The sequence below is a fragment of the Oryctolagus cuniculus genome, chromosome 15 (genome assembly GCF_051225735.1).
Source record: "Oryctolagus cuniculus isolate XC-2025 breed Fujian yellow rabbit chromosome 15, ASM5122573v1, whole genome shotgun sequence".
NCBI classification, from domain to species: Eukaryota; Metazoa; Chordata; class Mammalia; order Lagomorpha; family Leporidae; genus Oryctolagus; species Oryctolagus cuniculus.
Window position 1 is genome coordinate 8,164,825 of NC_142881.1, and position 132,525 is coordinate 8,297,349.

At 52.7% G+C, this 132,525-nt stretch overlaps 2 protein-coding genes across 3 annotated transcripts in view; one reads left to right on the plus strand and one right to left on the minus strand.

Annotated features, from left to right (window-relative positions):
- The window catches only part of CUZD1 (CUB and zona pellucida like domains 1), a 15,092-nt gene extending 5,490 nt beyond the window's left edge, over window positions 1-9,602 (plus strand). For both annotated transcript variants that reach the window (XM_017338544.4, XM_089313875.1), the window contains 7 exons: window positions 1-72; window positions 1,429-1,579; window positions 2,067-2,284; window positions 3,144-3,316; window positions 4,302-4,693; window positions 6,685-6,953; window positions 9,198-9,602. The exon at window positions 1-72 is cut by the window's left edge and continues 143 nt beyond it. In XM_017338544.4, the coding sequence (XP_017194033.3) occupies window positions 1-72; window positions 1,429-1,579; window positions 2,067-2,284; window positions 3,144-3,316; window positions 4,302-4,693; window positions 6,685-6,953; window positions 9,198-9,373 (1,451 nt within the window). In that variant the 3' untranslated portion in view covers window positions 9,374-9,602. The remainder of the gene's footprint in view (window positions 73-1,428; window positions 1,580-2,066; window positions 2,285-3,143; window positions 3,317-4,301; window positions 4,694-6,684; window positions 6,954-9,197) is intronic.
- A 5,001-nt stretch (window positions 9,603-14,603) lies between these two features.
- On the minus strand, window positions 14,604-79,485 carry LOC100352879 (scavenger receptor cysteine-rich domain-containing protein DMBT1). Its single transcript, XM_089314200.1, is given in 34 exon segments — window positions 14,604-15,056; window positions 18,848-19,230; window positions 20,870-21,045; window positions 21,455-21,487; window positions 23,237-23,548; window positions 37,572-37,886; window positions 38,152-38,285; window positions 39,343-39,403; window positions 39,892-40,203; window positions 41,136-41,392; window positions 41,822-41,870; window positions 42,015-42,065; window positions 43,260-43,571; window positions 44,082-44,299; window positions 45,295-45,448; window positions 46,690-46,722; window positions 47,375-47,686; window positions 48,293-48,510; window positions 53,550-53,703; window positions 57,331-57,372; window positions 57,831-58,148; window positions 59,734-59,951; window positions 62,286-62,439; window positions 64,202-64,234; window positions 65,495-65,527; window positions 66,095-66,412; window positions 67,071-67,100; window positions 68,441-68,808; window positions 70,210-70,255; window positions 70,859-70,888; window positions 71,961-72,151; window positions 74,895-75,111; window positions 76,950-77,267; window positions 79,479-79,485. Coding segments are annotated over 34 exon segments (6,099 nt in total). The 3' UTR covers window positions 14,604-14,764.
- Window positions 79,486-132,525: the final 53,040 nt, after the last annotated feature.

Below are 132,525 nucleotides of genomic sequence, written 5' to 3' on the forward strand. Positions count from 1 at the left end.
AGATAGTCACCGACTCCACAACACTTCCAAGAACTGTCTTTGTCTCCTACTACTTCTTCTCTCCTGACACCTGTAAGTCCTTCTTTACACACCCTTGGCCCTGACCTCCTGCAAGCACAGGTGGCTCGCACCCCTGGGGTGGTGGGGGAGGTCGTGATCCCAAGGCTGCCTCTGCTCCCTCGGGGGTTCCTCCTCTCTAACTGGAGTGTGCTGAGTCATGGGAGAGCTCATTACATCACAGACCTGACCTGCTCCCCCAGAGACTCCAGTCCACTGGGAGTCCTGGGAGAGGCCCATGAATGTGCTCTTCTGACCAGCTCCCAGGCGAGAGAGAGAGGGATGGGGCTGGTCAGATGGCCACAGGTGAGGGCCACTGTGTTAGCGCCCAGAGCAGAACCTCCTCATTAAAGGCTGCTTCTTTGTAAGCCTGAGATCTTCTGCACAAACCTCTGGCTCACAGAGCTGGGATGGGGCTGCGGTGTTTAACCTTCATGTTTAACAAGTCCCTGGGTGACGCTGGCAGGCACTGGGAGCACACGATGAGAAATGTTGACCTGATTTGTCAGATGTGACACGGTCTGCACTCACAGCACCTGCAGCCCCTTGTGACCTAAGCAGGATGTCAAGGACTTCTGGGAAAGCTCCAGCCCGGTTTGCCTTCCAAGGTCAAGAGCCGAACATGTTGCTCTTGCTTGAAGCCCTGATTTCTTGGTGCCAACAAATCGACAGACTAGAGCGGTCAAGGTTTTCCCACACCAGCCCCTGAACAGGCCACCTGTTCAAACTTGATCTCTAGCCACTGCCCAGCACCCATCCTGTGCCCCAGCCTGTCCAAACCATTCCACAGTTCCGAGAAAGAGACTTCAGTGTTGCTCTCCACATTCCGTTTCCCCTCTGCTGGTTTGTGTACTTACTGGGGGACGGGAGAGACCATGAAGATTCTTGAAGCTTCACTCACCTGCCTTGCGCTTTGAGTGGTAGCAGGAGGAAGGCAGGCAGAGGGGGTGTCAGGGGAGGCAGACCCATTTCTGCAGGGCCAACAGCCTGAGGAAAAGAAAGGCGGCTGGAGCCGCAGGTCCTGGGTAGTGGCCCAGGAGACTGGGAAGCTTGGCGGGAGCTGAGTGAGGAGGAGCCTGCAGCGCTGGTCCTGGGAGTGGACGTCACTCTCCGGAGCCCAGTCCAGGTAACAGGCTCCCCACAGCCAGGACAGCTCTTAGGCTGCCGCTTTAGTATGGCTCATTGAGCAGCAAAAAGATTCACTCTCTGTCCTGCTCCAACAGGCAGAAAGCCCAGTCTAAAAGAGGATGAAAGGGGAAGAGAGAGGCAGAATGATGTGCACGGGGGACTTCGGGCTCCAGGCACAACTCAGGAACTCAACCAAGTCTCCAATCTGATGCACACTCTTGGTCATCTTCTCATTCCCTCCAGCTATTCCGGACTGTGGCGGGTACCTGGATGCGTTGGAAGGTTCCTTCACCAGCCCCAATTACCCAAAGCCCCATCCTGAGCTGGCTTACTGTGTGTGGCACATACAAGTGGAGAAAGGTTACAAGATCAAACTGACCTTCAAAGATATTTTGTAAGTACTGCTGTCGGCTGCTGTGGGAGTAACGGCATCTGTGAGCCCACCTGGCACCTGGGGTACCTGGGGAAGAAGTTACAACGTGGAATCCAGCATCAGTAGGCACTTCCCAAATAATTATGTAGAAAGAGAAACAGTGGTACTATGGCACTGAACTTGACTTTTTCGGAAGATTCCAAGGTTCTGTTGGGGACTGACAAAGCCTCAGGTTGATCACCAAAAACCTGCGATGCAGGGGTCATCTAAAAGTTCACAAAAAATGTGTATTAAGAAAAAACTAGGCACAGATTTCAACATTGTTTTTGCATTAAGACAGACACCCAACATTTTAATTCCATTTTCCATCAACTTTTTGAAGTACCTTTGTGCCACTGAAGGACCAATCCACGCGTGCTTGAGTGGGGTTGTGGGATGACAGATGGGGTGATGGCGGATAGCCCCGGATCGGTGTGAAGGCGTGCTCACCCAGCTCCCTCCTTCTCAGCCTGGAAGTAGACGACAACTGCAGGTTTGATTTCGTCGCCGTCTATGACGGCTCCTCCACCAGCTCTGGCCTGATCGAACAAGTCTGTGGCCGCAGGAAGCCCACCTTCGAATCTTCTTCAGACTCCTTGACTGTTGTGTTATCTACCGATTATGCCAACTCCTACTGGGGCTTTTCTGCTTCCTACACTTCAATTTATACCGAAAACGTCAACACCAGTAAGTCATAGTTGATGTTGCTTGGCTGTTTGGAGGTCGCTGAAGATCCCACATGTAGAAACTGCTGCTTAGTTTTCAGCCTACCTGTGGCTGCCGCTCTGCACACAGCTGTCACACACGCCAACAAATTCAGTCTGCAGCCGGAGACTCAGGTTGTCCCCCCACCCCACCCCGGACAGGCAGAGTTAGACAGTGTGAGAGAGAGAGAGACAGAGAGAAAGGTCTTTCTTCCGTTGGTTCACCCTCCTAATGGCTGCTACAGCCGGCGCTGCACTGATCCAAAGCCAGGAGCCAGGTGCTTCCTCCCAGTCTCCCATGTGGGTGCAGGACCCAAGCACTTGGGCCATCCTCCACTGCCCTCCCAGGCCACAGCAGAGAGCTGGACTGGAAGAGGGGCAACCGGGACTAGTACCCAGTGCCCCAACCGGGACTAGAACCCAGGGTGCCAGCGCCGCAGGCAGAAGATTAGCCAAGTGAGCCATGGCACCAGCCTGAGATTCATTTTTGTGGCTGTTCAACACAGGAGTAGATGAATGGCTTTGGTCAACTGAAAGAGATTTCTTCAGAAAATATGGACTGTTTAGTGCCTTCTACAGAGACACAATTAAAAATATTAGGTTTGAAGACTGTAGCACCAAACAAGGTGACAATGAACATTGTCAAAGGTGAATCAGTTTGTTGGCTCCCTCAGGCTTCTGATTATTGTCTAGGGAAAAATGAGTTTTGACATTTTACACTTGTCTGTTCACTTGCACACATAGCTCCCCATGATCCAAACTTCCTATGTGGCATAAATGTAATTATCTTTCTTTTTTTTTTTTTTTTTTTATTCTCTCCCACTTTTTTTTTTTTCTGACAGCGTCTTTAACTTGCTCTTCTGATAAGATGAGAGTCATCATAAACAAATCATACCTGGCATCATTCAACTATAATGAGAATAACTTACAACTAAATGACCCAACCTGTAGACCGAGGGTATCCAATGTTGTGGAATTTTCGAGCCCTCTGGATGGATGTGGCATGATCAAACAGGTGAAGTGAAAGGCTGGTCGCTGCCTTCTCCCGGTGGCAAATGTGTGCTGGGTGATGCAGTCTGGGTGGGGCTTGCCGGACGCTTTAACAAACTGCACACGTGACAGGCACAGGCAAGCATGTAGATGTACACGTTCACTCACACACAAGCCCCAGACCCCTGCTTTCGTGTTCAGGGTGACTGGCGGGCGGATATCTTTATTGGAAGACTCTCTGGGAAAGTTTGGACGTCCAGATGTTGAGGGTTTCCTAGTCTACCGCAGCATTTGTGCAGGAAGTGTCTGCTTGTCACGCTTGCTAGACATCTGGCCGGGTGTTTCTCCTCTGCCTTTGTAAAGAAAGAAGGTGGACCACGCTGCTTGCCTTCCGCGTGGAGGGCTGCAGGGTGGTATCTGAGTGGCAGACCTCACACGTTCCCAGCCCGTGGATCCTGTTAGGATACACACCACGGACTTCCGCCCAGGAGGTTAAACAGCACCCAATCGAAGAGAATGGAGGTTATTCTGGAGGACTTGATAGGACAGAGATGAATCTTTTTTTTTTTTTTTTGTCAAAAATGAACACGCAAGCTTTGTGACACTGTGAGCCTTTAGGGAACGTGACCCGGCCGCACCTGTTGCAGGCTCTTTGTCTCCAAACACCTTGGGAGATGCCCGCTAACTGCGCCTTAGAGTAGGACTACCAACAGTGTAGGACTACCGAGTCCTCATGGGGCTGGAGATTGGCATTCAAGCTGATCTTAGCGTCACTGAAACCAATTCTACCTGCAAGTCTTTCCCACGGAAGCTGCCTCTCTTATCTCCCACTTCCTTCCTTCCCCAGAACGTTTCCTCCAGAAAACCCACTGAAGGTGCAGTTTCCTGACACAGAAGCTGTTATCTCATGATCTACAAAACCGAAATCTCCACCCGCAACTGTTACTCACTTCCGTGGTCTAACATATTACTGGGAACATATGAAACTTGTACCCCATCTTCTTCTGCAGGTGGAAGACCACTCAATCACCTACACCAACGTCATCAGCTTCACCGTGTCCCCGACTTCTGAAATCATCACCCGCCAGAAGCACCTCCAGATCATCGTGAAGTGCGAAATGGAAAACAATTCCACCGTGGAGATCATGTACATAACGGAGGACGACGTCATACAAAGTCAGGTCACACTGGGCAAATACAACACAAGCATGGCTCTTTTTGAATCCAGTTCCTTCGAAAGGCCTGTACTCGAGTCACCGTATTATGTGGATTTGAATCAGACTCTTTATGTTCAAGTCAGTCTGCACGCCCCAGACCCAAATCTGGTGGTGTTTCTTGATACGTGCAGAGCCTCTTCCACGTCTGACTTTGGCTCTCCAACCTATGACTTAATCAAGAGCGGGTAGGTATCGATGCGCCCGATGCCGATGTTCCTCTGTGAGTAACAGTGGGTTTTTTTTTTTTTTTTGACAGGCAGAGTGGACAGCGAGAGAGAGAGACAGAGAGAAAGGTCTTCCTTTGCTGTTGGTTCACCCTCCAATGGCCGCCATGGCCGGCGCACTGCGCTGATCCGAAGGCAGGAGCCAGGTGCTTCTCCTGGTCTCCCATGGGGTGCAGGGCCCAAGCACTTGGGCCATCCTCCACTGCACTCCCTGGCCACAGCAGAGAGCTGGCCTGGAAGGGGCAACCCGGACAGAATCCGGCACCTCGACCGGGACTAGAACCCGGTGTGCCGGCACCGCTAGGTGGAGGATTAGCCTAGTGAGCCGCAGCGCCGGCCGAGTAACAGTGGTTTTAATACAGTGATGCTTTGTGCATGTGTGTATATGATACACTCTGCATGTATGTATACATTTGGTCTAGTGCTACTACCGTAGACTTTTATTAATCTTAATCATTTTATAAAGTACAATTACTCTGTACTGATCACAAATAGGCTAAAACATTCAGCTACACCCTCTAGAGTTTTGAGTGTTTTTACAGAATATTTACGAGTGGGAGAAAATGTATTTTTTGTCAAGAATGCTCTATTTGTGTGTTTTTTTTTTTTACATTATGGTTATTTCCAACAAAAACTCAGAAGGTTATTTTTTGTGTGCTAACTGAAGAACATATTGTTGTTGATAGTGTTCACATGACCTTCTTAAAAAGTATGAAATTCTTTTTTTAAATTTATTTATTTGAAAGGCAGAGTTACAGAGAGGTAGAGGCAAGAGTGAGTGTGAGAGAGAGAGAGAGAGGTCTTCCATCTGCTGGTTCACTCCCCAGATGGCCGGGGCTGAGCCAGAACCAAGCCAGGAGCCAGGAGCTTCATCCAGGTCTCACCTGGGTGCAGGGTCCAAGCACTCTGGCCATCTTCTACTGCTTTCCCAGCGGCATTAACAGAGAGCTGTATCGGAAGTGGAGCAGCTGGGACACGCATTGGTGCCCACATGGGCTGCTGGTGCTGCAGACGGCGGCCTAACCTGCTGCGCCAGAGATTCTTTTTTAAGAGAAAAAATTCTGGGCTGATGCTGCAGTGTAGCAGGTAAAGTGAGTGCCTGCAGTGCTGACATCCGACATAGACACCGGTTCCTGTCCCAGCTGCTCTCCATCCTGTCCAGCTCTCTGCCAATGGCCCTGCCACCCACACGGGAGACCTGAAAGATGCTCCTGGCTGTGGCCTAGCCCAGCGCCAGCTTTCAGCCATCAGGGGGGTGAGCCAGCAGATGGAAGACATTCTCTCTGTCTGTCTCTCCTCCTCTCTCTGAAACTCTACCTTTCAAATAAATAATCTTTAAAATAAAAGAGAAAAAATCACCCCCCCCAAAGCTGATGGATTATAACTAAAGCAGTGAGACGGTTCCATTTATAACAAGCATGGAAAGAAAGCTCTTTAGCTCTAGTGCACGGGCACCAAAGAGCCAGAAGGAACCTTGCTCTCTTACCCAGGAATCAGAGCTGCAGCCTTGGCTAGCTGTAGTCTGAATTAAAAACTTTGTCTTTCTAGAGAGATACCTTTTGGTATTGAGAAGACTGAACTGAGCGGCACATCGTGGTGCAGATTAAGCCGGCCCGTATCCGGGCTCCGGATTGAGTCCTGGCTGCTCTGCTCCTGACCCGCCTCTTGTTAACGCACCTGGGAAGGCAGCAGATGATGGCTCCAGGACTTGGGCACCTGCCGCCCATGCAGGGGAGCCAGATGGCGTTCCTGGCTTCTAGATTTGGCTTGGCCCCACCCTGGCTGTTGTGGCCATTTTTGGGGAGTGAACCAGTTTAGGCAAGATCTCTTTCTCCATCACTGTTTCTCCCCTTCTGTCGTTCTTTCTTTCAAATAAACAAATTTTGTTAAAAAAAAAAAAAAAGGACTGAATTCCTGTGCAGAGTCTAAACATGTCCTAAACCGTGTTCCAGGTGTAGTCGAGATGACACCTGTGAGCTGTATCCTTTGTCCAGACACCACGGGAGGTTCCAGTTTCGCGCCTTTAAGTTCTTGAGGAGTCTGAACTCCGTGTACCTGCAGTGTAAGGTTCTGATCTGCGACAGCGGCGACGAGCAGTCTCGCTGCCATCAAGGCTGTGCCGGCAGGAGGAAGCGCGAAGTCTCTTCCTACACGTGGAAGGCCGACTCTGTCATAGGCCCCATTCGTCTGAAAAGGGATCGGAGTGCGGGGGGAGACTCAGGTACGGAGAAGGCCGTCTCGTGCTCCAAGAACACCTCAACCCCTGAGATGCTGCTCGGCTCCAGCTGCTCCTGGGCACCCCCGGGACACCCATCCCGGAGGCTCTAGCACCTGAGCTATGTGTTTTAGGCACCCAGATTAACATGGATTTCCATCTGCTGGTAACACACTAGGAATTCACCTTTGAGTGTGAGCATATTCCCTCATTTGTTTTTTAAGATTTATTTATTTATTTGAGAGGCCGAGTTACAGAGAGAGAGAGAGGGAGAGGTCTCCCAAATGGCTGCAGTAGCCGGAGCCGGGCCAATCCAAAGCCAGAGGCTTCTTCCAGGTCTCCCACAAGGGTACAGAGGCCCAAACACGCGGGCCATCTTCCACTGCTTTCCCAGGTCATAGCAGAGAGCTGGACTGGAAGAGGAGCGGCTGGGACTTGAACCTGCTCCCATTCGGGATGCCAGGGCCGCATGTGGAAGCTTAGCCTACTAGGCCACAGTGACGGCCCCAGTGCCCTCATTTATTTTTTTCTTTCTTTTTTTTTCTTTTTTTTTTCCTGACAGGCAGAGTGGATAGTGAGAGAGAGAGACAGAGAGAAAGGTCTTCCTTTTGCCGTTGGTTCACCCTCCAATGGTCGCCACGGCTGGCGCGCTGTGGCCAGTGCACGGCGCTGATCCGAAAGCAGGAGCCAGGTGCTTCTCCTGGTCTCCCATGGGGTGCAGGGCCCAAGCACTTGGGCTATCCTCCACTGCACTCCCGGGCCACAGCAGAGAGCTGGCCTGGAAGAGGGGCAACCGGGACAGAATCCGGCGCCCCGACTGGGACTAGAACCTGCTGTGCCAGCGCTGCAAGGTGGAGAATTAGCCTAGTGAGCCGCGGCGCCGGCCCCCAGTGCCCTCATTTCTAAAAGCAACTCTCTTTAGCTTCCTGAATCCTTACTATGGATGCTAGAGCAGATAACTGAATAAGAAGCAATGCATTTTAACTCCCAAATGAGTAAGAAGCAAAACAACACACAACAATAGCCAGCATCCACAGAGCGCCTATTTGAAAAAAAAAAAAAAAGTTACGTTTTGAAAGCAGAAACTGTTATAGTTCTGTCCTGCTTCTTTTGAGAGGGTTGATATTGAGATCCGCCAGGTTGCATGGGAGAGAGGTGATGGCAAATACCCACTGACAGCACAAATTTGAATGGCTTAAGATGAGCCGCTATGAAATACAAACTCTTAGAATTGATCCAAGGTGCAGGTGGCATTAAAAAATCCCTGGCCTCTATCTCTATGTATTGGCATGGACCATAAAGCTATATGATTCTGGTCTGCAGTGAAATATTTCTATGGCAAAAACAAAAGAATCCAAATGAAAATGAAATACAGTAGTAGTCTCAACACACTCAGTAAAAGGCTTGCATGGTGTATCTCTAGATATTGATTTGAAATCAGTTAAAATCTGGTATGAAAGCCATTAGAGAAATATATGTATTAGGAAAGTATCCTTTTCCTGTTTCGAGGGAATAAGCAAACCTTTTATGCTGGCCACGTGCATTCTGACAACTGTGGGTGTCAAAAAGCCAGTTCTGAGGCTGCTGACAGGTGAACCTGCGTTCCATTTGACTTTTGTGCTTGAATTTCACACGTTTTTCATGTGACATCAAGGAACCAAATTACTTAAACCTTTTGAACCAAGTAAATGTAACCATTAGCTAATTAAAATATTTAACAGCGGCTCCTCTATGTTGTTTTAGAATTTCATATTCTGCAGTAATTCATAGAACAGATTTATAGGGTAGGTAGTGGTATTATAAATGCAACCAACGTTTTGCAATGCTAATTCTTTAGAAGAAATTATTTCTGAGGTGGGCATTTAGCCTCGCAGTTAAGATGCTAGGTCAGGTGGCCATGTCCCATGTCAGAGTGCCTGGGTTTGATACCCAGGGTTGTTTCTGACTGCAGCTTCCTGCAAATGCAAACTCTACAGGCAATGATGATAGCTCAGAAGTTGAGCCACCCATACGGGAGCCCTGAATGGAATTCCCTGCTCCCAGGTTTGGTGTTGGCCCAGCCCTGGCTGTTGTAAGCATTTAAGGAGTGAACTAGCAGATGGCAACTCCTATCTATTATCTATCTATCTATCTATCTATCTATCTATCTCTATCACTTATCTATATCTATCATCTATATAATCGATATCTTTCTCTCTGCCTCTCAAATACGATTTTAGAAAATGATTTTCACTTCTTTCCAATTAACAGGCCGTCCACACCAACCACAGGCAGAAGAAACGCGGAACCAGCCTTTTGATAGCCTGCACCTGGTTTCATTCACGGTCCTTGCCTTGAATGTGGTGGTTGTAGCCGCAGTCGTGGTGAGGCATTTTCTAAATCAGCGGGCGGACTACAAATACCACAAGCTGCCAGGCTCTAACTAGTGGGCTCGGCTCCGTGTGAGACACGTTTATCCTGGTTGCCAAAGCAAACGGAGTCTCGTGGCTACACACGTCGTGAACAACCAAGGCCTGCGAATGTGGCCCCGGGGCTTGGTGTCACTGTGCTGGTGTGTTTCATTGCAGGAGGATTGGAATAAATATGCATGATGTCAGCACTCTGCTTTTAGTACTAAAGGCACCAAAATATTACATGGCTTGGAAACATCTCTGGTCATTAGCATAAAATATTTTAACCAAATTGTAGGTGAAAAGAAAGATTATTTCTATTTAAGAAAAGCAATCTTCAGTTAGATGCTTTTATTTTAAAAATGTGAGCATGAAACACAAATAAACAACACCTCTGAAACCCCAAAGCCATCATTTCTGAAACTAAGGTGTGAGAGAACCTCGCTCCGCTGCTTTATGTACGTTATATTGCACGTCTTACCCGCACGTCTCAGAACAGGGCTTTGGGAAGAAGGACTGAGAGAGAGACACTTTGTACAGGTTCTGGGTTAATGAGATTAAAACAACATTTTCTTTTCCCGTTTACCATCCAACACCAAGGCTAAAGGTTAACCGGCCCAAGCAGGAGTAGCCAGTTCTGAGTTGCAATTTCTTGCCTGCTATGACCGAGCCGTGAGCAACCCCCAGTGTGAGCTGACCTGACACAGGCCAAACATGGAATCTTCTCGTCTCAGATAACAATACAGCTCTTTCTGGGCACTTCACAACCCACATGGGTTCAGGGTCTGCTGTGCATCCAAGCGGGTGACACATTCCTGCATGCCCAAAGCATTCTCTGTTCTTCTATAAACATGGAATGCATATATTAAATGATGGCAAAATGCTTATAGGAAAATGGAATTAAAAGGCAAGTTTATTTTGGTACAAAAATTTTCAAAATCTATACATAATTTTTTCATTATGGTCACTTCCCATGATTCCCATGAACTTTTTCTAAAAATGATTTATTTATTTACTTGAAAAGCAGAGTTAGAGTCACAGAGAGGCAGAGGTAGAGGCAGAGAGAAATCTTCCATCCGCTGGTTCACTCCCAGATGGCTGCAATGGCCTGAGCCGGGCTGATCCGAAACCAGGAGTGGGTGCAGGGGCCCAAGCACTTGGGCCATCTCCTACTGCTTTCCCAGGCCATACAGAGAGCTGGATCGGAAGTGGGGCAGCTGGGACTCGAACTGGCACTCATGTGGGATGGAGGCTCGCAGGGGATGCCTGTGTCACAGGTGGCAGCTTAATCCACTGAGCCACAAAGCTGGCCCCTCATTTTCTTTTCAATGTCCCCATGTAGATCTTCTAGATACTTCCACAGAAGTCACGTCATGAGCCTCCTTGATGTTCACCATGTAACCAAAGTTGACTATCGCAAAGTTCTTTTTAAACCTAGACATTTCATCAGAATGGCCACATCACAATAAATACTTGAACACGGTACAGCTGTCTGGGCGGGGCGCTGCCCGTCTCTCCTCTCCCCATCAGGAACCGACCAAACCTTGTCGGCCGGCCAGCAAGGCATTCAGGCACGGGCGTGTCACAACTAGGGAATTTCCGAACACCGTGATGCACTGGAGTAAAAACTTGTCACTGAGTCAGACCTCCCTCTGCAGCAGTGCTATGAGCCACGCCAAACACTCCCAGTGCCCACGCCGCCCCCGAAGGCCCCTCCTTTAGGAAGAGCCACAGTGGAGCCAGGAAGCTGTGGCCTGGCTCCACCTCCTTCCACTCAGCGGCCGGGTCACACCTTCAGCCTTGGACCCAAATGTAAAGTAGGGACTGGAGACAGCTGCCACGGCCATGGGAAGGTCAGGGGATTAAAGAGAACGCAACACAGCCAACCGCCATTCATGTTCCACGCGTCACCAGGGCCGGGCCCTCATTGCTCACTCCAGAGCTCCATCTTGGAATCTGCTGTCTTGAGCCACAGCTGGCACTGACTGTTATAGGTGGGGGTCCCGGGAAACTGACCCCAACCCAGAGGCTTGTGACAGGGTCCCGTGGGGAGTGTGTTCAGGATAAGCCCCTGGTAAGGGGCAGGCCATGAGCTCTGAGCTGTGACGCGGCCGCAGTAAAAGGGGCTCAGCCAGTTGCCCCGGGGCCTCCTGGGGCCTCCCGGGGCTGGGCTGGTCCTTCAGAGATGTCCCATGGAGGCGGGGTGCTCAGGCCTCCGTGCGTCTGTATTTCCCAGTTGTTGGATGAGGGGTGTTCAGGCAGGGGCTGTGAGTGTGGGCGAGACAGGTGTCGGGCCGAGAGAGATTTCTGGAGAGCGATGGTGTTGAGAGCCACCAGGAGCAACAGTCCCGGCAGCAGGAGAATGACCGCGAACCGGGAGGCGTCTGGGCGTCACCCTGGCGCAGCCACTGCACGCACACCTCCCAGAGAGCAGGGTTTTCAGTACCGATCACAAGGCCAAGTCCAACCCTGTGCTGGGTTCAAGGAACAAAGCGTCTCAGAAAAGCAAAAAGCAAAGAAATGGGCAATGGGACGCTGGTTTTGTGCAACACCAGATGGCCAGACAGGTGGAATTTGGCCCGTGGACGTGACCTCCAGGGGAGTGGGACCACCCTGGGCCTCCCTCACCAGTACAGCCTGAAAGTGGATTTTTGTCCCTGCCACGAGGGGCTGCAAGCGGAAGTCCAGGCTCCGCACCCGGCCTGCACCTGACATGGGGGTTCTGGCAGCAGTCTCACTCCTGCTGGGGGGTGACAAGCATCCCCGTGCCCACCCTGGCCCTCTGTCACCACCCTAGTGAGGCGCAGGGAGTAGGAAGGGGTGCTGGGAGAGGGTGGAGGTCTTGGTGCCTCGCTCAGCCTTTCCTGGCTGGGCGGAGGCAGGGCCAGGCTGTTTCCTGAGATGTTTGACTGAGGCAGGAGAGTTCTGCCCAGACGTTTTTGGTCTTGTTTGTCCGTGGCTAGAGAGAGAGGGCTTCTCCTGGGTTCTTTTCGGGTACACCCTTGGTGTTTTGCTGTGCCCAGCACGGCAGGGTGTCAGGTTAAGCCAAAAGAGGGCCGATGGCACATAGATTAAGGAAGACTCAGATTAAAGAGTTTAATGTGGGGAGGCCAGGGACACTCAGTCCACTGTCGAGGTATTTATTATCAATGCTGATGTGATCGGTTTTGCAAAAACAGGATTTCGTTTAAACAGTGAATCAGGGAACAATGGGGAGTTTTGTGTTTACAGGAAGGACTTGTTTGCTTGGAAGCTGGGATTAAGAGAACAATCCCAACAGGGAGGGGTCCTCCGGAGGACGAATCATGAACTGGGGGAGGGTGCTTGCTGTTTCCCGGAGCCCACGGCATCTCCCTAGCTGCTACAGCATCGTCTCAAATGACCTTGGCCACTGACATGACTCGACCGACTACCTTTGCAATCTGGCCAAGCAGGCCTTCGGCAGAGTTCGGGCCGTGCGGTGGTCCCCGAAATCTAGGCCTTTAACTGAATTCAGGCTGCGTCTGGTCCCCAACAGTGTTTTCCAATGTCAGGCTTGTCCTTGGTCAGTGCCTTTTGAAGCACAGGACATGGCTGTGGCCCCTGTGCCAGTGTCCCTGAGACCCCTCCAGACGGCCCCAGGAGAGGGCCACTTCCCGCCCCCGCTCCTCGAACCCCTCCAGGGGAAGTGATCTGGAAGCGCGTGTGGACTCTTCTTTATTACAGTGTCCGTCCATTCACACGCGGAACTTATTAAAGGCAGTAAAATGCTGGACTCTGCAAGGGGTCAGCCGCCACTTCCTCAATGCAGCTGCATAGCTACAGCTCATCAGCAGGATTTTGAGAGTGGACTCCAGCCGCCCACGACAACTACTTGGAAAAGCTCTATTACAAATCCGAAGCATTTGCATGTGACAGACGCCTGATGGTAAAATCCCCGTTTCATGTGACCGGAGACGAAGCTGTTGGGGACAAACAACTCACTTTGATTAAGGAACCCATTTCATCTACTTGCCCAGCAGTCGCATTGTGTGGGTTCCTACGAGGAGTAGGGAACCTGCACCGTGTTGTGCCGAGGCAGCTGCTGATGACGGGCGTGTTCATATAAAGCCGAGAGGCCACGCCTCTCCCAGGGCCGTCCGTCAGATTTTCATCGCTCAGGGTCAACTCCCAGCCCCACGCTGCCTTCTCCCCGCGGCACTGGCCAATCCTGCCATTGCACATGTCCATGCCCTTTCCCAAGGATGGGAACAAGGCCCTAGAGGTGGGAACTCAGTGCTTCTGGGTCCTTCTGTTCTGGCAAAAGCGAAACCACACACCTGACCCCACTCAAGTCTCTCTTCACAGACAGCTTGGAGGGTGGCCAGCCTAGCGCAGGTCTCTTGCGGCCACATGAACCGTGGCAGCCCAGAGAGCAGATACACCTGGGTCTAGTGAGTGTTTCCACCTCGCGCACCTGCGCGCTGTAGCCCAAACTCAGCAAAGCCGGGATCCCATTCATTCCCTGGGAAACGAAGCAGTCAAAGGTTGTTTTGATAAAAAACGACAATTTAATTCAAATGACCCATTGTAGAGGTAAAAAAATGTAATGTGTTCCTGACAGATGCTCAGCTTATCGCTTTTGCAAGACCCTTGACACGATCTGAAAGTAAATTTGCACCTTCCATCAAGGGGAGAGAAACAGATCTGCTCACCAGCGGCTGAACACTGAGTCAAATTTTACAAACAACCTCTGCACTGGCAGTGCGGTACAGAGCGATAGCCCCGCTTTCACGACATTTTGTACACTTTAAGACTTTTATGATGTTCTGGACAGTGAAGAATTAGAAAAATCAACATTTTTAGCCTATAAAGAAACTGCCTTAGGCCGGCGCCGCGGCTCACTAGGCTAATCCTCCGCCTTGCGGCGCCGGCACACCGGGTTCTAGTCCCGGTCGGGGCGCCGGATTCTGTCCCGGTTGCCCCTCTTCCAGGCCAGCCCTCTGCTGTGGCCCGGGAGTGCAGTGGAGGATGGCCCAGGTGCTTGGGCCCTGCACCCCATGGGAGACCAGGAAAAGCACCTGGCTCCTGGCTCCTGCCATCGGATCAGCGCGGTGCGCCGGCCGCAGCGCGCCGGCCGCGGCGGCCATTGGAGGGTGAACCAACGGCAAAGGAAGACCTTTCTCTCTGTCTCTCTCTCTCACCGTCCACTCTGCCTGTCAAAAAAATAAAAAAAATAAAAATAAAAAAAAAATAAAAAAAAATAAAAAAAAAAAAAGAAACTGCCTTAGAAGTTTAGCAATCAGGGAAGCTTTATTTAGTAAAAGTCAGACAAGCAATCCTCGCCAGCGGTTCTCGCACCGGTCTCCACACGGGTAGCTTCTGCTTCATGAAATGTGACATTACAGTAGGTAGGGAAATAGACTTTGCTTCTTAATTTCTAAGAGATTCTTGGGAAAACTGGAGAATTCAAACACGGGGCTTCCTCGGACCAGCTGCTTTGGGGATCTCCAGCGGCCCCACCTGCTGGAACCGCTCAGTCTGTGCTTCCTTGAGCCCCGCGGAGCCAGCTTCTCTCCTGCTCCGCCCCACACAGCCCCGGGAGCAACGAGAGGCGGGGTCCCCCACTCGACACACGGCAACCTTACACTGTAGATAGACCACATCATAGCTGTCGAGAAAACTGAAGGCATTGAACTTGAACTGGGCCACGTTCTTCTGGCGGGAGGGAAGGCTGCTGTAGGTATTGTCTCTGACGCACCTGATGGGAAGAAAAATCCAAGGCCAAAACCATTAATGGAAAGCATGATGGGAACACACTCCGACCCAGTCCTTCGAATTCCAAATGGAGTTCTTCCCACAACCCACCTTTTCTTTTTGTGTGTTTAAAAGATTTATTTTTTTATTTGCAAGGCAGAGTTACACAGAGAGAGAGAGAGACAGACAGACAGACACACACACACACAGAGACAGAGAAAGAGAGAGGGAGAGAGGGATTTTCTATCTGCTGGCTTACTCCCCAGATGCCCCACTGGCTGGGTCCAGGTAGCCCAGAACTCCATCCGGGTCTCCCATATGGGTGTAGGGGCCCAAGGACCTGGGCCGTCCCCTCCATCACCCTCCAAGGTGCATTAACAGGGAGCTGCACAGGAAGTGGAACAGCCAGGATTTGAACCAGGGCCCATATGGGATGCCGGCGTCACAGGTGATGGCCAAACCACCGCACTACAATGTGCTCCCTGCCCCCTTTCTTTTAAAGAATGTTTGTAACACTACTATGAGAAAATCACTAGTCTTGGCCAGAAACAGTAGGAAGTTACATGACAAACACCACCCCCCACACACACGCAGTTAAATTCTAGCTAGAACCCTTGCTCTCAGAAGACCTAATCTATTTTCTCAAAAGGAGATGTTAAAAGTGGCGACTGTACTATTTTTAAGTGAACTCAGATGATTTAAAACTGTATATTGTAAACCCTGGACAACCACCAACAAAGTTAAGGAAAGAAACATAAACTATGCACGGAGAGATGACACAGCATCATATAAAAGGCTCAATTAAAACCAGAGAAGGCAACCAAAGGTGGGATGGGGTGGGGCGGGGAGAAGAATAAACAAAACAAACAGAGAGGAGTTACCAAGTGGTAGAGCCCAAACCAACTATGGCAGTGATTGCTTAAATGTGAATGGTCGAATGTAACCATTTAAAGACAGATTAGACTAAAAAACTGTAACATCCAACTATATATTGTCTACAAAAATTTTTTTAAAGACACCTAAATTAAAAGTAAAGGGGTAGAGGGGCCAGTGCTGTGGCACAGGAGGTTAAAGTCCCAGCCTGTGGCACTGACATCCCATATGGGCACTGGTTTGAGTTCCAGCTGCTCCTCTTCCGATCCAGCTCTCTGCTGTGGCCTGAAAAGCAGTAGAAGATGGCTCAAGTCCTTGGGCCCCTGCACCCTCATGGGAGACCTGGAAGAAGCACCTGGCTCCTGGCTTCGGATCAGCTCAGCTCTGGTCATTGTGGTATTTTGGGGAGTGAACCAGTGGAATGGAAGACCTTTCTCTCTCTCTGGCTCTACCTCTCTCTGTAACTCTGTCTTTCAAATAAATAAAATAAACCCTTGAAAAATGATAGTAACTGTGGAATTAAAAAATAAATAATTTTTTTTTAAAAAGTAAAGGGGTAGAAAAAGACACACTGTGCTAATACTAATTAAAAGAAACTGAGAGTCCTGTATTAACCTAAGATAAAGTTCACTGCCATCATCATCAGGAGTAAAGCAGGACATCAGACAACTAGGAAGCAGCCAATCCTCCAAGAAGCCACAGCAATCCTTAACCCATGTGCACCGAACAAGAGAGCCTCAAAATACACGAGCCAAAACTGGGAGAACTGCAATGGAAATCAGAAAGTTCAATGTTACACTTTAATATCTCTGTATTAATAACTGACAGAACCAGCAGGAAGACAATCAGCAAGGATACGGAAGTCCTAAAGCTTAGCATGAGTCCAGTCATCCCAGCTGACGCTTACACAACACTACCTACCGACGGCAGAGTGCACATTCTTCCAAGTCCCCACGGAGCACTCACAACGACAGATCGCAGGGGGGGCCACAGTGTGAACTCAACACAGGAGAAAGAGTAGAGGTCACACTCAGCACGCTCTCAGATCCCAGTGGAATCACACGAGAAAGCAACGGCATAAAGATGGCTGTAAAATGCCCAGACTTGGACACTAAGCAGCAGACTTTCAAAAAAAGAAAAAAGAAAAAAAAAAAAAAACAGCCTGTGGGTCAAGGAGGAAGTCCCAAGAGAAATTTGAAAATGTTTTGAAGTAAGTGAAAACAAATACACCGATTAAGAAAGCTTGTAAGGCCGGCGCTGCGGCTCACTAGGCTAATCCTCCACCTAGCGGCGCCGGATTCTGTCCTGGTTGCCCCTCTTCCAGGCCAGCTCTCTGCTGTGGCCAGGGAGTGCAGTGGAGGATGGCCCAAGTGCTTGGGCCCTGCACCCCATGGGAGACCAGGAGAAGCACCTGGCTCCTGCCATCGGATCAGTGCGGTGCGCCGGCCGCAGCGCACCAGCCGCGGCGGCCATTGGAGGGTGAACCAACGGCAAAGGAAGACCTTTCTCTCTGTTTCTCTCTCTCACTGTCCACTCTGCCTGTCAAAAAAAAAAAAAAAATGCTTGTGAGATGCAGCTAAAGCTGTGCCTACAGGGAAATTTCTAGCATTAAATGCATGTATTAGAAAAGAAGAAGAACCTAAAATAAATGATATCAGCTTCAAGAAAGAAGAGTAAGTTAAACCCAAAGCAAGAAGCATTGGTAATTAACTTCTGGCACCAGAGTTTCCTGCTTTGGTGTATCTGAGAGGAGAGAGCTGGTTTGCAGCCACTCTGTGCACCTGCACCTCTCAGGCCGGGGCTCACTGCGCAGGGCGCTGTGTCCTGCCCTGCCCCAGCCTTGGGAAGTGGCGACCACGTGCCTCTCACGAGCTTTAGACCACGTGGCTCTCACAGCTCTACAGCTGCCACTGAGTAACGTGGGGGTTTTGCTGTGTTGGAATTTGTGGCAATCGCTCATCCGTTAAGTGTTTTGCCACTGTTAAGGGACAAGGGAGCCGTAAAGGCAAGCAACTTGCTAAAGTTCTAACCTGGCAAAGCGTTTGGTTAACCAAAGTGACTCAGGTGGGTGGGTAGCTAGGGAGCTGCAAGGAGCTAAGGACTTGCCAACACCCGAGCTGCGTGGACTGCCCAAGTCTCAACTCTGTGCTGATTCAACACGACTGGAGGCAGAACACCCCTCCCTTCACACAGCAAAGTCTCGCTTTCCACACGGCACCAGAGGCCGACTTCTTCCTGGAGACCACACTGGTGGCCCCAGCCCCAAACCCGACCTCCTTGGAGTCTGCAATCAGGCCCTGCCCCTTATCCTATAAAACCAACCCTCCCAGTCTGGGTGGGGCAATTCTCTCTCTTAAGGTCGCCCGCTCTCCTCTCTGAGTGTGGACTCTCCCTCTGCCTTTCCACGACTCCTGCTTCTCTGCTCCCCTCTCTCTCTGTTTCCTGGTTGTATCCTCCCCGCAGGCAGACAAGAACCCAGACTAAGTCTAGAGGGTGCCTGTGCTCACCACTGAATGCAATCAACGTAAATCTTAGAAGTGCAAGTATCGCCAAGAGCTTCACTTGGGACAGCCCATAGCCCATGAGGGCAGGCCTGGAGAGCGTGTGCCGGGAGTCAGCAGTTGGACGCACTAGAAGGGAAGGGAGGAGGTGTGGACATGAAAGGCTGGGTGGGAGAGCAGAGTCCAGGGCAGCCAGGCCCTGCCCAGGACTCCTGGGATCAAGGGAGGTTGCCCAGGCTACAATTATTTGTCTCCAACAGGCACCAGAGGGAGGGTAAGGGCCCCGACTCTGCTCCTGGGGCATGACAAGGACCCCAGTGCACAACGTTTTGATTCAGGACCGCCCAGCAAGAAGCCGCAGGTGCCCTAAGGGAATGGCACGTGAATATGACAGCCCCAGGGGGCCTTCCATTTTCCTTACCCCTGTCGGATCAAATCGTACTTGACGGTTTCAAAATCATGGGGATCAGGAGAAGCCACACAGGTATCCACGAAGAGTCTCAGGCTGGGGTCCTGGCTGTGGAGGGTGGCCTGCAGGAAGACCTCCTCCCTCTGGCTGGCGTAGTGCGGTGCCAAGCCCCGCCCAGGCTGGGATGCCGGTGACTGGAGGAAGGATATGGACACATCGTAGTGGGCACTGCCCAGGGGGGTGTCTGCCCCGTGAGTGATTCCATCTGCAGACGAAATGTCCACCCTGCAGGTGAACTTCAGCTGGGGGACCTTGTGCCGCACGATGACTCGGCCAGGGTGGCCATGTTTCCGGCCCCTGATGGAGTTGGAGTAGCTGAGGGAGCCGCGGTGTTCCTGTGAGGATGGGAGGAGAGCTGGTGACCGGCCCTGGCTTTCCCCATGCAGCCTGGTGCCACCTTGCCCGCCCGCTAGAGGGCGGGAGCCCTGGTCGGTCCTCTGTGGTACGTAGCACTGGGGGTGCATGCAGGACAGCCCGTGCCCCCCCTCCTGCCGGGAGGGCTCAGCTGTGCCGTGCTGAGCTGGGGCAGCTTGGAGCTCCCTCTCTGCTCCTCCTCAGAGCCCCTTCCTTCAGGCACACACGTTCCTCCCCCCACCCAACTATCTCATCTCCTCCCTGCCCCGGTCCCAGGCCACTTCTGGCTCCTTCAAACCCAGCAGGACCTGCAGGGGCTCTGGGTGCTGTGGGCGTCGGGGTGGGGCCTCGGCTCCTCACCTCCTTGTCTCATACCCATATGGGTGCCCAGAGGCTCAGCTTGCCCTGGGTACTTCCTGAAGGAAGCCTCAGTGTGCGAGGCTCAGATTCCGGAAGATTCTGACCTCTGAACCCTCCAAGGACTGACTGCCCCAGGGGCTCTGATTCTGTCTCCATGTGGGTCCTCCTCGTTCTGCCCTCTCTCTGGCCCCGCTGGGGAACTGTAACACTGTCTATACTTGCGCTTCTGCCATAAAGAGTTTACTTACTTTTGCCTCTAAGAACCAATAGCCAGCTCCCCTCTCCCTTGCTCCCTGAGAACACACAGCCTAGAATGAAAGCCGAACTCCTCGATGCTGGTCCCAGCCTCCTCTAATCCGACCTTGGCCTCCCCAGCCTGGGCCTTGAGTCTCCTCCTTGGGCCTCTGCCCCCAGGCCTGCTGCCCCCTCGAGGCCTCCATTCTCAAGACCCCCTGAGCAAAGGGCATCCCTCCGGCCCTCCTCCCGGGCTGCTCCAGCTCCACATCCAGCCCTGGCTCTGTAGCCGCCCACCCCAAGTCACCCACCCCTCCCCTATCTTGTGTGCTTAACCCTGTCCATGTAGAAAGGACTCCCATCCACGTATGTGTTCGGCGCCTGTCTCTCTTGATAAGTGAGCACGAGGTCTTGCTTCGGAACATGTTGCATTGTTAAACATACTGAGAAAAAAGATTTAACTGCTATATACTCTTCCTACAATTTGGTATACTTGCTTCCCTAATTTCAATGCCATTGTTTCATGAAATAACAAGTGGTTAAGGAAAATTAAGTGGAGACATGTATTTCATTGCTCATAAATGTCCTAGAGATCTGCTTTTTAGGCTGTGGACTGTAGCCGGCTGCCTGGCTAGAAACCAGTAGCCAGGTCAGAAGTTCTGTCTGTCTTCCCTAAGATCCAGCATTGTGGTTCGCACGTAGCAGGTGTGCCATTATGCAACAGAGAGGTATGTTCTGAAAACTGCTTTTGCTTGGGAGCTCAGAGAGCATTAGCAACCCCTTGAGACCCCTGTGTATCCATCACACACTAGCAGTCAAGTTCAAGGTGTACCCTAAACTCCCCAAAGCAAAGAACGTTTCAGACCAATCAGTGAGCTGCTCTAGGTATCACCAAACTTAGGGAGTCATGGCTGGTACCTTTGCTCTCTCCCTGCACAGGTTTTTAAGGGGTGGTTGAATTTTCCAGGACTCTCTCCTTGTCCTCCACCGACAGAAAGGGACCACACCACCCCGCCAGCTTTGTACCTGGCGGACGGTGCCACAGCGGCCATAGGGAATGCTGAAGATCAGGTAGTGCCCGGTGACTCGGGGGCGGCACAGCTCATCATTCACGCGCATGTCCCAGGAGGAGTAGCCCAGCCTCCGGAGGTAGCCTCGGTCAATGACAGCTTGGAAGAGGTGAGGGAAGCAGGAGAGCCGAGCTGCAGGAGGGGAAGACGGGGAATCCGTGCACCGGATGTGAGCTCTGGAGGTCAGACTTACACCCTCCTCCCCCGTTTAGTAAAAGGCTTTGAGGTCACATCATACCCTTGGGGACCCTACGCACGGCACAGAGTTCAGAGCCTCGTCCAAGGGCTTCAAGGACAGCTCGTTTCCCACATTGAGAACACATGAGCCTTTGCTCACATAGAGAAAGTGGAAAGAAAAGAGGGAGGGAGCCTGGGCACAAAGGGGCTTCCTCTTCACCCTCCTAAAGCCTGCCCAGCCACAGGAGCAGAGAGAGCTCCGTGGAAACAGGCCGGTGCCCTCAAAGCCTCCCCACTTGGCTGCTCCCTGAGCTTTCCCTCCCAGGAGCCTCAGACCCCGGCGGGGGGTGGGGGGAGACGTTACCATTGTCCTCGGGCACGACAGAGTCAGCCGCACCTGCTGAGAGAAGACGACAGCCAGATGTCAATTGTGTTGCGTCATGGGAGACAGTGATGAGCCGTGCGGGCTGCAGTGCAGGTAACTGGGCTCCCGCAACTGAGCTGCTGAAGCTGGGGTTCACAGGCACCGGGATATTCCAGGGCATGCAAAGAAACACGGGCCCAGGGCCTCCTCTCATTGGATTCCGGCACACGCGCAACAATATGGTAAATACAGAAATCACGCACACCAAGATTCGTGGGTGCAAGAGAAGAGCAAACACATGGCTTTGGAGGCCGTCCACACCACCACAAGTGTGAGTTCTGGCTGGCCAGTGCGCCTGTCCATGCTCGTGGCACGGGGGAGCTCACAGGGACAGGTGCGGCTTGCAGCTACCCGAGAATGCTCCAGCTCAGAAGCAAGGCAGGGGGCCGGGGGCCGGTGCTGCGGCAGAGTAGCCTAAGCCTCCGCCTGCGGCACCGGCATCAAATATGGGCACTGGTCTGTGTCCCGGCTACTTCGCTTTCCATACAGCTCTCTGCTATGACCTGGAAAAGCAGCAGAAGATGGCCCAAGACACTCCTGGCTCCTGGCTTCAGCTGGGCTCAGCTCTGGCCCTTGCAGCCACTTGGGGAGTGAATCAGCGGATGGGAGATGTCCCTCTGTCTTTCCCTCTCTCTGTCTGTAATGCTGCCTCTCAAATAAATAAATAAATATTAAAAAAAAAAAAGAAGCAAGGCCAGGTGCACCCAGGACCAAGGCCCACTCTGGGACACATGACCAGCCTGATTCACTCAGCCCTTCAGACACCCTGGGCCCCAACCACTTCCGGTTGGACGGGAACCCTCCCGGTGTGTCAATCAAGAGTGGACAGTGGACTGTCATTCAGATGGAGTGCCCCAGCAACACCGGGAATGGCTGGCACTGCAGACACAACAAAATGAGTGACAGGAAGGCACGGAGCCCATGCCCCAGAGCGGACCCCTGCTCCTTGACTCTGGGTTGGGGGTCACGGGACCCCGACAGCCTTGCTAGCTGGGCCCCATGTCTTTGCAAAGCAAGGCAACACCAAGATAAAGGAAAAATCACTGGCAACCAGGCCGGGACGGACCTGCAAGAGGCACAGAACAGAACAGACAAGGTGAGGCCAGATTGGCTCACCGACTCTTGGAATTTCACAACTCCTTGAGATCCACGTGGGTCACTTTAGGGTACATTTAGGATAAATACAAGACAGTATCACCCCATATGGAAGGCACTCAACTGCCTATGGAGGTCAGAATGCCAAGACACGTGTCAGGTGATACTAAAACACATTCGAGGCAAGGTGTAGGCCAAGTCTTGGATGACAGACGGGAACCTGGGACTTCGGGGGCGGGGCGAGAGGCGGCTCTCTGACTTTTGCCGGTGTTGGCAGCACGTCTCTCTGCCGCAGCCCTCCACGGGGACTGCACAAACGTGGTCTGGCTGACCAGAGTTCTACGTCCTTCGTCATTTCATTGGGTTCTCAGGCCTTCCCTTGATCTCATAATCTTTTAGCCAGAGACCAGCACAAACGCTGCGTAAACTGGAATTGGACAAAACTAATAAACTCCCAAGCCTGGGTCATGAATACCGTTAGCAGGCTTCCGGAACCAGCAGGGCTTCGTTATTCCAGGATCTGGAGCCTTGGCCACCCCTGCCAGTCCTCAGGGTGGTCAACGTTTGCTGGGCGGGGAGACCCCCCACCCCCCAGCGCGCGTGAGGACAGCGCGGGGAGCCGGGTACCTGCGCACACCACGCCCGCGTCCTCGTCGTGCCGGCAGTTGTGCCTCGCCCAGCCTGCGTGTGCGCAGCGCCCCAGCGCGTCCTCGGTGCCCGCGCAGCGCACGTCGTCCAGCAGAATGGGCCCAGTGCCCGGGCCGAAGCGGGCGCGGCCCGGGGCGGCCAGCGCGCGGCCGCAGCGCAGCAGGCGGCACACGACGCGCGCGTTCCTGATGCTCCAGTGGTCGTCGCACACCGTGCCCCAGGCGCCCTGGTGCTGCACCTCCAGCCGGCCCTCGCAGCGGCCGCGCCCGCCAGCCAGGCGCAGGGCTGGGTCTGCGGGGGCGAGAGGCGCAGTCAGCGGGGAGGGGGCTTGGAGACGCGGCCGGCCGTTGGACTTGCACGGGGGCCACCTGCCATTGCAGTGGAGAACTACGCGGCGAGGGGCCGATTCTGGCGCTGTCGTGCCCTAAGTCTCTGGCACGCAAAGGAAAGCCCAAATGACCCACGGCCCTCAAGGAACGGCCATTCGAAGCCGCTCCTAATTTTCCAAAAATACCCAAGGAATTAATTTTTAAACACAAATATACAGCCCGAGAGAAACCAAGAAATAGGCAAAAATCAGACATACAGAAACTTGTGGGAAGTGCACGCCGTGTGGCTATCACGGAGCGATCCGTGCAACGCGCTCCCCGCAGGAGAAAGCCCAGCCCAGCCGCCAAGGCGGTTTGCAGCAGATGAGCACACCCTGGTTCCGTTTCTGTGCGGTTTTGTGTGATCCACAGAGACGGAGAACAGCGGGGTTGGTGTGGGGAGGCGGGAGAGACCCCCAGGGGCCGGGCGGCCTTTGTGGGTGAGGGAGACAGATCAGACGTGCCTATCCTGACAGTGGTGCCAACATAGCCGCACGCTACGGAAAACTCGAAGGTGTGAGCATTTAATGTATGCAAATTAGACTTCAAAGAAGGTTATCTAAAAAGTGAAAAACCAGCAGACGGTTTTTCTGCAGTCAGGGGGCTGCAGTGGCTGCGTCTCCCGGTCCCCTGCTCTGCTGGGCTCACGGAGGAGGCCTGGTGAGCGCAGTGGCCCTGGCTGGCAGCAGCCGCGCTGCCGGCGATGTCCTCTGATGCCGGGGGCAAGGCAGCCATGCTGGTGTGAGCGCCGGATTCCTGCTGAGTGAGGCAGATTTGGGGATTTGGACCTACAAACTGTGTGTCTGCACGTACACGCCTACAAGGGCACAGCATTTTTCTGTAAGGAGTGGGAAAGGGAAATGAGACAGAAAGGATTCTAACAGCATCATTGTAAAGTCATCATCATTTCGGTGGTTAGAAACAAAAAGAAGTTACCAAGTAGAGGGATCATTTCTTCATCCACTGAAATTGTAACTGTGAATAAGAAAAAGTAAGCTTTAAAAACTCGAACCATCCAAGCCACACGTTTGTATTCAAAGACGAAGAATTTCTCTGCTTTCAGACACCATTACTTTAATTTTCAACTTTGGTTTGGGGGTATAAACACTGTCCATTGAGTTTGATTTACTTGGCATGAAAATGTAACAAATCGTGTTATATCCTACATATTCTCCAAGTGGTCAGAAAGGAAGCTTTATAAATATGTTTTTGAGGGGCCGGTGCCATGGCACACTAGGTTAAACCTCCACCTGCGGTGCCGGCATCCCATATAAGCGCCGGTTCTAGTCCCGGCTGCTCCACTTCAGTCCAGCTCTCTGCTGTGGCCCGGGGAAGCAGTGGAGGATGGCCCAAGTCCTTGGGCCCCTGCACCCGCATGGGAGACCAGGAAGAAGCACCTGGCTCCTGGCTTCGGATCAGCGCAGCTCTGGCTGTTACAGCCATTTGGGGAGTGAGCCAACAGAAGGAAGACCTTTCTCTCTGTCTCTCTCTCTCTCTCATTGTCTGTAACTCTACCTCTCAAATACATAAAATCCTAAAAAATGTATGTTTTTGAAAGGAAGACCATTCTTACAGGGACTGAAAATGACGCAAAGAAAATCAAGTCAGATTCCTCAGAAACATTTTATGTAAGAGAAAGATCATGTATGAGAGTCATAATTTCATATTAAAATATACAGAGGGAAACCATGTAGGAAAATTAACAGTGGACTTTATAATAGAATATGGTAATGTAAATTTTGGAACTCTAGCAAAAGGTGTATGAACCTTACCAGGTAATGGTATCACTTTGGTTGACATTGGATCTGTGACTGCCAAAAAAAAAAAAAAAAAAAGTCTAGTGAAAAGAAAGCCTTAGAATTTGGCTTCATTGAGAAGTTTATGACAACAAGCCTGCTTCATGAGTGGCACGCAGTGGAAATCCAACCTGCTCATTTGTCTTGTGGCTGCACACACTCAGTCATGCAATGGTCCATGAGAAGCTGGCATCTCTAATCCCCAGGACAGCTGGGCCAGCTACGTGCCCTCACTGCTCTGGCGACGAGGAGCAGAGAGGTGGACAATGACAACGGGCCAGGTCACCCACAGTCCCAACCCTTGAGGGGCGTGTGGTATGGGAGCTGCATTTGCTGGGCTCAATGCGCGGAGTAGGGAGACAGGGGAAGGTACCGGCCACCACACCTGTCATCACACCCCGAGAGCCACTTCCAGCAGAATCAGGAAGTAGCTTTGGCTGTCCATAAAGGAAGTAAAATGTGAGCGCCTCCCAATTTGTGTAAAAAGCAACCTAGTTGCCATCAGCCAAGTCTACAAGAAAGGCTGGAGCCAGTGAGAGCGGCAGGAACTACTGACAACAGAGAAGCCACAGTGCAGGCGGGGAAGGAAGGCAAACGAGGCGGGAGAGCGGCGGGGAGGAAGGAGAGCCGTCCTGAGACAGGAAGGACAAGAAAGCACTGAACGCTGGCTGCACTGAGTTCCACCCCGGCGGTCTCTGACGCAGCCAGAGCTCTGTGACTCAGGATGTCGACGGCGCAGGGACCTGGGGTCGTGGCGGGGTCTCAGCAAGGCCTGGGAGCAGAAAGGACCTCGGATGGATCCCGGGAGGCCTGGCGCCGCCTCACTCCGGTCTCCGGCTTTCCTCAGGTCTATCTGTTCTGGGGGGAGGCTCAGCACCTCCGTCCTCCCCTACGGCCGGCGGCGTCGGCATCACCCAGCAGCTGCCGGTGATGCCGGGTTCGCTCCAGCTGGAGCCGCTGAGCCTGCGTTTTAATGGGAGCCTCTGCTGTGCAGGCCTCCCTGGTCCGCGGGAGCTGCGCCCGCACGTTAGCATTGAGCAGTGTGGTTTCAGCTTCCCTAAGTCCCCCGGGGCTCACGCGGACGGCTGCTTTGTCCTGCTCAGCCTGGCCCAGCACCTGCCTCCGCTGAGCTCAGTGCGTAACCGGGGTCCTCCGGGGAGCTGCCTGCCTCCTGACCTCTCCTTTCTTTCCCCCGACCTCACCTGCAGGAACAGTGAGGGTTTCGCCCGCCCAGGTGTGCAGTCTCGCTGGGCGGGGGGTTCTCAGCCTCCCACCGGGCTCTGCAGGGAGCAGACAGCCTACCTGGAGACGAAGGTGTCCCGTCTGCCGAGAGAGCTGCCCCTGCAAGGGAGAATGTTCAGTTTGACTGACAGGGTGGTGGAAAACAAGAGAACTGGCAGGACTAACAACCTGGTTCTCGCGTGCGAGTCGGGCTGGGCTGGCTGGGCGGAAGTGTCACCCGGAACACCGGAGTCAGCCGAGGTGCGGATGCCCAGCCCAGCCTCTCCGGGGCACATCCGATCAGGACCAGCACATTGGGCGGGCATCGTGCCACTTGCGATGCTGGCATCCCACCGCAGAGTGCGGGCTTGAGGCCTGCTGCTCTGCCTTCCATCCAGTGCCCTGCTAAGGTGCCTGGGAAAGCAGAAGATGCCCAGGTACTTGGGCTCCTGCCTCCTACGTGGGAGACCAGCACGAAGTTCTGAGCTCCTGGCTCTCTGGCCTGGTCCAGTTCCAGCTATATATATACAGCTGGGCTCAATGCGCGGAGTAGGGAGGCAGGGGAAGGCAACGGCCACCACACCTGTCCTCACACCCCGAGAGCCACTGCAGCAGAAACAGGAAGTGGCTTTGGCTGTCCATAAGGGAAGTAAAATGTGAGTGCCTCCCAATTTGTGTAAAAAGCAACCTAGTTAATATATATATATATATTTAAACTAGATTGAAAGATTTATTCATTTATGTATATATAAAGATTTATTCATTTATTTGAAAGGCAGAGAGCTACAGAGAGGCAGAGGCAGAGAGAGTGAGAGAAGTCTTCCATCTGCTGCTTCATTTCCCAAATGACTGCAATGGCTAGAACTGCACCAATCCGAAGCCAGGAGCCAGGAGCTTCTTCCAAGTTTCCCACATGGGTGCAGGCGCCCAAGGACTTGGGCCATCTTCTACTGCTTTCCCAGGCCATAGCAGAGAGCTGGATCGGAAGTGGAGCAGCCAGGACTCGAACTGGTGCCCGCATGGGATGCCGGCACTGCAGGCAGCAGCTTTACCCACTATGCCACAGCACTGGCTCCCCCCAAGCCATATTGAGACTTACGCCACAGACAAAATATTCAGTATATGTGTTCATTTGCCAAACAGGAGGAGGAAAAGTTGATCATGTTTAATTAAGAATGTGACGGGCAGAAAACGTTACCGGAGGACAGGTGCACTTCTGCCGGGGTTGAAGGTACCTCTGCATAAACAAAGAGAAAAGGACTCAGACGTGGGAGGAAGGCTGTGCGGTGCGGCTCGGACAGCATCTCCCGAGCAGAACACGGTGGAGGAGCAATCGTCTCGTTAACGGAAGCAGCGTGAGAGACGGCCATTCTGTGCAGTGGACACCTGCATCCGCATCTGGGTCACTGGGTTCGAGCCCTTGTCCGTACTTCCACTTCTCGCTTCCTCTGATGGGCACCCTGGGAAGCGGCAGGTGAAGCCCTTGGGTCCCTGCCAGCCCCGTGGGGCACCCAAAGGGAGTGCCTGGTTTTCCAGCTTCGGCCTGGCCTGGTCCTCCTGGCTTCTGTGGGCATTTGAGGAGTGAACCAGTATGTGGCAGACCTATGTCTCTTTCTGTGTCCCCCTCTCGCTGCCTTTCAAATAGGCAAACAAATAAATAAAAACTAAACAAAAAGCAGGAGTAAGACTTTACCGGATGGAGAGGTCACTTCTGCTGAGGTTGACAAGATGTCTATAGATAAGGGGAGAGGGAGAGGGAGAGGGAGAGGGAGAGGGAGAGAGAGAGAGAGAGACTTAAATACAGCAGAGGCAACCCACAGGTTTACATTTTTACTGCAGCTACATTGGAGACAGAGCTTTCAAGAAACAGCCTCATCGGATAAATGGACCAAGAAGAGGCACTTAGTGGGACCCTGGTGTGGCGGCTGCACTGGCTGCACTGGCTGCACTGGTTACTGAAGCTGCAGGCAGACCCGGCAGGGCAGAGTGAGACAGTCCCGTCAGACCCCCTCGTGGTGGCACAGATCTGTGTGCCGGGCTGGGCTTGTCCCTGCTCTCCAGACACAGGCTGCGGCAGGACCCCGCCAGACCCTCCCCTGCCTCCCAGCCACCCCCACTCCTCTTGCAGAGATCCCTGTGTGGAGGTCACAGCCATGGGCCACATCTGTCATCCGGGTGGAGCTGATCTCACAGTCCCCGAACAGGGCCTTGCTTTCCTGGCCTTCCTCCTCCTGCGTAGCAGGTGGGAGGCAGGGGCCCAAGAGAGGGTCAGCTCTGCAGACGGGGACTCCCCCTAGGTGGGCTGAGGGTGGCGAGGGTGCAGGCCTGTTTGTGGCACTAAGCGTTGCCCTCCATGCCACCTTTCTCAGCAGTAAGGACCTGCTGTCCGGTGCCGACTCTGCTGTTTTATATTTCATTTGCTTCCCTCCACATTCTGTTTGTAACATCATTGAACCTGGAGTCACACCAGGCGCTCCTTGGACAATTCGGACCAGCAGCCTGAGAGTGAGCTACTAGCCATCCTGGCCAGCTGGGTCCCCGCTCCTTGGCACAGAGCTGACGTGTGGCCACCCTTACTGAATGCCAGCTGAGTGTTCTGGGTATGTGGCAGAGCCATAGTTTGATGGCTCCCTGTTCTGGCAACACCACTGAGTCGTTGGTCACCAGGAGAGACTCCAGCTATAGACTCCAATAGGAAATTACCCCAGACCCTCCACCAGTCCAGTAGGTAATTTAACCGGCTCAATGAATTCCCCTTGGCTCAGGCATTTAACTGGGCTCCCCAGAATTCACTCACTATCAGGGCATCCAGAGATCGCCCTCATGACTGAGGTCAACATAGACATATTTTAAAAACCTAGGAGTTTACTAAAAAATCAAGAATGTCACCAGCACATGACAGTTGGTTAAGGAATTCACCAGAAAACCAAATAGAAGTTTTTATAGCGAGCACGACAGCTAAATTACCTGCTGGAGTAGTTGCAGCGATATTCAGAGGTCCTGGAAATAAAGAGAAGGACTTGATCAAAACCCAGCAAAGGGAAAGTGAACCTTGCTGCACAGTTAACTTGTCTTCTTCTCTTGGCCCTTGAAGCATACAAAGTATGGCCTTCGTTTCTTTCACTAACAAAACCTCGATTGCCTGACCCCCTGTGCCAGGCTCTGGGCTGGCCTCTGAGTGAAGCTGTCAACACAGTTACATATTCTTCCTGCCGTCAGCGACAGGCGAAAGACAGAGGCTTCAATGCAAAACTGCTGCGGTGGCCGGTGCTGTGAAGGAGCCCGCAGGATGGTGTGAGAGCCCAGCGGGAGGTGTCCCCTCTCTGTCCCGCCGCCACCTGTGCCTGGTCCAGCGTCTGGCTTGGACAAAGACGGTGATGAGCTGACACCACACTGCCCTAGGCTGGTCCCGGTCTCGGCCCGGGGGTGGGACAGAGGCACTTCTACACCTGCGCACTAGGCACAGAGGGCATCACCTGGTGGAAGAGTCACTTTTTCCACGGTGGAAGGCGTGCCTGCACGTGGAACACGTCCTGGTCCTGGTCAGGACGCTGGATGTGTTTTCTGATTTCTTACAACTCTGCCTTTACCAGGCTTTGTTGTTGGAAAAATGCTAGTGATGAGGGCTGTTTGTTTCCCGTCCTCCAGAATTAAAGTTTAAGTAATGAAATTGAAATTAAAAGCATATGCGCTGTCATACTATAAATGGAATCATTCCAGAAATGAAATATACTTCGCTGTCCTTTTAAACAGAAGATATTGATCAGATTTTTTTTTTAAAAAATACTTATTTGAAAGGCACAGTTACAGAGGCAGAGGGAGACAGGAAGAGAGGACCAGGGCTGGGCCAGGCCAGAGCCAGGAGCCTGGAATTCCACCCCTGTCTCCCACATGGGTGCAGGTGCCGAAGTACTTGGGCCATCCCCCACGGCCCTCCCAGGTGCATTGGCAGGGAACTGGATTGGAAGTGGGGCAGCCGGGACTCAAACCGGAGCTCACACTGGGATGCTGGTGTTGCAGGTGGTGGCCACAACGCCCGCCCAGATATTGATCAGGTTTTCATCTGTACGATTCAGACTCGTTAGGAAGAATCTCGTCATTGTTCAGAGATGTCATATAAAGGGTCTCGAAGGATGCGGGGGTGAGTGGGTGCTTTGGCCTCGCGTTGCTACATTTAGAACGTCCGGGAGCCTGCATGGTCCACCAGGGTAGGCTGCTCTGTGATGCTGGCATCCCATATGGGTGCCGGTTAGAGTCCCAGCGGCTCCATTTCCACTCTAGCTCCCTGTTAATGCACTTGGGAAGGCCCTGCCTGGGCCCCTGGCACCTATGTGGGAGCCCCGGGTGGGTCATCATCTCTCTCTCTCCTAGTACACGGTCAATGGGAAGCCCAGACAGCCAACTGTTAGATGTGTGTAGAAGCTCGGAACAGCAGGCCCCGAGCACCAGACTCCGGGTGCTCCACCTTCTCCCGAGCTGGAATGGTGGGGTCTTCATCTGGCTACAGAGGCCCTTGCTGTCTGTTTCTGGGTCCTCGTCTACTTTCCAAGGGATTGACTTAGCGCGATGACTCCTAGACCAGTTGGGGGCATCACTGCTTATCTGGTCAGAATTTGAGCAGAGCAGTACTCTTAGTGCAAGGAACAAATCACTGGGAGCTTGTTACCAGCTGTAAGAGCCAAGTCGGTGTCTGCAATTGAGGCAGAGCCTGTGAAACAAGGAAAGGTAAGGAAATCTGTGATTAAACACTATCCCCAAGTTCATCAGCACAGACTTTTCAAAAATAATTTACACATTACCCCCACGACTGTGTTCATATTTGATTATGCGCTGTCCCTGTTTGATGCTTCTATTCTCTGTGTCATTGAGCCAAGGGAAATAAATGTTTAGGAAGGCGGTGCATAGGCTGGGGCCCAGCAGGTCTGGGTTCTGTCCCTGCTGTTTGTGTAACAGAGCAGTGGCCGTAGACAAGTCTCCATGTGTCTCTGGGCTTTAGCTGCTGTGTCTGAGGGCGGCTGCCCCACAGCCTGGTAGCACATGCAGCACCTTGGCAGAAAGACAGACTCTTGGGAGGCACTGCCCAGAACCCGCCGTTTAACAAGATCTCCAGGCACGCTGCGTGGGCATTAACCTCCGAGGAGCACCAAGCATGCAAATGGAGCTACCTGCGGGCCTGCACATGCATGGCACAGGTCAGGAGCAAACAGGAGAGCGTGTGCCCGTGTCAGGCGGGCAGCTTCTTCCTTCTTAGTCCTGGCAATCGGTGCCCTGCTCATAGCAACTCAGGCTACCGTTAACCATTCTCAGATGTTTTAATCGAAGCTGGAAATCTATATGCTGTGTGAAATCTCCTATTTTTAAAATTTGGGATTAAAAATCATGTGGACAGTGTAGGAAAAACTGGGTTGTCTGAAACCACACCCATGGGTGAGACAGAGCTGGCCCAGGGGCTGCCTCCTTTGTGACTTCAGATCTGAGCAGTCTCTAAGGTTTCTTCCAATTCTTGGAGAAGGGCTACACTGTGCTGCTGCCGTTTCTAACTTGTCCTTGCAGAGGCAACCATGAGAAGAGACGTACACGGCATTGCCCCGTTTTCCTTAGAGGTTAGTGTCTGCCTCACCTGGGATAGTTTAGAGGAAACTGGGAGTTGGGGTGACTTGAGGTGAGCTGAGACTTCTCCTCCAACTTTTAAACCACACAGTGTTCACCCCAAGCTCTGGGATGATCTTCAGGGTGCGCGGAGGCAGGAAGTTTGCAAGAGGACACAGGGTTGTTGACACTGGAAAGCCAAGCCAGGTCTGGGCAGGTGGCAGCTGACACATTCCTGGGGAGAGTGACTCCTGCGTGTGCAGCACTGCGTACTGTACAGGTGTGGACACCCAGTCCCCAAGGCAAGGTGTCCATTCTCGTCCTGCTCTACAGACGAAGAGACCAAGGCCCTGAGAGCAGGGGGCTTGCCCACGTCACCCGGCTGGTTAAGGCTGCAGCCACAACGTAACATCCAAGTCCATGATGCTGCATTACTTCTTAAAAGGTTTCAGTGACCAAAGAGGTCGGAGAAGCATTGGTTTAAACAAAAATCCTTTACCAAAAGTTGCATGTCCCTGGCTCAGTCTCTGGTACCGTGAAACACACGTGGGAGATGAGGTACCCTACTATTTTCTAAAAATGCAGATTTAAGGAGGAGTTTTGGGAGAGGTGTGTGAAGTCCTGTGATGGTTTGGAAAAAGCCAGGCTTACTGAAGAGTCCCATGTGTGGGCGCTGGGGAGCACGTGCGTGAAGCCGGGCCACTAAATGCGATCCCAGAGCAGCCATGACACCAGGGGAAGGAACAGACGACAAAGACTGCATCTCACCGATCTTTTCAATTTCCCGCCCCAGTCCATGAGTGCATAAACACCTTACATGAGTTGAGATGAGCTTGACATTTAGTTTCATAAGAGATATAAACTCCAACGCTAACCACATGCAAGGTGATAGCCACGCATCGGATTCATAGAAAGCAAGAATGAAAATAAAATTACCAGGTGTCGTGGTCCTTTCTGTGGCTGATGCTGAAATTGAGAATAAATAGGAATTTAGAAGACACATTTTTCTTTACTTCAAAATGTATACCTTAGATGCATTAAAATCAACACAGACAACTTCTGGAATGTGAAGCTAAAAATGAGAAGCTCTCGTAGTTGAGACTGAAATGGACACAGGGATGCACAGGGAGGAGCAACATTCACAGCCCAGGGAGAGGAAGGAGCGGCCGCTCACTGCGCCTGGACAGCGGCCCCTTCCCGACTCTGACCTCAGGTTTCTAACGTTGATTCCTCATTTTCACCAAATCAGTTTTACAACAAAACCAAGTTATCTGAACACTATAGAAAAGTGGCCCCTTAACATCATAAAGCCTGTTGGGACCCCTGATTCAGCATTCATTTGCTTTTTAAAAAATTTATTTTAGGGGTCGGCGCTGTGGTGCAGCATGTTAAAGCCCTGGCCTGAAGTGCAGGTATCCCATATGGGTGCCGGTTCTAGTCCCGGCTGCTCCTCTTCCAATCCAGCTCACTGCTATGGCCTGGGAAAGCAGTGGCAGATGGCTCAAATCCTTGGGCCCCTGCACCCACATGGGAGACCTGGAAGAAGCTCCTGGCTTTGGATCAGCCCAGCTCTAGCCATTGCAGCCATTTGGGGAGTGAACCAGTGGATAGAAGATCTCTCTCTCTCTCTCTCTCTCTCTCTCTCTCTCTCTCTTTGTAACTCTTTCAAATAAATAAAATGAATCTTTAAAAAATAAAAATAGTTTTATTTTATTTTAAACCTTTGTTTGCTAGGCAGAAAGATGGGAGGTAGGAGGGGACCCAGGATTATGTTCCACCTGCTGCCTTTTCCACCTCCCACCCCCACATACCTGCAATGGCTGGGCTGGTCCAGGCTGAAGCTGGGAACCAGGCACTCAGTCCAGGCCTCCTACATGGGTGGCAGGTACCCAAATACCTGTACCGTCACCTGCTGCTCCCAGCACGCACATTAGCAGAAAACCGAGCTGGGACTCAAAGCCAGGCACACTGATATGGGATGCGGGCATGCCAAGGGGTGTCTCAACCACCATGCCCGCCCCCATCTCCTTCTGCTGACGATCTACTGCAGTGGAAGTGCACAGCTCAGTGGGCTGTTCACTGGGAGGCGAGCCCCACGGCAGGAGGATTGCTGTCTGCTGAGTTCACCTGGACGCCCTCAGTACCTGGGTGCACCTCAGTGCCAGGCACGTATGATGTGCTCCAGAGACGTCTGCTAAATAAGTGGATGAATGAATTAAATTAAATGCATTATATTCTATTATTTTAGACTTTGTCCTATAAAATTAAGATAAGCTGAGTAGTAGATATTTCATTTACTCTTATTTTTTTTTCTTTTCAAAAGATTTGTTTGATTTATTTGAAAGGCAGAGAGAGAGAGAGAGAGAGAGAGAGAGAGAGATCTTCTATCCACTGGTTCACTCCCCAAATGGCTGCAACGGTCAGAGCTGGGCCAGGCTGAAGCCAGGAACCTGGAACTCCGTCTGGGTCTCCCACGTGGGTGGCAGGGGCCCAGGGGCTTGGGCCAGCCTCCACTGCTTCCCCAGGTGCACTAACGGGGAGCTGGCTCAGAAGCGGAGCATCATGGATTCCAACCGTCACCCCTGTGGATGCCAGCATTGCAGGTGGCAGTTAACCTGCTGTGCCACAACACCGGCCCCATCTGACTTTTTTTTTTTTCATATTCTACTTTTTTGGCAAGAGAAAGAAAACAGGTAATGCACAAACTGGGCTGACTTTCCAAGAAGACACAAGTGGTCTCAAACCATAAAGGCCAAAAAGGAAATAGCGCTGAGGGCGAGAGGAACCAGGATTTGTTCATGTAGCTCCCCAGACCAGCGCAACCAAGTCAGCACTAGAGCTCAACACAGACCGTGCTGGGACGAAGCAAGGAAGGACCGCTGTGCCTACAGTAGTAACAGACAGAGCTGGCAACTTCTGGGGACTGCAGAGCCCGCGGGCCCTGGGAGGCATCCCTGGTGTTGGATCAAACCCTGGGCAGACAGCAAACGAGGGGAGGCAGCATGCCAGGGCAGCCTCCCAGATCCAAGGTCAGGGCAGCACACAGGTAGAGGGACTCTGGGTTGGCGCTGGCTTGTGCTGTACCTGCTGATCCCGTGAGCCTCAGCACGTGGACACTGCACTGTCCCTGGGCACGTGTTTAGGGGACCTCAATGGGACCCAAAAGTCCCCATGTTAATTCCCAGGTCCCCACCAAGAGTCATGGAACTGGCAGCCATAGGAGAAAGCCGGGAGTGAGTACCTGAGTGGATGACCCCACATCCTTGAGGTGGCCACAGCTGTGGACGGACAGGCCCCGATGGTAGCACAGGCCAAGCAAGGCCTGGTGGCCCTCACACTGCTCCCCAACCCTCCCTGCATGTCCACACCCCAGGGCCCTGAAGCCCCGCCCCCCAGCTGTCTGCACACACGGTGCCGCACGTGCCTCTGTGCTGGGTTCAAGGTGCCCATCAACCAACCTGATGGTGGGCAGGCCTGGGGAAGACCCACAGGCCGCTGCTGGACCTGGGCAGGCGATTTCTGACGGGACTTTGCTTCAGTTTGTATCCTGATACACCCACACTCTAGAGACCCAGAAACTCTTGTTCTTGGTCACAAGGAACGGAGCCCAGTTGGAGCTGATAAACGCACTGCCCGGCTGTTCCAGCCCATTTCTGGTTCCCAGGGTTTTGTTCCCTCCTTCCCATCTTTGAATTGGAAATACGGTAGATATAAGAGTAAGGATGAATACTTATTTGGGAGTCAAGCCATGAAATTGATAGGCAGTAACATTGGGTTATGTTGTGTTCAACTTTTCATGCTTTCCTCTGGGCCAAACTCGCCCCCACTGGCCCAAGTTCAAAGTCTAAAGACGTTTTTCATGAACCAGAGGGGAGCAGCAGCCAGCTCTGCTCATCACCTCGCCCTCTGTGCCTCTGTGTTTTTTTTTGTTTTTTGTTTGTTTGTTTGTTTTTTTTTTTTTTTTTTTTTTTTTTTTTTTTTTTTTTTTTTTACAGATAGAGTTATAGACAGTGAGAGAGAGAGAGAGACAGAGAAAGGTCTTCCTTCCGTTGGTTCACTCCCCAAATGGCTGCTACAGCCCATGCTGCGCCGATCCGAAGCCAGGAGCCAGGTGCTTCCTCCTGGTCTCCCCTGCAGGTGCAGGCGCCCAAGCACTTGGGCCATCCTCCACTGCCTTCCCAGACCACAGCAGAGAGCTGGACTGGAAGAGGAGCAACTGGGACTAGAACCTGGCACCCATATGGGATGCCGGCGCCGCAGGTAGAGAATTAGCCTAGCACGCCATGGCGCCAGCCCGCCTCGCCCTCCATTTTGACTCTGAATTTCCTCCGTCCTGGGGAGGCATGAACGTAGGTTGGCACCAGCAGAGCTGCTGTAACCGCAGGGAGGCCCCGGAAGGACCGAGTGACCAGGAAGCCCCGGGACACACAGCGAGAGGGTCCTCACCGACCGTGGGAGCCGGTGCTGCGGACGCTGGCGCTAGCTCGGCACCCGGGAGAGAACACCCGAGGCGTCTGAGTGAGCGGAGGTGAGTGCTGACGAAGCTGAGGGGGCACGGGAGTTGCCACCTGTGCCTGTGTGGCGGTTCAGAACATTCTGGAAAAGGCAGCACCCATGCTGCGGGGGCTCCAGATGTCTCTCCCTTGCTGGGTGAGACCCCGACCCATCGTTCTGGAAGCCTCTCCCTGAACTCTACGGGAAGCTGTCAACTTCCGGAAACATCCTGTCTCATCCGGGCCCTCGGGGAGCGGCGGTGGCTCTGGGGTTCGTGGAGGCCGCTGTCGGGGCTGGGGGTCACAGGTGTGTTTTTCACACAATTATTTAGTAAAAAAAAAAAAAAAGGGCATCAAATCGGGCATTCAGCATTCTCATTCAACTGTTTAGGGTGACTGCACGAAGCTGTCCCTGTGCGAGGAAGTCCCCGTCCAGGTAACGAGCAGAGCAGGTGGCTCTTTCTGGGAAGGAGCTTCAGAGAAATGCATGAACTTGGCGCACGTAGGCAACCACTCCTGGGAGCGGGGAGGCGCCCAGGGCCCAGGCAGAACCTCCTGGCTGAGGGCGCTGCTTGGTCATGATCTCTTCCAGGCCCAGGGGAATGGGCTGTGACGTCGGGCAGGGCACCTTCCTCTCCTGACACCGGGCGACCAGCGTCCTGGGTTGTCTGAGTCCAAGGAGGGTTCCCAGGACGTGGGATGCCCAGTGCTGAAACCAGGGCCCTTCCGGGCAAACCAGGAGAACTGGTTCACCCGACCTGGGCCCGCAGGTCGGCCAGGGTCGGCTTGAGAGGTGGGTGCTGTGGGAGGCTGGATGGGGAAGCCTGGCTTTGCAGGGGGCAAGTACCCGAGCAGATGGCCCTGGTGTCCTCGTGGTGGCCGCAGTTATGGACGGACAGGGCAAGGTGGTGGCACCGCCCCAGGCTGCTCTCGGTGCCTGTGCACCTCACATCGTCTAGAAAGATGGGGCTGGAGCCATCGCCAAACAGACTCCCCCCGGGGGCCTCCAGGGCGGGCCCGCAGCCCAGCTGCCAGCACACCGCCTGGGCGGCAGGTAGCTGCCAGAGGTCGTCGCACACAGACCCCCAGGTGCCACTGTGGTGGATCTCCACGCGGCCCTAGCACCTGCTCCTCCCATCGGCCGGTCTCACCACCGGCAGATCTGCAGGATCCAAGAACCACGGCGGCCTGAGAAGGGCCCTTCCATTCTCCCATGGGGTGGTGCTTCCAGTTAGGAACCTGAGCCCCTCTACTGTCTGCTGTTGGGGACGCCCACGGGGGCATTGCACATGCAGAGCAAGAGGCACGGCTGCTTTCTGCGTGTGCAATTCAGCACAGACTCCACGCTGCCTGTCCTCACCAGCAGCTGTCGCCGGGCCCTCGCAAACAGCATCCTACGTCCATGCCCAGTTGCTGTCATCTCCCACGTGGTTTCTCTAAAATTTCAGACCCAGGCAGCCTGAGTGTCTGCAGTTCAGACTTTGCCAGCTCAGGTCTCCCAGAGAACATCATGAGATTCTCAGGACAAAAGGAGTTTTCTTTTCCTTGAATCTGGAAAACCCTGCCGGGAGACGACAGGGGAGCTTGGGGGTCGGACGATCGAGCAGAGAAGACGCAGCCCCTCTGCTGCAGGAAATGAGGGGTTGGCCACGGGCGGGTTCCTCGGCACCCAGAGTTCACTCTCAGGGTTTGAGCCCCCAGAGATGGGGCTGGGTCAGGGGGTCCCTGCAAGAGGGGCCAGTAAGAGTGCCCGGGGGCCCAGGCACCCGCTGCGGTGCTGCGAGGTGAGGACTCCGTGTCGGGACCCCTGGCCTAGGAGACGGGGCCAGCACAGCTTTCACTCCGTTCTGCCTGTTGCCCTGGAAGCAGCTGCTGCTTTCCTGTTGGCCGCCGACGGCGGGACCCCAGCCTCCGACAAGCTACACCACGTAGGAATGGGAAGAGTACCTATTGGATGGAAAACGTGCCAGTGCGCCCCGGGAGTCGAAGACACTGCCCAAGCGAAGAAGGAAGCCAGTCACCCTGAGAACATTCCAGACAAACACAGCGCGACGGCATCTTGCAGACACCGCGTGGAGCGCGTAAACGGGCTGGCACGACCAACCCCATGCAGTCTCTAGTCAGTCACTGCTTACAGTGTGATGGCGGCTCTCGGGTGTGTGCACACCATTCTGATGAATAGCACAAAAGAAAGCAAATTCCTACGGGGACTGAGATACAGTCCCTGCATGCAGGACATATTTTAGTGGGTGCATGCTGGGTCCCAGGTAGGGCTGCAGGGAGAGGAGCAGCTCCCGGCCCCAGCCCCTCCTGCCCTCAGGCCCTAGGCCCTCCTGGCCCCCAGGCCCCCCTACCCCCAGGCCCTCCTGCCCTGTTGGGCTTGCCAAGGTTGGTATGAATTACCAATTTGGGTCAAGAGCTGGAGTGTTAGACATGGAAGGAATGATACATTCACCTCTAACACCAAGAGCAGCCTTACCGCTGGGTGCACACAGCAGGACCCCAAGGAATGAGACACAGCCCTGGATCCTCAGTTTTTGGGGGGGAGGGTGGAAGAGCCTTGACCTTGGGACCAACGTCAGGAAAGTCAAAGCTCAGAAGGCAGACCCCGCAGTCACCTGTCAGTAGATACACCGGATGGAAACTCAGAGATACCTGGCTGTCCAGCAGCTGTCGCCCCTGTGGAGGTGAGAGAAGCACACCGGCTATTTAATGTTAGAAACCAGAGGCGGCGTGCTTTTGAGAACACCGCCCCAGTTTAAACCCAAGAGCACTCGCTGCGAAGCACCCACACTGCCCCCTGCGGGCCACAGCCAGCAATGCATGATCTCAGCTGGCTGGAAACTGAGGCCGAAGTTTACAGATGTTGTCTTAGCTAAACACCAATGACGGCGGTCAGCCAGTTGGCCAAACGTTCCGTGTGGATTGTCCGAGAGTCGCCCTCCGAGACTGGAGCCCTAATTTTCTCCATGTCACAACCTGCTCTGCTCACTCAGGTCGAATGGGGCCCTTCCCTGCACTAAGCAGCTGGCAAACCGTTCCGAGTTGGAGCGGAAACTCTCATGGTCACGGGGGAAGGCCGGAGGCTGGGCCTTTTCCAGCTCTCTCTGGGAATTCCAGGCCTGGCACGGGCAGCCCCACCACTGGTCAGGAGGCCCTGCGCTCACCTGAGCAGATGACACCGGCATCCTCGTGGTGGCCACAGTCGTGGCTGAACCAGCCTCGGTGAGCACACTCTTCCAGGGAGGACTCCCTTCCGGTGCACCTGACGTCATCCAGGAGGATGTGGCCCGAGCCGGGGCTGAAGCTGTCCCCCGAGAGGGCGGACACGGCCAGGCCGCAGCCCAGCTGCCTGCAGACCACGTGCGCATTCTCCACGGACCAGCTGTCGTCACACACGGTGCCCCACGTGTCGGCGTGGTAGACCTCGACTCGGCCCTCACACCGGCTCGACCCGTTCACCAGCCGCAGGCGCAGACCTTGGCAGGAATTCCAAAGAACGGCTTCCGTGAAGGCTTCCCCAGGAGGCTACCGGAAGAGCCAGCTGCGTCCTGGGAAACGTGCGCTGACAGCCGCAGAGCACAGTGCCCCCCCCCCCCCTTCATTTCACCCTGGTGGTCCTGGGGCCCCTCAGTGGTTTCTTCTGAGGTTACAATTACTAAGAAACAGTTGTTCCTGGGCGAGGTAGACAAGCAACTGGTGTGCTGCATAACTTTCCACTGCGGGAAGGGAGCACTGGGGGAGGGAGCACTGGGGGAGGGGACATTGGGGGGAGGGGACGCTCTGGGGAGGGGATGCTCTGGGGAGGGGATGCTCTGGGGAGGGGACACTGGGGGAGGGGGCACTGGGGGAAGGGGGCACTGGGGGAGGGGACGCTCTGGGGAGGGGTCTTGGGGGGAGGGGGCACTGGGGGAAGGGGGCACTCGGAAATGGGGCACTGGGACAGGGGGCACTGGGGGAGGGGATGCTCTCGGGAGGTGTCTTGGGGGAGGGAGCACTGGGGGAGAGAGCACTGGGGGAGGGGATGCTCTGGGGAGGGGTCTTGGGGGAGGGGGCACTGGGGGAAGGGGGCATTCGGAAAGGGAGCACCGGGACGGGGGCACTGGGGGAGGGGGAGGAGATGCTCTGGGGAGGGGTCTTGGGGGAGGGGGCACTGGGGGAAGGGGGCACTCGGAAATGGGGTGCTGGGACGGGGGCACTGGGGGAGGGGATGCTCTGGGGAGGGGTCTTGGGGGAGGGGGCACTGGGGGGAGGGGATGCTCTGGAGAGGGGTCTTGGGGGGAGGGGCACTGGGGGAGGGGCACTAGAGGAAGGTAGAAATGGCAGGAACACTTCCTTCCACTGTAATATGAGGGTTTCTGAGCTAAAACTCTACAAAGGGAAGGCAGTGGAAAGGAGAGGAAAGGATTACCTGCTGAGGTGGGCATCGCTGTTGACTTTGGGAAGGATGCTAAGGACAGACAGAAAACAAAAGAAAATGACACAGCTTTTCGGTTAAGGTCAGACATATTCAGCTCCGGGTCGGCTGTCAGAGGGCTCTCCGCCCTGCGCACCAACCACAGACAGTTTCTGCTTCTAGACTGGGTCCCTTCTGGTGCCCCTTCGGTGGGGGGTCCTCCTTCCATCACCCAGCTGGTGTGTGCAGGGAGTACAAGGCAGCTGATGCTCCTACAAGCTCAAGGACACCCAAGCGTGGTGCTTGGCGGCTGATTTGAAACACAGACGTAGTTTAAAGTCAAGAACCGATCTGCTCTCCAGGAAGCCCTACCTGGCCCTTCCTCGGAGGGCGGGCGCGTTTCTCACTTTCCTAACCCTTCCTTACATACTGCACTTTACTCTTAAAGACCTGGACGAGCAGCTGACCGGATGTGACGTGTAACACCTGCTGGCCGATCACAGAGCCGGGAGCAAACAGAAAAGCGATGTCGCTTTCAGCGTCTTCATTCTCGACAGTGTGTCAAGCAGAGAGTAGCACACAGAGGTAACCCCGGCAGTGCTCTGGCCTCGGGCGAGGCGGGGTCAGGGACCGAGACGGACACCCCAATGGCACGCCCTGCCACAGCTACTCTGCAGACAGAGCCCTGAATCCCAACACACCCAGGGAGGCAAATGCCCCAGCCCTCCGCAGCCCCGTGCCAGGAGGAACCTGCGGCGAGAAGCAGCTCAGAGGTCTGCCGGAGGCAGGCTGGTACACGGTGAAGCAGGACGCCGGCTCCTGAACCACCGCCCCTCTGCCGGTCACTTTGCCCAGGTCAGCTACGGCTGATCCGTGAAGAACGCGGGAAGGTACCTGACACGGTGGAACTCTCGGCAGCTGATGGTGTCGAGTGAGGCGGAGAGGCTGTGAAAGAGACAGTGGGAGGTTATCGCCCTTCTTTGCTCTTAAACCCAAGGGGGTGACCTGCTCGCTTGTATCAGAAATACACAATGTCTTGTCTGGGGAGAGGCTGCCCTTATCTGAGCTTCTTAGTTTTTCTAAAGATGTATTTATCTGAGAGAGAGAGAGAGAGAGAGAGAGAGAGAGAGAGAGAGAGAGAGGTCTTCTAGGTGCTGGTTTACAACCCAAAAGGCCACCATGACTGGGACTGGGCCAGGTGGAAGCCAGGAGCCCAGGACCCCATCCAGGCTTCCCACCTGGGTGGCAGGGACCCAAGCACTTGGGCCATCTTCTGCTGCTTTCCCAGGTGCATTAGCAGGGGGCTGGATTGGAAGCGGAGCAGCCGGACTTCGAGCTCCGACACGAGTTGCCAGGGTTGCAAGCGTTGGCTGAACTCCCAGTGCCATAGTGCTGACCCCTGGGGCACTGACCCCGACCCCCAGCTTCTCTCCTCTCTGAACCTTCCATGGCCCCTCCCCCTCCTACGCCCTCCCCTCTCTCAGGTCGTCTAGCTGATAAGCAAGTTTGGCTCTTCCCAGCCTAACCCAGAGGGATGCAGGTGGGGACTTCTGAAGTTGTTTGCAGAGGCTCAGCTGGTGCAAGCCTGAGGCCTGCGAGCCCTGGGCTGGCTCCCAGCTGTTAGGAGAGTCCCGTGTTCTCTGTAGAACTGGGGATTGAGCAAAGGGACGACCCACCCCTGCTGGGCTGAGGGATAATCTGAGAGGCACCTCTTCTACCTTAAGTGTCGTGTATTTATCATCCTAAAATTAAAAAAATTATATCTGGTTCCATTCTGATTAAGGATATTTTCAGAGATGCATGGGTGTGAAGGGATTAGATTAGAAAATTCATTGTTTATAAACATTGGTTTTTTGCCACTGTGATTTCAGGGATCATTGGTGGTAAGTGGTCCTGACTTTCCTTTTATCGTGGTGCTATAAAGTCGTCTTGCAAAATAGGTCCATATATGTTAAAAAAAAAAGAGGTCAACTTAAGGGAAGTATTAAGAAAATTGCAGAGTGGGTGGCAGGGATCATGCAGGGGGCCAGAGGGGCCAACCTTTGGGGAACAGTAGGCCGGGGCTCTGGGGACTTCCTATAGCCTTAAGCAGCCAAGCTGGAGCCTCCCAGCTGCCCCCAGCTCCGGGTCAGGGCCCACCTGAGCAGACGGCGCTGGCGTCCTCATGGTGGCCACAGTTGTGGGCAAACCAGCCATTGTGCAGGCACCACCACAGCTTGGCTTCCGTCCCCACGCACTCCACATCATCTAGAGCGACGGGACCCTCGCCGCGCTTGAAATGCGCCTGTCCCGGGGCTGCCACAGCCCCGCCGCAGCCCAGCTGCCCGCACACCACCTGGGCGTCGCGCAGGTCCCAGCTGTCGTCACACACCGTGCCCCAGGTGCCGTTGTAGTACAGCTCCACGCGGCCTTCACACCGGTGGCTGCCGTCCATCAGCCTGATGGCCACCCCTGGGAGAGGAGGTGCACGAATCAGCGCTCTGGGCCCACGGGCATCGCTGCCGGGGGCCCTCCCACCCTCGGGGGCCGAGCCGGCCCTAGGGGCACTTTGGTTTTGAAGACTGGGGGAGGGGTGTCAAGGCTTTTCTCCAGACTGGGTTAACTCTCTCCTTGATGGAGGTGAAGGAGGACCCTCAGCCTTGGTCAACACCACCAGCTCGGTTGCTGCCTCGGCGTGGAGTAGCTCTCTTCAAGCCAGGTGAGAAGAAACCACACACGGTTTGGAATGAAACAAGGGCAAGTGGAGGACCTTCCTCAGCACCGCGGGCTGGCCTTGACCGTCAGAAGATATGAGCAGGTGCATTCTTCCAGGGCAGTGCCAAGTGTTTGGTCCGGGTCTCCAAGTCACGTGACTCCCAAGCAGCACAGGGAGCCCCCTTTCAGGTCCCCAGGGCCCACTCGCCTGAGCTGGCCATCCAGCACTCTCCCTTGGGCCAGGGGCTGAGACAGCCAGGGACCTACCAGCGTCATTCTCATCCGGCACCAGAGACTCGTAGGAGGCGTGGAAGCCGCTGTTGGTGATGATGGCGTCGCTGTGGAACACCACGGTCAGGTGGTTTGCAGAGGAGGTGAATACCCGGGCGGCCCCGGAACAGAACTTCCCCAGCGAGAACGGCTCGCTCTGCGGACCATCGAAGATTTCGATGAAGTCGTATGGGCAGCCGTAGAAATTTTCCAGCCTGTGAAGCAAGATGGCTTCTTCAGACCCAGTCCGCTGGGGCTCTCTTCCCAGCCAGATGGGCTTGGGCAGGCTCGGGGAAAGCTACCTGAAATCTACATCTCATGCAGGGGCTGGAGGAAGCCCTGGCCCTACAGACACGGGAGGTTTAATGGTCAGAGGTCTAATCCCATAACTCAGTGCGGCTTTCTACTGTACTGCAAGCACGTGGAACAGGGTGTAAGCAGCACTGATGGACACACTTGTGCCCCTCCCCTGACTCAGCCCCCTCTCCCTCCCCTCTCCTTCCACGAAGCGGCTTCAGCGCAGGGTTTCTTTTGACCTCCTTCCAGCGCCAGTCCACAAACAAGTGGCGGCAGCCTGCACCGCGTCCACGTTTCTCCTGCTTGTTCCACAGCGAGCACACCACGTGGTGACCGCGACGTGTGGACGCACTGGTGCCCTACTGACGGACAAGCAGCTGGATTCCACCTGCTCCTGCTGTGCTTCCCTAGTTATCCTCGACTGCACAGCAAACTCCCGGAACCGGGACTGCTGGGTTAACAGTCTGTGTGTTTAAATTTTGACGTATGATACAATGAGCCCCCAAAGCCTAGCTCACATATTTTTAAACCATCTTAACCTTTAGTTAAAAATTTATTTATTTGAGAGGGAGGTTTCTTCTCCAAAGGCCTGCAACAAAGCTGGGGCTGGACCAGGCCGAAGCACAGAAGTCAATTCAGGTCTCCTGTGGGCGTGGCAGGAACCCAATCACTCCAGCTATCCAGGGTCCACGTTAGCAGGAAGCGGGAGTCAGCTGTGGAGCCCAGGCCTTGCAACGTGGGATGCAGGCCCTTGAACTGACCTCGGAACTGCTAGGCCAAGAGCCACTCCCCCCCAACTCACTTGTAAAAATTAGTTATGGGGACTTTCCGAGAGCAGGGGAGGAGGCGGGCAGGGAAGCAGGGCTGCGTAACTGGGTGAAGATGATGGTGAAGGTAGCAAATGTTTACTCACTTTACCACTTGAAAGGTAAGCTTGATGCGGGCCCTGCTATCCACCTGTATGTCCCAGGCACACACCACATTTGTGGGGTACTTCCGAGGGTACCAAGGACTGGAGAGGGAGCCTGAGCTATTTGTGAGCAAGCCGCCACACTGCAAATCGTCGTCTGTGAGACACAGAGAACCTCGTCAGAAGGGGCACGGGCCGCTGCAGCTGCTTCCTTTCAGTGGGGCCGAGAGGGGAGAGTGGGGACAGAAGGAAGAGGAACCTGATCTGAAATTGTCAGCGTGGGAGACATGGAGCCCCTCACACCGACCTTCAGCAGACGAAGGTCATCACCGGCCCTCCGCCAGGAGCAAGGGGCAGTGCGATGGACTGGCAGAGTGTGCGCTTGCATGGTAAGGGTGCAAAGACAAGGCAAACCAAAGCACCCTTTCCCAGCGCAGGGCTCTGCTAAGCAGCTGGCCGTGGGGGGCCCCTGGTTGTTTGCTAAAGCAGGGAGGGAGGCCACTAGCCTGGTGCAGCACCCACACCGAGACCCAGCCCAGTCAATGGTCCTAACAGCCAGACACCACCAACCAGCCTCCAGCTGGGACCTCCTGGTAGAAATGATCCAAATAAAGCTGATCCTGAACTTGAACCAGTCAAATGCTGTCTCTGCCTGGCTTCAGGTTCCCTCTGTGCCTTCCCCTGAGGCTGCCCTGGTGGAATATCAGGCCGGGCCAGTTTGGAGCTGCCCCCTGCATAAACTGCTCCCTGGTCAGGTAAATCTTCGAACTTTTCAAGGGCCAGAATTCACCGTTTACCAATCATGGAGCACATCCTATTGATAGCTGGAATACTGGATTTGGTTAAAGTGGAGCTGGTGAAAGGCCTTGTCTGTGCCACAGCTTGTCACGTGACAAAGGGAGAAAGCATTTGTCCTGGTCCTGGAAGAGCTCAAATTGAAAACGAAGCAAATACAACTGCCCAGGAAGAGCTTACACAACTTGTAAAGGCATTGCCACTAGTGAGGTCCGTGGAAACGCACAGGAAAAGTCACAAGTTTGGACATTTGCATGCCGAGTGCTTGGACGGGGTTGCTCCATCTGCCCCACGGAGGGCCGAGCCTGGGGTTCCTGCTCCCTCCGAGCACGGCCACCACTGCCGCTGGCCCTCCCTGCTCAGCAGACGGGCTCAGGCACCCCGCTGGCTGGGAGAGCACTTCTGGTGCACCTGAACTCTCCTCCCTCCCACGTCTCTCTGCACGCTCTATGGCCCCTCAGCCCCACCACGTTACCAGCCCCAGTGGGCTGCCTCGCTCTTCTAGTGAGCTACAGAGTGCCCCAACTTCAGAACTGGACAGCAGCGGGGATTTGCGTACGTCAGGGGCCCGGCCACCAGCTGGACGGTAGGGAAGAGCGATACCTGCTGGTGCTGCATCCGGACTGCCATCGATCCCTGATACAAAGACGGGGGAGAGGATGAGAGACGGCTTGAGTAAGGCGGTCCGTGATTCCCAGGGGCTTTTCCCAGGGTGAAAGCTCCTACTCTGCTCTGGAGAGCCGGGTCCCAAGATGAGCCGCCCGAGTGCGGGGCGCTGTGCTTTCCCGAGGGCTCAGACACACCGTGTCTGTAGGTTTGGGGTCGGGTACTGGGCTGGATGAGCTTTAGTGATAGAGTTGAGCTGTGTCTTTCACCCGGTCCCTCGGGAGGGCAGCACTCAGACGCTGGGGCTGCCTGTGACCTCGGATACACCATTGCTGCAACGGAAAGGTGGTGCCAACAGCGCCTGCTTCCTCAGAGGCTGTGACGGGCGCGTGCAGACACCGCTTTGGAGCAGGGCCTCGTGTCAACCGCCCCCGGCCACCAGCTCCTGTTTATACTCAGGGTGAGTAGACCGTGCCGTTCCACGGACAGGGCATCGGACAACACAGACCCTCTGTCTAATCACAGCTCTTCAGGAGGGACCCGGGACATTTTACAGGTGCACCAACTTAAAGGAAGGAAATCGACTCTTAAGCAAATTGACTTCCAACTCTGGCCTGACGCCCAGGGCTCATTCCCAGTCACCGCCTGCTGGCTTGGACAGCCCCCTTCGGGGCTCGCTCACCTGAGCAGATGGCGCTGGCGTCCTGGTGGTGCCCGCAGTTGTGGGAGAACCATCCGCTGTGCCTGCATTGCCACACCTTGGCCTCGGCCCCTGTGCACTGCATGTCATCCAGCAGGATGTGGCCGGTGCCTCCGTCGAAGTAGCTCTGCGGGGGGGCCGACAGAGCGTCCCCGCAGCCGAGCTGCTGGCACACCACCCTGGCGTCCGACAGGTCCCAGCCGTCGTCGCACACCGTGCCCCAGGTGCCGTTGTAGGAGACTTCCACCCGGCCTTCACACCTGTGGCTGCCATTCACCAGACGGAGGGACATGTCTGGGGGACAGTGACAGGGGGCTTCTGAGCGGGGGAGCTGCCCCCAGACGCCAGGGCAGACAGCGTTCTCCAGCCCCGGGGCACATGCTCCTGCGTTAGGGTGCTGGACTCTCAGTAGGGTGGCCTTGGGACCCAATTGGGAGGACAAGTTACACGGTCAACCCTGAGCAGGCGCCCCTGAGACCTCGGGGTGCCCCTCACATCCTGCTGCAGAGCCTGGGAGGTTCTCGCTGGCTTTCCTGTTGAATTATCTGAGCTGCAGTTTTAGACAATTCTGTCCCAGAAGGGATGCCCCCACTGCATTTTCCCTGCTTTTGCGGAGGAAGGAGCTCTCGTCTGAGTGCTTGACTGGCACACACACAGCCAAGGACGCGAGCCTTCGGCCTCTTGTTTCTTCAGCCTGGTGCTTTGGTGGAGGACGGTGACGGTGGGTGCACAGCCGGGGTGAGAGGTGGGGCTGGGGGCTGTTAGCGCCAGCGTGCATGTCCCCGGAACATCGTTAGTGAAGGCGCGCTCAGCAGGTCAGTTCTGGAAAGCGTCTCCTTTCTTACAGGGAACAAGTACAAACCAGCCCCATTTCCCTCCAACGACAGCTGGGATACCCACCGCTCGGCTGTGCGTCTTGCTCGACGGCGCTGTACAGAGCACGGAAGCCGGTGCTGGTGACCACGGAGTCGCTTCTGAACACTACGGTCATGATGTTCGAAGAGGAGAGGAAGGTGAGCTCCGCTCCGGCACAGAACCTGCCCATGGAGCGCGAGGCGGCTTGCCGGCCGTCGAAGACTTCCAGGAAGTCGTACGGGCACCCGTAGATGTCCTCTAACCTGCGGAGGGGACGCAGCGTTCATCTCCCCGAGGAAGCCTGCACCAGGTTCTCAGTGGAACCCCCGGCTGCACAGCATCCAGACAGAAACTGCAGCCAGCGCTGCCACCTCCTCCCAACACAGTCTCCGCCCCCAGCCCTCCCTCCGCCCTAGACCTCCTGCATGTCGCCTGAGTCTCCCTCCTGTCCCTCCCCAAGGGGGCGCCCCAGGGCTGTCAGACTCTCCCCTCTCTCACCTGGTCTATTTCAGCCGCCTCCCCCTCCCGGAGGGCTTGGCTTTCCCTCTCTCCTGCCAGTCTCCTCTCTACCTCGAGTGGCTCCATCACATCCTCCGCTCTCAAAGTCCCTGCACCCCACCTGGCCTCACTGAGTGAAATTCTCAAGCAGACCCGGAGGCGGAGAAATAACCATAGCTGTGAAAGCTTGGAGGCCTGTGGGCTAGGCCTCTTCCCATCAGTGCTGCAAATAATCTGGCCCTGCACAAGTGTTTGCACGCCATTCAGCAGCCTGCGTGATCAGAGCTCTCCCGAGCATCCTGCCTCGGGCTGTCTCCTCCCCTCTCACTCTAACCACACATGCAGTGTGTTTTCCGTCCAGCACGGATCAACTTGCCACCAGCAGGCATTGCCCGTGGGTCTCTGTTTATTCTGAGTTCTATCTGGCTGCCCCTCTAGACCGTAGGCGCCGTGAGGGTGGAGCGCTTGTCAGTGTGGTTTGGCTCTCTGAGCTCATTCCTAGGCCAGGCCCTGCGACAGCAGGAGCTGCGTGAATGTATGGTGACCGTGCACCCACATTGATCTAACACGGCACACGCATCTCAAAACTGAACAAAGTCACTGAGCCAGCTCCTGAGAGCCGCCTTCTGCTGATGGATTGCCTGGTTGATAGGCTAGAGCTGTCAAGCGTTCCAGTGCCAGGTTCAAGTGCGGACACCCAGGAGCCGCTCCGCCACTGTCACGTCTGGACAGCTTCAGGGTTAAACTCCTAACCGCCCTCATTGTCTCCTCTATTTTTGCCGGTTTCGAGTTTACTCATCAGGCTTCCCATTCTTAACTTTCTCCCAGTTGAAAATGTAACTTGACACTATTGACTTGAAAAAAGTTAAATGCAATATAACTTTACAACACAACCCCCCACCCCACCCCCAGAATTCTGGTTATTTTGTGTTATGGGAGAGTTCACTGCGTTTAGAGAAAGAAAAAAGGATAGGTATGATTTGTAAATAGAAAGTATTTGATCTCATAAATCGTAGTAGTGCCTTAATGTGTGAGAAGTGTGTGTGTGTGTGTACATATATTTGTGAAAGTTTAAAATCATTGATTTCACCAAATTAAATTTGTTTTACAAGGGAAAAATGCCAAGATATGCACATTCATGTTTATTTTTTTAATTTTTTTAATTTTTTTAATTTTTTGACAGGCAGAGTGGACAGTGAGAGAGAGAGACAGAGAGAAAGGTCTTCCTTTACCGTTGGTTCACCCTCCAATGGCTGCCGCGGCCGGCGTGCTGCGGCCGGTGCACCGCGCTGATCCAATGGCAGGAGCCAGGAGCCAGGTGCTTTTCCTGGTCTCCCATGGGGTGCAGGGCCCAAGCACCTGGGCCATCCTCCACTGCACTCCCTGGCCACAGCAGAGAGCTGGCCTGGAAGAGGGGCAACCGGGACAGAATCCGGCGCCCGACCGGGACTAGAACCTGGTGTGCCGGCGCCGCTAGGCGGAGGATTAGCCTAGTGAGCCGCGGCGCCGGCCCACATTCATGTTTAAATAACAGAAAGTAGCCTTTGAGACCTAGGTTATAAGTTTCATTCTGTTCATTGTATAAATTAATACACAATGGACACAGATGTATTTGCGTACAAACTAAATACCACATTTGAAACCCTGCAATTGCTGGTCACATCTGTTCCAGTGCAGCAAAAGCCAAGTACCTTCAAATAAGCCATTTTTATGTGCTTAAGAAAATGTAAATAACATTTGTGTAAGGTAACAGTGTGGCAGCCGCAGGGCTGGCGTCACGTGGAGACCAGGCCTGAAGAATCCCTGAGCAGACAAGGCCAGCCAGGGCTCAGGCGTGATCTCCACCTTGCTTGATGTGTGCAACACAAGGAAAACTGAGCTGTTTTATGTAAATGCTGACGCTAAAGAAACAGCAGGGGCCAGTGCTGTGGCTTAGCAAGTAAAGCCACCACCCGCAGTGGCGGCGCCAGTCCCACCTGCTCCACTTCCACTCCAGCTCTCTTCCACGGCCTGGGAAAACAGTGGAAGATGGCCTAAGTCCGTGGGCCCCTGCACCCACGTGGGAGACTTGGAGGAAGCTCCAGGCTCCTGGCTTCTAGCTCCAGCTCTTGCGGCCATTTGAGGATTGAACCAGCTGATCTCTCTGTCTCTTACTCTCTGCCTCTGTCTCTCTGCAACTCTGCCTTTCAAATAAATAAATAAATCTTTAAAAAAAAAAAAAAAAACCAGCAGAACTTAAGCTCAATCAGAAGCAGCCAAGAAACAGGCCTTACCGGCGAGGCTCGACCCAGGCGACTGTGTAACCGTAACCAGGCACAGTGCTCTTTGCTTTACTTCTGCTCTGGTTCTGTGATGCCTCCCGCGCAGTCCCCCAGAGGGTCGGAGCTGCCTGATACGCTGTTCAGATAAGCTCTTTGAACATTATGTGCCTCAGTTTACCTTTCTGATGTAGGTGACACTGCAATCTGGGATATCGCTGCATCAGGTAACAGGGCATGCTAGGGGTTTGTTTGTACCACAGCAGGTAAAGCCACCATCTGCAATGCCGGCAGCCCATATGAGCGCCAGTTTGCATTCTGGCTGCTCTGCTTCTGATCCATCTCCATGCTAATGCCCTGGGAAAAGCAGCCGTAGATGGTCCAAGCATTTAGGCCCTCCACACATATGGGAGACCTGGATGAAGCTCCTTGTTCCCAGCTTTGGCCTGGCTCAGCACAGGCGATTGCGGCCATATGGAGAGAGAACCGGTGGATGGAAGATCTCTTTCTCACTGTCTCCCCCTCTCTTGGTAACTCTTTCAAATAAATAAATCTTTTTAAAAATGTACATCCCTAGCAAGAATAAAATGGCATAATTTAGTTTATATAAATTGATAAAATTCCTTACAAATAATTTAAAAAAAATTTTTAAATTTGAGTGGCAGAGTTATAAATACAGAGGAAGAGACAGAGAGAAAGGTCTTCCATCATCTGGTTCACTCCCCGAATGGCCTCAATGGCTGGAGCTGGGCTGTTCTGAAGCCAGGAGCCAGGAGCTTCTTCTGGGTCTCCCACGTGGGTGCAGGGCCCCAAGCACTTGGACCATCTTCTGTTGCTTTCCCAGGCCATAGCAGAGAGCTGGATCGGAAGAGGAGCAGCCGGGACACGAACTGGTGCCCATAAGGATGCCAGCACTGCAGGCGGAGGCTCAGCCTACTGCACCACAGCATCGGCCCGAACCTACAGATGATTTTGGCTATAATTCCCCCAAACCATAATGAAGCAACGTCCTGTAGAGACTGAAGTAGAAAAAACATAAAGCAGCATGCTGCATGCTGTGTAAGTCAGGGACTCTCATCTCCACACCGTGGACCTTTGGTGCTGGGCAATTGTTCCTGGTGTAGGGTTAGGGAGGGCCCTCTTGTGCACTGCAGGCCTCTTAGCAGCATCCCCGGCCTCCGTCCACTAGATGGCAGTGCTGCCCATCAATCATGAGCATCAACGTCCTCAGTGCTGCCACCTGTAGGAAGACACTCACTCCCAGTTGAGAACCCCTGGGATAAATAAATCTAATTTATTTAACAAAATGTAAGTAATAACAAACATAGACTTAGAAACATCAAGTTTCCCCCAAAACTGTGCTCTGGTTCTAGGCAACACAACAGACAAGTCCTTAACTGTGTGCTCTAGAAATTCCAGTAGGAAACTTGTGTTGGAAAACACCCTGTGAGACAGGGCACCGGCTGTGACTGCTGTGTGCAGTAACTGTTTTCCAGGAGTGATGACGAGATAGCCTGTGCCCCGGAACCCTGACCTGGGAATTCATAGGGTTTCTTCACACGTTGCTTTCAACACAGAAATGTGTCGAAGGAATGAATGATAAATATCCCTTGCTCATAGTATGCTATTCCCTCTGACATTAGTTCAGTCTGTATCCAAAAGGAATTTACCCGTCACACCCACCCTTTACTCCACCACCTACTTGCTTTGCATCTTTGAAGGCAGCATTTATCCACTCATACTCGTGAGTGATGTAGCCAACAGACTCAGATAGAAAGAACTGACACAGGGCAGGGGCAGACTAAGGAAAAATATCAGGAAGCGAAAATGACCCAGATGCAACCCAGAAAGACAAAACCAGGGTAAGTATTAATAGGAAATTCAGTAAGTTACTCATGCATTTGTACATATAAGAAGTCTTCAAAGAGTTCATGAAAAATGTATATTATCAAAAAGTTATGCAAGAATTTCAAAATAAACTCTTCTTAACCCCATGAACTCTTAAAAGTATCTTTATATACATGCAAGCATAAACATTACGTATACCTGCATATAAAAAATACATTAAAATGGGATAAAGTCCCTTAAAAACGGGTGATGGAGGCAGTGGCAGGAAGTAGAAGGTGCGTGCTGGGAAGAAAGAATCAACTGTTTGCTTTGCAGAAGAAAAACCTAGGTAGGGACGAGATCGAAATTCTTGGCAGGAAGAGGAAGCAGACTGGCTTTGTGTGCACTGAAGGGAAGAGTGAAGACCACACAGGGCATGGGCAGCAGGGGAGGCACTGGATGCGAATGAGGGGTGAGGTCTTCACGGGGCCACCAGGCCCCGGGGACTCCACGCCAGGGGTCAGGATGCCCAGGTGAAGTCCGCTTTTTGTGTGGGAAGATGAGCTAAGTGACTCAAAGGCCCTCCACAGCTCAGAAGACCAGACCGTTCCCAACCAGCAGGTGCAAGGATGTGCGCCACGGGAAGGCGGCCTCTCTGGGGAACGCATGGAGCCCGGCCAACTCCGGCCTCCACGGCAGAGAGAGGCAAAGCCGCTTACTCCAGGCTCGGGATCCTCAGCTCTATGTGGAACTTCTCAGCCACGTGTAGCACCCAGACGCACTCCACGTTGGTGGGGTAGTTTGCAGGATACCAAGGACTGGAGAAGGCGCCAGAGAGACTGGAAAGCATTCCGCCGCAAGAGTTACTCCCTTCTGCAAGAGAGGAGTGGGGCCGGCGTTGTGACGTGGCGGGTTAAGCTGCCACCTGTGACGCCAACATACCACATGGGTATGGTTCCTGTCCCCGTGTCCCAGCTGCTCCACCTCGAATCCAGTGCCTTGCTAATGTACCCAGGAAGGCAGTGGACGATGGCCCAGTGCTTGGGCCCCTGCCACCCACGTGGGCAACGTGGAGGAAGCTCCTGGCTCCTGGCTTCAGCCTGGTCCAGTCCTGGCTGTTGTAGTCATTTGGGGAATGAATCAATAGATGGAAGATTGCTGTCTCTCTCTCTCCCTCTCTCTCTCTCTTTCTCTGTAACAATGCCTTTCAAATAAATAAATCTTTAAAAAAGAGAGCATTTGAGAGACTGAAAGCGCCTGTAGTTTCACAGGTGCAGGACCCAGATCCCATCACATTTGGCAGCTGAATCACAAAACGCAAAGACGTTGTGGAGGAGACGTCGCTGTGGCTGCCATGAGTGACTCCGCCTCCGGCAGGGAGGGGGAAAGGCACACGGTGGCAATGAGGACCTTCCAGTTGATGGTGGGTAGGCTGGTGATGGAGTTAGATGGACGTATGGAGCACATGTGGAGTGTCTCGGATGTACTTAGTGATTTTATTTTTTTACTTTTTTCAGAGGCAGACAGGGGGCTGGAGGGAGAGCACTTGTATCTTCCAGTTCACTCCCCAAATGCCTGTGTCAGGCCAAGCCAGGAGCTGGGACCTCATCCAGGTCTCCTACGTGGGTGGCATGAAGCCATTCGCCTGAGCCATTGCTGCTGCCTCCCAGGGTCTGCATTAGCAGGAAGCTACCGTCAGCAGCCCAAGCGGGGAACTGAACCCAGGTACGCTGCTGTGGGACCCTCCTGCCATGCAACTGCTCTTTGTGGACACCCATTTGGGAGGGTCCATCCCAGGCATTGCTTCCCTTAAGGCAGCCAGGATCAAACTGATCCCACCCACAGGTACTTCCCAGCTTATACTTTCAATAAAGACTCACCTCGTGGCACGGGCGCTTGAGTACTGGCTACTGCAAAAATCAAAACCAAAGACCATCAGCAGAGGACCTAGCTCATCAGACCATCAATCATGCGAGTCAGAGGAGTGAACGCACTGCTACGCTACAGTGCTCACACAGGGTGTAGACACACCACTGCTCTTTCCCCCTCTTTCAGCCGATTCACCAGGAAGTCACGGAGCTTCTTTCCTCTTATGTGCCAGGGCTGTCCTGAGATGGACCAGCTCCCGGGGGTCTCCACCGTGACATCACTGGCTTATGACCATCCCACTGTGCCTGCAGAAGTTCATCAAGTCCCCAGATCCACAGGGACTAGAAGCAGGGAGCTGAGAGCGAGGGTGAAGGGGAGGAGAGGCGGGCGGGACAAGCATTCTGCGCAAGGAAGTTGGGCCTCCGTGGGGAGCAGCACTGCTGTGCGAGGTCTCTTCTCCCTCCTTTCATAGGTCCTGTTGACTTTGAATTCTGTGCACAAATGTTGATGTTCTCTGTGTACTTTCAGTCCCCACTGCCTGGCAGCTGAGAGCAGGACAGCTGTGAAAGCCTGGCCGTTGGGTTGCTGGGAGTTTCTTGAGTTTTCCACTAAGGGCTTCCAGGGGCAGGAAGTGGATGCAAATGGGTCTGATGCGTGGAGAGTCCTGGCTCCCCACTGGTGTGCACCTCGGCCCGCTTTGCCAAAGACACAGAGTCATGAAGGCAACGGATACTATCCACGTGTCTCTCCTTCCTACTCCCCTGCCAGGAAGAGTGTTGGATATCACACAATGCATATTCTCTAACCAAAAGTATGGCAGAAGCGACTTTTCTTTTGCTAAAATGCTTGATAAGCAGTATTTCCCTCCGAGGATGAAATGACAAAAGCTTTGTCTTTATTGCTTGTGCCTAAGTAGGTAGATGTTGCTGGCTCAGGAAAGAGCTTTCAGGGCTAACACTTTCAGGACTGTTATTCAGACATAAGTGACTGCATTCCCTCCATAGTTGCTTTATCCCACGACTCATTTGCTCTGGCCAGCTGTGCACCTCTGCCTCTGGAGACAGACATGGCACGGAGAAGACAAGACCTTCTCAGCTCCAAGAAGACATGGACAGAGAGCATCTGATGACCACAAGCTGTGTCCTCCCCTCTCTGCCACCCTCCTCCTCTCTGGCCCCAGAAGAGAACAGTTGTCTCACCGCAGAAGCAGAGGAAACCCAGAGGAACTTGGAACACTTAACTGTCTGTTGGGTCCTGAGAAAGGGCTCTGGGTGCCCTGTCTGCCCTGCAGGGCTGCTTCATAACTTGTGAGTCCCCGTGCACAGTGCAAAGGTTGGGCATTGTCCAAGAGTAGAAAAATCACTCTCCACTCCCCACAGTGCTGCTGTCCCACCCCACAGCGGGTGGGAAATCCCTGGGATGCACCTAGGACCTTGACCTCAGTGGGCGAGAGACCTCCACCGAGTTCCCTGCCAACCAGCATGCTGGGCTCTGAGACACTGCAGGGTATATCTGAGCCTGACACCTTCCTGGGGCCCAGGCCCCCCTGGAGCAGAGGGTGGAAGCAGTCACCGGGCAGGGCCAGGACGCGTTAGATGAAAGCAGGGGAATACAGCTGAGAGCCCATCTCCAAGAGGCAGGACCAACAAGAGGCAGGACCATGTGCGCTGGATCTAGTTGGAATCCTGGTGTGGGAGGAGGTCATTGCCACAACTGACTGTGCATAGGTTACAAAAAGGCCTACTCTGCTGTGCTGGCTAAGCCAGGAGCCACAGAAGAGCCCCGCATGGTCAGTGCTCGCCAGCAGTCTGCTCTTGATCCACTGGGAAACAGTTTGATCCTTAATGCATCCTTTTCTCTTGACCGGTTTCATGTTCTGTCCCACGGCCCTGAGAGGTGACCTTTCCACCCCCTCTATACCTGCACAGCCACCATCTTCTCAGCAGTGAACAAACCTTTCTGGTCTCTCCCATCCCACCCCTCCTCGCTCTGCCGCTAGACAAGAGTCTTGGATGCTGTTCCCATTGGGATATGTGGCTCTTCAATCCCCAAGCTACTGCGCCTCACCTTTGACTACACATGAGACTCTCATGGGGAATTTTAAATATTACTGATGGGGCCGGCGCCGCGGCTCACTAGGCTAATCCTCCGCCTAGCGGCGCCGGCACACCGGGTTCTAGTCCCGGTCGGGGCGCCGGATTCTGTCCCGGTTGCCCCTCTTCCAGGCCAGCTCTCTGCTGTGGCCAGGGAGTGCAGTGGAGGATGGCCCAAGTGCTTGGGCCCTGCACCCCATGGGAGACCAGGAAAAGCACCTGGCTCCTGGCTCCTGCCATCGGATCAGCACGGTGCGCCGGCCGCAGCGCGCTGGCCGCGGCGGCCATTGGAGAGTGAACCAACGGCAAAGGAAGACCTTTCTCTCTGTCTCTCTCTCTCACTGTCCACTCTGCCTGTCAAAAAAAAAAAAAGAAAAAAAATATTACTGATGACCAGGAGTGACCCCAGAGACCCTAAAGTGGCTGGCCTGGGGTGTAGCCAGACTGACCTGGCCTGGCCCACCAGCATCTAGGCCAGGACAGAGGGTGCAGTCCTTGGTAACTTTGCAGATAGTAAGGTTCACAGTCCTGGACCTACCTGGGGGTGCAGGGGTCACCTCTGGGGCCCAGGTCCCAGCATCTGTACCATGAAAGAAAAGTAGATTTAGGGAATTGAAATAAAATTCTAAGGAGATGAAGAGGTGATGGCTTTCTTGTTTGGGCAGGACAGGAAGTAGGCTGGGCTTTGTGTTGCGTGAGCAAGCATGGAGGCCTGGGTAGACTCCAGAGAGGCAGCTCTGCACCTGGCTGAGGTGAGAGGCAGAGGGCAGGGGTAGCCAGCTGTGTGGCCCTCAGAAACAGAGCCAGGTTCTCAGTATTCTGTCTGCCTGGCCGAAGGGACAATCACCTGTCAGCTCTCTGTCCCTAGATTCCCTGGCCCTGCTCCATGCATGACCTCCACCCACCACTAAGATGCTTCTGCCTGGGGCTGATGTTATGGTGCAGGGGTGAAGCCACTGCCCGCAATGCCAGCATCCCATATCAGAGCACCTGTTGGAGTGCCCGCTGCTCTACTTCCAATCCAGCAGGAGAGGCTACCTGAGCAGATGACACCAGCATCCTCATGGTGGCCGCAGTTGTGGTCTGACCAGCTGGAGCTGGGGCACTGGCCAAGGTGGCTCTCACTTCCTGAACACTGAATGTTGTCCAGAAGGATGTTCCCAGACCCTGGACCAAAGTAGGCTTTTCCAGGAGCAGCGATGGCCCGTCCACAGCCCAGCTGTCTGCACACGACCTCAGCTTCATTCAGGTCCCACAGGTCATCACACACGGTGCCCCAGGCCCCCTGGTGGAAGACCTCCACACGTCCCAAGCACCGGCCGGAGCCGCCCACAAGTTGCAGCATTGGTCCATCTTCTAAACAAAGCAAGATTTTATTTTTGAGTTTCAGAAGTTTTAAGTAGGGATTATTTATAGTTCCTGTGTTTGTTGCCAGGAAAAATACATGAGCCAAATCCTAAGATTGTCTTGATTCCACAATAGGCTTACAGGCTACTGAATGAGACAGAGGTGGATTTGAACCCAGTTATACTGCTCCCTAGTTCTGGAGCCCTTGGCAAACACTTTGTCTCCCTGGGCTCAGTGTCCCCCTCTGTAAAATGAGAAGCCTAGCAGCATGTCTCACAGAGATGAGACAGGAGACATGAGATGAGACAGAGACGTGGGGATGAGTCCACAGAACCATGCACACAAAGCACCCAGCACCCAGTGTGCTGTGGTTCCTGCAGATCTTGCCATGTACTTTTCTGGGTCCCAGTGCTGGGTCACTGGGGAAGTAGGGTGCCAGCTGCTCGTTGGATGTATTTTGGACAAGTGGAGATTAATTCCCTGGACCACAGGAGTGACATAGAGCCAAGGGCAACAGCCATTTCTGGGCTTAAGGGCTGGAGTCAGTTGGAATCATCTGCTCTCTCCTGCAGACAACCTCTACCATGCTGGCCTTCTTTCTGTTGCTTCTACACGTTCTACATGTTGCTCCCCTTGCACTTGCTGTTCTCTCTGCCCGGAATCCCCTCCGTTGTCACTCATCACGTCACTCCTCAGGGAAGCTGTTCACTTCCATCCAACCCACGGTGCTCCACCCATCACTCTCTATTCTCCCACCTGGCTTTTTATTCCCAGCTTTTGTCTTTCCCCTTCCAATCCTTACACCAGAACTGTCTTGTGATTTACTTGTTTCTGGGGTCTTGATTCTTCCTTATGCACCCATTCTCACACTAGAATATAAACCCCAAGAGGACAGGTGGCTGTGTTGTGCCCCCAACTTCTAAGTGGACCTGGACTGCAGGAGGAGCCTCTGCATATTTTTGGAAGAGTGAAGTGTGATCACGAGACAATGAGGGGTCTGGATGTCAAGCACTAGTGTTTACTTAGCTTTCCCAGGCAAGGTCTCCAACATACATCGGAGGAGCAAATATACAAAGAACTTTCTTATTTGGAAATAATCAATCTGCAAATTTCAGCCAGGGACTTACTTGTGGACTTGGACGTGTTACTCGGTCTCTCACAGGGGCCCATGAACATGACAAGTCCCACCATTGGCAGGCAGTGTCCTCAAGGGGGAAAACTAGGCTTAGCTGTGGAATGACTGCTATAGGCTCATGATAAGAGTCTCCAAGTCTCTCAGTCCAATGTCTGAAACAATCAGCGGGTGTACTTCAGCACTCTGGACAGCTCTCAGTAGGCTGGTGGGAGCAGAGGCAGCCTTAGGACCCCTCGGAGCCACAGCTTTCCCTCCAGGCAGTAGCAGCCTCGCCATTGACACACAGGAATTCTCATCACTGCCTTATTGTAGCTTCCCCTGTGGGCCTCATGGTGAGAAAACCTAGCCGCTATGGAGCAAGGCCACTGCAGCCCATGGGAAGTCTTAAACACCAACAGTCCCAGCCTCTTCTCTAGTAGGGTTGTCTTTAAACACCAAAAACCACTTGAAGTTTCCTACCTGACTCTCTTTCGTCCTGTGGAATAGCATTAAACAGAGCATAGAAGCCAACGTTGGTTATCATAGAATCGCTGCGGAAAACCACGGTCATGATGTCTGAAGAGGAGAAAAACAGCACAGCCACAGAGGCACAGAACTTCCCCATGGACAGCGAGGCTATCCTGGGGCCATCAAAGATTTCAACGGAGTCGTAGGGGCACCCCAGGATGTCTTCCAGTCTGGGGGCATAGAAATGGAGGGTTACTGACAGATTAGAAATTCCTATATATTAATTCCAAAAACATGCAACAACCATAGAGACTGAATACCCAGATTATATTTTAAATTACACGCTATTTTATAAAATACCAGTCAACTCTCTCAAAACTCTGTTTTGTTGCCTGAGGGAAGCTATGGTTACAAGAGTTAGAAAGCATAATGGTTTTGGCCAACTACATCCTTCATGAGACATTAGGAAATACTAATTTGCACTATAAATAAATTCTTAGCAGACAGATCAACCCAACAACTAGCATACAACAGAAATAACAGCTGGATTCCCCCATATCTATATTTTAAAAAAAGATTTATTTTATTTATTTATTTGAAAGCAGAATTACAGAGAGGCAGAAGCAGAGAGAGAGAGAGAGAGAGAGAGAGAGAGAGAGGTCTTCCATCTGCTGGTTCACTCCCCAAATGGCTACAATGGCCAGAGCTGGGCCATTCCAAAGCCAGGAGCCAGGAGCTTCTTCTGGGTCTCCCATGCAGGTGCAGGGGCCCAAGGACTTGGGCCATCTTCTACTGCTTTCCCAGGCCACAGCAGAGAGCTGGCTCAGAAGTGGAGCAGCCAGGACTGGAACTGGTGCCCATATGGGATTCCGGCCTGCAGGCGGCTGCTTTGCCCAATATTCCATAGCACCGGCCACCTACCTCTATATTTTACAGCATTATCCATAGTCAAATTTCTGAGGGAAAACTTGATCTGAAAATAAAAGTAATTGGGCTGGTATTGTGGTGCAGTGGGTTAAGTTGCCACCTGTGATGTGGCATGCCATATATACACCAGTTCAAGTCCTGGCTGCTCCACTTCCCATCTGGCTACTTTACTTCCAATCCAGCTCCCTGCACCTGGGAAAGCAGTGAAAGATAGCTCAAGTAGCTGGGACTCTATACTCACATGGGAAACCCTAATGAAGCTCCTGGCTCCTGGCTTCAGCCTGGCCCAGCCCTGGCCATTGCGGCCATCTGGGGAATGAACCAGTGATAGAAGGTCCCTCTCTCCCTCTCTCTCTGTAACTCTGACTTTCAAATAAATAAATAACTCTTGAGAAAGAGAAGAGCAAAGTACAGAATTCGAGTCCAAAATGGATAGTTATTTTCTGTCATAGAGATTAAAAACCGGCAGTGACTCTGGAATATTTATTCTCCTCCTATTAGAGACGAGGCAATTCAGAATCAGCCCTCAAGGCATTCGGATCGGGCTGAAGAGCCCACGAGAGTTTCTCAGGCATGGAAAGCCAAGGCACTGTGGCAAAATATGACCTAAGTGAAAGATCTCTGTGAGTGAGATCCCAGTGGAAAGAACGGGCCATCAAAGAAGGAGGTTCCTTTCTCTGAAGGGAGGAGAGAACTCCCACTTTGATTATGGCCATGTTTAAATATATTGGAGTTGGTGAACTTAAGAGGCTTCCATAGCCTTGGCAGCTCATGACAAGAGCCTTGAGTGATTACTGATGCCATAAACAAGAGTGTCAATTGTTAAATCAACAATGGGAGTCACTGTGCACTTACTCCCCATGTAGGACCTCTGTCCTTAAAGTGTTGTACTATGAGAATTAACAGTAAAACTAGTACTCAAACAGTACTTTATACTTTGTGTGTCTGTGTGGGTGCAAACTGTTGAAATCTTTACTTAGTATATACTAAGTTGATCTTCTGTATATAAAGATAATTGAAAATGTATCTTAATGAATGGGATGGGAGAGGGAGCAGGATATGAGATGGTTTGCAGGTGGGAGGGAGCTTATGGGGGAAAAACTGCTATAATCCAAAAGTCGTACTTTCAAAATTTATATTTATTAAATAAAATTTTTCTTAAAAATAAAAATAAAATAATAATAATAATAAAAAGAGATGAAGCAATGACTCAAGTATTTTCTCCCCTTGTGTGGAACATTTTTAGACAATGTGCCGGACAAGGCTGGAGTATTTGGCTAACGAGTGTGCACAGACAATCTGTTTAAAATTCAGATAAAACAAAAGAGAGGACAAATATTGGTACCTAGTGTCAAACAAGGACAAGGACAAGCTGGTTGGTATTTTTAGGAAAAAAAGAGAAAAACTATCAAAATCAAGTCAAACATGTCAGTAAATGACACTTTGTAGACCGGAAGTTATTCGTTGGCCAGCACCAGCAAACTAACGCAAACGGTGATTTAGGGAGGACGGCACTTAGACTTCTGTGTTCTTTTGGTTTCACACAAGCTTTTCCCATTGAAAGAAATACCTTCATCATGATTCCTCCAACTGACGTTCTTATCTAGACAAAACTTTCTCTTTGAAATTTTTCTTACTTCAAGTTCGGAATCATGAGTTGTATGCGGAACTTTCTCTCCACGTGGATTTCCCAGACGCACTGGATGTCTGTCGGATAGCTTTCTGGGTAGTGTGGGCTGGAAAACGAGCCGGAGAGACTGGAAATGAGCCCTCCACAGGAGCCGCTTCCTCCTGAAACAGCAGGGAAGCGGAAGTCAGGGTCTGTTCTCGTGGGGTGATGGCCAGCTCAGGTACAGGGTCAGAGGCGTCTGCCAGCCAGCAGCCTGGCTGGGCACACACAGCCATGTGTGTAGATCTTTCGCTTCAGTGTGTCTTGGGAAGGGAAGTACACTCGAGCAGTTATGATGGGCTGGAAAGCACTGATGGGTGAGCGTTCCCTGCCCGTCCCTCTAGCCCCAACACCTGATCACGAAAGTGTTACACCTGTGTTCTCTACTAACTCTCCCTGCAGTAGAAGAAACTCTTGATTCTGGGAGAGATGGAGTAATCTACAGAATGAGAGACTGAGAGCTGCATGGTTCTGTATATGGTGAGAGCTTGGTGAGGTCTGGGGAACAAGACCTTCTAGTACAATTTTAGGGTCTGATGAATCAAAGACGAAGGGTGAGGGGATGTTGTGGGCTGTTTGGGAAGCTTATAACTGGGACCACCTTTAAATGCTTTATCATCTCTTTTGCTGGGTAGATTGTGTTTCCTTGAACTCAGTAATTACTCTGAGACTGGAACTTGTAGAGTTGGGATTTGTTAGGGTTAAATGAGACAGCAGTGAAATTTAATTCTGCCAAGTTAGTTGTCATGTTAGTATAGACAGACAGATATATATATATATACACACACACACACATATATATATACACACATGCAATGCAACACGACACATGCAGGAGCTAAACAATAAGAATAAAGTTATTTTAGAAGAAATTTGAAAACATAGTATGCTTTGTTGATCTCATCCCTGAATTATTAAACTGCTTAATTTTTCTTTTTTCTGTACCCCTATGACCAACTTGTAACCCTCCCCAAGCCCCCAGATTTCTGTTTTTTCCTGAGATGGATGGTGGGAAGAGCTGATGCTCCCAGGTGGTCCTACAGTTGTATCATTGATCCAACGTGTAGGTTACAATAGCAAGGCCAGGTCAGACTGACCCTGGCACCCCTAGGAGTTGGATGTCCTATGAATGCTACATGTGGTAGGGGGTGGTGGGCTGCTGCCTGGGCTGGGTGCCTGCTGCAGCACTGTACCCAAAGAAAGCAGGCTGAGTGTGGGCCAGCTGCTCCGCCAAGGCTCCAAGCTCATGAATGAAGCCACATTCCCTTCAAGTTTCCCATCACACCTCTCCTTCCCAGGCTGCTTCTCCTTCTTAAAAACTCGTTATCAGGGCCAGCACTGTGGCGTAGTTGGCTAAGCTTCTGCCTGCAGTGCCAGCATCCCATATGGGCACCGGGTCATGTCCTAGCTGCTCCTCTTCTGATTCAGCTCTCCGCTATGGCCTGGGAAAGTGGTAGAAGATGGCCCAAGTGCTTGGGCCCCTGCACCCACATGCAAGACCTGGATGAAGCTCCTGGCTCCTGGCTTCGGGTTGGCTCAGCTCCAGCCATTGTGGCCATTTGGGGAGTGAACCAGTGGATGGAAGACCTCTCTCTGTCTGTCTCTCCCTCTCTCTATCTGTAACTCTGCCTCTCAAATAAATAAAATATTTTTTAAAAAACTTCATTATCTATAGCACGGAGGCAGATCTCTCACCCACACTGTGCTTCCTGGACACACTGCCCAGAGTCTACAGTAATGGCTTTCTTGGCAAGGGGGTTCGTGTGAAACAAGTGATTAGATCTGAACATCACGCAGTGCATGCATGCATTGAAACATCACACAATATCCATCACACATGTACACTTTTTGGATATTAGTTAAAAATAAAGAACGAATGGCTACCTGTAACAGGATCCTGGGAGGCTACGGAAGGACCTGTAGGGGGAGACAGGGAGGCGACGGTAACATTCAGGAGGGAAATGTTCAGTCTCTCTACACGTTACTGAAGTGTGAAGGGCTTTTTAGAAACATCAGTGCTAACACTGCAGTGGGACGAGGCTGCCGGTGCTGAGTCATTCTCTGGGGTCCCTTGAAGATCAAAGAAGGCTGTGCATTCTCAGACATGCCTCCTGTCACGAGGTGGGATCTAGGTTTCCTCCTTTGCACCTGGGTGGGCTCCGTGACTGCTTTGGCCAACAGAACATGGTAGAAGTGGCACCTGCCTTAGGGATTGGTGTCTTCACTTCCTATCTTGGGAACACTGATTTGTTCATGCAACCCTAAGCCACCTGTGACAATCTTGCAGGAGAGACCATGGGAAGAGGCCCTGAGACCACCTACAAGGAAAAGGGCCTTGGCTGAGCCCGCCCTTTCAGCTGTCCCCACCAAGGCACCAAGTACACGAAGGAAGCTGTCATGAACTCTTCGCCAGCTTCCAGATGAACACGGTTGAGTGGCCCTGCTCAATGCTTTATGGAACAGAAGAATCGCCCAGCTGATCCCTGGCTCAGTTCCTAAAGCCATGACATATTTAAATGGTTGCTTTAAAACACTAGCATTTGGATGGCAACAGATAACCACAATGGCTGCCTTCACTCAATATTGCTTTCCTCGTTTCTCTGTCACCCATGTAATTTATGAAAATGAGAAAACCATGGATAGACTTTCATTTGAATATCCATGACTCTTAATCCTAAGCATGGCCTTCCAACTTTAGACAACCCCTCCTGTCTCACTCATGACCAACACAGAACGTTTGTCTTCCCCCAGGAACACTCAGAATACATCAAGGTCATCTCAAGACAAGCAACCAAAGAAGATCCACTATGCCAGTGTTTTTTAGATACAAATAGTCAATAAACTACATGAGAAGTCAATAAGTTTGAATAAAACAGGGTTTGTGTTAGATGCTTTTGCCCAACTGTAGAATCATGCAAAAGTTCTGAGCATGTTAGGTAGGCTGGGCAAAGCCATGGTGCTCAATAGCTTAGGCGTACTCCATGCAGTTTCAACTTAGAATATTTTCAACTGACAATGGGTTCATCAGGCTGTAACTCTGTCATAAGTTGAGGAACATCTGTTTATATGTGAAGGGGCTCAGAACAGTGCCTGGATCTTAGCGTTTGTAAGCATTTGCTGCTGGTATTACTAATAGTATAGGAAAGTTGCCTGGGCTAGAAAAACACATGGACATACCTGGAGCTGTGGTCGGTGGTAGGGCTTCTGCACCTGGATGCATAAACAAAGGCAACAGATCGTTCTTCAGTGGGTCTGGAGCGTGGAGGAGGTGGGGAGACGAGACAAGGGTGCAGGAAGAGGTGGAGGAGGTGGGGAGACAAGGGTGCAGGAAGCGGGTGATGGGGAGAGGACCATGGTCTTTGTGGGCATGGGACCCAGAGCCCCAGAACTGCCCCCCGGGCATTTCAGTCCACTCTGGCAGTGTCCTTGGCTTAGTGGGCAAGGCGCAGCAACTGGGTCACCTCTGCTGCATGGCAGCCAGCACTGGACTCCCCTTGGTCCCTCCCATGCAGACTCTGGACTTTTCACTAAAATGCAGACTCCCGAGCCCCTTTCCAAGTCTCGTTGGTCATAATCTCTGGGGCAGGGCTGTGGAATCTGTACTGCAATGCCCCCCGAGCAACCCAGAACTGCCCATGCACTGGTGTGTGCTCGAGCCCAGTGCCTGACCCAAGGGGGCACTCGAGGACTGATGGGTGGCCGATATACCCTGGGTGTATACTTCCAAAATGTCTTCAACTGCAATGCCAGAATTGTTGCCGTGAGGGGAGCGCATACCTGAGCAGATGACACCGGCGTCCTCATGGTGGCCACAGTTGTGTTCTGACCAGCCCAGGTGGGCGCACTGGCCCAGGTAGCTCTCCACCCCAGTGCACTCGAGGTTGTCCAGGAAGATGTCTCCTGATCCAGGGCCAAAGTGAGCCTCGCCAGGGCTAGAAACAGCCCGTCCACAGCCCAGCTGCCTGCACACGACCTCAGCTTCATTCAGGTCCCACAGGTCATCGCACACGGTGCCCCAGGCCTCCTGATGGAGGACCTCCACGCGGCCCGAGCAGCGGCCCGAGCCGTCCACCAGCCGCAGCTCTGGCCAGTCCCCTGCACACAGAGACATGGTGCGTGAGTCCCCAGAGACCCAGCTAGGGTCCATCAGCACCAGCTCTGAGGTGGGTGGGGCAGTGGGAGGACACCCCCTGTCTGGAGCCCTGAGACCTGCTCCTCGCATTTCTCAAGGGCTCCCACCCTGCTGGTTGCGGGGATCCTCCGCCAATTTACTTTCAACAGTATTTGCTGTCTCTCCTGCTAAGCCCTGATGATGCAGCTATAAGACAAAGAGATGCTTTTGCCCACAGGGAGCCTGCAGTCTATTTACTGGTCAAGCAGAAACACAGTTCAACGCACTGTTCCCCTCTGATGGGTGCGTTGGAGGGAAAGAACAGAACGTCCTGAAGGGCACCACGGGGCCTGGGTGTTGGTCACGGAGGACCCTTTGAGCCGGGGGAATTGCGTTTGCAAAATGTCCATGGATGCCAGTTCACCTTGTATAGATATCTAAAAACTGTGACCTTCACACACAAACACACATCCAACACAACCATCTTCACATGTGAAAAGTCAAAAGTAACGCCAGCTGGGACTTCCTAATGGCCTGTCCATGGTTGGGTAACTAGTGAACTTAGAGCTGGAAGGGCCACAGGTCAAGGGCAAAGTCTTGGACAGCAGATGATAAACTCCAGCAACAAACGGCGTGACTGACCTGGACTCTTGGCGAGGGATTCTTCAGCGTCTGTTTACAGAAAGAATGAGAAGGTCAGCTTTTTTTTTTTTTTTTTTTTTTTTGACTCTCACCAACTGAAGACAAAGGTTTTAATCATAACCTTAAATATGTTTGCTAATCTGATATGGGGAAAATGGTCCCTTTTGATAAAGTAGTGCAGGGAGGAGCCTCCTCTGTGGGCGTAAAAGTCAGCTTCTCTCTGGCTGTTGGTTTGCTTCTGTGTTATGAGAGCAAGGCTGGACAAAGGGTGCACTTGGGATGATTTGACTTAGTGGTTTTGTGGCAGGTGGGTTTCACTTTGGGGATCTTTGGGGGCACCCCGTATTACAGGCACCCTCAGAACCTCAAAACTTGGGAATGACATACAGCCATGAGGCTGTCACTAGGCATGTTACACATACCCTACACGCTATGATACCCCAACAGATGGACACACAAATGCACCAGCACACACGATGACACTTGTAAATAGGCACCTCAAGTCAGAGTCATAGGTGCCAGATAGGGACATGCAATGAGGCTGCTGCTCCCAGGGGCACCCCTGTCTGCAGCTGCCGGTTTGCCCAAGATCTCATTGCCAGAAAGGATTACAAAGTCAGTCCACAGGTGACTTCCTCCTACCCAGCACATGAGAAGGGCTGGAGTAGTTTTTAAAAAACTGTCATTAGGCCATTCAAACCAGGCCCGGGCAGTCACCGATCTCCCTGGTGTTGTGACTCAGTGGGGGAACCTGGTGGTCAGAATTCCCCAAACTGTAGCGCCTTTGCCAGGTACTGTGTGAAGGCTGTGCAAGCGACCGCTCCAGTCCTCTTGGCAATCCTGCGAGAAACCACCCAGTCCCCCAGAGGAACCCGGGTTCCGAGAGTATATGCGGCCCACTTTGTCTCAGCACCTGCTGTGAGAGCAGGGCTCAGGCCTGCCCCTCGCGGCGTCTAACCTGCCGTCTGCCTCTTCCTCGAGTAACTGACTTCACCAAGCTCCGGAAAACCTGCCTAACTAGACGCACACTCCTTTGGTGATTCTTCCTACCAAGGTAGAGTAGGAGAGCCTTACTCCAGGGGCGGGCAGCTAAAACCTAATATAGTTAAAGAAGTTAAGGGGGACAGGAGAGGTCTTCAGAGAAGTCACAGAAAACGCGTATTGTGAAGAAACTCTGCGGAGATTTTAAACATTTTTTGCACTGGAAGAAAAAATTAAATTCAATTTTCCTATGAGCTTTTTGCCCTTGCAAGCAAAAAAAATCAAATGTCGCAGGTTAGTGGGTCCTGCCTAAGTCCCTGGATGACCCCGAACGCCAGCAGGGGAGTCTGCAGCCCTCGGGGACGGCCCTCGGAGAGGGGAGGGCCCACCTGAGCAGATGGCGCTGGCGTCCTCGTGGTGGTCACAGTTGTGCTCCGACCAGCCTGAATGGGTGCACTGGCCCAGGTAGCGCTCCACCCCGGCGCACTGAAGGTTGTCCAGGAAGATGTCTCCTGAGCCCGGGCCAAACTGGGCCTTCCCAAGGGCAGACACGGCCCAGCCACAGCCCAGCTGCCTGCACACAACCTCGGCTTCGTTCAGGTCCCACAGGTCATCACAGACGGTGCCCCAGGCCCCCTGGTGGAAGACCTCCACGCGTCCTGAACAGCGGCCAGAGCCGCCCACCAGCCGCAGCTCCGGCCAGTCCCCTGCAGACAGAGATAGATGAGGTGACTATTGTCCTCTGGAGGCCTGCGCCCTTCCCATGGGCTGGCTGAGCTCCCACCCCCATCCTACTCTTGCAGGTGGAGCACCTGGTAGGGTCAGCCAACCGGTCAGCCTCCGAGCTGGAAGCTAAGTCCTTCGTGTTACAAATGACGTTCAATGTACAAAATTCATGAACTGAGCTCCTATTTTGCCAGAGGAATGGCCGATCTATTCTGGCGAAGCCCAGAGAAGCATGCCAAGTAACTCGCGCAGCGATTGGTGATGCTATGAAGCACTCTCGAGTGTCTGTGTGTTCGTCTTCACCCCACAGGGCTCAGGAAGATGAACAGAGAGGATTCGTCCCCATAGGGCAATTCCAGATCTAAGGGACAGAAAGCTGGAGCATCGCAGTGCTTCAGCCCAGGTCTGCAGGCGCCAACACTCGCCACTTCCCCCCCTGCCCATCTACCTCCCTGGCCCTGCAATAGCTCTGCCAAGGCCCCCGGGGAGGCGCCCCTGGGAGGTGGAGAACTCGCAGGAGGTGGGGTCTGCAGGGAGATCCTCAGGTCACTGCAGGCGCTCGGAGAGCTCTTGGGACGGTTGTCACAAAAGCCTGCGTTTGCGCACAGCCAGTCTTTCTGCTCCCTGGCTGCCCACGTGTTCCTTCCTGCACGCGTGTTTCTGCCGTTCACTGGGGCCCTGGTCAGAGCCTACATCACGCCATTCAGACATTCAGCCGCCAAATGTGAGCCAAACACACAGCCCTTTCCTTCAACTCACGAATTCCGTTATAGGAAGCAAAAGTTGACTAATACAGGCTCTGACACTCAGTTTAAAAAAGTCTACTGGGGCCGGGGTTGTGGTGCAGCAGGTTAAGCCGCCGCCTGAGACGCCCATTTCAGAGCGCTGGTTCAAGTCCTGGCTGCTCCGGTTCTGATCCAGCTCCCTGCCAAAGTGCCTGGGAAGCCAATAGAAGATGGCTAAGTGTTTGGGCACCTGCCATGCACAGGAGGTTTGGATGGAGTTCCTGGCTCCTGGCTTCAGCCACTGCAACCGTTTCGGGAGTGAATCAGTGGTTGGAAGATCTCCTTTTGTCTCTCTGTCTCTCCACTTCTCTGAAACTCTGCCTTTCACATAAATAAATAAATCTTTAGGAAAAAAGAAGTCTGTCAGTGATGGAGACGCAGAGCTAACTGGGGCTGCGACTGGCATTAGAAGAAAAGCAAGGACTCCCTGGGTGCTTTGAGGGCTCCGAAAGGCACTGAGAAATGAAATTCACGTAGCATAATCCTGGGAGGCTACAGTCAAGAGGTCGCAGGAGTCTTGGATACCCCTAGAGGCTTGGGTAGAGTCAGCTGGTCATGAACTCTGTGCCACTGGTCTAGTGGCTATGTATGAAACGGGCACAGACAGACACCGAGAGGAAAGGAAACGCTTGGATACCTTCCGCAGCTCACCTGGCCTTGCTGTGATTGTCTGGGGTGTCGCTGTCGGGATCACTGTGGGCAGAAGAAGACAACACCCTTCAGTGGAAAGACAGGCCGACGTGGGCAAGTCAGGGACGGCATTCTGGGACTAGCATCGTGAAATGCCAAGATTCTAGCTGAGCCTCTTCCGTTCACTTCTACAGTAAATGACCTGCCAAAGCAAACTCCCCTAACGTTTCTCAGGTGAGTGGGGTCCAACAGAAGTGAGATCCGTGCCTCCTGCCCTGTCGCTGGCAGCATCACCGCATGTAAATTGTGCTGTTCTGTGCTAACTGCAAACATTGCCAGCCAGCGCCCTTTGGGGAAACACCATTTCTCCTGCTTGCATCTTGCTGACTTTCCCTAAAGGTGGACTATCTGATTAGGTGCCTCTCAGTGTCTGATGAAAGCCAGGAATTAGGAGGTCAAGTTGACAACCGTCCAGGCACAGAGCCAGGCTGTTGGTAGGTGTGACCTGGTTCCAGTGTGAATCTCTCAGCCACGGGAGATCTATACAGGGACTGGCAAAGAGATGAGAGAGGTCAGACGATGACAGTAGAAAGTACCGGGAGTGCAGACGGAGGAAGAAACACGAACAGGAGTGAGGATCAAGCAACCGCGTGGAAGGGAACTCACCGGTCAGATGCGGGGTCCGGGACTCGGCTTCTGCAAGCACAAGGAAACCAGCACCCGTCACAGCTTGGCACAGTGACGGCGAGTTTGGACCCAGATCATTCCCTGTGTTGGAGCACAGGTCCCGGGCTTCTCTGTGAGTCACCCTGGCACCTGCTGAAAGCACTAGGGACTGTTCCGAAGCACGGGTTGGACAAGGCAGATGCTCATCACCTGTGGTCTGTGAGCCCCGCCTACTTTCTCTTGGTGGCAAATAGGGCAGGGCCTTGGATAACCACCAAACCGCTCAAGCCTCACTGTCCCTGTCTGCAAAAGGGAGCAGCCGTGGTTTCGTGGGAAGATCACACGTGCAAGGTGCCTAAAATGCTGCCTGGAGCATAACAGACCTTCAACAGCATCGGCTGTTCCACTGAACATTCTGGTGCTGTGGTGCTCTTGTTGCTGATAAACCTGGGTGCCCTGTGGTCATCAGGAAGCCCTGCGTCGCCTCTGGCCGTCTCCCTGGTCATACCTTTTACATCTCTAGCTGTTCCCTCACCCGATACTCTCTCTACTCACGGCCCCACCAACTGTTGTCCTTGATGCTTCTTGACCAGTGGTAGCCTCCATTGCTGTCTCTCCTCCAATCTTTTGCTGAGACGCTGGCACATGTCAACTTGGCATGTTCTAGCATGTTCTATCTGTTCTACTTGTTTGCCTTAATCTAGTGTGTGTGTTCTGTTTGTCCTCTAGTTGTACGCCCTTCAGGTGTGCACGAGTCTCTCTCATCAGGTCCCCAGCCTTGCACTAGCCTCAGAGCGCATCGGGAATGACTCCGGAATGAGCCGACTGCAGTGAGAACTTCACGCGAAACAAAAAAAGCCCCCGAGGAGGCTGGGATTATCAGGAATTCATGACGCACCACCTCTCTGCTGAATGCCTGCCTCGTGGCCTTGCGTGTGACCCTCACAATAAACCTTGCGTGTAAGACTCTCCTGTCATTCTCATTACATGGGGAGAGGGATTGAGGTTGGGAAGGGTCAAGTTGCTTGGCCCGTATCATAGAGCAAGCCGGCACTGCAGCCAGCGCCCCGACAGAGTGCGCAGCCTTAACCTGCCTTCTCACCTTTGGCTGCAGAGTAATAATAAGCAACGAAGTTTTTCCCGATGTTGTTGACGCTCCTGAAGTAGACCAGGGTCATGGAGCTGGAGGAGGACACGTAGGTGAGGTAGGAGCCCGAGCAGCTCTTGCCCAGGGACTTTGCTGAGGACACAGGGCCGTCCAGGATCTCAAAATACTCATTGGTGCAGTCGAGGCTGGGGAAGACACCGAAGACGCCTCTTAGTCTCTGCATCAGGGCTCTGGGCGCTTCATTTTGTCACTGTGCAGAGGCCAGGGACAGATGCAGAGCCCGTGAGTGCTGAAGACACAGACAGATTCCTTCTGGCCCACGTCCCCTCTGTGCCGGCCACTGCCTGTACCCGGAGGAGGAAAGTGGAGGCTGGCACGGGTGCACCTGTGCTGTGGGGCACCTGGCAGCCAAGAGCCCAGGGCAGGACCAGGCAGATCAAGGCAACGCCAGCATCCTGGGGATCTGGGGCCAGCAGGGGGAGAAGCCGCTTGATCCTGCGTGGGCCTGGCACCATGACCTGGCTCCCGGCTCCCAACACTCGTGTGCAAGGTCTGGCAGCCAGCCTGACTGGAGGGTGCGGAGCTGCCCAGCTCCTCTGCAGGATAATTTCCTTCCCCGGCTCTAGTTTGCCACCGGGACGTCCTGTCCAGGTTTCACCCTTTCCGTGGCTCGAGCTGATGAGCATCTGTTTCAAGCCAAATTTCAGTTAAACAGAATTTAAGAGTAAAAATTTCCAGAGATCACCCACCCATGAATGACATCCACCTTGACTATTTACAACATAATGACTTCACATTTCCTGATTGATCTGGTCTGGGTACTCTGAAATCTACAACTTTAGCCAGCCGGTCAGGACACACACACTTGGTCTGTCTCCCTCTCCCTCTTGCTCTCCCTCTCCCCTTCTCTTTCTCAGATACACATACATCTATCCAAAGACTGAAACAATTTTATTTTAATTAAAAATTCGTGGAAGTGCATAAAAATCAATGTATTCCTACACACCAGTAACAAACGTGAGGTAACTAAAGCTGAAAACAGTATCATTCACAGTCCCCCCAACAGCTACAAGACATCCTTACCCACAAATCTAACACGTACTGCATTTGTACATAAACAGCTAGCTAAAAATCAGTGCCAGATGCTAGCTCTCATATGTTCTGGGGAGAAACGTAGGCTGATGGTCACTTGGGTAAGGGGTTTCCTTGTGGTAATGAAACAGCGTCTAGAATGTGATGGGGCTTCATGAATCTGTACCTGGGATAAAAATGCATCGGACAACCACATACAAACGAACGCTCACAAAAACTGGTGTGACCTGGGGTGGCATCCGGCAGAGCAGGGAAGTCGCTGCTGGAGACCCGCGTGCCGAATCAGAGTGCCTGATTTAAATCCTGGCTCTCTGGTCCTGATGCATTTCCTGCCAATGTGCAGCCAGGGAGCCAACAGATGAAAGCTCAAGTACTTGACCCCTCATGGAAGACCCGAACTGAGTTCCAGGCTCCTGGCTCTGTCCTGACCCAGCCCTGGCTGTTACGTGCATTTGGGGAGTGAAGCAGCAAATGAAAGACCTCTGTCTTTCTGTCTCTGTCTCTCTTCCTTTCAAACAGAATGAAAATCAATAAAAGTTGTTCAAACACAGTGAAAAAGATGCAAAATATGAGGGTGTCTTCAAAAAGTTCATAGAAAATGCATCTGAAAAAACTGTACGTGCATTTCAAAAACGTTTCTGCATCAAAATGAACTTTTTCTTTTTTTAAAAAAGATATTCATTTATTTTGAAAGGCAAAGTTAAAAGAGAGAGAGGGAGGCCGGCACCATGACTCACTAGGATAATCCTCCACCTGTGGCGCTGGTACACCGGATTCTAGTCCTGGCTAGGGAGCCGGATTCTGTCCCAGTTGCCCCTCTTCCAGGCCAGCTCTCTGCTGTGGCCCGGGAGTGCAGTGGAGGATGGCCCCAGTGCTTGGGCCCTGCACCCGCATGGGAGACCAGGAGAAGCACCTGGCTCCTGGCTTCGGATCAGCGCAGCGCCGGCCACAATATACTGGCTGTAGTGGCCACTTGGGGGGTGAACCAACAGAAGGGAGACCTTTCTCTAGTCCCGGTTGGGGCGCTGGATTCTGTCCCGGTTGCCCCTCTTCCAGGCCAGCTCTCTGCTGTGGCCTGGGAGTGCAGTGGAGGATGGCCCAAGTCCTTGGGCCCTGCACCCCATGGGAGACCAGGAGAAGCACCTGGCTCCTGCCTTCGGATCAGCATGTCGGCCGCGGCGGCCATTGGAGGGTGAACCAACAGCAAAAGGAAGACCTTTCTCTCTGTGTCTCTCTCTCACTGTCCATTCTGCTGTCAAAAAAAAAAAAAAAAAATTAAAACAACAAAAGAGAGAGAGAGGGAGAGACAGAGGCTTTTCCATCCACTGGTTCACTCCCCAGGTGGTGCAACAGCCAGGGCTGGGCCAGTTTGAAGCCAGGAGCTTCATCTGGGTCTCCCATTGAGTGCAGGGGCCAAGGCTGCTTTCCCAGGTGCGTTAGCAGGAGCTGGATTGGAAGAGGAGCCGGTGGGACTCGAACCAGCACCCGTACCCACTATGGGACAGCGTCAGCCCCTGAACTAATCTTTACACTCCCTTCCCCACTAACGTCTTGAAGCGCCCTCATATGCAGTCAGCAGTGCTGTAACCAATGTCCACTTCCTGGCTTTGGCATTGTTTTGCCACCACTGGGGGGACACTTGCGGGGGGGGGTGGGATGCATCACATTTGCAACTTCCTGTGTGTCTATTGTTTCAAAATGCAAAGGTGACACGTTCGGGAAGGACCCGTGGAGACCAATGGTGGGGCCTTCAACCGCGTTCGTCAGCCATGCACCTGATCAACGACCAGGCCTTTGAACTGCACCGCGATGGTCTGCAACGCGCCCGGGACCCACCTGAGATGTGGGAAGGCCAGCCGGACCTGGTCGGAGGCGTTGGCCTTGATTTCCCACACGCAGGTGATGTCGTCGTGCAGCGCCGTGCGCGGAGGGTTCCTGATGGCTCCGGATGAGTTGGTGATGACGCCACCACACTGAGGTTTTTCTAAACGCAGAAGGATGGTCAGAATTTCAGATCCCCCAGTGCTCGGTTCACTAATGTCCTCTTTCACACCTATTTTTCCTTTACACTCCCACCCTGCCCCCCAAATAGTCCTGTTGGTCATTACTCTGTGGGAACGTCTTAGGGTGTAGCAAAGGCATGAACTAGTCCAGAATGTCTTGAAGGCTGGGAAACTGGGCATGGACATGTCTGAAGTTAGAGCGTCTCCATGGGCGTGGGCCGGCGGGGAAGAGCTGTCACCTAACCCCGGCCAGCGTCCTTCCCTCTGGCCCGCTCGTGGATCCCGTAGGTCACCACAAGTCAGAGCAAAGCCCTGCTTCTATTTTCTCAATCAAGGCTGAACCAACGTGGTGGAGCCTCCGGGTACATGAATGTGACTGTGCCCCATCCTCCACCAGTTGTAATTTATTAAAATCACATTCTTACACCTCCACTATTAAGCAGAAATAAGTTGCCCTGACTCATACTCCCCCTCCACGCCCCCGACACTGGTGACATCTTGTGTCCACCCTCCTGCTTCTCCATCTGCTTGTCTGTCTTTCCTTTTCTGCAACACTCAGTTCAAAGTGAAAGGTGATGCCGGGGGCCAGGGAGACGGCTGGCATTTCTCCCTCAGATCACCTGTCTGTGAGAATCAGCCCTGCACAGCATTGGCCCTGCTCAGGCAGGCCCCAGTCTCCAGGCATCAGTACTGCTCTAGCCCTGTGTCTCCAGTGCTCAGGGACGTTCAATGGCGTCTAGAAGCCCAGAGCATAGACAGGAGCAGAGCAGAAACAAAGGAGCGATGGGAAGGAAGTGTGAGATGGTCAGGGAAGGGGTCAAGCTGGAGAAGGAAAGCCTGCCCTCTGGTGGCAGCTCTCTGAGACCACGGCCTGAGGCACCACCCTGGCCACACCCCCGTATTAATGACCACACCCACCACGTCCACCCTTCACCATGGGAGCCCAGGCTGGCAGGACCAGAAGGCTGGTGCCCTCCCATTGTGTGCACTTCCTTCACTGACTGAATAGAAATGAATTGAATAGAAACCACATAGAATTGAAACCGCAGATGCTGTGGCCTTCATCACTGGGCTGTCACCCAGGACCCAGGTTTGGAGGGGTGGTTCTAGGCAGAGTAGCCACTTTGGCACAATTTCCTTGGAGAATCAGTTCAGGGCTTGAGCTGGAAAATGGCGATCAAGACAGCTAAGCTTGCAAACGTCTCACCTGGAGCCGCCGTTCCCACTGGGGCAGCCGACAGGAGACCTGCTGAACACACAAGGGCACGCGTGTGGAAATCGGCGGGCACCGAGGCCCACCCCTGCCTGCACGTGAGAATCCCAAGGAGCCTTCCGGGCCCTTCTCAGAACTACCGATCTGAGCAGGAGGGGACAGGAAGCTGGGTCTAGATTCCTTCCAGACTTTGACACACTGGTCTCTTGGTCACGTGGGATACTCATTCCGTTGGTTAGGAAAGCTAAAGACATGAAACTTTGGTTCCCGGAGCCTCTTCCAGGGAACTGGGTTGAGACTGATGAGGCCTGATGCAACAGGGAGGAATTCCGCTTCCCTGATTCCTTTGAGCTGGCACTGCTCAGAGACGCTGAGTCAGGCCTGAAGATGCTGAGGCCCCCTCCATGCCCCCAGCACCATTCCCCCCAGCTCAGTTGCTCCAGTGGCTTGGAGAGAAACACACAGCCAGCTTCCAGCCGAACGTCTTCCCCGAGGTGTCGACAAACTTCCCTACCTGGTGGTGTGTCAGGTGAGTAGTCGGCATCTGTGAGAGACGAAAGGGCCTGCCATGAGCATACCAGCCGCTCCTTGTCAGCAGTCATTTTTACGCCGAGGGAAGGATGGTACCGTGGGAAGAGCCAAGGGCGGGCTCTGCCTGGGAGGGGAGAGGGTTACCTGCGCAGATCACACCGGCGTCTTCCCCGTGAGCGCAGTTGTGGGAGAACCAGCCGACGTGCGAGCATTCCTCCAGGCGCGGCTCCTCTCCCAGGCAGTGCACATTGTCCAGGAGGATCTTTCCAGAACCTTCCCCGAAGTGTGCCTCCCCCGGGGCCGCGACGGCCCCGCCGCACCCCAGCTGCCTGCACACGACGTTGGCTTCCGGGAGGCCCCACAGGTCGTCACACACAGTGCCCCAGCCTCCCTGGTAGAAGAGTTCCACGCGGCCGGCACAGCTCCCACGGCTGCCAGCCAGGCGCACAGGGGCCCAGCTTCCTGGGAAAGAACAGGGTGTCGGGGTGATGCCGACTCCTCTGCGGGCGGAGGACTGGGCTGCTGTCCACGCAGCTCAGCTCTCTGTCCTCACGGCCCCAGGACTCCGTCACCCCTATGCTGCTGCTCCGGGGGCCCCCACGTCATTCCCCAGACAGCCTTTCCAAGGAGCCTGCAAAGTCCTCCTCCCTCCCTTCCCACTTTAAGGCTGCTTGCCTGGGCTGGCTGCCCACAAACACAGTCGTGGTTCTCCCCTCAACCCCCACCCCCTTCCTCCCATCAGGAGGTCCAGCTTATCTTCCCACTCCTTGTTCTAAGCCAGAGGCAGAGTAATGGCTGCACCCCTGCAGGCTGGCTGAGGCGTCCGCTGCTCCTTGGGACTCTGGGAATGCGAAGCAGCCAAGCCTGAGCTGGTCTGCTGGGTGACGGAAGGCTCGTGGCCTTGTCACCTCTGTCACCTCCAGACAGCTACTGCCAGGCTCGTGAGGGAGGCCATCCCTGAAACAGTAAGACCCACCCAGGGTCAGACGTGTCTACGGGACCTTTTGAAAGCTGAATGCAAGACGTAGAACTTCACGCTTTAACCAGCTTTCTACACCACTCTTAAGAGCGTGAAGCTTCACCTCAAACCACTTGCTACCGAGAAATGAAACAGACACCAAAGTTTGCAGAATGAACTAAGCCACGGCTCACAAAGCAGATTAAATTGCACACAACCGTGACACCAAGACAAAGCAAGGAGCTTTACAGACCCACGGATTCCATGGGAAGGCTGTCAGCATGCTGTTTTTTTTTTTTTTTTTTAACCCAAGGGTCTTTGTTTCAAAAGACAGTACCACTAGCTGTTCTAGCAACTCACCAGCTTGTATTCTAGCCAGCACTGCCATGGTGAAAATGGGGGTGTTGGCTGAAAGACTGGCAGTAGAGCTTATGATTTTTCCACACCCACAGCCAGGAAATTGATTCCCCGGAGAAATTAAGTCACAAGGGTCCAGTCTCACAGACACCCGGTGAGCTGAGTGAGCAGGGAGACCCTGCTGTGTTTGCTGTCTCCTGCTCTGCTCTTGGGAAACCAGCGCCAGATGCAGCCGTTCACTGCCCCGGCTCTGCTGCACCTGGGTCCTGGACGCAAACAGCGGGGATGCCCGGATCTTTAAGAAGTCTCCAGCCTAAGAGGTTTAAAGTCAAATCAATAGAAAAAACAGGACAGCACCCAGAGCAGAAGGCGGCTTTGGACAGAAAGCTGTGATAAATGTATCAACAAAGATGGAGAAGGCACCACGTCTGTGAAACAAGAACACGAAGCTATGAAAAAGGAAGTCAGGTCACAAGAACGTGTTCCTGGAGAGTAAAAAGGAAAATGGCTGAAAACTTTTTAAAAAGTTAACAAAAACTTGGAAGATAATCATGAAAACAACTTGAATATACAACAAAAGGTCATAAATATACAAAAGTAAAGACAAAAAAGTCACAAACAACATAGGCAATTCAGCATCTGCCTGAAAGATTTATAGAGGGAAGGGACAGAATCAGAAAGGAGAACTTGACCACATAAATGCAACCCAGAGAAGCAGCAAGGACTGATGAACCCGTGTCTCTGTGAGGAGTCTTCGAAGGTTCCTGGGAAAACGTGCATTATAAAAAAATGCACGGATTTCAAATTTTTATGCTGAAATAAACACGTGTAATCGCATTTTTCTACAAAGCACTTGGAGCATCTCGTAGAGTAAAAGCTTAAACTGAGTGAAAAAGGTCTCAGAGCAAGGGACAGCATCACAGAGGCTCAGAGCATAGAAACAGCGGATCCCCAAAAGCTTCAGAGAAAACCCAGACAACAGGCAAAGACTCTGAAAGACGTCGGGCTTGGGAACTTCCAAACTGAGGATTTGATTGACCTGGGTCTTAGCAATGAGGGTCGCTAGCAACTTCCCTTCTTCTAATATTGTGTCCCCGAAATGAAGTGAGCTAAGTAGGTTTGGTGTCAGAGAGATGCAGGTCAACCCTGATTTTACCACATTCTAGTCAACTCATTCTAGGCAAGTTAATGTTTCTATGGCTCACTATGTAAGAACCAAGGACACAGCGAGCGTAACTTCATTGGGGGCTTGCGTGAGAATGAATGGAAGTGCTAATAACGTGAAAATGTCAGACGCCTGCTTATCCTGTTACAGTAGCTCCATGCTGGCTCCCGCCCCCGTTTCCCCAAGAACTTACCTGCCATGGCGGTGGGCATGGATTGCAGGGCCACGGGCTCCGTTGTGGGTGTGCTTACAGGCAATCCATCACCTGCCACAGGGACAAACAGACGCATCTCTTTCTAAGTATAAACCTGAAAGCTTTGTCCATTGGGAATCTCATACTCCAAACCATAGAGGAGGACTGCTCGGGGCCGACTCCCAGGTTTCCTGGCCGGGGCCTTGACGTACCTACACCTTAGTAATTTAACTTGCAAGAACGCTCTCCTCCCCATAGCCCGAAGGTAGCCTGGGATGGTATTGTCCCACCTCCTGGGCAGCAGCTGGCCAGGCAGTCACATGGATTTGAAGTCAGACATACAAAGGGCTTTCAGTTTCATGGAATATGTGTGTTATGAGACAACAATGCATGGATTTCAAAAAAATTGTGCACCAAAATAAACCTACCTCTTCATTTAATTTTCCACCAACTTTTTGAAGTACCCTTGTATTTGCGCCCAAATCTTGGCTTCAGCATGCTTTAGTTGGGGGATGCTGGGAAAATGCTCCTGGCTGTGTCTGTCTTTATAAAGCAGTGAGACCGGGGAGGGTGGACTCGCGGTTCGTGGGAGCATAGACTGGGGAAAGCCTCTGGTTCTCTGCTCATCACACTGTCTTCCTTTCAGGTTCAGCCTCTTCTCCCCCCATTCCCCAAAGACCTACCTGCCAGGGGCCTGGGTGTGGACGGCAAAGCCGTAGGCTCGGACGTGGCTGAGACTGCAGGCAAGCCATCACCTGTCCCAGGGACAAAGAGAAACCCCCCTGGTCATCAGGACACCCCGAAACCCAGCTTTGGGACGACACAGGCTTGAAAACAGACACAGCCTGAAGGTCACAGTCAACCACGCAGAGCAAATTCCTGACTCGTGCTTCCCAAAGCAGAGGGTCCTCCGGGGGAGTGGCCCGCGCCCAGCGTGGTTCAGCTGGGGGAAGGCGACGGCTCGGTGCTGGGCACGCGGATCCCTCCCTCCACCCCTGTACGCCAAATGCCAGCTGACCTGCTGGAGACAGTGCGGGAGGAAATCCAGCAGGTCCTGTGGTCGTCCCGGATGCTGACGACACCCGACCTGTGAGTGCGAACAGAGAGGCCTCATTCACTGCTAGGTCCATCCTGGACACACCTGGCAGGACCCTGCTGACGGCAGCTCAGGGAGAATGGCCAGAGCCGAGTCGCCCGCTGGTGCATCCGTCGGCTCCCACACTTCCTTCCTGCCCTACTCGCCCAACAGCAGATAGCCGATTCCTCGCTGAGACGGGAGGCTCCAGTACTGTGGGATAAACCCTCGGTTAGTACACGTGTGTCACTTGCAGACTGCTTCCTGGTTTTCTTTTGAAACCAATCCAGATGGCCACAGAGCATGGCTGACAATGAAGTGGTTTTGGTTTCCGTTTAGGTCTTCGGTGGTTGTACCTGGGCTCCAAGTAGCCTCAGCCATATAAGGTTTCTATGGGGATTGGGGCAGCCCCATTTTCTGCTTCTGGAAACCTAAAGCAGCAACCAGATATTGTTTCATTCACTTTTTAAAAAGATCGGGTTGGGGGGGTGGCGCTGTGGCACAGTGGGTTAAAGCCCTGGCCTGAAGCACCGGCATCCCATATGGGCGCCGGTTCTAGTCCCAGCCGCTCCTCTTCTGATCCAGCTCTCTGCTGTGGCCTGGGAAAGCAGTAGAAGATGGACCAAGTCCTTGGGCCCCTGCACCCATGTGGGAGACCCAGAAGAAGCTCCTGGCTCCTGGCTTTGGATCGGTGCAGCTCCCGCTGTTGCGGCTATCTGGGGAGTGAACCAGCGGATGGAAGATCTTTCTCTCTTTCTCTACCTCTCTCTGTAACTCTTTCAAATAAATAAAATAAATCTTTAAAAAATAAAAAATAAAGAGACCCCAGGGAACGGGCATGTAGCCCAGCAGTTAGAATGCGTGTGTCCCCACGTGGTGCCTGGGTCTGAGTCCCGGATCCAGCTCCGGATCCGCCTTCCTGCTGCTGTGGAGCCTGGGAGACAGGGCGATAGTGCAAGTACCTGAGTTCCTACGCCCCGTGTAGGAGACCTGGACTGAGTTCCTACCTTCCGGCTTTGGCCCTAGCCCAGACCGGGCATTTGAGGAGTTCACTGGAAGATGGCAGCTCCCTGTCATTCTGCCTTTCAAATACATAAATAAAAAGGATCTCAAACAATTAGGGCAAGATATTAGGATGTAACACATCTCAGTAGTGGGTACCCAGGGCCTCATTATACCATTGTCAACATTTGTCAATGAGTTTTATACTTTTTATGGTACTATTTCATATACATGTACAAACCAAAACAATAGAATAGCCACTTTGTTATTCTGTGTCAGTTTAAATAGTTTGGGATTATACTTTCTGACCGTGGTGAAACCACTTTTGCTTAAACCAAATTGGTTTGATTTGGTTTGTTTATCAAACTGGCTGCTTAAAGTGGGATAGAGCAGAGAATGGATAGATTTGTTTCTGTGGGCCACATAGTGCGACGCAGAATCAGTGTAACAGGTTGGAAGCGTGCAGCTCTTCCTGGCGGTGCCGCAGCTGGAAGCCAGCTCAGATGGGCGTTCCGTGAGTGTGTGGCCCCTGCCAACGCGAGTCTCACAGACTGTGGCTCTGTTCTGTCCATGCTGCCACGTATTGAAGGGAATGAGCTTCACTGCTCTCCTATTAAACACGAATCGAGGGAGGACTGCGCACTTTCACACGCTCTCGTCCATCATTGCTTGATTGCTTCTGTGACTTTCAGGTCCTTTTCATTTATTTAGATTTATTTATTTTAAAAGTTACAAAGAGGAAGGGAGGAGGGGGAGAGAGAGAGAAAGAGAGACATCTTCTACCTGCTGGTTCATTCCCCAGAAGGCCCCAAAGGCCAGAGCTAGACTGAAGCCAGGAGCTCCATCTGGGTCTCCCACACAGGTGGCAGGGACCCAAGTATTTGGGTCATTTTCGGTTGCTTTTCGCAGGGAGCTGGATCAAAAGTGGAGCAGCCAGGACATGAACTGGCGCCCATATGGGTTGCTGGCGTTGCAGGCAGCAGCTTTATCTGCTACGCCACAACACTGGTCCTGACTTTCAGATTCTTAAAATTAAGAGGATGCTACATAGTGATGCTACAGAATGTCTTCCAATTTGTAACTCTGTAAGCAGTTTTAAAAACTTGTTCTGATCACCATAAGTATCTCTTGGGAGATATTTATTCAATATAACTGATTTTCTTTCAGTTGACTGAGCTCCTGGACATTCCCAACGTAGAGACGAGTTTAGGAATTATCCAAGAAGTCAAGGGGAGGGGATGGGGGCTTGCCTCCCCTTGTGCACTGTGTCCTGCCTGATGTGCTGTGACAGGGAACAGCTGTCCACTCTTCTACCCTGCGGGGGCTGAGCCTGGCAGCATGGACCGCCAAGCTGCATGACCCCAGGGCTCACTGTCCACATACGGCCTGTGGCCACCAGCACAATGGTGCCACTCGCCATGCATTCTAGGAGAATGGTGCCCTGGACACGGTGCAGTGTGCAGGCCCTGCTACCTTGGCTTAAGAAGAGGGAGAGCTGCAGAGCAAAGATTAGATTGACCTGACGGTGGGTGTGCTGGGCGGCAGCTTCCGGCTCCGTGGTTGGAGGGGGCCTGGCGGATTGCCAGCCCCTGATGGTGTGAAGAAACCAGCGTGCCGAGGTCTGCAGTGCTACCCACATGGGCACTCAACACCTCCAGGAAAACGAACGCAACGTTTATGGAGAGACACACAGGCGGTGACATCTCAGGGAGGTAACGCCTTCACGGCCGCGCAGGAAACCCAGAGTTTCATGAATTGGATTACAGCTCATGAATTATTTAGAGACAATTTATATTTTCTAACAACAACGCTTAGCAAGACAAAGAAAGGAAAGGAGGGAGGGGCAAAGGAGAAGAAAGGAATGAGAGAAAGAGGAAAAGAGAAAGAAAAATTGAGAATGAAAGAAAGACAGGAAAGAAGAGAGAGAAGAGAGAAAGAATAAAAGGAAGGAAGGGAGAAACAGAGACCTAGAAACCCTAACGGCCTCCGTCTGGTGTCTGAGCACCCAGCGCCGGGCCTTCTCTCGCTCACCTCCAGGCCTATCTGGGGCACATCCACTTGGTTGGGTGCAGAGCAGGATTTTTCTCTTCTAGCCCCAGAGGAGCTCTATCACGACTTAACTCACCTCCACCACGACACCGGCCTCCCCCAGGGGTGCCCAGCCAGGGCCCTGTGCAGGCACAACCCCAGGAGGCTCCTGCTGCCCCCACACCTGCACGTCGTCCAGCAAGATCTTCCCAGGGCCTGCCCCCAAATGGGCTCCTGTCCACACTGCACACACAGTGGCCTCAGCAGGTCCCAGCGGTCACCACACCTGGTCCCCGACATGGCCGGGACAAGAACCTGAGCACTTTCCTATGCTGTTGAGGAGCCTTGCCTCCACTCAGGCTCCCAGGGAGACACAGGATGGGGGTGCCGGGGCCTGGCCTCCCGGACGGGGGCAGGGCTATTCCTTTCTTACCACTGGGTCAGAGCCTCTTTATCACACACCTGATCAGGAGAATGAGCCGTCATCATCTTCAGTGTCAAACGGGCAATGTTTATTACAGACTTCTCCGTAAAGGTGCTTCCACCTCCAATCCACTACAGTTTCTAGGAGGACCCAATCGTGCCCCCGACAAGATTGCTTTGAATATAAAGAAATTTCATTGCATGGAATTCAAAGACAGAGGTACGTGAAATACCAACAGGTCCATGGCGGCACTCCTCAGGCCTATGTATATGTTTGCAGGTGCAGGTAAGAGCTAAATCTTGTCCTCACACCCAGAATGTCCACCTCCACGTAGACTTGAGGTTTTCTAACACACTGATTCCCACGGTTATAAGTTACAGATTTATGATGGAGAGAGCTGAACAGTGCCCAACTTCTGCCATCCACTTTTTAAGTTATTTATTTATTTATTTATAGTCAGAAAGAGAGAGAGAGAGAGAACTCCTATCCACTGGTTCACTTTCCAAATGCCTGTGATGGCCAGGGTGGGTGGGGCCAGACATGGGAGCTGGGAGCTAAGTCCAGGCCTCCCTCCCAGGTGTAGGAACCCAGCCACTAGAACCATTGCTGCTGGTTCCCAGGGTCTGTGTCAGCAGGAAGCTGGAGGCAGGGGTCAGAGGTGGGCATGAAACCGGAGCACTCGCAGTGGGATGTGGTCCTTCTCCCCTGCAGCCTACCTTTCAGGCCACACGCCTGCCTCCCACCATCCACTGTTGAACACTGTTTCTCACTCTCTCTTTTTAAAAGCTATCCAGCCACCATGCCTAGAAAGGACACTGAACCTGACTTAGAAATTGAAGCAGGGTCAGGTGTGGTGCCTAAACTGCTCGAGGTCAGACACCTGGAAGGTAGAATTTCTAGCTTTTCCCACTATTCAGATCTACCTCCCAATGTGCCTCTGTGGCTTTCCGCCTTGCTTGGATGGATGTGTGGGCACGTGCACACGTGGCCCCTAGCTGCCTGAGCAGGTGTTTCCACACCTGTGGGGACTCAGGGGCTGTGGTCGGTGAGGACTGTAAGACAACCACAACTGCAGGCCGCGGAAACTCTGCTGCGGAAACAAGAGCAAACCCACTGAGGACGTCATCGAGAGCTTAGCACAGGGCGATGCCTGTTTCAATCACAAGACTGTCTGGTCTTCCGCTAAGTTGCCGTCGCCCCGCTCACCCTGTGGATTTTGTATCCCGGCCACAGGAGGTGGGCCCCGTGGAACTGCCCCGATTTCACGCCAGGGCAGCTGTGGGAGGACTCGTTCCTGCGCTGCTTTCGCTGGCTCAGCGCTGCACCCCTCCAGCTTGTACTTCTCAGGGTAGCTGCAGAGTGTGCGGAGAACACAACATCCTGCTACGGAGGAACGGTCTGGAACAGCCTGGCTTCTTCCTTGTCCCTTCTAGAACAGGATGGTTGGGGACACAAGCCAAGGGGCCCCCGGGATATGAAACCCAGAGCAGAACGTTTCTGGGGTCACCCAGACATGAGGGAAGCAGGGCAGGTGCCAACAAATCTCTATGCACTATGGGCTGAGCCCTGGGGCACCGCCTTGCCATGGCGCTTGGGCTCCTGATGGCTCTTGCTACCTGTCTGTGAGTGACAAAGCTGCTCCGGCCGACTCGGGTGAGTGTCCGTGTCACTGCACTGGGCCTAAGGCCACAGGTGGGGGAGGTAGGACAACGGGGGCAGTGGGGATTGTTTGAACCTTGCCAGGGCAAGAACCCTTGCACCAGCCCATTTATCTTAGAGTGATTTTTTTTTCAAATTAATACCATTAGAAGTAACATAAAGTTAAGGTGACAAATCTCATTTTCTAGTAAGCCTCTTGTGTCTACCCTACATTAATATGTGCGTCACTGCCACTGGTGAGGGTAGTCAGTCAAATAGACTCAGATGTGGGAGGAAACACGAAAGCATGGATCCAAGCTGTGGAACAGACATTTGGTGCTGGAATAGCACATCCCTGCACATGCACCCCTGCACACGCACCCCTGCACACACGCATCCCCACACACACGCATCCCTGCACACATGCATCCATGCACATGCATCCCTGCACACATGCATCCACGCACATCCCTGCACACACATCCCTGCACATGCACCCCTGCACACGCACCCCCGCACACACGCATCCCCGCACACACGCATCCCTGCACACATGCATCCATGCACATGCATCCCTGCACACATCCCTGCATACACATCCCTGCACACACGCATCCCTGCACATGCATCCCCACACACGCTTCCCTGCACACACGCATCCCCGCACACGCATCCTTGTATATGCATCTCTATACACACATCCCTGCACACGCAGCCCTGCATACATGCAGTTTGTCACTGAGTTGGGGGCCAGTAGTGTGGGGAGCAACTGGGAGCAACTCGGACTAGACTAAGTTACTGGAATTAAGACTTATTCTATGCATCTGCTCTCCCACAATATGGCGCTGAGAAGGGAGAAACAGCTTCTACACAGCTGCCTCCAGTTCCACCAATAAACTGTAGGACCTGCTCCTGATTGGAGGAGAGCAGCGTACTCGGCGTGTGGGTAGCAGAGTTGGGATTGGCGGAAGAGGACTATAAAGGAGGAGAGAGACACCATGCACCAGGAACATCTATCTGAAGGAACACCTGTGCAGCCCCCGAGAGAGCCAGCCGGCGGTGTGCCGCTCCCCTGCGGAAGTGGGGAAAGTGGCAGGGGGAACCGCCCTTCCACGGAGGTGGAAGGGATGGTAGCCAACCCGGGAAGAACCAGCAACAAACCAGGGGAGGGCCGAGCAGACAAAAGAACAGCGCAGGGTCCTGTGTCGTTCCTCCACGAAGAGGGGGAGCGACAAGTAGGAACACCTAGGCAGCTTGGCTACTAAAGGCAGTGTAAGTAGACCTGCAGGAAAGGGGTGGAAATGAGGCGCCGAGGCCGATGGCGGTGTTCAGGGAAGGTCTTCTGCCAGGGGGCCCAGATGCAAGCACAGGACCTGACGGGGAGCCGGGGTCGGGACACGACGCAGGTAGAGAAAGCTGTCCCCCCAATGTATCGGAATGAGAGACAGCGTTCACAGGAAACTCGACCCACTCCAGTGGGTGAGAGCACTTGCCGCAGGCTGAGGAGGGGGCAACAGCTGTCCCTGGTATGCTGTTCTAGGCACTGGCATTCCTCACACTTATTTTCGCCAACACTGGTTCTGATCTCAGGGAGCGGAGAGAACTTAGCTGTCAGGCAAACGGCGACAGCCTGGCCTCGCGTCGGCCCCTCTTCGAGAATCCTGGTGTCCACCCGCAGAACAAGGGCTGCGATAACTCAGAGCCTCTGACCACACTGGAAAGACCGCACGAGGGAGCATCAGCACTGCTTAACCACCGCTCCCTACAGAGGGAAAAAGATGATCTAAGCAGCTCATCAAGTTGACCATTGTACCTCCTGTCTAGTCTTGCTTCTAGCGATGTAAACATGAAAGGATGCAGGCCGTGAAGACACGCACAGGGCAGAAAAGCCTACGAATGCTGGACTTCAGGCTTCTGTGATGTGAAGGACGATAATGAAGTGATAATGCTCACACTTCAAGATCTCTGCTGCCTCCTCTCTGTTCCCTCTTACGGAGCAGGTGACCCTGTGATCCTGGACAGGGGACGTTCGTGCAAGCGGCTGGACTTTGGGCCCTGCCCTGGTGTGTGGCTCATTTATCCAGACCGTGTGTTGCCGCAGCCATGCGAGCACACACAGAACTTGTGAGCAGCTTTGTCTCTCCCGGTGCCTCACGAAGCAAGCACACTCGCGACTACCACCATGAGGTCCGTTAGACCAAATCAGGGCTTGGAACTTCGCACAGATGATGAACCTGGCTAGCTGGGGTTTTGGAGAACTGATGTGCGGCTCCGTCTTGCAGCTGGTGACGCTGTGCTGAGGAGAGCGAGCCTTAAGCCTCAAGCCATGCCTTGGGAGAGCACGCGGCAGCCATGCAGGGAGCACGCCTGTGCTGTGTGCCTCTCTCTGGGTCTCTGCTCACTCTCCCACTCTTGGGCCTCTCAGGCTTCTGATAGGTCTGCAAACACACCCAGTAGGACGTCTTCGCTCTATCCTAATTCCACTCTCCTCTTCCTACATTTTTTTTCCTCAGGGTGGGAAAGTAAACGCCCATTTCACCGTGCAGATGCTAAGCTCACTGACTTGCACAGAGACAGGAAAATCTTTTAATCTCTTCGGACACCTTGGAAATGGATGCAGTAACAATGGATTGAACTCAGGCATCAGTGGGCTATAATTCAGATTTTCTGGGAGTAACTACAGGGAGACAGAGAGAGGAATTCTCTGGAATTTCAGGAGATGGAGTGAACATCCCATTTCAGGTAAATTTCCTGCCCCTCTTTTAATCAGTGATCGCTGCCCAGTAAGGAGGAATCGACAACTCCGCCATTCCATAGATGCTCCGGCTGTAGATTGCGGACGTGTCTTCCACTGAGTAAATGCAGATCCTAAAGCCACAGGAGCGAGCAGAGATGTCCTACCTGCAGGTGTAACCTCTGCAGACGCAGTGCCAGAGCGTGGGCTGGGCGTGGGGGCTGCCCTCTCATCAGCAGCTGAGTGGCAGGTGCGCGGGGTGCACGCTGAAAATGCCAGAGGCACATGCGCAGTAACATTCAGAGAGGTGCAGCCCCTCACCTGTGCAGGTGGCACTGGCATCCTCCAGGTGCCTGCCCCGGTGCTGGACCAGGCCCCCGTGCACGCACCGCCCCAGGTGGCTCTCGCTGCCCACACACTGCAGGATCGTCCCAGAGCCTGCCCCAAGGCGGGCTCCCATGGGGACTGCCACTGCCTGGCCACACAGCGGCACACAACGGCCGTCACACGCGGTTCCCCACGTGCCCTGGACCGGAACCTCCACATGGCCTGAGCACTTCCTGGTGCTGTCCTGCAGCCTCACTTCCATTCAGTCTCCTGGGAAACCACAAAGAGGAGGGCGATGGCCACTGGCCCTGGGTCCCTGGAAGTTTGCTTTACCTCTGACAGCTGTGTGTGCGTGTGTGTATGTGTGTGTGTGTGTGTGTGTGTGGTCACATCCTTGTCTCACAAACATGCACGATCACGCGGTTCTCACGCCCCCACACATTAAAAGCCAGGATGATGATCGATTGCAAATGCTAATGAGACTTAGCTATATCTTCCCCTCCAAATCCAGTCTCTGCAGGAAATTTCCAGAACTTCTAAGTTTCTCCTAACAGGAGCGCTTTACCATAGAATTTCCTTTCCATGGAGAGGAATAGCAACGTGAGACGCTAATACAGCCGAGGAACTCGTAAACCGGAAGTCATGGGCAGATCGCAGCTACGGAGTTCTCGTCACCCAGAAATACTTGAGTCTTGAGGACTCGATCCTTTGGGTCCCAGAAAACCTCACTTTATGGTTTCTCCGTGCAAAGGAGACTGAACATGGAAGCAGCATTCGTTGTTTGTGAATTCAGTGCCTGAGAACCACTGCCTTAGACGTCTCTCAACCTTGGCACCAGGGGTGGGCCCCCTGTTTCTCAGACGGAGGAACTGGGGCTGAGAAGGGCTTAGAAGATTGCTCCAAACCCCACAGCTGGTACGTGGGCCGTGTCCCCCTGGGCTGTGCTGCGGTCACCCCCAGTCTGGAGCAACGCCACTCTCACTGCTGTCCATCAGCCCTAAGTGGGAGGGGGACTGAAGTGCTCAAGGGCCATGCTCGGTGGAGGTCCAGAGACGGCATCAGCTAAAGGACCAGCACACGTAGGAGACGGCATCAGCTACAGGGACAGCACACTTAGGAGATGGCGTCAGCTACAGGGACAGCACACTTAGGAGACGGCGTCAGCTACAGGGACAGCACACTTAGGTACTGTCAGGCAGTAGGGTGCAGAGAATTAAGGCAGCACAGACTCACCCTCAGGCTCCATATCCTTCCGACACCTTGTTCTCTGTCTTTCGATTCCTCCCAGTCACCATCATCACCATTCACTTTCTCTTAACCCGTGATATGCTCATGGTAAACTTATCCTGGAATTCTTTGCTCAGTAGATACAAATATTCTACAAATAGAAGAGGAATTTAAGGGCATCTCATTTAAGGAAATGAAAACAGCCTCTTTAATAATCCTGTGTGCAGGGTCCAGTGCTGTGGTGTAGTGGGTAAGCCTGCCACCTGCAGTGCAGCATCCCATATGGGCGCCGGTTCTAGTCCCGGCTGCTCCTCTTCCGATCCAGCTCTCTGCTGTGGCCTGGGAAAGCAGTAGAAGATGGCCCAAGTGCTTGGGTCCCTGCACCCACGTAGGAAGACCTGGAGAAAGCTCCTGGCTCCTGGCTTTGGATCAGATCTGACTCTGGCCATTGTGGCCAATTGGGGAGTGAACCAGCGGATGGAAGACCTCTCTCTCTCTCTCTCTTTGCCTCTCCTTCTCTGTGCAACCCTGACTTTCAAATAAATAATAAATAAATAAATCTTTAAGATAAAAAGATTTATTTAAAAATAAAAAATAATACTGTGTGCTGTCATTCATCCAAAAACCACACGCGAATGCCAAGAAACTAAGGAGCCTGCCTGCTTTTAAAAGGCTAAGACTGGGGGGCAGGTGTTTGGTGACGCAGTGAAGATGTCATTGGGACACCCAATCCCAGATCCGAGCGCCTGGGTTGCAGGTGCAGCTCCACTCGAATTCCAGCTCCAGCTGATGCACACCTGGGAGGCAGCAGGTACTAAGCTCCACAAGCTGGGACCCTGCCCCCGACATGGGGAACCTGGATTGAGTTCTGAGCTCCTCATGACTTTGGCCTGGTCCAGCCCCAGCTGTTGTGGGCATCTGGGGAGTAAACCAGCAGGTGGCCGATGTCTGTCTCTCACATAAATAAATAAAACTTCAAAAAGCTTCTCATTCGGTCACAGCAAGCACGAGGTAACCGAGTCTGGGGTGGATTGTGAAGGATGTGCACGCACACGGGGCCACCCCTCCTTGTGGGGACAGGGGAAGCTCCCCAGAGAGACGCAGCATGGAAGCCACGGCAGGACAGGTGCAGGAGAGAGGAGGGGTCACCACAGTTGGAGGGCAGCAGCCTCAATTTTAGAAACGCAGAGAGATGAGACAGCACGCATTTTAATTTGCTTAGAATATCTTAGTAGCATTGCATTCACCCCAGACACCAGGCTTTCCAGTTTCCTTAACTCACCTTATACAGAAAACTTCCTAAGAGACAGAGGAAAAGGGACTGGGTTAATTTCATAGACACCTTATCATAGAGAAGCCCATTTGGTCGGTCTATCACAGTTTCCCAGCCTCAGGGGACCACAGATCTGGGTGTGTGCATGTGGGCCAGGGCAGGTGCGAGTCACTTGCCGTCTTGGGAGCCAGCAGCTGCAGAAGCAGAGCCTCAGAAACGGGCCTGTCTCACCACCTGCGGTCCAGGAGAGGCTGGGAATGAGTAGCAGCATTTGTCAGGGAATTTCCATTTCATTCAGATTGCCCTCACCAGGAACTCTCTCCCAAAAATGGTCACCTGTAGGCTATAAGGCTTCAGTGTTGACCCTCAGATGACGCATTTTGCCATACCTGGTGCTGGTTGCATCTCCACAGAGGTGATGGATGCCCGTGCTGTTTCCGCAGCTACAATGGAAAGAAAGCAGCAGTCAGTGACGAACGCGCCCCGGAGCAACGACGCCGAAGCTGGTAGAGGGAAAGCTCCCTGGCACGCCAGCTCGTGCTACGGAGCCTTCGCAGAACGTGATCTAAGAAACCAGTTCTGAGGGCCCAGTGAGTTTCCAAGCGAAAGGCGTGATTGTTCCAACCTGAGCTCTAGTTCTTATCCATCGTACTTCAGATAAACTTCAGTTTCCTGACCTAAAATGCTGGGGATAGATCTGATCATGAGTAGGAGAGAGTTTTATAAACCAAGAATAAATTCTAAATGTTATAATACGGGGCCGGCTCCGTGGTGCAGTGGGTTAAAGCCCTGGCCTGAAGCTCTGGCATCCCATATGGGCACCGGTTTGAGTCCTGGCTGCTCCACTTCCCATCCAGCTCTCTGCTGTGGCCTGGGAAGGCAGTAGAAGATGGCCCATGTGTTTGGGCCCCTGCACCCACATGGGAGACCGGGAAGAAGCACCTGGCTCCTGGCTTCGGATCTGTGCAGCTCTGGCCATTGCGACTAGTTGGGGAGTGAACCAGTGGATGGAAGACCTTTCTCTCTGGCTCTCCCTCGCACTGTCTATAACTCTACTTCTCAAATAAATAAATAAATCTTTAAAAAAATGTTATAACAGTCCAAATTTAAAAAGTACTTCATTATTTTTGGAAAAAATAATTCACTAGCAACAAAAAACAGATATTGAAGTTAAAGTTTTTTTTAAGTGCCTTCTATAGTTGCACCAAAACCCATGAAATTATTATAGATAAGCAACAAATATGTGTGAAATTGATATGGATATTGAGATAAATACCTAAATAGAATGAAAATATGTACTGTATTGATGGAAAAGAAAACTCAATATTAAGATGTCGATTTTTCTCAAATTTATCTGTAGACTGAATACAACCCAAATTTAAAATCTCAGAAGGCATTTTTGTACACATTGATAGTTGTTCTGTTGGTGAGAATCATTACATAGGCACACTTTTATCAAAGAAATATTTTTATATCTTAGTACCTATAATTTTTAATTTATCAGTTGTGCCTCAATAAAGCTAGAAAAATAAAATTTATATGAAAGGCAAAAAACTTAGGTTAGCCAAAGAGTAAAGTTGGAAGTCTCGCACTGTGTGATTTCAACACTTCTTTAAAGTTCAGTGGTGGGGCACAGCGGTAGTCAGTCACTGCACAGAACTCAGAAATGGACCACATCTATGCAGCTGGTTAAGTTTTGGCAAAATGATCAAGGTATGCCAGTGAGAATAGGAGAACTTAACTAGTGTTGGCATGATTAGGCATCTTTGTGAAAAAAGACCTTTGAATCATATCTTAAACCATACAAAAATAATTTTTAAAAGGATGATAAATTCAAATTCATGCCCTAAAACTATGGAAATTCTAGAAGAAAAATAACAAGGAATTTAGAATATCTTTGGGTGGGCAAAGAGTTCTTAGATAAAACATAAAAGCGTAAGTCAAAATATTAGTTAACTGGACTTCATTATAATCTTAAAATTCTGTTCTTCAGAAAATACTGTTAATAAAATGAAAAGACGACAAGTCACAGACTGGGAGAAAATATTTGCAAATGCCTACCTGATAAAGTACATGTATCTATCATAGAGAAGCAACTGTCTTCCAACAGCAAGAAGATAATCCAGGTTTTTAAAAAAGATGTGAACAGGCACTTCAACAAAGAGATGCAAATAGGCAAAGAAAAAACATGTGACGTGCACAAGAAACATCTGTGGTGATTCCCAACAAAAAATCAATTTGTCAAGTTCTGCAAAAATGCCTTCTGGGATTTTTGGTTTGAACTGTGTTCCGTCTATATACAGCTCATTAGTCATCAGGGAAATGCAAATCAAAACCACACAGAGACACCACCTCATTAGAGATTCTATAATTGCCAAATTAAAGAGCAGACAGCGCGAAGTACCAGCAAGGATACAGAACAACTGGAATTTTCACACGTTGGTGGAAGGAACGCAGAACGGCACAGTCACTTTGGAAAGTGGCTTACCACCTGCACATGAATATCTTTAGTGGGTTTATTCATAATGGGAGAAATTGGAAACAAACTCCAGGTCCATCAAGTGGTGAGCGGATAAACAAATTTTGGTACATCAACACGGTAGACTAATACTCGGCAATAAAAAAGAATGTTTGGTACCTGAATCTCAAAAGCATTTTGCGAGGAGTCCCAACACAAAACATTAAGAACTGTCTGATCACATCATGTAATACTCAGGAAAAGAGAACCTACAGGGCAGAAATCATATGAGTGGCTGCCAGGATGCAGGAGTCAGGCAACAGGGTTAACTAGAAAGGGGCACAGGGAACCTTACCAGACAAGGTAAATGCACTCTATCTTGATGGTGCTGAGAGTTACACTTTAACCACTGATTAAAATTCTTTGAGCTACCTGGTGGTTTACACTATAGGTAAACCACACCCCAGTAAGCCCAGCCTTAACAAAAGGTAACTCTGGCTTCATATACATGCAAGACTACCATGAGGGAAGCCCACAGGTGTGGAAGCCAGTTAGGAGAAGTCTGTGGTCATCCAGGCAGGAAGAGGTAATGAGGCCTTGGATCAGGACTGTGGCTGTCAGACAAAGAGGCCATGGATACAACCTTACTTCAGAGGCTGGCGCTGTGGCGTAGTGGGTAAAGCTACCACCTGCAGTGCTGGCATCCCATTTGGGTGCTGGTTCTAGTCCTGGCTACTGCTCGTCCAATCTAGCTCTCTGCTGTGGCCTGGGAAAGCAGTAGAAGATGAGCCAAATCCTTGGACCCCTGCACCCTTGTGGGAGAACAGGAAGAAGCTCCTGGCTCCTGATTTCAGATGAGCTCAGCTCCAGCCGTTGCAGCCATCTGGGGAGTGAACCAGCAGATGGAAGAGCTCTCTCAGTGTGTCTCTACCTCTCTCTGTAACTCTGTCTTTCAAATAAATGAAAATAAATCTTAAAAGAAGAAAACTAATTCATCTATAGAAACCTATTTCTATTATACTGGATACCCCGTGGTCTGCAGAAATGTTAACAATTTACTTCAATATTATTTGGATAGTAAGCTTTACATATAAATAAGCAATAAAAATACATAATCCAAAAAGAACTAGGGAAGTGGTTCATGAATACAAATCTTTACTTACCAGACAGAACAGGTTTTGATGACAATGGTGATAGTGGTAGTGCTGGTATTGAGGATGCTAACAGTGATGGCAGTGATGATGATGGTGATGGTGATGATGGTGGTGGTGACTGTGGCAGTGATGATGGTGATGGCAGTGATGATGGTGATGGTGATGATGGTGGTGGTGATGATGGTGGTGGTGGTAGTGACTGTGGCAGTGATGATGGTGATGATGACAATGATGATGATGATGGTGATGGCAGTGATGATGGTGGTGGTGGTGATGGTGGTGATGGGAGTGATGATGGTGATGGTGATGATGATGGTGGTGGTAGTGATGATGGTGGTGGCAGTGATGATGATGCTGGTGATGATGACAATGGTGATGATGATGGTGATGGCAGTGATGATGGTGGTGGGAGTGATGATGGTGATGGTGATGGTGGTGGTGGTGGTGGTGGTAGTGACTGTGGCTGTGATGCTTGGGATGATGACAATGATGGTGATGATGGCAGTGATGATGATGGTTGTGGTGACAACTGTGGCAGTGATGATGGTGAAAGTGAAGATGATAATGATAGCAGTGATGATGATGGTGGCAGTGATAATGATTTTGATGATGATGATGGTGGTGGTGGCAGTGATGACTGTGGCAGTGATGACGGTGATGATGAAGATGACGATGATGGCAGTGGTGATGGTTTTGATGATGGTGATGGTGAAGATGATGGTGGTGGTGGTAGTGGTGGTGGTGGCTGTGATGGCTGTGGTAGTAGTGATGGTGATGATGATGATGGTGACAGTGAAGATGATAATGATGGCAGTGATGATGATGATGATGGTGATGGTGGTGATGGTGGTGGTAGTGATGACTGTGGCAGTGATGATGGTGAAGATGATGATGATGATGGTGGCAGTGATGCTGGTGACAGTGAAGATGATGATGGTGGCAGTGATGATGGTGACAGCGAGGATGGTGATGGCAGTGATGGTGATGTTTTTGATGATGGTGATGGTGAAGATGGTGGTGGTGGTAGTGGTGGTAGCTGTGGCAGTAATGATGGTGAAGATGATGATGATGGTGACAGTGAAGACGATGAGGAGGAGGATAGTAATGATGGTGGCAGTGGTGACTGTGGCAGTGATGCTGGTGATGATGGCAGTGATGCTGGTGATGATGGCAGTGATGATGGTGGCAGTGATGATGATTTTGATGATGATGATAGTGGTGGTGGCAGTGATGATGGTGATGATGAAGACGATGATGATGGCAATGATGGTGGTGGCAGTGATGCTGGTGACAGTGAAGATGATGATGATGGCAGTGGTGATGATTTTGATGATGGTGATGGTGCAGATGATGGTGGTAGTGGTGGTAGTGGTGGTGGTGGCTGTGATGGCTGTGGTAGTAATGATGGTGATGATGATGATCGTGACAGTGAAGATGATAATGATGGCAGTAATGATGATGATGATGGTGATGGTGATGGTGGCAGTGATGATGGTGACAGCGAAGATGATGATGGCAGTGGTGATGGTTTTGATGATGGTGATGGTGAAGATGATGGTGGTGGTGGTAGTGGTGGTTGTGGCTGTGATGGCTGTGGTAGTAATGATGGTGATGATGATGATGGTGACAGTGAAGATGATAATGATGGCAGTGATGATGATGATGATGATGGTGATGGTGGTGATGGTGGTGGTAGTGGTGGTAGCTGTGGCAGTAATGATGGTGAAGATGATGATGATGGTGACAGTGAAGATGATGGTGAGGAGGAGGATAGTAATGATGGTGGCAGTGATGACTGTGGCAGTGATGATGGTGAAGATGATGATGATGGTGACAGTGAAGATGATGAGAAGGAGGATAGTAATGATGGTGGCAGTGGTGACTGTGGCAGTGATGCTGGTGATGATGGCAGTGATGGTGATGATGGCAGTGATGTCTGTGGCAGTGATGCTGGTGATGATGAAGATGATGATGATGGCAGTGGTGATGATTTTGATGATGGTGATGGTGAAGATGATGGTGGTGGTGGTTGTGGCAGTGATGGCTGTGGCAGTGATGATGGTGATGATGATGATGGTGGCAGTGATGATGGTGACAGCGAGGATGGTGATGGCAGTGAGGGTGATGTTTTTGATGATGGTGATGGTGAAGATGATGGTGGTGGAGGTGGTGGCAGTGATGGCTGTGGCAGTGATGATGGTGATGATGATGATGGTGACAGTGATGATGGTGACAGCAAAGATGATGGTGGCAGTGATGGTGATGTTTTTGATGATGGTGATGGTGAAGATGGTGGTGGTGGTAGTGGTGGTAGCTGTGGCAGTAATGATGGTGAAGATGATGATGATGGTGACAGTGAAGATGAGGAGGAGGAGGATAGTAATGATGGTGGCAGTGACGACTGTGGCAGTGATGCTGGTGATGATGGCAGTGATGGTGATGATGATGGTGGCAGTGATGCTGGTGATGATGAAGATGATGATGATGGCAGTGATGTCTGTGGCAGTGATGATGGTGATGATGAAGACGATGATGATGGCAATGATGGTGGTGGCAGTGATGACAGTGAAGGTGAAGATGATGACAAGAAGGAGGATGGTAATGATGGCAGTGGTGACTGTGGCAATGAAGATGATGACAAGGACAATGATGGCGCTGATGATGATGGTGGAGGTGGTGGCAGTGATGACTGTGGCCGTGATGTTGGTGAAAGTGAAGATGATGATGGTGGCAGTGATGATGATGATGGTGATGGTGGTGATGGTGGTAGTGGTGGTGGCAGTGATGGCTGTGGCAGTGGTGATGGTAAAGATGATGATGATGAAGAAGATGATGATGGTGGCAGCGATGATGGTGACAATGAAGATGATGGTGAGGAGGAGGATGGTAATGATGGTGGCAGTGATGACTGTGGCAGTGATGATAATGATGAAGACAATGATGATGATGGCAGTGATGGTGATGGTGGCAGTGATGATGAAGATGATGATGATGGCAATGATGCTGGTGGCAGTGACGATGATGATGGTGGCAGTGATGATGATGGTGATGGTGGTGGTGGTGGTGGCAGTGATGATGAAGATGATGATGGTGGCAGTGATGATGATGGTGATGGTGGTGGTGGCAGTGATGAAGGTGGCAGTGATGATGAAGATGATGATGACGGCAGTGATGATGATGATGGCAGTGATGGTGATGGTGATGGTGGTAATGGTGGTGGCAGTGATGGCTGTGGCAGTGATGATGGTGAAGATGATGATGAAGGTGATGGTGATGATGACGAAGACAATGATGATGAAGATGGCAGTGATGATGAAGACGATGATGATGGCAGTGATGATGATGGCAGTGATGGTGATGGTGGCAGTGATGAAGGTGGCAGTGATGATGATGATGATGATGAAGGTGATGAAGGTGGCAGTGATGGTGATGATGGCAGTGATGGTGGTGGTGGCAGTGATGATGATGGCAGTGATGGTGGTGGCAGTGATGGTGATGGTGATGATGATGGTGATGATGGTGATGGTGGTGGCAGTGATGGTGATGATGGCAGTGATGGTGATGGTGGCAGTGATGGTGGTGGCAGTGATGGTGATGGTGGCAGTGATGGTGATGATGGCAGTGATGGTGGTGGTGGCAGTGATGGTGATGGTGGCAGTGAGGACCGTAGCGATGATGATGATGATGATGATGAAGATGACAATGTCGAGGAGGATGATAATGATGACAGTGAAGATTCTGCTTCTATTTATTAGGATAAAAATATTGTTTTTTGTCATATTTTAAGATAGTGGTTTTCAAAGTGGCCTCAGACAAGCAGCATACACAGCCTAGGCTTATTAAAAATATAAATTCTCACACTCCACCCTACACCTACTGAATCACGGCTCTGAGGGTGGGCCCAGGAGCCCTCCAAGCGATTCTGATGTACAATAATGTTTGAAAACTGCTGCTTTAGTACAAAAAAAAGTAACTGAAATGTTCCCTGGTATCACTGAGTGGCAGATGGACCTTGAAACAACCCAAGGGTAAAATTTTCAACTGATGTCAATTTTTTCTGTCTGTTAGGAAAAATGTGTTTTTCCAGATTTCAGAAGGACAATTTTCTGACCGGATCCCTCTGAAAAGTGCCTGAGAACTCTGTGATGACTGAGGGCCAGGTCACAGGCGACCGTGTCCTGAAGCGAAGAACACTGACACAGCCAGTCAATGGCCTCAGAAAACTCCTGTCTCACCTGCAGCTGCCCTGTGACATCTCCAATGTGGGAAGGCTCTGGCCCAAGAGAATACGCGTTGGGAGCTAATTCTCAACTTCTTTGCTAGTGGTCTTCAGTGCTGAGCCCCCTGCCAAGCCTCACCCCAAAGGGTCCTGGAATGTACCCTTGGGCAGCTGCCTTAGAGGGGAGCTACTCGGGCTGGGATGGGCAGTTTGCCTGAGAAAGAGAGCCTCGGTGTCCATGAGCTGCAAGAGCATGGCTGTGGTCCAAGTCCCCATGGGGTTTGGAATGTCAACCAGGAAAGCCTTGTAGGCCTGGAGTGACTATGGATTAACCTAGACCCTGTGCACTCAATGTGGCAAGCTCAGTTTCATTCCATTTCCATCTCAATGAATAAATATTAGCAAAGTGAACCAAAAGTGTGTCGAATGGGACCCAGAAATAGCCCCAGAGAGTCTTACCTGGAGGGGAGGGGCTTTCTGTTAGAGAACCTGTGGAGGCAGAGAGAGGATGACATCAGCCCCCCGGGAGGGGTCACAGACCCTGTCCGCCCAGGAGCCACTTGGAAACCAACCCTCACCAGCACAGATGGCTCCAGCATCCTCTCCGTGCCCACAGTCGTGCGTGAACCAGCTGTCATGGGCACAGAGGGCCAGGCGGCTTTCCTCGCCAGTGCAACGCACGCTGTCCAGGAGAATCCTTCCGAAGCCCGGGCCGAAGTGGGCACCGAGCGGGGCAGACAGGGCTGGGCCGCACCCGAGCTGCCTGCACACGACCTGGGCCTCGCTCAGCCCCCAGCCGTCGTCGCACACCGACCCCCAGGTGCCCTGGTAGCAAACCTCCACTCGGCCGGAGCATCTTCCCGAGCCGTTCACCAGCCTCAGCGCCGGCCAGGCCTCTGCGGGAGCAGAATGGGGGCCTCCTTTGTGACACTCACCTGTTGAACCCGCCCCATCTGCCTGGCTTACGGATGAGGAGGAGCATTCTGGAAAGAGTGCTCTATGGTGACACCACAATGCGATGTGCTCTGCTAGTCACTAAACAAAGCAGGTCAGATGCAGAACGGGTATTTCCCATGCACCGTTGCTTTAGAACTTGGCATTAGCCCAGTAGACCCGAAAACTTAGGAAAATGTTCTTCCATCTGTGGGGAAATGGATTGGGTCAAGCAGTATATCCAAAAACCGGAATACTGCCTAGCAGTTAGGAACAGTGAAACCACAGTGCAAACACACACACAAACACACACCAATATGGACAACAACAGAAACAGACATTGGGTAAAGAAGAACCCATACAAATGGTATGAAGGGAAAAAAATAACATGTTGAAATAATCTAATTTGTATACATAAAATATTAAGAAATGGACTAGAAGGAAGTACACAATTTTTTTTTTCCTTTGGACAGGCAGAGTTAGACAGTGAGAGAGAGAGACATAGAGAAAGGTCTTCCTTCCATTGGTTCACCCCCCCAAATGGCCGCTATGGCTGGCGCTGCGCTGGTCCAAAGCCAGGAGCCAGGTGCTTCCTCCTGGTCTCCCATGCAGGTGCAGGGCCCAAGCACTTGGACCATCCTCCATTGCCTTCCCAGGCCACAGCAGAGAGCTGGACTGAAAGAGAAGCAACCGGGAGAGAACCAGTGCCCCAATCGGGACTAGAACTCGGGGTGCTGGTGCCACAGGCAGAGGATTAGCCTAGTGAGCCGTGGCGCTGGCCAAGGAAGTACACAAAATTTAAGAGAGTGTTTCTCTATGAGGAAGGAGAGGAGAGGCTGCTATTAGGAAGTGTTGAGAGCTCCAAGACTCGCTGTTTCGTTTCTTGGTAAGGCTGGAAAACCAGCGCAAGGAAACGTAAGCAACAGTCCTGTCTCAGTAGGGGTGACATGGCTTTCAGCTTCTGATTCTGTGATTTCCTGAACTTTACAAGTGTTTCCTTGGAACAGCAGGAAAGTGAGAGTGGCCAGAGATTAGGCTGCTTGGAGGTCCCCTAGCCAGCCCACCCTGGAGGCTGGCGACAGACAGCGCCTCCCCTGTGCACTTTGTGGTTCCAACTGCACTGCTCCCCAAGCTCCTTCCCCCAGGGGTTCACGAGAGCAACGGTGGGGCCCACCGGCAGAAGGGAAGGGGGCTTACCTGGTAGGCCAGGCCCTGACACGTCGGCTCCAGGGCTCGCAGGGGCTGAGTCAGCCACAGGTAGCACTGGAATAACACGGAGATGGGGGTTAGGACTCAGCTGGCAGCTAGCAAAGAGCCAATGGCAATGCTACGGGCAAAGAACCCGGCATCTGTATGGGTCCCGGCACCGTAGTGCACGGCCAGATTTCCAAGTTCACGCTGCTGACAGAAAGCTCCTAAATGGGATCCTGCTGTCCCCAAACGCCTTTCCCCCTTTTACCCCTGCGTTAAACCCCAGGTTCTGCTGCACAGGGGTGCTCAGTGGCAGAAAGTTATTGAAGACCTGGGCAAACACGGCAGGAAATCCCTGTGTTCATAAGGATGTCCTGGATGACCTCGCGCAAGCTGGCGGCCCACCTGCCTGTACGTCCTGTCTAATTGCAGGCTGCGTATCTAGAGGGCTGATGACGTCTCACCTGACAAGACTGTTGGTGACTCTTCATTACCTGCTGAGACTGGAACATAAAAGCACTCGTTAGAAGGGTCAGCTTCGTTGATTCGTCCACACGTGAGATTCTCGCACTGCTCTCTGAACAGGGATATTTGGACAACCGGGGGCTCCTGGCATTTGTCAGCGTGATGAATGTTTCTTGTTGTCCCATGACTCACTGTCTAGCAAGATAATTCTTGGCCAACAACAAAACTGCCCCAGCAGGCACCAAACACCCTGTCCACACACGCACTACCTGGACATTGGCTTATTCATTCAATAAACATCCACTCAATAAACATCACGTATCAAGCACTGTGAGAGGTGCTAGGGATACAGTGATGGGCACAAGAGATCAAATCTTTGCCTCGGGGTCTGGTGCAGGCGACACTGGGCACCACGCATGGTCCTACATCCCTCGACAATGAATTTCCTAGTGGCCCTGAACTTGGACTCCTCCTTTCGATAGGGCTTACAATGCTGGACATAACGTGTGCCTCATAGTGCTGGCCACAACACAACAACGAATCACACTCATGGGTCACCGTTTTCACTCCCAGCTCATTGGCCTACCGGATGACATGGCTGGGTCGTCAATGTCTCCTGGGGAGGCAGAAGCTGAGAGATCTGTTGGAAAAAAATCACACAAAGAGATGGACTCCTGAGATTTCATACTGAACAGCACCCTCTTCATCCGGGTTCCAGGAGAAGAATTTGATTATTGCGATACAAGTTTATTCAAAATGGAAAGTTTAAAAAGGAACCAGCAGCCTCAAAAACATTAGGCCAGGCATGAAAGGCTGCACATGGTGTGATTCCCTCGATGAGAAGCCTCCTGAGTGGGAAACCCACAGGGGCAGAAAGCAGCTGGTGGTCACCAGGGCTGGGGAGCTGTGACAAGGCGGCCCTGGCTGCTCGCCAACAGCCATGGGGCAGACGCCCCTGGTCCTGGCACAGTAGCCTTCTGCAGGACATGAGGCAGGGAAGCAGGGTGCACCCACTGAGTGTCCACTGCACCGGCTCTCTTCCGAGAGCTCGACACAGATCCCCTGCCAGCTCCTGCAGGTAAGGGGGCGCCCCTGTTTCTCGGATGAGGCCACTGAGGCACAACGAGGACAGGAAACACCGCGAGGTCACACAGGCGAGAGGAACCATCGCGCAAACTCAGCGTGGACGTGACAGGCGAGAGGAACCATCGCGCAAACTCAGCGTGGACGTGACAGGCGAGAGAAACCATCGCGCAAACTCAGCGTGGAAGTGCTGCCTACCTGGGGCACTTGCAGGGAAGCTCCGGCCTTCTCTGTGAGGGAGGGGTTGGGACTCTGGGGGCAACTAGAATGCCAACGAGCTAAATAAAGGCACTCAGGGCACACCCCTTCCCCAGCCTCCCTGAGCCCCAAGGAGAGGGGAAGAACACACACTGACCCCTCACGTGAGCGACACAGTGTATCCACATCCCCCTTACATGGTGGTCAGAACTAGGCTTTTAACAGAAATTCCACTGGCAACATGAAAATAGCAACACTGGAAAATGACTAAAACTCTTGTGAGTGACAGGACAATAAAGCTAATTCCGTGGAAGGAAGAAAATGGTCCCAACAGCACTTTCAGTTAAGGGCAGGGTTATTGAGACAGCCTAGCCATGCAGAAATGGAAATACTGACCACCCACATGTGCCCTTCCAACCCCTCCCCCCTCACTCACTTGCTATCTCCCTGTTACCTGCCCGGCAGTTTCTAGAATGCAAACGTCAGGCACGTGAAACCACAGCCTGAGCTTACCTGGTTCAGGCTCTACGTGCCCGGACTCTGTCAACACACAGGGAAAGATCTACTTCAGAAAGCGGTGGATGTTTCTAGATGCTTCAGTTAGAAATGAATTTAAATGAGGGAATAGGACTCCCGGAAGTGAGAATGTTGACTCTCCCCACCTTAGTTTGGGTGACTTTAATTAATTAACCAGCAGTATTTATCAGCACTGATACTCATCAGCACAGCGTGTCTAAGAACAGTGTCAGATCCAGACGTGGCTGCGCCTGGACCACTGTGCAGCTCTGACGCCTCCTCCCAGGAGACAGACCCTCCTGGCACCTGCATCCAGGTGTCCCCAGCCCCACAGCGTCACACAACCTGTGGCTTTGCAGGATAGACTGCTCGGGAGGACTTCTTCACCAAAACCCCAACTAACCTTAAAGAATAAAATGGGAACAAAAACTTAATGAAAACACCCAACACACACAAGCGCACCCCAGTAACAGAGAAGTAGTTTAACTTGCTTGACAAGCTAATCAGTGGCCTGTGGAAACGGTCTTTCTGGTGGAAAGCAATTAGGAATTGTACTGCTGTAGCATTGCTGAATTATTTCCTTTCCCCCATCGGCACGCGTGTTGCTGCCCTAGGCATTGGTAGTGGGCTGAGACTGCGTCATACATTCGGTGGGAATTCATCTGTGTATCGAGGCCAGTGGCTCTCCACTGGAGGCAACTGGCTCCCCCAAGGGGTGCCTGGCAACACTGGAAGACACGTTTGGCATGATGACCAGGGAGGGAGAGTCCCACTCCTGTCTCAGTGGGAAGGAGTCGGGATGCTGTAGACAGCCTGCAATGCACAGGACAGACCACCCACAACAGAGACTGATCCGGCCCCAAATATCCAAGAGCACCGAGGCTGGGGAGCCCTGTCCAGACGGCCACAGTCGTTACCATTTCATCAAAGACTGGGGACCAGCAGTCCACGGTCTGAACTCAGAGCCCGGGAGCGCCAGCACTGCTCTGACTCAGACCTTGTCCATCACTTTGATCAGGCTGCAGAACATTTGATGGGAAAACCATCTCTTAGTTTATCTCAGTGACCTGCGGAAAGGTGGGACTCACGTGCCGTCACATCACTGTTCATTTATGTCCTTTGAAATCTCATCCTTGAAAGGAAACCATGTCTATCCCACACTATTTTTTTTTAGTATAAATCCATTTCAACATCTTGTGGCTAATAAATCCCTGGGCTCACATCGAAGCGCTCACGTCACCAAGTCTCTTTACCGTGGGCTTGCATAAGGGGTAGAGACCGTCTGCGATTACGCAGGTGCACGCACTGGAGCTATAACCTGGACAACGAGATGCGCGCCTAGGGAGGCAGAACCGCCGGTACCTGCGCAGATGACACTGGCGTCTTCTCCAGGGCCACAGTTGTGCAGGCGCCAGCCAGCGTGGGGACACTGTCCCAGGAAGCTCTCTCCTCCAATACATTCCACGTCATCCAGCAGAAACTCCCCACCGCCTTCCCCAAATCGGGCCTCGACGGGGGCAGCGAGGGCTCGTCCACAGCCCAGCTGCCGACACAGCACGCGGGCGTCGTTCATGTCCCAGAGGTCATCGCAAACCCTGCCCCACTGGCCCTGGTGGAAAACTTCCACACGTCCGGAACATCTGCTGGAACCGTTCACCAGCTGCACCTGTGGCCAGTCTTCCAGAGAAACACACACGCATTGCATGCCAGAAGGAACGTATTCTGCAACTACCCCTGGGTTTATCCGCACAGCAAGCATTTACTAAGCTCAGGTGGGTCACAGCGGCTAGCCCTGGGGTGCTGTAGCTGACAGACAGGACTGGCGCTTGCCGTCCCAGAGTTTTGAGTCTAGTTCAAAGTCCAGAGGAAGCAAAACTGGTGCAGATTTGCAGGTGTGCCCAGCACTGAGAAGCAAAGGGGAGCGTTCACAGTATTTTGAGGATGCCTAACGGGGCGGGACTGGGGGATACTTTTCCTAAGAAGTGACGTGGAGGCTTGGGAGAAGAGCCCGGGGAGGAGGACAGAGCCTTCCTCAGGGCGCTGTAAAACCCAGAGCAGCACAGGTCCAGGAGCCAGGAGAATGCGTAGGGAGCCTCAGCTGAAGCCGTCCCATGCAGTGGGCTCTGTACGGTTGGAGAGCCGCCCACCACTTAGAAGCTTAGGATCCATCACACTGCATCACACGAGGAGGTAGAAAAGCTCGACTTACCATCGGGAAACGGCCTTAGGAACTCGGCGTCTAAGAGCAGAGAGGAAGGAGCGTGGTGTCACTGCTAAGCAAACAGCCCGCCCGCACGTACTAGGGTCAATGCACCTGTGAGGGCCCCATGCAGCCGCCGGCGGGTCAGGAAGTGCTCTGCGGACTGGGAGGTTCTGGCCAGCAGTGGGTGAGCGGTTAGTTCTGCCTTGGGTAGCTCAGAGCCACTCGGGGACTGCTCTTGTAACTAGATCAGTGTGACCACACCTTCTGCCAGCAAGGAAAAAGGATCGAGTGCTGATAGAAGTTTTTTTGTTTTGATTTTGAGAAGCAGAGAGCGAGCGAGCTCCCATCTGCTGGTTCACTCCTCAAATGCCCAAAATGGCAGAGGTTGGGCTGAGTCCAACGCCGGGAGCCAGGAATGCAGTCCAGGGCTCCCACCGGGAATGGAGAGGAACACGGGGTTCTTGGCATCACCGTCGCCTTCCAGTGTCTGAGCTGGTGAGAAGCTGAAGTCGGGAGCCCAAGGTGAGCCCTGGGACTAGACCACTAGTCTCAGCGTCTGCACCCACAAGTGTGTTCTGATGGAACTCGTAATGGGGCCTCTAAGGAAGAGGTGCTTTCTCCATTCATCTCGAATTTGCTAACTGGGATGGAGAGAGAGGGAGTGTCCTGGGCCCCCCCTCACTGCCCTTCCGCCCTCATTCAGGGGTCTGAAGGTAGGATGTTCTTCAGTCCAGCCTGGGTTCTGCTGCACCTTTGAATCATAATTTGGTAGAGCATATGTCATAGCCTCCCTCCGTAATTTTCTAAAATACATTTGGGTGACAAGAGTGTTTGCTGCATGGTTAAAGGCTTCTCTCTCCCCACCGGGAAACCTATTGGTTAGATTCACTGTCTCCTGCCCCTGCCCGACCTCCCGCACTGGGTTACCTTGGTAAATACAACAAAGGTCCCGGGCTTTTGTGGGCATTCTGTTAGAGATGTTATAAAGGTCGATTCTTACCAAAATCTTCTGAAGTCTCATATTTCGATTCTGTGAGAAAGAAAAGAAGGTGGAAGGAATGTGGGTCTGGTAGGGTCCCTCCGTGCTCTGGAGTGCCCTCTGCTGGCCTGCAAAGGAGGCGCACGCTGCCCCCTTTCTCTGAGCCCCGTGAAGATGCCCAGCCTGGAGTGCGTCCTACAGGAGGTTGTTCCAGAGAGCTTTGGGCCACCACTGTCTTGGGAGGAAAGGCCTTTGCCTGTTCTCAGGGTCTGTGAAATGCAAATATCTCAGTTTAAACTGCGCACTCAGGAAAGTCCCGGTGTGCCCACCTGGGTTGGTTTTCCAAGTTTCTCAGCCGGGAATTGGGAGAGGAGCCCCCGCGGGCCAGGCCGGTGCATCTCTCTAGGGAACCAGTGCTAGGAGGCGTTGGGTATTTAGAGCAGGTGTGGGTGCTATTGTAACTTGAAGGTAAAACTCTGACTCTTCAAGCTAAAAGGACTTCATACAGTCTCTGTGTGAAGAAGGTGACCCCGGGCTGGGCTACTCGCGGAGTCTGACGGACGGATGGGCCACCCCCTGTGATGGCTCCTGGCCAATGACCACTTCTCCAGTCAGCATTCACGGACTTCCTGTCAGCCCCACCCTGGGGAAAGTGCTCCAGGACGTGGAGCAGGAAAGGGTGTTTGGAGGACCTGGGAAGCTGCCCTGCATAGATTAGGGACGCTCGACTCTGGAGGCTTCTGGGGGAGCTTGGGGTGTGTGGTGGGAGGTGGGGAGTCAGTAGGAAGGGGAGCCCACAACCAGAGAATCAAGACAGTTCTGAGAATTTGCAAATCTCTCCTAGATTCAGGGCCGTTTTTCCGGAGTGGAGGCAAATTCGATGGGGGAACAAATCAGGGCTGTCCAGCTCTGAGGTCCAAATATTCACTGTGCGACTTTGGCCAAGGGGCTTGACCTGGGCTCTGACCTAACCTTGTCTCTGAACCTATTTCCTTATTTGAAGAACAAGGACCACAAAGTACATAACGCATGCGCACCTGAGTTGTAAGGCTGGGCTCTAACAGCGGAAGGAAGCTGCATAGAAACATAGAAACGGTGGTGCCACCCAACCAGGCGGGCCTTCCGCCTTGAGGCAGCCTCACAGACAAACCATCCAGAGACCTGCCACACCCGACTCACAAACACAGGCTCTTCAAACAGCGTGATTCAGTGAATCTGTCAAAATATCTTGTTTGAAAAAAAGTGCATTGTCCCCTCCACCACGGAAAAATGGATGAGACAAATTTAATCAACTTTAATCAGAGAAAATTATTGAAAAAAATGAGACCAAGGTTAACATTTGCAAGAGGAGCTATAAACAGTTTTGCTTTCATTATTAAAGCAATTACTAATTATTAAGTAGTTATTATTTTGTTTCTCTTTGGCAAGACAGAGCTGCCCATCGGCTGGTTCACTCCCCAAATGCCCACAACAACCAGGGCTGGGCCAGGCTGAAGTTAGTGCAGGTGCGTGGCAGGGGTCCAACCACTTAAGCCATCGATGCTGCCTCTCAGGGTGTGTGTGAACAGGAAGCTGGATCAGACTCAGGCACTCCACTGTAGGATGCAGGCATCCTGACTCCCAGGCCGAACGCCCGCCCCATTGAAAAGTTACTAAAATGAATACAGTCAGCTGCACACGCTTGATTCTGTGGCAAGGTCTTTTCAGCCTCAGCACTACTGACACTGGGGGTGGAAGGTTCCTCATGGTGGGCGCCTGGTGTGCAGGAGCATCCCTGGCCTTGACCCGCGGAGGCTGGGCACTTGCTCCAGTGTGACGGTGGACAGGTCTCCAGACATCACCCAGCAGCCCCCGCGGGGTTAAACCACCCCCAACTGAGAACAGTTGTTCAAAATTATCCTTGAAGGCATATATTTTTTTAAAGATTTGTTTATTTGAAAGGCAGAGTTAGAGAAGGAGAGAGAGAGGAGAGACAGAGACAAAGAGAGAGAGTGCTTCCATCCGCTGGTTCCCTCCTGAGATAGCTACAATGGCCAGGGCTGGACCAGGCTGAAGTCAGGAACTTTGTCTGATTCTCCCACGTGAGTGGTAGGGGCCCAAGCACTTGGGCCATCTTCTGCTGCTTTCCCAGGTGCATTAGCAGGGAGCTGGATTGGACGTGGAGCAGCCGGGACTTGAACCCATGCCCACATAGGATGCGGCCACTTCAGGCGACAGCTTTTACTCACTGCACCACAGCACCAGGCCCTGAAGTCATGTTTATACTTAAGCTCTGGACTGTTCCCAGCCCCTGTCTCCCTCCCTAGGTGCCTGGCCCAAGGATGCGATGTCTAAGGGAGTGTCAGAGTCCTCTTTCTGGCCACCCAGGCTACCTGGGGCACCCAGATAAGACACAGAGGAATTCAGGCCAGTCCTTCCCAGGCTGAGGACTCTCAGAAGGGCTCCGGGGAGCTCCCAGCATGGTCCACACATTGGGCAACCCCAGGAGGCCAGGTGGTGGGAGGGGCTGGGGCTGCCTTCATCTTGCAGGCTGGTGAGAGGCCTTGGGCTGGTAAATGGACCAGAGCTCTCCTCTGCCCCATTCCCCTGCTGTGTGGAAGGTGCCAGACGGGGCAGGCCAGCTCGCTGCAGCGTATCTGCTGCTGCCTCATGGAAGCTGGCCTGTGGGGTCTGTAATCCAGCCCCACGCAGCAGGAGCACTGTGCTCACAGCTGGATCTGCGAAGTCTTCAACAATAAATCCTGTTGACAGCTTAGCGCTTTGGCCACTCCATGCTGGCCCGGCTCAGCCCCTAGTGTGCTGGATTCGACAGGAAGCTTCCCCGACTCAGCTGCAGTCAGCAGCCGGAGAGAAAGCGTGCACCTCGCTGCCCCTCTTCCTCCTGATTTTACACCTGCTGCACGATGTGGCTGTCGATGGAGCTCAGCCAACCATTCTAGGAGGCCGGGGTCCTCCAAGAGCGGGGGTGCCAGCCTCAGCATCGGGAGGAGGCTGCTTTCCAGGCTAAGGAGGGACAGCTCGCTGGATCAGAACAAGCAGGATGGCATCCTCACAGCACTTGGGTGAAAAGTGTTGCGGTGATTGTTATGAGGATCATCCCTGTACCGATAGACAAGGGCGAAACGGTGCAAAAGGCCACGGTACACGGCTGGGGGCAAGGAGGTGGTGGGGGAACAGCTGTCAGAGGTGAGCATCCCCACAGCCAACAGCACCTGCCATCAGAACGGCTCCGCCCCTGCTCTACCGCTCTGCTGTTGCTGTCCGGAAATGCGCCCTGAAAAAGGGGACCCACGTTTTCACCTTGCGCTGGAACCCACAAATGTGCAGCCCATCCTGCAACCAGACCAGGTCTTCCCATCTCCAGTCTTGCATTCTTTCCTGCACAGTTGCCTTTTGGCTTCTCAAGGAGCCATCAGAGCACTGGGATCACTGCAGGGTCATGGCTGCTTCCTAAGACCCAGGGGAGAAGGGTCCAGGGTGAGGGTCTTTCTTGGGGAGGTGGTGGAAGCCCAAGGAGACAAGGACTTTTATGTCCTTAGTGATGTTTCAAGGGAATTCTCTTTGTGTCAAGGAGAAGGGAGGAAGTGCAGGGAATGATGGGAAAAAGGAAAAAAGAATCAACTCTCAGAAAAGGTAGAGAGAGATTTACACGCACAGGTGCCACAGCATCTTCCGTGCCCACAGCTGCGGGTGAGCCAGCGGTGTGGGAGCACTGCCCAGGGCAGCCTTGGCCCCAGAGCACTGCACATCATTCACAAGAGTGGGGCTGGAGCCCTGGCCATAGAGAGCTTCTCTGGGGGCAGAGATGGCCACCCCTCAGCCTAGCTGCTAGCATACCCCCTGGGCCCCCTTCTCATCTCACAGGACGTCACACACTGCACCCCACATGCCTTCAAAGCACACCTCGACCTGGCCAGAGCACCTCCCGGGACCTCACACAAGCTGCACAGTGTCCAATCCTTGGGAGAGAGGCAGCCCCTGCCCCACCCTCAGCATAGAGTTGGTGAAGGAAGTCATCTTCCCCAGAAACTACTCCCAAGCACCATCTGTGTCCCAGCACTGGGCTAAGCCCCTACAACAGAGACCTCCTCCAGGCTCACAACTACCTGGTGAGGTATCACTGCCCCACTTCACCAGGGAGGAAATAGGGTGCTGACGATGGCAGCAGTTTTCTGGGGGCCACATCGTTAGTGAGGGGCAGAGGGGAACCTGGTCAGATCTCTGTAGGACCCTCTTATGTTCAGTGAGATGGCCCCCAGGAGCAACTGAGGTCTGCCATGTAGGTTCCTCCACCAACTCTGGCAAGAATGCCTTCCCTGGAGCCGGCACTGTAGTGTAGTGGGCTAAGCCTCTGCCTGCGGTGCCGGCATCCCACAGAGGCACCGGTTTGAGTCCTGGCTGCTCTTCTTCCAATCCAGCTCCCTGCTATGGCCTGGGAAAACAGTGGAAGATGGCCCAAGTGCTTGGCCCCTTGCACCTTTGTGGGAAACCCCTAAGAAGCTCCTGGCTCCTGACTTCAGATCAGCTCAGCTCTGGCCATTGTGGCCATTTGGGGAGTGAACCAGCGGATGGAAGACCTTTCTTTCTGTCTTTCCCTCTCTCTGTAGCTCTACCTCTCAAATAAATACAATCTTTAAAAAAAAAAAAAAAGAACATCTACCCCAAGAATATAGAAATTCTGGACTCCTTGGTATTTAGTGTAAGAAATGTCTCCTGGATTCCCGGCTGATTTCACGGCGCCGTTGCCAGCATGAGTTAAGTGTGCTGTGTGCTGCAGGAATCAAGCGCACGCACTGCGCACTACTCCAGGATGCTGCTGCCTCTTCTATCGCCTGGCTCCCGCGAGTTACCTCTCCCAGCTCTTCGCAGGGCATCATCTGATCTCGGGGCAGGCGAGGCTCACTTGGACAGCGAGGTGGCTAGGGTGGGTGTGAGAGCAGTGGCCACAGGGGGTCTCCAGGTTTGCTTCTCAGCTGGGTCACTCATCAGGTGATTAGTGTGGGTCACCTGTGCTCGCATCTGTAGATGATAATGACCCCTTTCCTAAAGGGGATTCAGGAAACCAACATAGCTAAGAGCCCCGCACTGAAGGAGCACTTAGCAGCTGACCTCTATTTTGTGGACTAGTCATTAGAGAGACACAAATTCCCCAGGCTCACGGTGGACTGGTTCCCGGCCGCCATCTCTCCACCTCCCAGCTGCTCCGGGGCAGTACCTCCCAGAGTCTGACTCTCCCAGCCCTCCTGGTTGGACTGTCTGGGGAGGGTTGTTAAACACACAGAAGCCTGCTGTGCACCCCGTATCTTGGGTGGGGCCCAGGATTTTGCATGGTCCGCAAGCTCTTGGTGATGATTATCACACACGCCAATGTTTAAGAACACCTGAAATGGAGCATACTCTTATGTCAGTCTTGATTGTATAAGAACCATGAAGTTAGGGATGATACTGTGGCACAGTGGGTTAAGCCACTGCCTGCAATGCTGGCATCCTATACAGACTCCAGTTCAAGTCCTGGCTGCTCCACTTCTGATCCAGCTCCCTGCAAATGCACCTGGGAAAGAAGTGATAGATGGTCCAAGTGCTTTGGCCCCTGCCACCCATGTAGGAGACCTGCATGGAGTTTCAGGCTCCTGGCTTCAGCTTGGCCCAGCCCTAGCTGTTGCAGCCATCTTGAGCATGAACCAATAGATAAAGTGTTCTTTAACTCTCTGTCTCTGTAACTCTGCCTTTCAAATAAATATATAAATCTTTGAGGGGTATAAAAGGAACCACGAAGTTAGACTAGGATGTGAGGGCGTTGTGGTCTTGTTAATAGAAGTAGAGGGGGATGGGGTCTTTACCTCCAGAGAGGAGCCCCTCGCCCTGCAGGGAGGAGACCGCCCACACCCCAGGGGCCTTCGTGTCCTCTGCGTTCAAGGTCTCGGCCCCCCGGGTCCTCCTCCGGGCCTGCCCAGACTCACCTTCTCGCAGCTCCTCCGCCGAGTGCTGGATGGCGCTTCCCTTGGCCTGGCCCCTCCCTGGCCTTGCTCCAGATCCTCTGATGCCCCTCCTGTGGCAAACTGAGACGCATCAGCCACGTGAGCACCGGGCAGGGTCCTGGGCACAGCGGGGCCGCAGGCGGCAGCTTCCCGAGACAACTCCAATGCAACAACGCGCAGGCTCCCGAGCGGGCCTGAGAATCTGAGTTTTCATCAAGGGCCTGTGCTGTGCCAGCAAGTTGAGGAGCCCATGTATTCCCATGCCCAGTTGGTCCCGGGTGGTTAATGCGGTGAGGGGGTGTGAGCATGCACCCGTGTGTGACAAGTGTCTGCGAGGGTGAATGCATGTTCACAAGGCCTTCAAAAAGTTCATGGAAAATGCATAGTATGATAAAAAGATGCATGGATTTCATTTTTTTACATGCAAACAGATTTATCTATTAATTCCATTTTCCAGGAACTTTTTGAAGTTCTCGTACATGTGTGTGAGTGTGGGTGTGTGTGAGTGTGGGTGTGTGTGGTGTGACACTTGCTGAGTGTTTTGGCCAGAGGCTGTGGGGTCAGCACCTGACCTGGCACCAGGGCTGGAAGCTGTGGGCTGGGAAGCGGAGCCTGGCTGAGCAGGGTGGTGGGGACTGGGGAGATGAGGGGAGTGACATGTGTGGGTAGGGGTACAGGCCGTGCAGCTGTGGGCGTTGTGGAGAGTAACTAATGATCTAGACCAGACTGTGTTGATCAGATATGTGCTACACCTGGGCACAGTCCCATCCCAGCGATAGCCCTCCCTTCTCTGGTGGTCAACAAGTTGCTCTTTATCCTCCCTGTCTATGTGAATCACCCTAAAATCATCCAGACTCCGCCGGTCTGCAAGTTCCCCAAATCCCTTCTAGAATCCCAGCCCCCGTGTGTCCTGGATGCTGTTCCCGATGGGGTCTCTGGCAGTCAGCGCGTTGGGTCACTGATCCCCGGACCTCTGGGTACTCAAGAGCCCCGCTCTGGGAGCTGGAGGGTGACCTACACGTCCTCGGGGAGATTGGGGAGACGGGAGGCCTGGACAAAGGGTGGCAAATGAGACCAAGGCAAAGGGGGCAGCAGGGAGCCCGTGAGTTGGTAACTGAGGCTTGCTGAGCCCTCCATGAGCCGGAAACGTGGGGCAGCTGCGTAATCCTCCTGGTGCATTTTGCGTCTCATAAGCAGAAGGCAGACAAAGGTCTGGTGTGCCTGCTCACTGTTCACTCATGGCCTCAACTGGGCTGAGAAATGGGGCCAGAGCAGGGCAGGGCAGGGGGGGCCCTCAGCCTGGCTCTGGTGTTTGGCAGGAAGTTTGCAAATTTCAGGGAAAGCAGAAAAAGGCCGAGAAGAGCTGAATGTCGGGCTGGCTGTCAAAGTGCCCGATCCGTGTGGTCAGAGGTCCTGATCTGGGCTGGTTTTCCGTGGGGAGTTGGCTTTTTAGTGATGGGAGCAGGGAGAGGGGGTTGGGTTTGGGAGCAGAATTGACACAGAGCCTCGCTCGAGGGACTCACCTGCTGTCCCCAGCACACCACTACAATCACTAATTTTGGGCTGGCTTTTCCCCCAGCTCCCAGAAATCGCTACACTAATCCCATCCTGGGACCTGTCTTCCCATTTACCATCTTTGCATCTAACCTGCGTCCTTTGGGTACTGGATTCCAAACAGATTCCATCAAAGGCCACTTCTGCTTCCCGGGGCTGCAATGCACTTCCAATAAGGAACCAAGCTGGGGCAAGAGCAGAGCTCACTGAACTTCACTCCGGGTTGGTCCAGGAGTCGCTTTCAACCAAGCCTCTAGTGACAGCCCCAGAACTGCTACAGGTCACCTCGAGTGCCATCAGACTCAGTATCATCTCAGCCACGAGTGCAACAAATGTGAACTTGAGTTTTGAATTCTCTCAGAAATTTCCAGAGCCGTACTTCAGAAAGTCCTACAATCTCCAGACACAGCAGGTGTAGTTCCTAAGAGAATAACACCTTGGCAGGCGCCGCGGCTCACTAGGCTAATCCTCCGCCTGCAGCGCCGGCACACTGGGTTCTAGTCCCGGTCGGGGCGCCGGATTCTGTCCCGGTTGCCCCTCTTCCAGGCCAGCTCTTTGGCCCAGGAGTGCAGTGGAGGATGGCCCAAGTACTTGGGCCCTGCACCCCATGGGAGACCAGGAGGAAGCACCTGGCTCCTGGCTTTGGATCGGTGCAGCATGCCGGCCGTAGTGGCCATTTGGGGGGTGAACCAACAGAAGGAAGACCTTTCTCTCTGTCTCTCTCTCTCACTGTCTAACTCTGTCAAATAAAAAAAATTTATATTCTAAATTTAACCATCTGTATTTGCATCTTTTCTCAGTTTAAAATTCAGAGTTTTATAATTTACAGCAGTAATAATTAACATTGAATGTTTTGTATACCTGAGCACACTCAACTGTTTTACAAACATTGCTTCATTAACTCCCCCCTCCGTCCCCAGCCCCGGGAATTCTATGAAGTCTGCCCCCTTTAGTGGAGAGGAAGACCAGCACAAAGGCATTACAAACTTATCCAAGCTCACAGAAGCCAGTCAGCGCCCACCTAGGGCTCCGGCCATTGCAGCCAACTGCGGAGTGAGCCAGCGGATGGAAGACCTCTCTCTCTCTCTCTCTCTCTCTGCTTCTCTCTCTCTCTCTCTCTGCTTCTCTCTCTCTCTCTCCCTGCCTCTCCTCCTCTCTCTGTGTAACTCTGACTTTCAAATAAGTAATCTTAAAAAAGAAGAGTATTTCCATATTTTCATTTGTTAGTACAGTGAGAAAACTAAGTAATAACAGGCTTTAATAATTTCCACAAAGCCACAAAATAGTGATCAAAGTAACTGAAATTATATAGGTGTTTTAAATTAGTTTAGTTCAAATTAACTTAAAAGCTCCTTAAGAAAACTAGATGTAGAGTACAAATTAAGATCAAAAATAAAAAAATTGATAAGCCTGTTTTTTATGGAATGGTTACATTTCAGATTAGAAGGCTTTATGAATCAAGCCAGAAAATTTCGTGAAATGTCAGAGATATTCTCCCACTGTACACTTTAGAATTTCCTTAAACAACAATAAAAACACCATGCCTGTAATTCAATACCTCTGGTGCCAGACATCAATACATGTATCAGGGAAAACGTTTGGGTAAGCCCAGTATTCCCACTACATCCATCTCTCTTCAGAATCCTAACAGAGTCGCGTTTTGAGCAATACATTGGCCAACGATCTGTCCCCAGAAAACGCCTGGCCCCGCTGCCCTAGAACGGGGCGTGAAGATGCGTTGTGACCATCTCAGCGACTTCTCAGCAGCCGCCGACCGCACTACACAGAGGGAAAGATCGACGTGGCTGTATTTAACTTTAAGCCATTGTGGATTAAGTGCAAATAACCACACGGTCCCTTTCAAGCTTACAACCACATATGAGCAAAATGGGCCTGGGGTGTCCATTGCAGTACCTGCTCCAGGTAGGACAGCGGCGTGGAGGAGCAGCAGCCAGAGCAGGAGGGCTGGGCAGCCCATGGTGGGAGGCTTCCAGCTCCTGGAACCCTGCAGGCTCGGATTCATATAAGCGCTGCAGCCTCCGGGTCGGGGGGCGGGGCAGGCAGGTGCAACCTGAAGCTCTGCTGGCAGCTGTCCAGGGTACCAACACGCGTTTGCTGGGGGAGAAGGGGTGGCTCCACCTGCTAGAGGCATTCCGTGGGACAGCGGGAAACTGAAATAAGAAGAAAAGACACAACTTGTGCTGGTGCCTGGCTAGACGGGTGGGACCTTTTAGCCCCTTAGAGAGAGAGGCCTCAGGAGCCCCAGGTCTCTCTGAAAACGCCATCTCCTTTAGCGTCTGGCCATTCCCGTGGGGAGAAGCCACTGGAATCTGAGTTACAGTGCCCGTACCCTGCCTCTTCTTTCCTGAAGTTTTCCCTTGATTTCCCAACTACACACACTTGCCCGTTTGCTAATTCTCACACATCCTCTTGGTATCCCTCAACCACATTCAGTGTGATCTGCACAGCTTATTGTTTCTGTTGTTTACATCTGATTTCCTACATTAGCTTGCAAACTTTTAAAAAAAATATTAATTATTTGAAAGGCAGAGTTATCGAGAGAGAGAGAGAGAGAGAAATCTTCAATCTGCTGGTTCACTCCCTAAATGACTGCAACAGCCATGGCTGGGCCAGGCTGAAGCCAGGAGCTTCTTCCTGGTCTCCCACGTGGGTGCAGGGACCCAAGGACTTGGGCCATTTTCCACTTCATTCCCAGGTGCACTGGCAGGAGTCTGGATCAGAAGTGGAGCAGCCAGGACTCAAATCAGCTCTCATATGGGATGCCAGCGCTGCAGGCCGTGGCTTACCTCACTGCACCACAGCGTGAGCCCCTAGATTGCAAACTTTTTAAGATAAGGACTTCTCTTTTTTTCTATAGACTTACCTCTGGTATCTGTTATTTAGAATATGCTTATCCTTTTACTCAACTATTTGCTGAACTGAACTGTGCACAACACGTAGATCTGCTGTTCATCAAATTCCTGCTTCTCTAGCTGGTTTCTCTTTATTTATAGCCACAAATCAGCTCGCAGCCTCCAAGCATTCTGCTCTGCCTGAGCCTGGTGGACAGCCGTCCTCTGCAGCACACCACGCTCCGGAGCGGGCACCTGTGCCGCGTCCCTGTGAGTGGAGCGATGGAGAGGACAGGAATGCCTTGTGGACTCCGTGGACTCCGAGTTGTAGGACGATATGCAAGAAAGCACTTTTCCAACATGAGGATTCTGATTCTGCTCTCAAGACCACTCTGCAATTGGCGAATCCATGTGTTCCGTCGGGAGCAGGTTCTTGGCTTTTCCTGTTTGAGGACGGCCACAGGTCAGCCAGGTGCACACCAGGTCGTGATGGCAAACGTGGGTCATGAGCGGAAGGGGCAGGGGAGCTGGGACTCAAGTCAGAGTGCTCGGGCCTTGTCCTTCCTCCGAGCCGTGGGATAAGAGACTCAGCTCCACGAGCCCTAGGATCCTCGTGTGAAAAAGAGGGCTTCTAACCAGATGAGGCGCCTCCACATTTCTCCACTTTCAATCTTTGAACAGTAAGTCACTCAAACAGGCTCTCCCAGCTCTCTCCACCCCTGGCCTCCCACAGGGACACGGTGAGATGCAGCTCACAAATCTGCTGCAAGATTATGTCTCGAGAGGACCCAGTTGTGGGCCTGGAGCACAGATGATGCTCTCGTCCCTGATCCGTGTTATTGGATCCATAGCCCCTCCAGGCCCCAGGAAGTTCCTGTAGAACCACTGCAGATGATGCATGGGAAAAGATTCAAGCTATTTTTATAACAGTAAGCACTAAACGGTTGCATTTTGCTAATCACAAGCTGACTCTTGGATGGCCCAACCATGCATATTAGAATTTGGGATAAATGGGACCAGATACAACGCATGCATGTGGCACTCTACCACACTGGGTACTGCGTATGCTGATGCGTGTGCTGTTCACGGTGCTAGGACCCTGCCCCTCTGCACTGCTGCGAGAGGCAGGCAGCCTTCCCTCGAGAAGCTGGTGGGAGCTCAGCTGACCTCCCGTGTGTTCACATGGCCACTGCTGTCTGTGCCTGCTGCACAGACCTAGCATCTCAGAACCTAATGCGAAGCTGGAAGGAAGTGCAGGGAGAGCCCAGCGCGGGCTCGGCAGTACCCTGACAGTACCCTAGGGAGGCGGCAGCCTCCACGTGGACGGTGCTGCCGACCACGGTGGGAACAGGGAGGGAATCCTACCCACGCCCTGAGTCCGTCCCACTTCCCCTCAGCATTTTCCCCTTCTGTCTCCACTGGGGCTGGGGTTCTAGTGCAGTCGCTCTAAGTACCGATGGGGGCTGGGTTGGGCGGGAGTGGAGTTATTGGAGGAGACGCTGCTCCAGAAATGTGATAAAAATGAGCAGGTAACACACTTTCCACGTGTGTGCCACGGGTAGGAACAAAAATCAGTTGGGTTGCATTATTCACATTTAGAGAAATAGAGGCTTCCTGTCCCACCAGGTGTTCAAAAGGAAATACCGACTTCCCCGGTTCCCATTTCAGACCAAAGCCCCACATATTCCGCCGGGTTTGAGCCCAACTTGCAACACGCCACTGGTCATTCCAGAAGCTGGATCCAGGAGGACGGCAGAGGGTCCAGATAGGATCCCGCAGGGACTGGTCAGCCTCTGGGTTCCGGGTCTCGGGCTGTTTGGCAAGGCCAAGTCTGATGACCTGGGACCGCTGCTTACTCTGCGTTCCCTGTGTGCTCACTTGGTGCCCAGCCTTCGAGATATTTAGAAAATTTATTTTCATTTTATATCCGAGAGAGAGAAAAGGAGAGAGGGAGAGGGAGAGGGAGAGGGAGAGGGAGAGGGAGAGGGAGAGAAGAGAATGGTTCAATTTTAGGTGTCAGCACAGAGACAGGGAGAAACTGACCCTCATGGCCAAAGTCAGCTGGAGAGAGTGAAGCTGCAGATGAAGAACTCAGGGCAGAGTTCTTGTGTGTGCTTTGTCACCGTGACTTTCTTCCTCACCAGACACTGTGTCCCTTAAGGATGAAAGCCAGGGGAGTCCTGGGTTAGAACCCTAACAGAATTTCTAGTATCAGCTTTAACTTCAGGTCTGCAATTCTCGGTTAGCAATTACTGTGTTTCCAGGCATCCCTCAGTATCCCTGGGGCCAGCAAGATCTGTGGATGCTCAAGTCCCTTAGATAAAACGTACTTGAATATAAACTAAGCGCATCTTCTGTACATTTTAAATCATCTCTCGATTCCTTATAACAAATACCTACCACAATGTTAATGTAGATGTTCATAAAATACCCACCACAAGGTTAATAGAAAGGTGTCCTGCTGCATTATTTAAGGAATAATGACAAGGAAAATGTCCTGTTTGGTCCAGGTACAATCTTTTTCTGAATAGTTTTTGGTATTTTGAGTCCCTGGGATGCAGGGCCCGCGGATAAGGAGAGCTGGCTGTGTGTGGTGGTCACCGTTGGTGGCTTCACGGCTCAGCCACTTACCATGCCTTCTCGCATAAAATCTGTGCTGCTCACTTGTGAAACAGAGGATAACGCTGAAGGCATGGCATTGTGTCTGTCAACGTTTTCCCACAGCAGGTCAAAGCTTAATCCTCCCGTTATAGAGTATGACCCTGAGGCCGGCGCCGCGGCTCAGTAGGCTAATCCTCCGCCTAGCGGCGCCGGCACACCGGGTTCTAGTCCCGGTCGGGGCGCCGGATTCTGTCCCGGTTGCCCCTCTTCCAGGCCAGCCCTCTGCTGTGGCCAGGGAGTGCAGTGGAGGATGGCCCAGGTGCTTGGGCCCTGCACCCCATGGGAGACCAGGAAAAGCACCTGGCTCCTGGCTCCTGCCATCGGATCAGCGCGGTGCGCCGGCCGCAGCGCGCCGGCCGCGGCGGCCATTGGAGGGTGAACCAACGGCAAAGGAAGACCTTTCTCTCTGTCTCTCTCTCTCACTGTCCACTCTGCCTGTCAAAAAATAAAAAATAAAAAAAAAAATAGAGTATGACCCTGAGGTGACTACACTTGTGTGACATGGACCAGAAACCAGGTGCTCCTACCAGCATAGAGGATGCCATCCTGATGAGACGGGGTGGGGTGGGGGGACAACGAGGCAAGGTGGCCTCAGGGCTGCCTAATTGGTTCTCCTGAAAAACAGTTTCTAAATATATAGTGAAGTTAGGTGATAACTCTGATGAATCTCACAACTCTAGCCCCATTCCCACATTACAAAACTAGAAGCTCCCAGGATGCTAATATGACAGTAAGCACACAGAACTGATCAAGTCCCAAATGCTGGACCCGATATGCATGATTACAATCCAAGGTGGGATAAAGAAGAGTTCTTTGCTTTTCAATTTATTTTTTAAAAAGATTTTATTTATTTATTTGAGAGGTAGAGTTACAGACAGAGAGGGAGAGACAGAGAGAGATCTTCCATCCACTGGTTCACTCTCCAGATGGTTGCAACAGCCAGAGATGGGCTGATCCGAAGCCAGGAGCTTCCTCTAGGTCTCCCACATGGGTGCAGGGGCCCAAACACTTGGACCATCTTCTACCGCTTTCCCTGGCCATAGCAGAGAGCTAGATTGGAAGTGGAATAGCCAGGACTCGAACCAGCACCCATATGGGATGCCGGCGCCACAGGCAGAGGCCCAGTCCACTATGCCACAGCATAGTTGGCCCCTGAACTTATTTTTTTTTTAAACAAAAGCATTTTCTTCTGAGCGTGGAAGGTTGCATTTTTGTCTATAGCAGAGGAGATGCTCCTCAAGGGTACACAAAGCCTGCGTCACTGTGCTCACATCTGCCGGGCACGGACTCAGGGCTGTTGCTCGATTTCGTATCCTCCCTTTCTCTGAGCTGAGCTTTCTGCTTTGTCATCACCGGTGTCTGGAGCGTCTGTGTCTCAGTTGTCTCCGTAGGCGTCTCCTGTGAAGTGGGCATTGACTGGGGGATGACACCGTCGTGGGGAAGCGGCCTGTGTGTAACCTGCCACAAGGAAAGCTTTGGCAGGAGCATCCAAACCCCGCTTCAACCAGGACAACTCAAGAAACAACTAATGGAAGCCAGTGTGACCACCGCTCCAACGTTCCCTCGTCCCTTGCACTTTGACTGCTGCTTGTTCCTTTTCGGGTGGCGTGCCTCCCTTGTGTCCTGTGTAGGGTGACATGCTGCGTGGCCCATCACGTCTGGCCCATCAGAGAAGAGGGAGACAGCATCACCTGAGGCCAGCTTCCTTGTGTGTGCCAGCGTCTCATCAAATATCATTTGGTTCAAAAAGAAATCCCATTGGGAAACCACAGGCTCACCAGCGTCTGAAAACTTGACTTTGAAATATTCAAGGAGCTTTGAAACGGTTTCAATATGCTATAGACTGCATTTAGGAGCTGATTAACGTGTTCTAACACAGTTCACCAAAAGGGAGGCACTCCAGGCAGTGGTTTTTGAACTTGGATGCATAACAGACTCACCTGGGACATTTACAAATCATAAACTACAGTACAGATTTACAGGTGGAAAACTGCTGCCGTCTGGGCCATGCACTCTGAAGTCCTAAGATTATCACTGTAGGCAGATCATGAGCACCTGGGTTTACAAACATCTCCTCCATCACTCCTCCCTGAGTGAGTCCACTGTGCGGCCAGGATTGGGAAGTGTGGCTTTGGATCATGGTTTCCTTAACAATTTCTCCTTTCCAAGTTTTGTCTTCTCTGTATTCCTTCAAACGGTCCCCTCTTTATATCTGCTTTGCTTTCCTCTTCTGTAGGATCTTCTGCTACAACGAAGACTTCCTACTTCTCATTTAACAGGGTGTTTTATTCATTTATTTATTTATTTTTATTTATTTATTTATTTATTTATTTTTGACAGGCAGAGTGGACAGTGAGAGAGAGAGACAGAGAGAAAGGTCTTCCTTTGCCGTTGGTTCACCCTCCAATGGCCGCCGCGGCCGGCGCGCTGCGGCCAGCGCACCGCGCTGATCCGATGGCAGGAGCCAGGAGCCAGGTGCTTTTCCTGGTCTCCCATGGGGTGCAGGGCCCAAGCACCTGGGCCATCCTCCACTGCACTCCCTGGCCACAGCAGAGGGCTGGCCTGGAAGAGGGGCAACCGGGACAGAATCCGGCACCTAACAGGGTGTTTTATTCAAAACCAGCAATTTCCTTGGACAATGTTGACTCTTTCCAGAACATTCTACCTGAAGGATTTTGACGATGTGTTAGCTTTCAAGGGCTGCTGCAAGAAAAGACCACAGACTGAGTGAGCGACTAAAACAGCAGGAATGCGTTGTCTCACAGCTCTCGGGAAACCCGAAACTCAGTCGTCAGCAAGGTTGGTTCTTTCTGGGGGTGATGAGAGAGGAGATACCCCAGGCCGTGCCCCCAGACTACGGTGATTTCCCAGCGGTAGTTGGCGTTCCTCGGCATGTGGAAGCAGCACTCTGGCGTCTGCTTTAGTCTGTACGTGGTATTCTCCTGGCGCGGGTCCGTCTGCGGACTCCCTCTTCAGACGGACGACAGATCGGATTAGGACCTGCTCGCGTGACCTCGTTTTGATCGATCGCCTTTGTAAAAGCTCTCCAGAGAGGTCACGTGCTGAAGTCCTGGGGGGTTAGGATTACAGCCTGTGAGTTCTAGCGGACACAATTCAACCCACAACCACAGCACTAGCTGAATGCTCGGCAAGACCCAAACCTTGACCTTCATCCACAAAGCCGGCGTGCGGAGTTGCAGACTGAGAATCCTCCACCTCAAAGTGCAAGTCAGGGAGCTCCTAGGCACGCTCTGCCTCCTCGTCGCCGTGAGCCACCTCTTCATCCCTGCCGACACCATCTGTCCCCACGTTCCTCCCCATGGACGGGCTGGGCCTCTGCAGGGCCATCGGGACCACGGGGCACCTGCTTCTCTCAGCGTCAGCAGGTATCCCTCGGTGCCAAGGCCCCAACCAGCCGCTCCGTCCTCCCTGGATGTGCCACACCGAGTTGGCTTCCTTTGTCAGAGGCTCCCGCATTCCTGTCCCCACACTGGACTCGCTGTAGGAGTGCCTGGCGTCTCACTTGTCCCTGACGGGGACTGCAGCTGGGACCCGGGGACAGCGGCGGCAGGAGTGACCGCTGCCGGATGGCCCTGGTGAGTGACTGTGAGGAGACGGAGCTGGAAGCACCTCTGGGGACTGCTACGGGTGACAGTGGCCAGGAAGGCACAGCAGAGCTGCAGGCGGTGGGCCTGGGGGCCTCTGTAAGTGCCCCACAGATTTCTTAGTTTTGAAACACACTGCTAAAAGTGTTACTGACACATTTCCCATCTAAAGCATCAGTGGACTCAGAAATGAGGCCAGACGTCACCTAACTCTAGCAGGCGCTACGCGGTCCTGTCTAGTCTCGGCTCGGACCACGCAGGGCTGTCCCACAGCTGTCCCCAGGCACGCGCTGAGAGGTTATGAGCAAGTTCTCTCCCTGGGGTCAGATCCCAAACCAGGTGGACTGAAGACCCCTCCCTCTGACCCACGAGAGTCAGAGATGCTTTGTATCTTTCTAGGAGATGTTAGGAGAGTTAGGAGATGCTTTGCCAACTAGGGTTTGAGATACGATGGTTTCAGGTTCGTGTACCGTAACTCGCACAGGCATTTCATGCCCAGTTAGGTTCAGTCCTCTCCAAAGAGCACAGCTGCCCCCACCCTGGGTGAGCCCTGAGGGGCCAGAGGACAGACCAGCTCCTTGCTCTGTCCCCTCATGACCCAGACAAGCCTGGGTCCCCACAACGGGGCCCAAGTTCGGCCTCAGTTCTTGGAAATGGCCAGAAACGGCACTGAAAATTTGCAAACCCTGGGAAAGCAAGCAGGTTTGCTTCCAGCCAGAGAATACATCACAAGTCCAGGTGGGAAGAGAGGGGCCCAGGGAGAGCCCCTTGCATTTTACGAAACATATCAGAGGCTTCACTCCAAGACGATGGTGACACCTGTAGAAGTTTCCTAAGGGAGAAAAATGAGCCAAGATTGGCATGTGCCGGTGAGGGCCTCTATGCTCCCAGCACAGATCTCCGCAGCTGAGCCATTGCGAGAAGGTTGCGAGGTGCCCCTGGGCGCCTCCTAGAGCCACGGGGAGTCCCAGCCCCTTCCCTGACCCACAGCAACCCGACAGAAAGCATAAACGCAGCATTGAGGCTGGTCAGCGCCCAGGCCCCAGTACACCTGCTATCAGCCGCCGACCGTGTCACGTTACCAAAGCTGTTAATCTGGCTTGCTTAGGAAGCAGGTGGTTTTTAAGAACTTCTGCTAATACTGTTTTAAATGTATGTGCATTCAAATAAAGACATGCACAGCTCCTCAATGGGTGCCTGCTCGCAGCTAAGGTGCAAGAATATTAGCCATTATTATTAATTTTGACAATATTCCTTATTCAGACCAGACCTGTTATTGAAGGGCCTTCATATCCACTTTCAATCTCCTTATCAGGCTGATTCACATCACGGAGTCACCACAGCACTTCCTGGGGAATCAGACCTCTGATTATATTGAATTAGGTGTGTTTTGTTTTGCCTTTTCTGGTTGTAAGTAGACTGACCTTGGGCAAATCATTGAAACTTCCCCCTCTGCACATTGGCTTGTCTTTTGCAAAACTCTGCAACTGGACTTCCAGAGAATGAGGAGACGGTTGCAGGGGGCTCTGCCCTGGCGGGGGGCTCCACCCTGGCGTGGGGGCTCCATCCCATCGTGGGGGCTCTGCCCTGGCGTGGGGGCACCTCCCTGGTGTGGGGGCTCCGCCCCAGCGTGGGGGCTCCATCCCATCATGGGGGCTCCAGCTTGGCATGGGAGTTCCATCCCATTGTGGGGGCTCTGCCCCGGCGTGGGGGCTCCAGCTTGGTGTGGGGGCTCCATCCCATCGTGGGGGCTCTGCCCTGGTGTGGGGGCTCTGCCTTGGCATTGGGGCTCCAGCTTGGCGTGAGGGCACCGCCCTGGTGTGGGGGCTCCAGCTTGGCGTGGGGGTACCACCCTGGTGTGGGGGCTCCGCCTTGGCGTGGGGGTACCACCCTGGTGTGGGGGCACCGCCCTGGTGTGGGGGCACCGCCCTGGCGTGGGGGCTCCAGCTTGGTGGGGGGACTCCAGCTTGGCGTGGGGGCACCACCCTGGCGTGGGGGCACTGCCCTGGCATGGGGGCACCGCCCTGGCATGGGGGCACCGCCCTGGTGTGGGGGCACCGCCCTGGCGTGGGGGCACCGCCCTGGTGTGGGGGCACCGCCCTGGCATGGGGGCACCGCCCTGGTGTGGGGGCACCGCCCTGGCGTGGGGGCTCCAGCTTGGTGGGGGGACTCCAGCTTGGTGTGGGGGCTCCGCCTTGGCGTGGGGGTACCACCCTGGTGTGGGGGCACCGCCCTGGCGTGGGGGCACCGCCCTGGCGTGGGGGCTCCAGCTTGGCGTGGGGGCTCCAGCTTGGCGTGAGGGCACCACCCTGGCGTGGGGGCACCACCCTGGTGTGGGGGCACCACCCTGGTGTGGGGGCACCACCCTGGCGTGGGGGCACCGCCCTGGTGTGGGGGCACCGCCCTGGCGTGGGGGCTCCTATTGAGAGGGCGGCCCCTGTGCAGGCTCCAGCGCAGGCTCAGCTCTGATCAGGAGCCGCCTCGTCTGTTCCCCGGGTTACTGGGTAGTGGCAGCTTCTACAGGGTCTCCCTCCCCAAAGCCCCCAACACCTGACATCTTCTCTACAGATTTGCAGATAAGATCTCCCAGAGGCACAGCTCCTAGAAATGCAAAATTCCTGATTGTTCTTTATTTTTCTTGAATCTGCTTTTATTTATTTTTAAATGACACATAATAGTGGATGGATGATGGTAGTTCAAAAAGTTTGTGGGAAATGAAATTTAAAGATAAGCTTATTTTGGTACCAAAAAAAAACTTGAAATTAAGCATACACGCGTTTTTCAACAAGTTCATGGAAAATGTATCTCATGGAAAAACTATGCATGATTTCAATTTTTTCACACCAAAATAAACTTACCTTTTAATTCTATTTTCCATGACCTTTTTTTTAAAAAAAGTGATTTATTTATTTGAAAGGCAGAGTAAGAGAGAGACAGAGAGGAAGAGACACACACACAGAGATTTTTCCATCCACTGGTTCACTCCCCAAATGGTTGCAACACTGGGGCTGGGCCAGGCCGAAGCCAGGAGGCAGGAATTTTCCTACATGGGTGCAGGGGCCCTCGTACGTGGGCCGTCCTCTGCTGCTTTCCCCAGGCGCACGTGAGCAGGGAGCCGGCTGGGAAGTGGAGCAGCCGGGACATGAGCTGTCACCCGTATCAGATGCTGGTGTTGCAGGCGGCAGCTTAACCTGCTAAGCCACGACCCCTCCAAGGCCTTTGGGAGGTACAGTGTGATATTTTGATGCATAGATATAATGGATAACAATCAAATCCAGGTAATTAGCGTCTGTTACCCCAGACACTTACATTTCTTTATGCGAGCAACACTAAACCCTGCCCTGCTCTGTGTTGCAGGTGGGGGAGGACTTGCAATCTTGTGCGCAGTCTGTCTTGCCGCAGTTTGATTCTAGAAGTTTCCCCGTTGTTTCTTCCCCTGTGGGTGGCAGGCACTGAACCACATGAGTCGTCACTGCCTCCTCACAGGAAGCTGGAACTGGACGCAGAGCCAGAACTGGAACCCAGGCGCTCTGATACGGGACTCAGGTGCCCCCACCGTCCGCTTAGCCAGCAGACCAAACACCTGACCTGAACAACCTTCTTCACCTTTGTCAGGGGCAGACTGGTCCCCAGAAGCATGCCGCCGTGACTTTAAGTGCAGTGAGAAACTGATGAGAAATGTGTGCGTTAAATATTTCCAGTCTGGTTAAAAATTGACAGCTAGGGAAAACCACTGTTTATTTTTCCATAAATTAAAAAATAGTGTATTGCTTTAATATGCCTGAAATTAATGCCCTTAAAACTATAAATGACTTTTTCAATATCTGGGAAGAAATCTGATAAATTTCACGAAGAAAAAGCATTTGTATAAATTATGAAAGTTTATAGAACTTGACCGACATACATGCATTGACATAAGAAGGACACTCTCTTCTGTTTCCCTATCTTTTAAAGTCATTGAATATTTTCTCCTAATAATTGCCACATCAGGTCACAGTAAGATAAGTGCATATCCTTAAAGAAACTTGCAAGAAAGGTAACGTTGACCAGTGCCGCAGCTCAATAGGCTAATCCTCCACCTTGCGGCGCCGGCACCCCGGGGTTCTAGTCCCGGTCGGGGCGCCGGATTCTGTCCCGGTCACTCCTCTTGCAGGCCAGCTCTCTGCTGTGGCCCAGGAGTGCAGTGGAGGATGGCCCAAGTGCTTGGGCCCTGCACCCTCATGGGAGACCAAGAGAAGCACCTGGCTCCTGGCTTCGGATCAGCGCGGTGCACCAGCCGCAGCGGCCATTGGAGGTTGAACCAACGGAAAAGGAAGACCTTTCTCTCTGCCTCTCTCTCTCACTGTCCATTCTGCCTGTCAAAAAAAAAAAAAAAAGTAACTTCACAAATACAAACTTTTTTAGGGAAAGGGGTGTCCTGGTGGTGTTTTGGTGGTGTGTACATCTAGGGATGTACCTTTTGTTTTTCTCGTGCTTGATCATCAGTTGGTTGTGTAGGAATAGGTTAACGCTGGAGTTTATATATAGTAGTTATTTTTCATTCATTCTTCTCTAAATTATGTTCCTGCTCATTTGTATACAATGACTCACAGCAAGAGGCCACGTACTAAGTGATTCCCAGGGGAGGCAAGACAACCTTGAAAATTGGTGGTAAGTATGTTTAACAAATGTATAGACATAATCAGTCATTCAAAGAGAAATTCTTTTAGAAAAAAATCTATTTATCTGAAAGGCAGAGAGCAAGAGAGAGTACTCCCACCCACTGGGGCCATTCCTCAGCTGCAGATGAGGCTGGGCCAGGTCGAACCCAGGCACCTGGAGCTCAGGCTGGGTCTCCCATGGAGGTGGCAAGGAGCCAAGTACTTGAGCCATCACTGCTGCCTTCCAGGATGTGCTGTATCAGGAAGCCAGAACCAGAAGCAGAGCCAGGACCCGAGCCCAGGCACCGTATGGGATGGAGTTGTCCAAACACTCGGCCCTACTCTTGGGAAATTCTTCATGAAATCCCCATCACTTGAAAAAACTATGATGCGAACTTGACCTGACTTTGACTGTGAAAGTGGGAGGAAGAAAAGACAGACTACACAACCACAGTACAAAAAGACCACAGCCATACCTACCATCTCACAATTACGCTGAACACTGACAAGCTGGTTTCCAACTCATCATTATTAAAATGAAGGCTGAGAGAGGGTTCTCATTTTCAGGAGTCAAACAACCCACCTGAAATTGTGATATTCAGGCAACGGTAGTTCATCAGCACAAATCAAGTGTCTAGGTGCAAAACAACGCACCTTGCACCAGGAAGAAGTCTCCCGCCTCCTCGGAACTTACACTCTACTAAAGGAAGAAGACAACGAACAAGCCGAAATGACAACAACAGCAAAAGCACTGGAGAGGAGTGAGTGCTATGAAGGAAATGTAGGTAAATACGCACACAGAAAAGGCTAGGACGTCATGACCAAATGCAGCGTTCCAGGGAGTCAGGCTTGGTTTAACATTTGAAATTCCGCTGGTATAATTTACTCTTTCAACAGAGTCCAAGGGGGAAAATGTTAACATCTCAATAGATACAGAAAAAAATTTGTTGAAATCCAGTACCTACTTATCATAAATGGAAGCTTCAACTTAATAAAGATAAAACACAAACTGTTTTCCTCCTAAAATTGAGAATAAAACAAATACATCAACTCCTACCATTTGTACCCAGCATTTTCCTAGAAGTCCTTGCCCAGTGCTATAAATTAGAAGGGAAAAATTAAAGCTATATTTTTAGATGATGTGACTGTATAAGCAGAGAATCTTATGGAATCTGTTGAAAATAAGCCCACAAAATTGTTAGGAGATTTTAGAAAAGTCACAGTAAATAAGGGGAAATTGCAATTATGTATCTACTTATTAACAATAGGTAACTGAAAAATGAAATAAAATTAACATTTAGAACAGCAAAATGAGCCATAAAATACATAGGGTAAATTTAACAATACATATATAAAAACTATACATTGAAAACCGTAACACATTGCCCAAGAAATTAAAGAAGATTAAAAAAAATGGAGGGATATGGCATGTTCAGGGATTGGGAAACTCAATATAAGAGACCTTAAAAAAATTTATGGAAAATGGAATTAAGGGTTAAGTTTATTTTGTTTCATAGAATTTTAAATTCATGCATGTGTATTATGGGGGCCGGCATTGTGGCGTAATGGGTTAAGCCGCCACTTGCGATGCCAGCATCCCACAGGGACCAGGAATGATGATACCTGAAAAGATGCAAAACCAACATTTTTCATGGCCAGCCCAGCCCTTTGATTACTTCTGTGCGTTGGAGGGTGGGGGGAGTGAAAACTTTGCCCCGAGTCCAGCAAACGCCCCTCTCATTGCATCACAGCTCAGCCCTCCAAGCCTGGGTCTCCATCTCTGTATGTGTGGCTCCACAGGCCCTAGAGATGCCCATCTGCCACCGGGTTGCACGACCCCACATTACTGCTCTTCATTCAGCCCTTTCTCGTTAACCCTCCTGGGTAGACTAAGCCATGTGACCCGCTGAGCCACTCCTCCGGTGGGCTGCATCGCATGTCCCTCCAGGGGTGGCCATGTCTCAGGCAAAGAGCTACCTGGTTAGGCGACAGAGCCGAATGGAACAGTCGGAAGGGCCCAGGGTCAGCCCCCCCCCCATCCCCAGAGCCTCCCCACCCCTCCCCTCACGGCAGGGAGGGTAACACCACAACCTGCAGTCTCGACCTGCCCTGGTCCCGGGGCGGTGATGGGTGTCTCGTCTGCTACTTTATCTGTGTGCAGATCACAGAGTGACCTCTAGGAAGGGGAGTTCCAAGCACAAAGAGGCTCCCGGCCACCCTGCTCCCCCTCTGCTGCCTTGTCTGGTTGCGGTGGGAGCAGCAGTATCAGGGCTGGGATTGCCTGGCGCCGTCTTCCTGCCCGGCTAATTCAGGAAGCTGTTATGTAAAGATAAGGGAAACCACAGCTAACACCCTCGCCTCCTAATCTCGGAACTGCTCACTGTTAAGAGGATCCTCAGCCCCACTGAGCGCAAGAGCCCCCAGCGCGTGAGTCAGGCGGATCCCAGGGACCGGCTCAGGCAGGCAGCTCCGGCCTCCTGGGAACCCGGGCTCTCCAGGTCTCCTTCCGGAGGGAGAGCACGGCGTTGGGCAACGGTCGCCATTCAGTGAGCCTGGGAAGGGACGGGGATCCGCTCCCTCACCCCCACCCCGTGTCTGCTGGGTGCAGCTTTCCGGCCAGTGGGACCCACCCCTTTGCAGAGGGAGCCGTGCCTGTTGGCAGAGCTGCAAAGAACCCAGCAGAAACTGGGGTGGGAAAGAACAGGCACGTGCAGCCAGGGATTCTGGTGCTTCATTGACTCACCCTCTGCGTCTACCTGGCCCAGATGACCACCAGCTCCCTTCAGAGACAGAACAGAAGAATCAGAGACGGTGTTTCTGACCCCCCAGCACAGCAGGAGCCTCTCACAGAGGTCTAAAATGGCACTGGCCATCTCCAGTGCTGGTCCCAACCTTCGGGGTGGACCTCCCCAAGGCCATACTGACCCCTCTTAGGCAACTACATAGAAGGACCCTGCCCAGCCAGCGCCTCCCCCACCTTCTGTGGAGAGGAAGGGCACAGGGGGCTCAACCCCAAAGGACTCCTGGGCTGCCCAGCAGGGAGGAGGCCCTGCCTGGAAGCCAGCATGCAGGGGCAGGCTGGTGTGGAGCAGCGTGGAATCCTGGCCACAGCTCTCGGCCGGGTGCTCCCACGATCACCCACATGGAGCCCACCCAGCCCGGGCACCATGCAGGGCAGGGCAGCCTCCTCTCTCGCTTGACCATGCGTGCCATCCACTCGGCTAGCGTGCAGGCTGTGGTCTGTCTGGAGCAGGACCTGAGACCCTGCATTTCTTGGGTGTTGCTGCTGCTGCTGGTAAGGACCTACTGCAGGCAGCACCCCTTGCCAAGGGGGCCTACATGTAGAGGCCCAACCTCCCACCTGGCTTTTGCATACGTCTCCCGGAGGTTGACACGCACCCTCATGTTCCAGGAGCACTGACCTAGAGACACACTTCCCCAGGAGTGGCCTGCCTGGAGCCAGTGGTTTTGTAGAGGAGACTTGGGTTTGAAAGCACACAGCTCCTCCTACAAGGGCGGGAAGTCCTGCAATGCTAGGGAGGTGCACAGAGACTCAGCCCCAGAGAGGGGACGATGGAGGCAGAGTCAGCCGTTAGTGGGCTATCAGACCACCAGAGGGAGCCAGAGACCAAGGGACGGCTGCAGGACACACACACACACACACACACACACACACTTCCTTTTTGTGTGTGTCTTGGCTTTACATTCTCTTAAATTGATTCTTAATTGACACATAATAATTGTATGTGTTTATGGGTTACAATGACACAGATTTCTGATAACCATTATAAAAATAAGTTGGGAAATATGCTGAAAGAAAATGAGATGGGGAAATAAATTAATTCAATGAGGGTGGAAGTCAACAAAAAGAAGAAAAAAAATCAAAGGATGTAGAGAGCCACATAGGAGAATATCATAAATAGAAGCGATATATAAATAGGAATACCGTCTGCCCTTGGGCAGGAAACGGTTTCTTAAACATGGAAAGCACTCGCCATAAAGAGAGATAAATGAGAGGGCAGCTGGCATAAACGTAAGAGCTTCAGTTCATCAAGATACCTGTTGTGGTCAGCACTGTCACGTGGTGGGCCAAGCCTCCACCCGCAGCGCCGGCATCCCACGTGGGCACTGTTTGTGTGCCGGCTGCTCCACTGCCATCGTCTGCTGTGCCCCGGGAAAGCAGTAGAAGATGGCCAAGTGCTTGGGCCCCTGAACTCGCATGGGAGACCCGGAAGGGGCTCCTGGCTCCTGGCTTTGCATGGGCGCAGCTCTGGATTTGGGGAGTGAACCTGGATGGACGACCTTTCTCTCTGTCTCTCCCTCTCTGCAACTCTGCCTTTCAGATAAATAAATAAAATCTTTGAGGGAAAAAAAGATAGCTGACAGGGGGCAGAAAGGAGAGCCACAGAGCAGGAGCGGACATGGCAATGGGTGCAGACGACAAAGGCCTCGCTCAACAACACACAGAGGAGGCCTGCAAATCAGTGGGAAAACAGATGTTAATAGCAAAAATGAACGGATGGCTTGGCTGTCTTTCAGGAAGCGTACTCTCAATGGCCAACGAGTCAAGTGTTCAACTTCAGCTGCAAGCAGGGAGATGCAAAGGAAAGCTACGTGAGGATCCGCAGGC